This window comes from Ascidiella aspersa, chromosome 7, assembly GCF_963924565.1.
Source record: "Ascidiella aspersa chromosome 7, kaAscAspe10.2, whole genome shotgun sequence".
NCBI classification, from domain to species: domain Eukaryota; kingdom Metazoa; phylum Chordata; class Ascidiacea; order Phlebobranchia; family Ascidiidae; genus Ascidiella; species Ascidiella aspersa.
The window spans coordinates 5910873-6053923 of record NC_139453.1 but is presented as its reverse complement, the minus strand read 5'-3'; the positions used below and the strand labels follow the sequence as shown (position 1 = coordinate 6053923).

The 143051-nt window shown below is 35.6% G+C and overlaps 11 protein-coding genes across 11 annotated transcripts; 5 read left to right on the top strand and 6 right to left on the bottom strand.

The window, feature by feature from the left end:
• The first annotated feature begins 8853 nt into the window (after nt 1-8853).
• On the top strand, nt 8854-15507 carry LOC146137426 (cysteine-rich secretory protein LCCL domain-containing 1-like). Its single transcript, XM_083394329.1, has 7 exons — nt 8854-8969; nt 10439-10597; nt 11350-11472; nt 13590-13739; nt 14595-14717; nt 15140-15256; nt 15491-15507. Exons 1-7 carry the CDS (start codon nt 8900-8902, stop codon nt 15505-15507), a joined length of 759 nt encoding a protein of 252 aa, XP_083250455.1. The 5' UTR covers nt 8854-8899.
• A 449-nt stretch (nt 15508-15956) lies between these two features.
• Nucleotides 15957-20736, top strand: LOC146137425 (uncharacterized). The gene is made up of 12 exons (XM_083394328.1): nt 15957-15993; nt 16488-16604; nt 16880-16996; nt 17241-17357; nt 17436-17552; nt 18071-18187; nt 18630-18746; nt 19017-19133; nt 19390-19506; nt 19585-19701; nt 19923-20030; nt 20447-20736. The coding sequence occupies exons 1-12, from the start codon at nt 15957-15959 to the stop codon at nt 20734-20736; spliced, it is 1488 nt and encodes a 495-aa protein (XP_083250454.1).
• A 2799-nt stretch (nt 20737-23535) lies between these two features.
• LOC146137424 (uncharacterized) lies at nt 23536-38208 on the bottom strand. Its single transcript, XM_083393960.1, has 16 exons — nt 37997-38208; nt 37138-37310; nt 36358-36462; nt 34766-35341; nt 33614-33803; nt 32521-32601; nt 31915-32061; nt 31257-31394; nt 30708-30771; nt 29640-29820; nt 28586-28742; nt 28111-28184; nt 26544-26737; nt 25136-25279; nt 24212-24426; nt 23536-24005 (listed from the first exon to the last, which is right to left on the bottom strand). The coding sequence occupies exons 1-15, from the start codon at nt 38202-38204 to the stop codon at nt 24228-24230; spliced, it is 2631 nt and encodes an 876-aa protein (XP_083250086.1). The 5' UTR covers nt 38205-38208; the 3' UTR covers nt 23536-24005; nt 24212-24227.
• Nucleotides 38209-41272: 3064 nt separating this feature from the next.
• LOC146137423 (SH3 domain-containing kinase-binding protein 1-like) lies at nt 41273-67855 on the bottom strand. The gene is made up of 18 exons (XM_083394327.1): nt 67793-67855; nt 66439-66542; nt 64723-64895; nt 62904-62952; nt 61598-61695; nt 58749-58922; nt 57462-57581; nt 56972-57210; nt 54063-54132; nt 52453-52537; nt 52058-52131; nt 50814-50880; nt 50302-50414; nt 49309-49809; nt 47580-47663; nt 46363-46541; nt 45299-45362; nt 41273-44984 (listed from the first exon to the last, which is right to left on the bottom strand). Exons 2-18 carry the CDS (start codon nt 66452-66454, stop codon nt 44955-44957), a joined length of 2136 nt encoding a protein of 711 aa, XP_083250453.1. The 5' UTR covers nt 66455-66542; nt 67793-67855; the 3' UTR covers nt 41273-44954.
• A 1780-nt stretch (nt 67856-69635) lies between these two features.
• On the bottom strand, nt 69636-74150 carry LOC146137422 (TIP41-like protein). Its single transcript, XM_083393922.1, has 6 exons — nt 73973-74150; nt 72221-72400; nt 71426-71525; nt 71067-71198; nt 70482-70640; nt 69636-69925 (listed from the first exon to the last, which is right to left on the bottom strand). The coding sequence occupies exons 1-6, from the start codon at nt 74080-74082 to the stop codon at nt 69734-69736; spliced, it is 873 nt and encodes a 290-aa protein (XP_083250048.1). The 5' UTR covers nt 74083-74150; the 3' UTR covers nt 69636-69733.
• Nucleotides 74151-74448: 298 nt separating this feature from the next.
• On the top strand, nt 74449-85772 carry LOC146137421 (poly(ADP-ribose) glycohydrolase-like). Its single transcript, XM_083393458.1, has 15 exons — nt 74449-74723; nt 74926-75235; nt 75913-75970; nt 76168-76225; nt 76485-76595; nt 77348-77557; nt 78798-78965; nt 79517-79677; nt 80568-80656; nt 81359-81492; nt 82194-82341; nt 82646-82784; nt 83308-83456; nt 85025-85159; nt 85565-85772. Exons 1-15 carry the CDS (start codon nt 74469-74471, stop codon nt 85705-85707), a joined length of 2268 nt encoding a protein of 755 aa, XP_083249584.1. The 5' UTR covers nt 74449-74468; the 3' UTR covers nt 85708-85772.
• Nucleotides 85110-91231, bottom strand: LOC146137420 (dnaJ homolog subfamily C member 9-like). Its single transcript, XM_083393459.1, has 5 exons — nt 91009-91231; nt 89181-89321; nt 88451-88611; nt 87454-87593; nt 85110-86248 (listed from the first exon to the last, which is right to left on the bottom strand). Exons 1-5 carry the CDS (start codon nt 91177-91179, stop codon nt 86088-86090), a joined length of 774 nt encoding a protein of 257 aa, XP_083249585.1. The 5' UTR covers nt 91180-91231; the 3' UTR covers nt 85110-86087.
• A 6630-nt stretch (nt 91232-97861) lies between these two features.
• Nucleotides 97862-101554, bottom strand: LOC146137419 (uncharacterized). The gene is made up of 3 exons (XM_083393757.1): nt 101397-101554; nt 100142-100465; nt 97862-98998 (listed from the first exon to the last, which is right to left on the bottom strand). The coding sequence occupies exons 1-3, from the start codon at nt 101479-101481 to the stop codon at nt 98907-98909; spliced, it is 501 nt and encodes a 166-aa protein (XP_083249883.1). The 5' UTR covers nt 101482-101554; the 3' UTR covers nt 97862-98906.
• Nucleotides 101555-104299: 2745 nt separating this feature from the next.
• Nucleotides 104300-123485, top strand: LOC146137418 (BOS complex subunit NOMO1-like). The gene is made up of 25 exons (XM_083394897.1): nt 104300-104480; nt 104784-104873; nt 105749-105794; nt 106243-106343; nt 106907-107089; nt 107454-107609; nt 108329-108498; nt 108914-109047; nt 109814-109947; nt 110675-110882; nt 111608-111684; nt 112314-112498; nt 112703-112877; nt 114162-114432; nt 115382-115425; nt 115704-115824; nt 116351-116507; nt 117672-117798; nt 118783-118899; nt 119450-119512; nt 119916-119980; nt 120140-120482; nt 121040-121270; nt 122271-122363; nt 122874-123485. The coding sequence occupies exons 1-25, from the start codon at nt 104352-104354 to the stop codon at nt 122961-122963; spliced, it is 3510 nt and encodes a 1169-aa protein (XP_083251023.1). The 5' UTR covers nt 104300-104351; the 3' UTR covers nt 122964-123485.
• A 321-nt stretch (nt 123486-123806) lies between these two features.
• On the top strand, nt 123807-125246 carry LOC146137417 (oxaloacetate tautomerase FAHD1, mitochondrial-like). The gene has a single exon (XM_083394898.1). It carries the CDS (start codon nt 123888-123890, stop codon nt 124545-124547), a length of 660 nt encoding a protein of 219 aa, XP_083251024.1. The 5' UTR covers nt 123807-123887; the 3' UTR covers nt 124548-125246.
• A 224-nt stretch (nt 125247-125470) lies between these two features.
• On the bottom strand, nt 125471-138449 carry LOC146137416 (uncharacterized). The gene is made up of 7 exons (XM_083393679.1): nt 138211-138449; nt 136429-136563; nt 133675-134403; nt 131220-131302; nt 130224-130334; nt 127511-128242; nt 125471-126512 (listed from the first exon to the last, which is right to left on the bottom strand). The coding sequence occupies exons 1-7, from the start codon at nt 138438-138440 to the stop codon at nt 126373-126375; spliced, it is 2160 nt and encodes a 719-aa protein (XP_083249805.1). The 5' UTR covers nt 138441-138449; the 3' UTR covers nt 125471-126372.
• Between the last annotated feature and the right edge of the window lie 4602 nt (nt 138450-143051).

Sequence of the window (143051 nt, the reverse complement as noted above, 5' to 3'; positions counted from 1 at the left end):
TTTTTAAACTTTGAATAACGTTTGAGTTGCTGATTTTTCCTTTGCAATTGTTTTACAGCCAAATTGAAATTAATCCATTTTTTAATAACAAACTCGGATTTTAGGATTGTTGCCAAACGTTATATAAATCATGGGGATTTGTGAAACAGGGCCAACTTAATCGAAAAGTAGTTAAAGAAGGAATTATAGTTTCTATACCTTATGGAGTATATTTGAACCCCCTTTTATTCCAGTGCATATTTTCAACATCCCCTATTTATTTTTGCAGCATACGCGCCGCGTGTCTTTCAGTGAAGTTGAAGGGGTAACTGCCAGGCTCAGTCACTGCATTGACATTACAGCAACCGAGCTTTCGGCCGCCGAGGGATACGAGGAGGTCTGTACAAGCGTAAACGCCCTCGTCTCCAAACTACAGGACAAGAAACGAGTCCGGTCCGGCTCTTTTTGATCCCGTTTTGTTTTAGTTTTGTTGCTGTTTATGTTTGACCTGCTTTTCACTGTTATATGGATTGTTTTTTGATTTTTTATTAGTATTTTTTTTCGAGAATTTTCATGTTTTTACTTTCAAAGTTCCCAAAGTGGGTAAAAAATTCGCTTTAATTTGCTGTTGAACATATTATGGTGAAGTTAAAGTTAAAAAAACAAAAGGCAAGTGGATAATCTGTATATTAGTTCTTGGTAAATCTGGAAATAAATTTTGATCAGAATTAACTTAATTTTTACGTTTGAACTATTTTGAATATCATCTCAATTCATGCTCTTTCAGTGTCCAACAGTTTTTTACAGTTGTTAAATCATTCATATCCATTTAAACGTCGTACTATCTCGCCCCAGCCCCATTTGTCATGACGTCATCTTGTTTTCTTCCATCTTTATGTCCTTGTTGTTCTTTCTTCCCGGCTTTTGCCTTCTTCTCATCATTCTCTCGCCACGGTTTGCTCTTGTTTCTTTCGTATTGTTGATGACGTAACAAGCGATCAATACCCAGCTGGAATTAACTTGTGCTGTTTGGACTTAACAGCACTAATTAGACCCATCTGCGTAAAATAATGACCGTATGACGTCAAAAATACGTTTTGGGGTTATTTATAACTATCACCTGTCATCCTGTATTCTGTCCAATTATACGGGATTGATTTGGTTGAGAAACAACAAAAAACTGCGCTTTAACCGCTAGTAAAAAAGCGCGCAGTGTTACAGTTGGTAATCAATATTTTTACCAGCAGTCTTCTATCCAAGAATCAGTTTTGACCTGTTCTAGTTATCCCATTGCCTTCATGTTTGGCTCAAACACGTTGGTCGTTGGTAGTTCACTGTTAACTGCTATTTCTACGATTTTCTTCATATTTCATTTTGTCATTTTTTGTGTTTTTTTGTTTGACACTGTGACCAACCCCGCATTGCACTTTTGTCGTTTCATCCCTGCTGCATTTGTCGTCATAAAATACAAAACGAAAATCAAACTAAAGTTTGTAATAAGTGACCAGGTAAAATATGTACACCGAGTTTTATTAAAAGTTTTACCAGGATTCCAGGTTTTGTTCAATTTAAGAATTTAGACAACAAAAATCAATTTTAAAGTATTTTATTCGCTTAATCTAGACGTAAGTAGTTCAACGTTTAACGCAAAAACGACCAAAAGCTTGCCGAGCAAAGATTTACTATATTTAACATGACAATGCACTGCCTTACACGACACGAGCGTTTTTATCAAAAATAATTTTTTTATGAAAAAAACGCCAAAATACCCCGGACAATTTTCCGTAATTCCTGAACTTTTGAAAAAGAATGTAAACATTGTCAGCAAAGAAAAATAAATTTTGCTATCCTTCAAATTAAAAAAAAATAAGCGTTTATTGAATGACAGTAACATCGTTCGTTTGAAAATTGAAAAACCGCCAAAACTTTTCCGCAATTCTTGATAGCCTCAACCTTTTTTTCATTGTCAATAAAGAAAAGAAAATTTGCAAACTGACTTTCAAATCAAATAAAAAAAACGCTTGTTGACTGACAGCAACTTCGGTCGTATTATCAAAAATCGTAAACAGCCAAAACTTTTCGCAATTCCTAACAAAGGGATTCGTGGAAACGAACAGAAAAGCACTTCCTGGTTCTTCAGTCTCCATCAACTCAACTTTAACAGCGATGTTTCGGGAGTGACTAGGTCTGAAACATTTTTTACAATAAATATTTGATAACAACTTATAAAGGGAATATAATGAGTACAAAGGTAACATGTTGGGTTAAGTATTCCTCTGTCATACCATTAATAAATTTATTCAGTCAACTTTCAAAATACATTTGCATTTTACCTCGATGTGCGTTAGCCAGTGAGCGATATAAAGCACTGAAACACATCTCAAATATCACGTGTCGCGTTTCCCGAAAGCCTCATACGTCACAGATATAGTAAGTGAAAATCGCTGGAATCGTTGAAAACAATTCGAGCGCCGGAGATGCCAAGCCACTTATGGATTACGTAAGTCAAACAAACTGCAAGTTAAGATAAGCGTCGACGCCGATGTGGGTATGACGACAATCACGGGTATTTTTTGCTTTAAATATTTACTAATTATCACAAAAAAATGGTAAAAACTCCCTATGGTTCTGAAATCGCCCACCATGGCTCTTTAAAGGAAAAGTTTAGTATCCAAAAAAGTTGTAAAGAATTGTGTGAATTATCTTGATAGAAAGCTCAAAAAAGTTTAAAAAAATTTAAAAAAAGGTACTTTAACCCATTTAGTTTGTAGCATTTGATATTTTGCTTGAATTTTAAATACAAATTAATAAATCAAGTATAAGAAATTCATTATTATCGGACCACAAAGTTAGATTTCACGTACGAGTTACCAAATGAGTGACTAAAACAACAAGTGTTGTGAAAACCTGAGTTTATCAAAGTTCACGAAATATGCCAGATCACTATGTAAACTGTGATGATGACATCCCAATAGTTTAAGCGCAGTTGGTATCACGCACCCAGCTCAGGTGTTTGTATTTGTCTCGGGTCAAACTTATGCATTTTTTTCTTAGCTCGAGTGTTGTCTTAGCTCTTAAACAACCCTCGTGACCGAAAATATTCGCTGTTATCTGCATCAGCGCTGTAGGCACACAAGGCTGATGTAACACTGCTATAAATGGCGCATTTGCTCAAGCAAAAATAACCTTTTTCATTTCAATTGCAAAGAAGATCTAATTATTAGATTTGTTTCCAGCAACATTTTTGTTGGTAAATCGAAATCAACAACAAAAGCGGGTAAACACGTTATTTTTTGTATAGTTGTTACAAAGACAAAACAAATAGAAAACGGACAAAATAAAATTAAGCACCGGCTGGTCGGACAGAATGTCAACGCATTTAGTTTATCAATTTTTTTTTTATTTAAACACATTCTGAGAGTTTTTCCTGAGGACCTCCTTACTGGTTTTAACCATCATTTTGAGCAATTAGAAACTAAAAAGTTTTTTGGCAAAATACGGTAATTTGTCAAGGCTATAACGATGGCTTTAGCAACCCTGGCTAAAAACCGGTTAGAACCGCCTTAAACTGGTTTAATCCAGATTTTTTTGGCAATTTGAAGCAAAATAGTTTTTTTGGTAAAAATGAAAATTTGGCAAGGCTTGTAGCCTTGACGTTTTTTCGATTTTTGACGATTTCTATAAAATCCAATTTTCATGGAGAAATTACCGGATTTTCATCGAAAACCGGTTAGAACCGCCTTAAACTGGTTTGATCCAGATTTTTGACGATTTGAAGCAAAATAGTTTTTTTGTTGTAAAAATGAAAATGTGGCAAGGCTTTTATAGCCTTGACGTATTTTTCGATTTTTGACGATTTCTATAAAATTCAATTTTCATGGGGAAATTATCGGATTTTCATCGAAAACCGGTTAGAACCGCCTTAAACTGGTTTAATCCAGCTTTTTTGCAATGTTAAGCAAAATAGTTTTTTTTGGTAAAAATTTGGCAAGGCTATAGTCTTGACGTTTTTCGACTTTTGACGATTTCTAAAAAATTCAATTTTCATGGGGAAATTACCGGATTTTTATCGAAAACCGGTTAGAACCGCCTTAAACTGGTTTAATCCAGATTTTTTTTGCAATGTTAAGCAAAATAGTTTTTTTTGGTAAAAATTTGGCAAGGCTATAGTCTTGACGTTTTTTCGACTTTTGACGATTTCTATAAAATTCAATTTTCATGGGGAAATTGTCGGATTTTCATCGAAAACCGGTTAGAACCGCCTTAAACTGGTTTAATCCCGATTTTTTTGGCAGTTTGAAGCAAAATAGTTTTTTTTTAGTAAAATAAAAATGTGGCAAGGCTATAAGCCTTGAGTTTTTTCAATTTTTGACGATTTCTATAAAATTCAATTTTCATGGGAAAATTACCGGATTTTCGTCGAAAACCGGTTAGAACCGCCTTAAACTGGTTTGATCCAGATTTTTGGCAATTTGAAGCAAAATAGTTTTTTTGGTAAAAATGAAAATTTGGCAAGGCTATAAGCCTTGACGTTTTTTCAATTTTTGACGATTTCTATAAAATTTAATTTTCATGGGGAAATTACCGGATTTTTATCGAAAACCGGTTAGAACCGCCTTAAACTGGTTTAATCCCGATTTTTTTTGGCAATTAGAAGAAAAAAAGTTTTTTTTTGCAAAAATGAAAATTTGGCAATTTGAAGCAAAATAGTTTTTTTGGTAAAAATGAAAATTTGGCAAGGCTATAAAATAGCCTTGACGTTTTTTCGATTTTTGACGATTTCTATAAAATTCAATTTTCATGGGGAAATTACCGGATTTTCATCGAAAACCGGTTAGAACCGCCTTAAACTAGTTTGATCCAGATTTTTGACAGTTTGAAGCAAAAAAGTTTTTTTTGCTAAAATAAAAATGTGGCAAGGCAAGCCTTGACGTTTTTTCGATTTTTGACGATTTTATCGATAAACGTTTTTTTTTAGAACCGCCTTAAACTGGTTTAATCCAAAATTTGGGGCAATTTGAAGCGAAAATTTTATTCATGTAAAAATGGAAATTTTCCTCATTTGACGGGATTTTTATTTTATGTGAAATTTTATCGGATTTTTTCAAAGCAACTTATTGCGACTTTTTAAACTGGTTCTTGGTGGTATTTAGGCGAATTTGGAGAACATTTGTTTTTGATCTTGCAGTATTTTCAAAATATTTACTGTTACTGGGATTTTACCAGATATTTCGATAGCAGGAAAATATAAATTTTAATAGTAAGTTACCGGATCTTTTTGTTAGCAATTAGTTACTTGGAGCTCAAAAAATGTGAAAAAAACTAATGAACTTTACAATTCTTTTTTGGATTTCTATAATTGTTTTCCAAAATATCTCCATGTTATTGGAAGTTGCAGGATATCAATATTTTAGAAATGCCTTAAATTTGGGCCAGTTTGGAGCATTTATCGCCTTATTTTTCACGTTTAAACCTGGCCTGCAGAAAGAAACTAGTTTGTTCTTGAAAATAACTTCCATATTAAACGCAAAAGGTTACGCGGAATCACTTACACGCAAAATAGCGACAAGAGAAAGGACACAGTAAAACATACAGCGACAAATGAAAACAAGCACAAAATATTTAAACGTCTAATAACGTGACGTTCTGAATACGAGTGACGTTATTATAGGGCATCAGTCGTTTCATCGAGAACATAATCCCGACAAAATCGAGGTGGAATCTGATGACGTCATTCCGCTAGGTGGTTGTTTTTCTAGTGCTAATGACGTATCACTTATGTCATATCGAGTGATGACGTATAGGTGGATCGAACAGGACGATGATTTATTTAGAGGTTAATCGATGTGGACTCCCGGAGATGCTTGGTCATGTATGACGTCATGACGCAGCAGGTGGGCTCTCGACGTGGCAGACCGGATGGTTTGTTCGTCATAATAGAGACAGGTGACGCGATCCTCATCGTACTCGTCTTGTAAACCAGGGGTCGTGAGTTCAAATATCACTAGAGGCAATATTTTTAATGAAAACTGGCACTTAGATGTAAAAAGTTTTTTTCTGTAAAATATAAAAGTTTAAAAATCTATTAATATTTTTCTGATTTTAATAGAGAATTTAACGGATTATTTCTGTCAGCCTGGCCTGTGTTGTTTTTCGACATATTTTAACAAACATGTTTTCAAATTTACAGCCCACTTAACCCAATTTTTTTATCTCCAAATATTTAAATGTATGTAATCGGTAAGTAATTAGTTTTCATCAATAATCCAGTTATAAATAAAATGAAAAATGCCCTGTGTTTATATCTTTACGATTTTCAACTCATCGCACAATTACCTTTTAGTTTTCTGTTTAAAAAGAATTGTCCGTCATAACAGTTTAGTATTCTTTATATGTTAATTAAAAAATGCATTTATTTAGTTTCGAAAGCTGTTATCAGTGATCAGAGTTGGAGAAATGAGAATTCATATCACACCGAAAAATCGTCACGCCACGAATTTTCAAGTCGCTTCATTTTGGATCACCAAGCGAGGCTATGTTGTCAGACCACGACATTTGCCGCAACTGGGAAGTGATTTAAATTCGTCAATGTTTAAGGGTTTAAAGTCCAAACAAATAAATGCAAAATGCGTTTCCTTAAACAAAAAATGATTTGTTGTGGTTTGCAATAATTTCCGATTTTTTTTGGCAAAAAAAGAAGCTTCGTGATCCGTTCCGAATACCAAATGACGACATTATTATGCTTAAACAAGCAAACATAAAATTGAAACGTTCAAGAGTAATTTTTTCCAAGTTTTTTCGACAAAACTTGCTTTAGTGGTAAAAAGTTCATTTTCCTCCGGTTGTCAACTTACTATGATTTGATATATTTAACTTTCAAGATCGCTGCGTTGAAACGCAAATCGAAGCCTAAATTGCTGTAATAATTCGGTATCGGATGAACGCCGATACCGCCCTCGTATCGGTCGAGTGGCGATACTACTGTTACACCAAAGTTTCAGGACTCTCTACTTCACGGACTGTCGGATGCCTGAGCACTACACGAGACTTCTAATATAATTATATTGAATGCAGTCCAAATACATGCGAAAGGCGTAAAACGATGTGCGGCCAGCGACACAAAGAGGACTCGAACGTGGCAATAGCCAAAGCTTCTTCCAGCCTGCCCTAACCTGACTGTCTTCATCCAGCCAATCTTTACTAAAAGTCTAAGCAATAAGAAAAGGGTGTCAGTGCAGAAGGTGGCCAACGATAAGAAGGTGTCGAAGTAAAACGTGAAGCGATAAGAATAAAACAGGTGAAAAGCAAGGTGCCGCAAGAGTGAAGATGAGTAGGAAAGCAAGTGAAAATGCCAGTTTTTTTAATCTAGATAGAGATTTTCTACCTCACGAAAAAAATTAAAAAAAAAATGCAATGGTGCAAACAACACATATAAACGAACACTTAACAATGGGTATCGGCTCCGATTTGATTTTTTTGACATCCCTTTAGTTGGAAATTCAATTTTTCGGGTTGAAAAGCTTGAAAAGGGCAAACAGAAAAAGCAACAATAATAAAAACAACACACCTGTTTGTTGACAACAAAAGTAAAACACGCTTATAATTAATTATTTCAAGGCACGTCACTTTTAGTAAAATTGGGATGTTTGCTTGTTTTACGGGTAAAATAGTTAATACGTGTTTCATTCAACCACGTTTTTGCGATGTGCTACCATTCTCGGGCAAGAATAATTCAGGCTTATTGATTTTAAAAGCGTTTTTTTTAATTACTGGAAAATTAAATTATTCAAAAATGACTTGTTTACAACACTGCCATGCCATTTCAACAAATGACTAATCAAGCTTCTAAATCTACAAGAACACAAACATCACGCCAAGTAATACGGATCTTGATGTTTCCGTATTACATATTTCACGAATAGAACGATGTCACTGACGGTTTCGAAAGCTACATGCAAAGCTTTTAGAAGCATTCACACAAAGTTTGCGTGCTGTACATGGGGTTCTTACAGATTTTGTCAATGTTTGTCTATTGAAAACCTGTAGCAAAGTTGAAGTAAAGTCTTTACTTATCCGAGTATATCAATTGTAATTGAAACCTTATTCAGTCAGACTCTGCATATTACGGTACAACAAGGTGTCCTAAACAGCGAAAATTTAACCATTTAAATGGGAATAGCCTAGCATTTCTGTGGTCAGAGAATATGTCGTTTTTTTACTTGTAGCCTATAGCTTTCTTCAAATGTGATATTATTAATTTCAACAAATGCAGTAATTATTTTTTCAGTAGAACATTCAAAACTCAAGCTGAACGCAGATTTCAATGTGATCTATTAGCTGGAGCTTAGCACACTGTTTTGATATTCTTCACTTATCAACTTAGGCCTAGTATGCTGCTTTAGAGTTGGTTTTAACATTTCTGAACGATATCAGGAGCATAACCTCCAGGTCATGTTTAAAACAGCTTTAAAATAAAGGCTCCTGGTATACACGAGTGACAAATCGCAGTTATGCACGCATGTGTTTACAGTTGCAGTGACTTAGTGTGATACTGTAGTATAGACCCCCCTTCGAAATTAAGTTATGCGAATGTAGAGGATGCAACAGGTTGTTGGCTATATTTATTTCTCGACCCCCTGTGAGCCTATGTAGCTTGGCGGTCCCGGAATGACTGAGGTCGTGAGTTCGAACCTCCGTACAACCCAGTTTCGCTAACCTACCTAAAAATCCATGCACGATCGACTGAATTCAGTTTTTTTTTCTGAAGGCACCCGGTTAGAAATTGCTCCAAACTTAAATTAAAAAATTAATTTTTATGGCCGCCTGACCTAGTCTACATTGTATACTATGGTTTATCTTTACCGCTTTTACAGATCTTTAACTACTTTTTGATTCCGGAAGTACTGAAAAACGCAAAACAATGACGATAAAGCTGTTAATGCTAATCTGCCTGCTAAGTGGCTTCCAGTTATCAATTGCAACTTTCAAAGGTTGGAACACATATTATAACTCTGTCACAGCCCTTTTAACTTAAAAATTAGTGGCTAGCGTTTTTTATTTATTGTTGACTTACCCCGTAATCAGGGGCGTCCGCAGAAATTTTCCAGGGGGGGGCAATCAGGGGAAAATCAAAAAAGGGGGTCCTGAATTTTCAACTTGAGGAATTCCCCTACTTTTCGTCTGACTTAATGAATAATGACGTCATAAAACAGTGACAGTATGACGTCATAGAATGGTGATTGCAGGACGTGATAAACAAACTAATCAGAAACAGCCAAATACGTCCAGCAAAAGCGACCACGTGCGTCGTCAACAATCCTGTCAGGCGCCAGCTGCGAAACACGGTAACTTCAGGCAAAAAAAAACAAACTGTAGAATACACACTTGCTAATCAATCAACCTAAACAAATAACGAAAAAGAACAACTTCCAGCGTTTACGGTCGACCAAACAAAAGACGAAAAACGGCGTTTTGCGCTCGATTTTGGTTTCGCATTAGATTAAGATGCGTGACCCAATTACTTTAAAAGCACGCCGCTTCGAACAGTTTTTTAAAACATGACAAAAACGAAAAAAACGATAATATCACTTACAAAAAGAGGGTAAGAACTCCCGCCCCCTGGATAAGCCCCTGGGGGCAATGGAAAATGTATAATATTTTTAACCTTCATATACATATTACACTTATAAATAGTACTAATAATCGCATTTTGAAATTCCACGGGGGGCAAGTGCCCCCCCCTTGCCCCCCCGTGCGGGCGCCCATGCCCGTAAAGTGCCCGTAAATTGATCTGAAGTATTTATGATAGGTATGCATACCTATCATAAATACAGTGTTTTTTAAGGTGTTTTTTCCCAAATTTCTCCAGCGATTTCCCAAATTTTGGACTTGCAACATTTTGGTATTTAAATGAAACACTTGCGGTCTCTTAAAACTACTTAGCGGTCACCCAAACCAAACCTTAAAAAAAACCCTGGGTATGCTAATGCATAGGGATGTCCAATAGATTTTATTACAGTTAAAATCTAGGTGCAGCAAATATTCCAACTAATGAGCAAACCTTTTTTCTTCGACAGTCAAGGATAACCGTCCACGGCCAATTTTTTTCCAATTAAAGCGTTTTTATAATACTTTAAATAAGTTGGATCAATTACATTAATTCAGTCCAATAACAATTACAATTACTCCCTTAAATGCCTCAATTACATTACAATTTTTACAATTACATAAAAACTGTAATTAATTGCATCAATAACAATTTTCGGCATTGAAACTACAATTTTCTCAATATCAATTGAGCCAAAATTTTAGCAAACTACAATTACAATTAGAATTAGAATTACACAGAATGAAAATGCCTCAATTACATTACAATTACAGTTACATTAAACCCTGTAAAAAACTACAATTACAAATTACAATTGATCCTACTTTGGTTAAAACAAGTCGTTTTTTGCAGCAAACTGTGGCACCGAGTTCTCGAAATTGCGTCACTCCATCACAACGTTTCTGTGTCCGCCCGGGTGCGCCGGGGAGGCCCCTAACCTGTGCGGAAGTCGGGAATACGCCAGTGGAGCCATTTGCGTCGCTGCAGTTCACGACCAAGTGATCGATACCGGTAAGAAGACTTTAACACCTACGCCAGATCAGTGCTACTAAATGTGGGAATATTAAGCGTGCTATATAATAGTTATTATCAGTGTTGTAAACAAGTCATTTTGAAAAGAAATAAGTCCCAGTTAGTCAATTTGTTAAACAACTCAAGTCCAAATGACGTCATTGTTAGCGCAAGTCAATTCCAAGTCAGGCCCCCCCCCAAAAAAAAAAAAAATAAAACGCTAAAGTATAAATACAATTGGTAAACTCGTCCAATAATGAAAACAACAAAAAAGTTAGCAAATATTATACGTGCACAAATTGAGACAAATAACCCAATTTAATAAAAAAAATGCTTAATGACAACACTTTATTAAAAAGTAATTTGTCTGAAAGACTTAAGTCAAGTAGAGTAATTTGAAAACAGTGACTTTTGTGCAATAAAGTCAAGTATTCATTACAACACTGGTTGTTATTATACAGTTTTTCTTGTGAATATTCAGGTGAATAGCCGAACTCTACAAATAGATTTTTTATTAAAAACAACGTAGCACTGAATATGTGATCGTGGAAACCACCTTGACCCTAGCAAGATAAATGTCGACCTTAATTTTTGATCTGTAACAGCAGAATAATCTAACAAAGCTAAAAATTCTGAATTGCTAGCTTTGCTAGAGTATTCTGCTGTTATTGAAAATAGTTTGGTCTTTACAGACCTACGTCACCTCAAATTTGTGTTATTGAAATACCATAAAAAACAAACTTGTTTTTTAGCTTCAGGGGGCGTCGTGACCGTTTTCAAACTCACAGGACACAAAACAAAATTCGAGGGCTCTTTTAGAAACGGAATTCAAAGCAAAAGCTGTGCAAGCAGTGAAGTCAGCTATTCCTTCCACAGTAAGTACAAGCATTATGGTTGTAGGAGGCTTTTACTCTTGGTTCAGTCAACACACAATTTTACATAAAAATGTGGCATCTGTTGCCATCTTGAAACGCCTTATAAAAAGACTCGGACAACTAGATAATTTTAGTTTTTCTATTCCAGTGGTTCCCAAGCTTTTTTATTCCGTGGCCCAATTTTTTTTGTAAAACAGTTTGTGGCACACTGCCGTGCTAATTGTGTCGAGAATAAAACACACAGGTCGTGATATTTTGCCTTTACGATTTCACAAATAGTCAATAATATGGAAATGGCCTCATTCCTATATGTTTTTTAAAAGGCTAACAATTATTTTAGAAAAACCAAACATATTTAGCTGCAATATTTTTAAATAGCTTCATGGCCCACTATGGCCCTCTCCTGGGCCATGGCCCACTGTGAACCACTGTCCTATTCAATGAATTAGAGCAAAATATGGCTATTTTCAATCCTAATCGAATTTGTGAATTGCTTGTGCGTTCTAATTCTAGTTAAAATCTAATTCGGATTTTACGAAAAATGCTACTTTGTCCAACGGCATTTTTAGTCTCTCAGTCAAACAAAGAATTTGAATTCAAACTCTTTGGTTAGAACGACTTATATGTAAGTTATACAGTGTGAAAAGCACTATTATGGTAAAAGGCATAAAAATTAACACACACCTATTGATCATTCACATTCTTCTTAAAATAATTTGCGATTTAAATTAAATTGGTTGTGAATAATCAAATGTAATTCTAGTTGAAATTCGTTTTTGTTTTAATTTCGGTAATCTTATTGGTAATCTTATTTGGAAACTCAAAAATGATTTAATTTTAATTCTAATCTAATTTTATAAAGCTAAAACAAATCTAGTTGTCCAAGTCTGCTTATAAAACACCATTTTAAGTGCTATAAGAGGTTGTATTTTAGCCTTTTAACCTCAATAGCAGCGGACTGTTTGTCTTAGTTCACATATCTAGTAGAAATTTTATTATTAAGAACCACCGCAATTCTATCGAATCATTAGATGCTAACGCCGTTGGCGATTGTGCTTTAGCAAGCTCAGTCCATCGTGCAATGCATCAAAAAGTCGCTTGTGGTTTTAGCAACGTTGTGCCTGAAAGTCTGTTTGGCTTTCCGCCTGAACTTGTTCTAATCGTGAAATTAGTTTCGCCCACAAGTGAACTAGACTTATTGTGCAGAGTAGGAACTACTGCCATTTATGGGTGTAGATGAAATTGTCTTTCCGCTCATAGAAATCTTGCGTCACACATTCATAAATTAGGACCAGATTAAATAATGATACGGTGGACAAAAAAAAATAAAAAAATAAAAAAAAGAAATAAAAAATTGCGAAAATAAAATTTATTATTACCTTTACAGACGTCACTCAAATTGGAAGCTACGACTAACCCGCAACATAAAGAATTGTGTCGTGTATTAAGGTCTATATGAACCCTTGATAAATGGTTCTTAATCGCCAAATAAAAATAATAACCCACAAATAGTTAATATCACATTCTTGAAAGGGGTTGCCATAGTAAACACTATTAACAGTATTAATAAATGCTATCTTTGAACGCCAGATACAAAGTATCAGTCTCCAACTGTTTAAATCTTATTGATTGCAGGTCATAAGTAATTGAGTATAGGCTACACGTTTTTTTAAAAAAGACGGAAATTCAATGTAATCAGATCTACTTAGGGGATAATCACTGACCTTGACAAAGTCACCTTAGACTTGTTACGTTAACCTTCACTTTTACACACAAAAAATACAGGATTTATTAATAATGGTTTTACAATCGAGTTGTTTTAACAAGCACTTTCCACTTCGGACCATAATGTTGGAGGTTGTAGTAAGACGTAGTAGGAATAAGCCCATTCAGAAGTAGGTAGCCTAGCATTTTGAACGTTTCGAATAGTTGAAAATGAATAAATAGATATTCAAACGTTTAAAATGATACCTACAAAAAGAAAATAAAAGCACTGAAAAAATAAAGAGTTATTCGAAACGTTACCGCCAATCATGATTTGATATGAAACGTTCAAAATGTCACACTCCTGTCTGGGCTTTGATATTTGACTTTCAACTCCGTTTTGTGTTTTCAAGTGCGTTGTCACGTCAACGGAAACGCCAACTATGACGTCAACACCGTCTGGTGCCCGGAAGGATGTCGTCACGATGACGTCACAGGAAGCGGTATCTATGACGTCACGTCTTCGGTTTGCGCGGCCGCGATACACGCCGGGGTGATAAGTGGTGAGTCGAGTTATATTTTGTTTTTCACTTTGAGGTCGTGCTATGAACATTCTAGAAAACCTGGTCAACGCTCTCTTCTTAATTTAATAAATAGCCAGACAAATGACGATTTTTTTACCTATAGAAGCCTGGTACGAAAGCCTGTAGTTCACATAAAATAAGGACTGTTTAAAAACTCTTACTTCCTTTCATTTTTGAGTCAATAATACAGGACTGCAGCTCTCCTTCCAATTCGTTTATATTTTATTTGTGTTTTAGGGATGTAGAGTATACGTTTAACTACGCCAAAGACTTAGACTAGAAATTTCCGATACGTAGACTAATATTTTATTCCGATAACTGTATATTTGAAACTAATAGTGTCGCGATCCAACGTAATTATTATGCACAAGCAAAAATTATTTGAGTTTTTTTTGGGTTAGTTGCCCAAAATTTGCTTTAGCTGAAGAAAATAAAGATAAGTAAAGTTATTTCAAGGAAGAATCGCTGCATTGGCAAATCCCCGAGTGTATTTCACCGACCCCATTATCGGAAAACCATAACTTTAGAGCTTGATTTATCTAATATTGAAAAATACCTATGTTCTAGTTCGGTGGTGTTCAAATGGCGGATCTCGATCCGGTTCCGGATCTTTTCAACTTGTTGTGTGGATCGTCCAATGTAAAAAAAAACAAAAACACTTTTCTATGTAGCTTGACTTTTCTTGCTAATTGTTTGACCTGTCTAAATACTGTCTTACATGTTCACAATTCGTATTTAGTGGATCATTATGTTGTCAGGTTTGGGTGTGGTGGATCATGGCAGAAATCATTTGAACACCCCTGTTCTAGTTAATAATTTTTCTTTTGTTGGCAGACCAAGGGGGTTCGGTATACTTCTACAAGACTTACGTGCCAGTCCGACACAGGAGCAGCATTGCCAACGGAGTGAAGACTCTCCCGAAATCGTCAATCTCTAAAGTTTCGTTTGCCTTTAAACGTAAATTTTTAATATTTTACAGTATTAGAAACAAGTCGTTTTAAAATGACTTAAGTCACAGTCAAGTCGTGTAAAATAACTTAAGTCCAAAGCAAGTCTTTTTGAATAAATAACAAGTCAAGTCCCAGTCAAGTCATAATTAGAACAAGGCAATTCTAAGTCAAGTCTTTGTAATCCAAAATTAAATTTTTAACTATTAAAATAGGTAAACTCGTCAGATTATGAGCAATAACTCAACTAAAAAATAAGAAAAATGCAACATTTAGCAAGTAAATTGTTATGTGCAAAAATAAAACAATAAAACCAATTTAGTTAAAAAAAACACTTAAAAAAACATTTTATTTCAACCCAAGTCGTTTGTTCAAAAGACTTGAATCAAGTCAAGTCATTTTTCTCAGTTTTCATCTCGCATCTATGTTTAGCGTTGGACGAGTGCAAGATTTCAAATCTTTGCCAAAACAGCGGAACTTGTGTTGATCTTCAGGCTGGGTTTACTTGCGAATGTTCGAGAGAGTTTACGGGAAGCAGATGCGAAAAAGGTTGGAAAGTAGTTGGGAATGTTGCTACTTCATTTTGCAATAACTTAGTTGCCAACAACGCTGAGAAATCGGCGTGTCGATGTTAGGTTAGCAACAGTGGTGAAAGTATAAGCCGGAAAGTTGTTCTGGTAGAAGAAAAAGCCGAAACATTTTTTTTCCGGTAAATTAGTTTTTGCAGTAACGCCGTACCTGTAAATATACTTCTTTTCACTAATCAACGCCCTCTTTTACCAGGCTATGACGCCATCTGATGTTCAATGTATTTAAAATAATATTTAAGTTGCATATTTGTGCCCTACATCAAACGATAACCTCAAGTTTTCTAAGATTACTTTTCTAGACGTCGCGTTATGACGTCAATTTGTAACGTCATTATCTAAAAAATTTAAATGTGTTTCGGCAAGAATTCTTTTTTTTTAAGAAAGTTATTTTACTAATCCTGGTTAACAATAATTATTCTTGGACCAAATACTATTTTAAGGTCTTAGCCTAAGTGCATGGACTTTGAGCCTCTAAAGTCTAAAAGACATGACGGTCGTGGATAACTTAAATAAGTCAAAATCACAATCCGTAGGCCAATAGTTTATTTTTGTGTGTTAAGACTTCTGTCATGCACAGTATTGCTTTACTCCTATAGAACAAAGTTAATGGTGTAATGCAGATATAAATGAATGTTCGACTGTTCCTAACGTTTGCCAAAATGGTGGATCCTGTTCCAACCAACAGGGAAGTTACAAGTGCTTGTGTCTTTCTGGATTCTCGGGAAAGAAATGTGAAATAGGTTTGTACCTTGACACTCGAAAGGTTCTAATATTATGAAATATTAAAATACTTCTTTTCATGGCTTGAAAATGTTGACTTTAGAAAAATTAGACATTTAAATTCGAATTAGAAATTCAAATAAAGAATCGTTTTGTAGTACCTAAACTACGTAAAAATATTAGTTTTAAAAAATATATACTTACAATCGCGTCACACACTGTTTGTTATGTGTAAAATATCTTGTCTTGGGTACACCATGCACGGACCTGTAATGTAGCTTGATAATAAATTTCAAAGCCAAAACGGTCGAGTAGATTGACATCATCTTGGTAATTAAGACGTTTCAATACGAGCTTGTATCATATTCAGTTAATGTGACCGAGAAGCAATTCAAGCATCACTCATAAGAGATGGGACGCATATCTTGTTCTTTATAAATAATATTGTAACATCCTTTATTTCGTTGCAGATATTAATGAATGTTCCGTTTCAAATATTTGCCAAAATGGCGGAAAGTGCTCGAATTATTTTGGAAGCTACAAATGCACATGTTCAAGTGGATTTACTGGGAAAAATTGTCAAACTGGTTAGCATGTGACATCAGGCGATTTAACTTATGTCAGCATGTTAAATAGTTTTACTAATAAGTCATTGTTCATGATTTCACATATGCAGAAATTTTTAAATTAAAAACTCCAAAGACTGGACAATAATGCTAGGTGTTTAATAGGCCTGTCATTTTTACCGGAATAATTAAAAAAACGACTTACCTATTTATTTATGTATAGTTAAAAAAGAACAAAATATTTTCTACTTTTTTTCTAGCACAAAAATAAAATATTACGTCACTTTGTATTTTAGATATAGACGAATGTCTTCAAACAGGCATTTGTCGAAATGGTGGAGTATGTTCGAATGTTGCTGGAAGTTATACATGTTTTTGTCTTAGGGAATTTACAGGAAAAAATTGCGAAAATGGTAAGAAACATCACGAAAAGAAAAAAAAATATCTATATTAGGATGTCCGATAATATCGCATCGGAGCCGATACTCGATGCCAAGTGGTAGTATCGGTACTCGTCCGATAATATCGGATCGGAGCCGATACTCGATGCCAAGTGGTAGTATCGGTACTCGCCGGGTATCGGGATTCGAATAAAATATATCAAGTATCGCACATCCTCAATCTATAGTCAGCAACATATTCAAAATTTCGCTGTAGATGTCAATGAATGTTCTTCACCGAATTTTTGTCGAAATGGTGGAAAATGTTCCAATCAAGTCGGAGGTTTCAAATGCTCTTGTGCCCCTGGATTTAATGGAAGAAATTGTGAACAAGGTTAGAATCTCGATTTTAGATTTTCTTCGTTGAAATTAATGTTGCTGACAGTGTCTTGACATTTATTTTCGTCTTTAGACGTTAACGAATGCCTTTCCCCAAGTTTATGCCAAAATGGTGGTTCGTGTTCCAATTTATTTGGAGGCTTTAGTTGTGCTTGTACAGCTGCTTTCACTGGGAAAAATTGTGAAACAGGTAAAATGTAATTCCAAAGCTAAAAAAAAACTAAAATAGCCTATGCGTTGTCGTGTTTACTAAGGGTAAATTGGTGTTGATTTTATGTCAAAGAGTTTGTACATTTTTAACTTTTTTAACGATTTCAATTTTAGTTTGGCTCATACTTTTCCATTTTGTGTTAATATACCCAGTAATTATTATCCTTTCACTTCTTTGAAGCGACGAATAAATGCCTACACGCTAATATTTATCGGAATAAAAAAAACAGTATCGGAATAAAAATCAAGTATGGCACATCAATAATGTGCATAACAAGCAACATGTTCAAATTTTCGCTGTAGATGTTAATGAATGTTCTTCACCGAATTTTTGTCGAAATGGTGGAAAATGTTCCAATCAAGTCGGAGGTTTCAAATGCTCTTGTTCCCCTGGATTTAATGGAAGAAATTGTGAACAAGGTTAGAATCTCGATTTTAGATTTTCTTCGTTGAAATTAATGTTGCTGACAGTGTCTTGACATTTATGTTCGTCTTTAGACGTTAACGAATGCCTTTCCCCAAGTTTGTGCCAAAATAGTGGTTCGTGTTCCAATTTAATAGGAAGCTTCAGCTGTGCTTGTACCGCCGGGTTTACTGGGAAAAATTGTGAAACAGGTAAAATATATTTCCAAGGTTAAAAAAACCTAAAATAACCTATGCGTTGTCGTGTTTACTAAGGGTAAATTGCTGTTGATTTTATGTCAAAGAGATTGGACCTTTTTCTAAGAATGGTTTTGGTTAACTTTTTTAACGTTTGCAATTTTAGTTTGGCTCATACTTTTTCATTTTGTGTTAATATACCCAGTAATTTTTACCTTTCACTTCTTTAAAGCAACGAATAATTGCCTACCCGATAATATTTGCCAAAACGGCGGAAAAAATTAATTATAGTGTAAATTGTTGTATGTACAAAATGGCTTTTTGTAGTTTAAAAACAACAAAATTAATTTTAAATATAGCCTATTTCTAAAAAAAACTAAAATAACCTTCTATTTTAGAGTGCTAAATGTAAGCACTATTACGAATATTACAACATCATATCTTGCCTTTTTTGCAGATATTAATGAATGTTCCGTTTCAAATGTTTGCCAAAATGGCGGAAAGTGCTCGAATTATTTTGGAAGCTACAAATGCACATGTTCAAGTGGATTTACTGGGAAAAATTGTGAAACTGGTTAGCAAGTGACATTAAGCGAGTCTTATGTGACTTAGGCAGCATGTTAAATAGTTTTACTAAGCTGTCATTGTTTATTATTGCGCATATGCAGAAATTGTTAAATAAAAAATCCAAGGCTGGACAATATTGCTTGGTGCCTGAGTATTATTTTTACCAGTATAAATAAAAAACGATTTACCTATTTTTTGTGTATATTTTAAAAAGAACGAACGATTTCTTGTTCTTTTTCTAGCATAAAATAAAATATTACGTCACTTTGTATTTTAGATATAGACGAATGTCTTCAAACAGGCATTTGTCGAAATGGTGGAGTATGTTCGAATGTTGCTGGAAGTTATACATGTTTTTGTCTTAGGGAATTTACAGGAAAAAATTGCGAAAATGGTAAGAAACATCACGAAAAGAAAAAAATAAAATATCTATATTAGGATGTCCGATAATATCGGATCGGAGCCGATACCTGATGCCAAGTGGTAGTATCGGTACTCGTCCGATAATATCGGATCGGAGCCGATACTCGATGCCAAGTGGTAGTGTATTTTTGTCAAAAATGCCGGGTATCGGCATTCGAATAAAATATATCAAGTATCGCACATCCTCAATCTGTATAGTCAGCAACATGTTCAAATTTTCGCTGTAGATGTCAATGAATGTTCTTCACCGAATTTTTGTCGAAACGGTGGAAAGTGTTCCAATCAAGTCGGAGGTTTCAAATGCTCTTGTGCCTCTGGATTTAATGGAAGAAATTGTGAACAAGGTTAGAATCTCGATTTTAGATTTTCTTCGTTGAAATTAATGTTGCTGACAGTGTCTTGACATTTATTTTCGTCTTTAGACGTTAACGAATGCCTTTCCCCAAGTTTATGCCAAAATGGTGGTTCGTGTTCCAATTTATTTGGAGGCTTTAGTTGTGCTTGTACAGCTGCTTTCACTGGGAAATATTGTGAAACAGGTAAAATATATTTACAAGGTTAAAAAAACCTAAAATAACCTATGCGTTGTCGTGTTTACTAAGGGTAAATTGCGGTTGATTTTATGTCAAAAAGTTTGTACATTTTTCTAAGAATGGTTTCGTTTAACTTATTTAACGTTTGCAATTTTAGTTTGGCTCATACTTTTTCATTTTGTGTTAATATACCCAGTAAATTTTATCCTTTCACTTCTTCATTGCAGCAAAGATATGCCTGTCCGCTAACATTTGCAAAAACGGCGGAACATGTTTAAATGCAATGGGTACCTGTGTATGTGCTCCTGGATACACGGGGAAGAATTGTGAAGATGGTAGCTTTGATTAAAAACTATTTTTTGTGATAAAACTCAACCTGAAAGTATTATTTTTAAAGCTTCAAACTTCGTCGTTTTTCAACAAGATAAAATAATTGTAACTATGAATTGGTGAAATCCAAAACCGAGGACTTGAACTAAAATCGAGTAAATTATCGTTTATTACTTTATCGAATTGTTTTGCTAGCCTACACTCTACGATCTTCGTATAATTAAGATAAATAAAAACAACCCAATTTTATAACAGATTGCCAAATCATTTGTCTAAAAGACTTCGGTTATTTAAAAACAGCACTTAAGTCAGGTCATTGCTTTGGTCAAGTCATTGATTTAATCAAGTGATTGATTCAAGTTATTACAACACTGCAACTTACCCACCTCAAAAGGCAAATCCATTTTCTCTACATTAACAGTCACTGAGCCGATTTGCGCGTCTGGATCGAAGTGGACCAAGTACTACGACCGTGACAACCCGTCCGGCTACTGCGACTGCGAGGACCTGACGTCTTTGCGAACGTTTTCCGGGGGCAAGATCTGCGCCAGCCCAAGTGCGATAGACGCCAGGGTGGTGGGCACCAAGCAGGACTACAGACTGACCGGTCAAGCGGTCAGGAGCTCGCCTTCAAAGGGAATTTCCTGTGTGAACGTGGACAATAATACGCCGTGCAAAGACTACGAAGTTCGCTTTTGTTGCGGTGAGTGATTTTGTCAGGTGTTCATGTCTGGGATTTGGGACTCGGGACCCGGTAGAGTCGGTTAATTTTGCTGCAGTCGGTCTCCTTGCTTTCAGTTAAGATCCGTTTTTTTAGTTTTTAATATATTGGGCCTCTGAGTAACACGTCCGTCGCCAACTTAAGAAAAAGTGTTATTAGGAAATGCAACCTTTTAAAATTACTTTTGAACTAAACAAAAACTTTGTATCCACAAACAAACACCAAAACTACCAGGCTATTTGCTAGTTTTTATCTCAATTTTATAATAAAATGGTAAATGCAACACTTAATTTCAACTCAAGTCATTCGACTCAATGAAATAAGGCAAAGTCAGGTCATTTGAAACCAGTGACTTACGTGCACTGCTGAAAATGTTTAATCAATGTGTTTTTACGTAAAATGTTCAAGGTGTTGAGTTTGCATATCAAATAAAACAATCTACTAAAATTAAAAACAAGATGTTATTTCAGGCAATACCGCGCGCTAGTATGTACACGAATGACCAAGTTTTACGCATCACACTAAAGCGACTCGAAGATTGGTCCTCGATATATTGCAGCACATGCAACCAAAAAAGGTTACGGACAAATTTCATTCCGATTTTGCGTTTTACAAGAAACCATGTAATTCTATATTCTTTTTCACTTATTTTATCGCTGTTTTTGTTCTTATGGATTCATTCGTTCATTTTGCATTCAAAATGTGGCTAGATTTAACTTTTAGCTAGAATTTGTTGCAAATGATCTGTTCTGGCTTGGTTTTGTAAAACAACCAAACTAATTCAAATGTATATTTCTCTCCGTACGTTATCAGCACAACGAATAAAAGACGATATACTGAAGGTTTAAATGACACCAAAATTATGGGTAGTACAGTTAAAAGGAAACGGTTGGATACAAAACAGTACGTAAAAAAAACGTGTTGGTATAAGGGACTTTATAAAGGAAGGACAACTTGTTGACTATTCCAAAGACCCATTTTAATAACGTAAAAAACGCATGGGTTTATGACTGTAGGAATGTCTGATAATATCGGATCGGAGCCGACACCCGATGCCAAGAGGTAGTATCGATACTCGTCCGATAATATCGGATCGGAGCCGATACCCGATGCCAAGAGGTAGTATCGATACTCGTCCGATAATATCGGATCGTAGCCGATACCCGATGCCAAGAGGTAGTATCGATACTCGTCCGATAATATCGGATCGGAGCCGATACCCGATGCCAAGAGGTAGTATCGATACTCGTCCGATAATATCGGATCGTAGCCGATACCCGATGCCAAGAGGTAGTATCGATACTCGTCCGATAATATCGGATCGGAGCCGATACCCGATGCCAAGAGGTAGTATCGATACTCGTCCGATAATATCGGATCGTAGCCGATACCCGATGCCAAGAGGTAGTATCGATACTCGTCCGATAATATCGGATCGTAGCCGATACCCGATGCCAAGAGGTAGTATCGATACTCGTCCGATACTAGACTGGTATCGATGCCCATCCGATACTAAATTAACAGAGCAGTTTAAACCATGATCTGCAACCCAATACGGCGTTTGTTCGAGTACAGTAATGACGTCATTGAGTATCGGATCGGTTCGCGATACTTTTTGTGTAAAATATCGGACATCTTTATCGGAATAAAATGTCAATTATCACATCCCTAGTTATTAGTCTGTTTGATGTTATATTACAGGGATGGCGAACCAATGTCCCGCCACAACATATTTCTAATGACCCACTTGTCTCAAAGAAATACCGGAATGTGTTATCAATCATTTTCATGAAAAAACAAATCTACAAAAACAGTTCTTCGTTAGATAGCACTATACTGTTTAAATCAGGGCTGGCAAATCTGTGGGTCGTGCAAAAGTGTTTTAGGGGTGACGAGTATGCCTACTTTAACTGCACTTTAACAAATCGGTGCAGAAAAGCAGACAAATGAAAGCATTTTGTTTGTCGCTGTAAAACGTATCGGGTGGTGATCCTTGCTATGAGTTCGCGGACTAAAGTTTTAAAACCATGGTTAAACCAATAAACCATGCTGAAAAGCTTCCTGATGAACTCCTGTAATCCCATAAAAAATGCTGCAGCATTTGTTAACTATTTAGCTTCTTAATTTTTGTGGGAATCCAAATTTCGAAATCATCCAAAAACCTTGAATTACCAACCCAGACAAAAATACTTAAAACGACGCAGCAGAGTTTCGCATAAAATAAGCAAATAATTAAATGCATTTGTGCACTTCGCAAGGATTAAAGTCATGTTTGTGACCCGCGCGATGAAAAGGTTCGCCATTCCTGTTATATTATATGGTCCTTGTGAAGTCGCTGGGGTTAGCTTTTCTTCCACCTCTACAGTTCGAACTTTTAAAGTAAAGTATATTTCAATCACAGGCGAAATATCCTTCGAAAACAAGGCGCACATTCTAACGGCTAAAGACAAAGGCGGAAAACAGTGCCATGATCTCAAAATATAACTAAAAGAAGTGAAAGGTAGTGAAGTTGAAAGCGTAACATATGTGCTAAAACTAAGGAAGTGAAAGTTTAAGGAACAAGTATATTGGCAACAGTGGGGTGTGTAACAAATATGGTAACACCGTTCTGGGCAATGTTAGAATATCTAAAAACGTGGTTTTAGGTAGAATCTATAAAAAAAAAAAATTGAACACGGGTCGATCTGCAATAAAAAAATCACATAAAGGTCCGTTTACACTACAGCTGCACTGAGCTGCGCTGGGCGTAAAAATCGCTCCAAACGTAATGTGTTTCCATAGCTGCCCTGGTCTTGAGTTTAGCAAAGCGTGAAAATCGCTCCAAAGCGTATTTTAAAGCTAGCTGCAGCTGCTGCACGGGGCTTGAGTTTAGCAAAGCTTGAAACGCTCGCCACAATATAATTTAAATGTAAATTACGCTTTGCTCAGCTCAGTGCAGCTGTAGTGTAAACGGGCCTTAACGCCATCGTTTTGAACAACACAATTTAACACATAAAATGAGAAAAAAATATTCTTGATTTACAGAAAAAAAAGTGAAAACAGTAAAATATTTTCTGGGCCGATTTAAAAATAACATAAGACAAGATATGTCCCGAAAATAAATTTTCGTACCATACAATAAGAGCTTTTGTAATGTGTAATAGGCAGTCGTTGTACAAAAACAAAAACACTGCCTTGGGAGTGATTTGGCATTTTAGGAAATGTTGGTAGTGTTGGAAAAAGCACTCGATTCCATTCTTCTTTTGATCCATACAGTCATCTTAAGAACATAATAGATAAAATCGAATTTTAAAATATTGCATTTCTTACGTTAAAGCCCGTTTACTGAGCTGAGCTGGGCGTCAAATTGCGTTTGTACTATGGCTGCGTAACAGACGAGGCAAAATCACTTTCACACTTTGATGGCAGTCGTGCATGGTATACCTAATTACAATTTTAATTCCGAAAAAATATTTCATTTCTTACCTTAATCGCCACGAAGCTACGAAGCCTGGCTGATGCTTGGTCCCAGCTCCCGAGACATGCTAGGGGAGACGCTGTGCTTTCCCGCCAGGTGTCGCCCCGCGATCGAGTTGCTGGTATTTCTGGAGTTCCTGGTGAGCCGCGAAGAGTGGGTGGAACGCTCGTGGAACTGCGACATGTCGTCGTGCATCGCCGCCAGCAACTGCGACGCCCTGGAACTGAACAGACCGCGACGCTCCGGATTAGGGATTACTCTTGTCGTGTTAAAACGCAACAAAGCGGGAAATATGGCTGTTGTTTTTTTTAATATTGACAAGGGCTGCCGAGTTGTAGCCGGACTTGGAATTCGACTAAGGTGTTGTATGCAGATTTGGACAACTATAGATAATTCTACTTTTCTAATGAATTAAAGCAAACCGCAGCTTATTTTAATCTTATTTGTGAATTGCTTGTGTGTTCTAATTCTAGTTCTAATCTATTTCGGAATTTACAACAAAAGCTAATTTGTCCAACACGGCATTTTTAGTCTCTTAGCCAAAACAAAGAATTTGAAATAAAACTCTTTGGCGAAACGACTTTTTGGTGATTTTTACATTTTAAAAAGCATGGGCTATGCTAAAATGTATAAAAAAAACTTATGGTAATTCAAGTTGAAACTCCAGTTAAGATTTGTTGTTTTAAGAATTCGGTAGGCTAATTCTAATTCTAATCTAATTTGGAAAAACTGAAATGCTCTAATAATAATTCTAGACACTTTTACTTACAACTATAAAGGTTAAGATATAATTAGGGTAGTTGCCGTGAACCGGTTAATGCGTTAAAATCCCTTTAGTTAAGTTAATTATTTCACCAATAGATTGTCAACCTTGGCTCCAAAGCAACCTTTTGTGGATTACTTTTAGCCGAGCAACGCCACCTAGTGCTGACCTGTGCGGGTGACTCTGTGACCTTGAACCTCCCGCCTCCTCAGTGAGAGCTAGAAGTGAGGATGAAAGGTCTTTGGGAGGTTTCATGAACGACTTAGACATGCTCTGTCTCAGTGATTGAAGAAACTCGGACTTCTCCTGAGATCTAAAACAAGAAACAGCTTGTAGAAAAAACGTTAATACATGGATGTTCGATAATATCGGTTAGAAGCCGATATCCGATGCCTAGCTGTAGTTACGAAACTCGTACGATATTAGGGTGGTATCGCTGCCGAAAACAGATGAATACAGTAATTTCAGCCATGATTTATAATTCAATTCAACGATTCTAATTTAAAAGATAAATTTTTCGTTTTGATTTGCAGTCATATCTTTTGGTGGTCGGGTCTGTTGAGGTGTACTGTTTTTATTAGGTTAAGTCCGCTAATGGTCGTGTCTGCTCGAGTTTTGTCGTTCATGTTCATTAATTTGTTCGCCTATGTCGGTTTGTGGTCTTGTCTATTTTCAGTTTGCGGATTTTTCCATTCACAGTCGTGTCCCTGTACGTTCAGGGTACTTCGGTTAAGTCGTATATTTTTTCCTGTTATGTCTGTACTGCTAGGGTAAGTTCGTGATCGAGTCTTTTTTAAGTTATGCATCCCATGGTCGTGTCGGTTAGCGGTAGTGTCTGTTCAAGTTGTTATTACTCTGTCGTACAGTTTTTTTCAAGATATGTCTGTTAATGATCGTGTCTGTACGAAGTTATGTCCTTAATAGGTGTGTCAGTTTGCGGGTGTGTCAGCTTACTGCCGTTTTGTGTTATTTCAAGGTTGCGTTCATCTGCAAAGGTGTCTGTTCAAACTTAGGTCGGTTCATGACGGCCTTTCGCGGTCATGTCCAGACCGCTTAAACGAGCACAAAGATTCTGTTCGAAGTTACGTCCATAAATAGTAGTGTCAGTTTGCGGACGTGTTATGTTATTTCAAGGTTGTGTCCACTGTGACTGTTGTCTGTTTGAACTTCTGTGACTGTGTCTGTTTGAACTTATGTCTGTTCATGGCGATAAAGTCCTTTCGCGGTCATGTCAAGACGACTTACATCTGCACGCTGAGTCTATTTGAAGTTATGTCCATTAAAAGGTATGTCAGTTTGTGGGTGTGTCAGCTCACTGACGTGTTGTGTTATTTAAAGGTTGTGTCCATCTGTAACTGTGTCTGTTCGAACTTTTGTCTGTTCATGACCGCAAAGTCCTTTCGCGGTCATGTCAAGACCACTTACATTTGCACGCCGAGTCTGTTCGAAGTTATGTCCATAAACAGGTGTGTCAGTTTGCGGGCGTGTTATGTTATTTCAAGGTTGTGTCTATCTGTAACCGTGTCTGTTTCGAACTTATCACAAAGTCCTTTCGCGGTCATGTCAAGACGACTTACATCTGAACGCCGAGCCCAACGCGTACGCAGTGCTTCCATTCCTCGAGGAAGGATGGTGATAGCTTGTAGGTGCGCGTGTAGTACTTGATGATGTGGATCAGACAGGGCTCGTCCCGGCAAATCCTGAGCATCTGACGCTCGGCTGTGTGATCAAAACTCAGGTAGCCGAGGGCGATGGCCGCTGAACCGCGAACCTAGGGCGAAGTTTGGGAGTTTTGAAAAGAAAGAAGTCTAATATTGAACTCGTATACACCAAACAATGACCCTGGTTTGTGCAACCCCGGCCAAATACAATAATTTGCTTTCAATTATTTTTATTAAAAGCAATAGCTATTACTAAGTTATTTTATTGTGATTGTTTACAATGAAAACAAATACCAATGCGATGGGGTGCTATCGGTGCGAATACCATACCAATTTAATATAGGAGTTCAGCCACAATTTGCGATCCAATGCAGCGTTTCAAAAAATCGTAACAGCTTGAGATAAGCAACTGTTGCCTTAATACCCTGGTACCTTAAAACGTTTTCCTTTAATATATTTTGCTTATTTTGGCATAGTTATAACCAGGGCTGCGGAGTCGGAGTCGGGCTCGGGACTCGAGGAGTCGGTTTGTTTTTGCTGGAGTCGGACTCGGGACTCGAGTAAGAGCTTGTAAAACTTCCCGAGTCCCGAAGTCCGACATGCGCATTCGCAGTACCGTATTTTAAAACTGATATAACCGCCAATTGGAAATTGTAAAGGTGGAACATTATATGGCGGAATATTTTCCAACCATGTATTGTAAGTGAATGAATTATACGACACCCCCAAAAGTGGATTGCTGAATATCCACGTTATTTTAGTTACGTAAATTGGCGGTATACAGGCTGTAGAGTCCGGGCCGGACTCGGGACTCGACAAAATCGCACATTTGACCGGAGTCGGACTCTGGACTCGGGAGTCGGACTGGGGTTTATTTTTTTGGCCGGAGTCGGACTCGGGTTTATTTTTTTGGCCGGAGTCGGACTCGGGTTTATTTTTTTGGCCGGAGTCGGACTCGGGTTTATTTTTTTGGCCGGAGTCGGACTCGGGTTTAGTTTTTTGGCCGGATTCGGACTCGGGTTTATTTTTTTGGCCGGAGTCGGACTCGGGTTTATTTTTTTGGCCGGAGTCGGACTCGGGTTTATTTTTTTGGCCGGAGTCGGACTCGGGTTTAGTTTTTTGGCCGGAGTCGGACTCGGGTTTATGTTTTTGGCCGGAGTCGGACTCGGGTTTAGATATTTGGCCGGAGTCGGACTCGGGTTTAGTTTTTTGGCCGGAGTCGGACTCGGGTTTATGTTTTTGGCCGGAGTCGGTCTCGGGTTTATTTTTAACCGACTCCGCAGCCCTGGTTATAACGTAATTAGGAATCGGATCGGATCGGATCACGATACTTTAAGTCAAAAATATCGGGATCGCTACTCCTGAGTTCGTCTAAAAGTTATACAGGGAGAGAATAGAAGTAGTAATGTCAACTTATGTGTCTTTACTAAAGAGTAATTTAGGAGTAGTAGATGTGTTCCGTAGACGATATGTAAGAAAATACCTGGTCGTTTGGCAGTTGGAGAAGGTTGCACAGTTGGGGAATCACCTTGATGGCAACCATCGCCGAAGGAACGCCTAAAAAATTCACACATCGCTTGCGAAATTTGCTCAAAAATACGATAGATTTAGGATGCGGAGTTGACGATTTGTTATATATAGGTCGGGGAAAACGTTCTAGTTTTGCTGTATAAAAAATTGGTAGAATTTGGTATTATGTTAGGAAACAACATCCCAAAAAGCAACAGGTTTATAATGTAATTTGATTATGAATGTCAAAGTCAAAAAAGTCTACACGTCAGCTTGATAAAGACGATTCGAAACGTAATTTTTACTAAAACTTTCCCGGTACACTTGATACACTTATAGGAACTATCACTAGTGTGCCGCGGTTTGAAAATCACAGGCTTAAAACATAAGCTATGAGACCAGTTTCATTATTTTTTTGCAAAATTTACACTATTTTGTCGTACTCTTACCTGCCCTCGTGTGGGCGAGCCGCGCAATGTAGTCGGCCGCTAGGGCGCGGACGACGTCGCTCTGGGTGGCGGCCAACCTGTCAATTAAAGTCTTGATGCCCTCAGCTGATGACGTGGCTGGTTCCTCGTCGGGAATAATCCGGGAAAGTACCACCACCTAAACCAGAATGGGTCAACGAGCGTGAGAATACAATTCTCCAAAAATATGGAATACTTTATATGAGGGGTTCCAAACCTTTTTATACAGTGGCCCCCTTTGAAAATTTTGAGAAATCAATGTCCCCCTTTTTTCAACCTTTTGAAAAAATTAGGAACCGTCATTTTAATTAAAAAAACTGGTTTATACAATAACCGGAAGTTAGAATGAAAGTTATATAAATACAATATCATTACTATTTATTATTTTTCAATTTTTTTATGGCCTCCTTAAAAAAGGCTCTAGAGGGCCATGGCCCCCAGTTTGGGAACCCCTGCTTTATATAATTAGGGATGTTTGATAATATCGGATCGGAGCCGATACCTGATGTCAAGTTGTGGTGGTATTCGTTCGATACTACGTCGTATCGGCGCTAAATTTTTGTAATAGTACTCCTAATTTTAAGCCATACTTTGCGAATCGACGAAGTTATATCTTACTAAACGATAATTTCATTAACTGGGTGGAATTGCAAAAAGCAGAAATTTTTTTAACGGAGCGCATGAAAAAAATTTCAAGATGAAGTCACAACGTACGTCATAAGGGGACGTCACAAACAAGTAACCTTGGCAACCTTAGGTTATCGCTGCACAAATATATAACTAAAAACTTAACTTAAATACCACAAGGAGATGGCGGGTCTGCCTGGTGAAAGGATGACGTGACCTAATACACCAAAACATTGGTTTACCCAAACAACCTAAATTCCTGACCGTTCCGGCTTATGTCTACCAATGCTTCTATGTCGACATTGTATGCTGTCTATAATTGCAGGCGAAACTTTGACCATATACTATTGATAACGCAGGGCTGAAGAGTGTAAAATGTGGACGGGGGAAGCGCTACAGGCAAAGTTACCTGAAAAGCGGCTTGTATTGCTGCGATTTCGTCGTTGGAACGCAGGAAAGGTGCGAAGTTGTGCCACCTTACCCCTCCGCACTCTGCTATTTCCTTCTGCTGTGGAACACTGTTGAACGAAAATGTGGCGAGGGCGTCTCCAGCCAACACCTTCACCGATTCGTTGCTCGAATAGAGAAGCCTGGGCAAGAATAATATTGTAAGAATGTAAAGAAAGGTCAAGTTTTACTCTTTACACCAGAAGACTTCGCAATTAATTAATGAAGCCATAGCAAAAAAGTGCACAAAAGTTTGTTAGGATGCCAAGGTGCAACAAAACACCTTTCCTGATTCGTTCCTCGAATAGAGAAGCCTGAGCGAGAATAATATTGTAGGAAGGTGAAGAAAGGTTAAATTACATGCTTTGCAACAAAATACTTTAATTTAATTTACGAAGACAAAGAGAAGTATTACAAAACCAAGCGCAACAGCAGCCTGGTTGACTTGCTGCTCATAAACAGGTTTATCAATTTAAGTAGTTTAGTGTTTTATTTCCATATCAGTGATTTGACTTACAGTTAATAATGACTTGACTTGGACAATTGGACATGACTTTAGTAACTGATGACTTAAAACTGACTTGTTTACATTACTGATTACATATAAAAAAGCAGTATTTAAATAGGCGATTCTTTATGGGCAACTCACGACTTGCACCTTGACTTGACTAGTTATTTTTTTTAAAGACTTGACTTAAGTTTTTTTACAAATGACTTGTCTGGTAATTCATTTCAAAATGACTTGTTTAGAAAGCTGGTAAATAGGGATGTTTGATATTATTGGGTCGGAGCCGATACTCGATGCCAAGTGGTAGTATCGGTACTCGTCCGATAATATCGGATCGGAGCCGATACTCGATGCCAAGTGTGGTATCGGTACTCGTCCGATACTAAAGAATCGGTTCCGATACGATACCGTAATGATTTCTGCATATAACCACGATTTGAAATTTAAATCTAAGTTATGTTACGAATGACTTAAATGGGACTTTAGTCATTTTAAAATTTACAACAGCGGTGTTTGGTCGACCTTATAATGTGCAGAAAGCTGAAGTCAGGATTCTCGCGAAGGCTCGCAACGTTTTCCGAATTTCCTGGAAAATAAAATGCGAATAGGTATTCAGAATATTTCAATTTTTAAATAAACAGTTGCAAATTTACAGCGAAAATGAATAACACCAATAAAAAAATTCTAAAAAAAAAAGATTTGTAATTTAAAAAAATTATGAAAAATGCTCCTTAACAAGATTATTAACAGAAAGCTTAATATAGTAACAAAACATAATAAAAAAGTGTCGTTGTTAAAAAAAAAGCTTTATTATAACTAAAAAAATAATAAAAAAAAAATAAATAAATAAATAAAAATAATGGGCATATAAACAACATGTAGTACACAAAGAAAAAACGATTTTAAAAAAAACAAACAACCAAAATGCAACGCGACAGATTTTCAGCAAATATTAGGAAAATATAGCAACAAAATAATAATTATGTAGATATGTAGCAAAACCGAAAAAAAAAACATTTTTAACTAGAATATCAAAAACAATCAACAAAAATGTAACGTGCGTGTTCTTACCGAGAGCGATTGCACCTAGGGTGATGGCGGCCTCCACCTGAATGTTCTCGGCCCTAGAGTGGGCCATTAGGGCCACCAGGAACTTCAGACCGCGCGACTGGGCGATCGTGGCCTGGTTCTGCGGGTTCGTGACGTAACCTGCACGTCACAAGTGACGTCATAGTGTTTGATGACGTAAATTTTAGTTTTGCAACCCATATAATAATTAGAGGTGCCCGTATGAAGTTTAGCTTTTGATACAGAAGATTAAAACAAAGATATTTTAAATTAATTCGTGACCTTATGTAAAATTTGTAAAATTTGTAAAAAATGTAAATAATAATTTTTTTTTTATCAAATAAGTATTGGAATACAATTTACGGCATATGTAATTTTTTATATCTTAGATTTTATATTTTTACTGAAATTCAACTGGTCTATCGTATTCGGGAAATAACAGCATAAATCTACAATAAAATTTATATAAACTTCAAATAGTTCGGTAAGTTTCGACAGCAAAGTAATATTTGTTTTTCAAGGAAATTGGTAACGCTACGCAAAAATTAAACCAAGAAAAAGCTGCAAATAAACTCGAACACCAACTCGCAAAACACATCACTTGCGCAATATTGTCAAAATTTCGTCAAAATTAAAAAAATAAAAAAAAATAAAAACGAACCGATTCCGACGCAGAGATGACGTAGGGCTCTAATGACTGACGTCACCACGTTAGTGTTGGAAGATCGAAGTTGCCTCACGAGAGGTTGGATTCCATTTGCTTCTGCGATCGCCATCTGTTTGTTGTGAGCTCCTTGAGCTAATACAGCTGAAATGTAAGATGTGCAATTTGTTTGTATGTTGAAATATTTTATATGTTTGGAGTATGTTATATACTAGGGAAATTTTTTTAACCTGAACAGCGACATTTTATGCACAAATGATATTTTTAACCACCATATTTTAGTTGGACAAAATGTTTTATCGTTGCGATAAAAAGGATTATTTGGGATAAAATAGGACTTTAAATTTAAAGTGAGTAAACTAAGCCATAGGTTCTTGAACTGCGTTCCGTTGACCCATTTGGGTTACATAAAGCAGTTTTAGGGGTGTCCCTGTAGATCTACCTTCAATCTTAGTGCATAATTTCAAAAATGAAATAAAATTTTCAAAATACTTTTTTTCAAGCGGCCCTATCCTATTAAGTAAGGCTATTGGACACAGATGTCTTTGTGGTGTGACCCTGCAGCACATGAGTAGTCCAACACCAAAAGCTATTTCAGCTTACCCAGTCCCTCAGCTCCGATGTAGTTGAGGTTGTCGGCGTGTGGTCCAGCAGCTCCTAGGAACTCTATCAGCAGGTTCACACCTGGACATAAGAGAGGCAAATAAATGGCTTTCCTAAAACTATTAATTCAGGGACTGTTATAGCCAGGGGCGGATTTCAAGATTTTGTTTGGGGGGGTTATAAAAACGTTCATAAATGACGTCATTAATCAATAAATCTTATACCACTTTTTTATGGTGGTTTTGCCAACTTAAATGTGGCTTTTTAACTTTTTACATCAGCTGTTCATTTCCGTAAGATTGTGGCATTTAGATTCTTGAAAGTGCGTTCAACATCAGGCTAAATCGTTTTAAATGTTACAATTTATTTTTTATGTTTTTCGTCATTAATCAATAAATCTTAAAAAGGCCTGTTGTTCTCCAGCGAACTCTTGCGCAACTTTTGCTGAAATTCTGTCAAATCGCGTGAAGCGCAAAAAAATCGTTTATTTCGTTTAAATTTGCAAAACTTTCGATTTAAAATGATACGTGACGCCCTAGCCTTATGCCTTAGGGCCCTATAAAAGAGATTCGCATTTTGTTCGAATCAACAGCATTTATATTCTAATCTAACAGAAACTGAGTGAAATACGCAATAATATTCATAACCCCTTCGGGTTGAATAAACTTTCTGAAAACGAACAAAAACAGTAAAACAGATCAAGTTCGCGCGCAGCGCAAAAAACAACTGTATTAAACTAAACAAAAGTTAGAACAAAGTAGCGGTAAACCAGCGATTTAAAATAGGGCAAGAGATTAAAAAAATCTTCAGAGCATTAGCAATTCCATTTATTTTTCACTTTCGAAAATAGTGGTTCTCAGCTGTAAATGAAGATGGAATTGATCATTTTTTTTACTGGTTGTGGCAGATAGAAATTAGTAATTCTTTTCAGCTGCTCTGACCATTGGTGTCCACTCCATACTGACCCACCATGGGCTTTCAGCGTTCCTACACTAACAAGTTATCGGATCGACCCCAATAGTATCGGACGAGTACCTATACCACCACGGGTATCGATTCCGGTCCGATATTATAAGGCATCCCAAATACTGACCCATCATGGCTGCCATTGACCGCCGTTCGTTGATGTCCAGTCCAGCCAGTGACCACAGGGTGAGGGCGATGGCCTCCTGTAGAGCAAGGGCCCTGCTTTTCTTAAGCGAGTTCATCAGCGGCATAACCGCCCCCTCCTCCAGGATGTTTTGGGCAGCGTACGGGTTGTTCAGCGACATCAGGTAAAGGCTCTGGGGAAAAAAGGGAAATTTGGAGGTTTAACAGCAGTGGGACGCAACATTTTATGAACCATAAGGCCTTCTACAGATATATTTAACACTGGGGTAGATATATTTAACACTAGGGATGTCGAATACTTGACATTTTATTCCGATGCCGATATACGATAACTTGAACAAAAACAAAATGCCTTCGTGACTGTATGCTCATTCAAGGAAAACAGGTGTAATTAAAAAAAATCAAAGGTAATTTTTCTTTTAGGCAAAAATATTACAATTTATCATTCAAATGTGTTACTGTTTTTTCAACATGTTGCGCGGAACCCGGTTTGACAACCACTGCTTTGGGGGAATAATCTTCTCGAACAGCATTTAACTGTGCACAGAAATCCCCAAAAATAACTTCGTTCTAGCACAACGATTGGCAACCTTGCGGGCCAAAGCCAAATTTAGAAAGGTCTCTGCGGGCCGTTAAATTTTAGCTGTAGAGACTTTACTTATCGTAATATAACAACGGCAATGATTGTTAATCAGGGATAAACTGAGGCATTTTTCAATTGAAAAGGATCAAACTACATGTTACACTCGATGCAGGATGAATATTTGCACCAAGCGTCCAAAAATTGCTTTTACTTAGATCCAAAAAAAGATGAAGAACAGCCTCGTGCTCAGTGTGCGAAACAGGTGGTGGGCCGCATGATTTGCGTTGGCGGGTCGGATCTGGCCCGCGGGCCTCAGGTTGCCCAATCCTGTTCCAGCACATCAGGGGAAAAATCAGGCAAAAAACCTCACGACTCATGTTAATGGCGCGGGTCTACACGATAGAAGAAAGCACTTTTTTTAACCTAATTTTTACCTATTTCATTTCTTTAAAAGACTCAAGTCAAGTCATAACAACAAAGAAAATCCCACAAAAAAACAAAGCGTGTTGTTCTAGCGCCCAGGTAAATGAGGTAAAAAGTCTCACGACTCACGTTAATGGCACTGGTCTGCAGGTCGCGGTGCTTATTGAGGCGTGAAACCTGGATGAGCGGCGCAGCGCCTCCAGTGTCGATGCAGACGCGCTGGTTGTCGGCGTTGTCGGCCACGATCTTTCCAATGGTCCTGGTCAACGCTCGCAGCATCTCAACGCATGTCTGGTACTCAGGATGCTCAAAAAGCGCATGCAGAACATCGAAAATCGACTTTGCGGATCCCACAGACTTCTGTAAGGCTTCGGAAACCTCGGCGATATGCCCGACTGCCGACACCGCGTTTGAAAGAGCATCAACCGACAACTTATCGGGGTTGGAGAGCAGTTTGACCGCGATTTGAACCAGTCCGTTGTCGTGCACCTGCGTGGCTAGCTCCGGGGATGTCGATGACGTCACATTGAGGATGCTCAGACTCGGAGCGAAGGCGTCGCGGTTTCCTCTTCCGAGGAAAGAGATGAGGACCTTGATTCCTCCTGCTTTTGCGAAGAGCTGTGGCACCGAGGGATTGCGGACGATGTGGTTGAGGGCTGTGATCACTACCACCCTCGTGCGGTCGCTTGATGATGTTTTGCAGACCTGGAGAGTTGGTGGGAAAAACGTCAAAAGGTTGTGAAATGATTCAGGTCCAAGTCAAGGCATTAGTAAAACAACTTAATTCCAAGTCAAGTCTTTAAAAAAATAACTCAAGTAAGTTTTTTGCCTTTCGCTATTGCCACATTTTTCGTTTTTTGCATGCGCATAATGGCGCGACGCATCTCATAAGCACACTCACTTAATTAGGCGTGGTAGTGCGCGACTCTCACGCAAAGAATGCAATTAGCTCCTAGCCCCTTAGTTGCTATCTAAAGCTTTTGTTTTGCGATACTTGGTGCAGTCATCAGCAGCATCATTACTGAAGACACTATACACGCCGGACATCAAACTTTGAAAATCTGCACCGATTTCTCTACTGTTTTGATTTGTACCGTGCGAAAATTGTACGTTCGTTATTGCCCTTGTACACGCAAGCAATAATAGAAAGAAGTGCTGAGTATTGCAAAGCTTGATTTCTACACCAAGTCAAGTCATTTGTAAAATAACTTAAGTACATGAATAGCAAGTTAAAACCATTTCATGCCATTATCAGAGCAAGTCAATTCCAAGTCAAGTCCTCATCATAAAAATTAAATGTTAAAGTATTAAATTGGTAAACCCACTCGATTTTATGAGCGATTTATGTTCGACTATGATAATAACTCAACTAAAAAACAACAAAAGCGCAACAAATAGCAGGCAGATTGGATTAGTTAAACTTTCTTCTCATCTCAACTGATATTTTAAAACATGTGAATCAAACCAGGTTTTTAGTCATATTCAAGTTCATATACCAGTCCAGGACCAATGTGTAATACTGCTCTGAAACTACTTATTATTATTATTTATAGTGCCTCTTCTGGTGTAAACAAACTATAAATAAACAAATAATAAAAAAAAAACAGTCAGGGAGAAAAATTGCAATAGTGCTGTTTGCCAATTTTATAAATATAATACACGAAGCTGTAATTGTATAGCAATTGCGAAATGCTTGTAGAAAATACTAAAGGCATAAATACCTTTACAATGGCGGGAATTCCACCGGCTTGTACAAAAGACTCCCAGTGCGAACAATTGTTCTCGCTGTGATTTTCCTTCATCAATCTTTCGATTAATATGGCTGCCTGTAAGTGCAAAATAAAAGCTGTAATTGAATGCAGTTGTTAACACGGTCACTACCTAAAGAAGTAGTTCTGTACATTTTACAGTGGGGGAGTTGGGTGCCAAACCTGATGTTGTCATTTTTTGGAAAATATATTTAAAATTTGTATTTAATTCTGGTTTCTTTGAGACCCTTCACGGATAACTTTAGGCAAAGTTAAAATTTAGGGCTTTTGGGTGTCATAAGGGTGCGGGGGAGTACAACAAAGTCAGGTTGGGTCCAGCGAACAAATCGAAATAAATAACCAAAATAATCATGTGTGACAAAAATCTAATGTCTACCAAATGCGTGTTTGCCAATACACATAACTCCCCAATTACCAAAAGCCAAGAGTGTAATCTTAGTTAAATCATATATAAGTTAAATAGACTGTTCGGTTATGTTTTTCTTGTACAATTATTGACAAATTTAAGTAAAATTACACCGCAAGTCATTTCAAAATTATATTATAAGAAAAACATACTAAGTGTACTTAAGCATTAGCGCACAAAACATCTTGGAAAATTCATGTTTTAGGGTTAAGGAAATTGATTACCTATTTCATTAGGTTTTAGCAATATTTAATTTTTATTCTTTTCTCTAATAACCTTTTTATCCAGAAAAACAAAATTTTACTTAGATACACAGTATGTTTAACCTTTGCTGATTCTTCTTCTGAGTTGGCCGAAAGAAATTTGATGAGTCGTGTCCAGACGTTAACCTCTTTCAGGTCAAGGTCGATAAAGTGATGCAGCATTTCCAAGTTTTCTGTCATCGCACAAATCTCGATTGCCCCATGATTGTGTGCGTCGATAGCAGTTACCCTGGCACCTATCAATATTTGAAAAAAAAACGATTGAATAATTTTTATAGCAGTGACCTAAGATGGAGAAAATATGTTCATTCAAACTATTTTGTACTAAAGTTATATAAAATGTCCTACTGGGCAAAGTTACAGTGATGCTGACAGTGTTGTAATAACTTCAATGGCATGACTTGAGTGCACGTAAGTCACTGTTTTCAACTGACTTGACTTTAGTCTTTTGGACAAAATGACTTGGGTTGAAATAAAGTGTTCATTTTATAAAATTGAGCTATCTATCTTTTGTTTTGCACATAAAACTATTTGCTTAGCTTATATGTTGCGTTTTGTGTTATTTTTTTAGTTGAGTAAGTGCTCATATTCGGACTAGTTTACCAATTTAATAGTTTAGCGTTTAATTTTTTTACTTCACTTGAAATTGACTTTCTCTAATTATGACATGACTGGGACTTGACTTGTTATTTATTCGAAATGACTTAACGTGGACTTAAGTTTTTTTCAAAAATGACTGGACTTTGACTGAAGTGTTTGGCTTGACTGGGAAGTGAGTCATTTCAAAATGACTTGTTTAGAACACTGGAAGCTGATAACAATAAAAATAGTTAAAATTGTTTTTAAAATTCTATCCTAATAAAAAAAAAATGTTAAACATATTTTCAGGAAACAATTTTTGAATAAATTATTTCACACGCACCCAGCTCGATAAGTTTTTCAACACTTTTTGTTTTGTTCCGTGCCACAGCAAGAAGAAACGGCGATCGTTGGAATTCGTCTTTCGTCTCAACCTCTAAGTATTCCTCATTTGTGTTTACAAACTTTTCTATAGACATCAAAAGCTCCTTCTCTGCTGCCACACAGTGGTGAATTGCAGTCCATCCGTCGTCATCAAATTCAATATCCATTTTATGATTTTACAGTGGTATAATATAATACATAAACAGTGAAGAGAAACCTATTCTATAGAATGTATTTAAACTAATGTTATTTGGAAAATATATTCAATTTTTATCATGTAGACATCACATATGTTCTGCTATAATTAAAAGTGATATTATAAAAATATTCAGCAAAAAAATAAAAGCAATATCTTGTCAAGTTAAATAGGACGAGCATATTAAAGCTAAAATAAAAAAAAAGATAAAACAATCTGGTGGTATATCAACAGTTATTGGCTCCTCTTAATTTAATGTACTTTGTGTTAAATTTGCTCTCATTACAGAAAAATTAATACAAGTCAATAAGAGGGTTTAATGCGTGTTTTGGTTTTATAATTATGTTTTTTATAATTTAAACCTAAACTATTTCATTATAAACTAATCTTTAAAGCATAATTGTCCTTGCAAAAGCGTAATTAGTCAGTAAAAAAATTATATTTCAATAGTTTTACTTCGATTGTAATTTAAAAAAAATATGCCTAAGACTAGCAAATTTAGTTCCTTTTTTTAACAAATATAAAATATAACACAAATTTCTCTCAATCGATGTTTAACAGAAAGTGCCAGGCATTCTAAAATTCTATCCCAATATAAATGTGACACAGGTCTAGCAATGCTTCATAACATGGAACACAAGCCAAAATATACAAGCCAGAAACACAATAGAAACAATTCAGGTCAAGGAAACATGATCACAAAGGGCTTATATTAGGTTGCCTCTAATAATAGGCTCAACATTTTTAAATGTCCTTTTCTGTTTACAAAACATAAGTAACAATTTTAAACTGTTTTTTGTTTGCAAGTGAGTGATATATATATATATTATTGTCATTATACCTAAACAGCATTTTTCTCTTTAACCAACGATTATTCAATAAAATGATTAAAAATGTTTTTATATGATAAAATGAATTTTAAATGATAAAAGGTCAGTGGTTCCCAAACTTTAAGAGTGAAATTTGAGTTATGTGAACATCTTGCGGTCCAAAATACAGAAAACTATTATGAGATATCTTAGTTTTTAATGAATTAAGTCTATTTTTAGCAAACTGTTGAAAACGCTTTGGTTACGTATTATATCACTGACCTATTTACTAAAACTTTTTTAACCAATCAAATTGTAACAATACACTAATACAATAAAATGCTAACACTGCAATTATCCAACTAAATTGCTTTACTTGGCTAAACTATTAAGTTCCAATATTGCTCCGTAATCAATTAAACTTGATTTAAACTTGTACATGATTTATTGAAGGAAGTGACTTGAATAAGGCCTCAATTGCCTATGGTGCTATAAGTTAGTTTAACAAACTTTGGGAACCACTGGTAAGATGTTTGCTAAGCAATATATATATGTATATAAAAATGATGTCAATCTATTAGACCTTGGGTTAGAAATTCATTATAAAGCTACATTACAGATCAGTGTATAGTGTACTGGGTACCCAATAATATAAAAAAAGTTTTTTTTTTTTCAAACAAAGCAGTTCTTCTTAATTGTACAAAATGTTTTTTTAAAGGGTAAACTGCATTACCAAGTTAGGTAATCAGTAAATACTTATATTTTAATTTTGCTGGTTATTCTACCCAGGACTTAAGTTGTCTGTGTCATAAACTGTTTTTTTTTAAACAATTGAATTCTTATTAACCTTACCTATTATACATATCATGTTAAATGTATGGCTACAAACATCTTTTTCAATCAATACTACCATATATTTTATATATTATACAGAACCCTCCTATTAAAGCCATTTTTTTACTTCTTCAAAAAAGAAAAAATATTTATAAACACACTTGTATAGAAATGATAATATAAAAAAACAATATTTATTGAAGAATAATAAATCAAATATCAATGTTTAAAAAGTGATGTTAAGATAAAACAGTTTGCCAATTTTTTCAGCCAGAGTAAGCACTCAAATTTATAAAAAAAAGTACTTCAAATTTTAGAAATTTAAGAACAATTTAAATAAATAATTTTTTTATTGCGGCAGCTGCAATACTGTAAATAATTGGTATTGGTGTTTATAAACTATATGAAACAAGAAAGGGGTTTTGTACTCCCTTAGATTTAACAACTTTATTTAAATTCCATTTTGCAAAAGACGCTTGCGAATAATTTTATGCTGATAATGATTGACAGATTGCGTTGTTAGCAACGACAAAATTCCCCTCACGTGATACTACATTCATTGTTTCTCAAAATGATTTATTATCATTATTGCGTATAACAAACAACGAAACGCACTTGTATTCTTCAAAATTTCCCCCGCAAAAAAAAGATTTCGAAATGACCTAAGTTCATTACTTTCACAAAACAAGTAAACCTCAATCCAGGGCAACAGCCAAGTTAATTTTTTTAAGAATAGAGTCTACCTATGTCTCAAACCGTAATGCATTACTGACCCTTTCTACCAAAGTTCTTTGGCGAGAAAAGCTTTCAATTAACGTGGCGTCGCGATATTATAAGGGTTTCTTGGTTTAAAAGACACAACCAGGTTCGTTACAATTACGGATGGCCGATACCCGGTGCTAAGTTGTTGGATCGGGACCTGATCGATGCTAGGCTGATATCGGTACGTCAAGTATTCAGCTACGCTTGAAATGTACTGTGTGATTTTTTTATTAAGTGCATCTACTGATGTTGAAAATGGTAGAGATAATCCAAAACGTTGATGTTATAAAATGCTACCTACTTCTATTTGGGCTTTGATGTTCCTACCACGTTTAACTAAAACCTTCAACAAATGTTATGCCTCTCAACTCGTAGGTGTTTTATAAATTTATATGCGATCTTATAAATAGGCCTAAAAATATATATTACATTTTAAGTACTATTTTTGCAATTTCATACATGTTTGCTTTTTGTACAGAAACTGATAATGCCTATTCATAAGGCGAAATATATATTTTTGTAAAATTTTAAGAAGTTATTCTATGTTTTATACCTGTTTTTATAAACAGTCTTATCATTCAACCATTATGCTCGTAACTCTAATATTATTTTGCTGCAAAACAAAGTGCAGTAGTTCAAAGCACTGTTACAATGTAATAATAAGAATAATAATAATACGCAAACATTGCGGTAAAAATGTCGCCGACTTACAGGCGAAAATGATCATCATTAAAATATACAAGCCTTTGTTCAAACAACAGCAACAACAGAAAAAACGGTAACGACTGTATGCGACATTAGGACGAAAAAAAAACTTTTACACATTGCTTAAAGCGGATGTTTGTGCCTGTTATATGTTGCGGTGTGCCGTTTTAAAGGACGCGTGAAACTTGCAGCGAAAACAGTGGCGTTAAAGTGTGTTGTTTTTTATCTTGCCGTCCTTCAAAATCAGTTGGCGGTTTTGCTTAAGGTTATTTTGCGTATGGTTCATAAGTATAACGATAAAAACTCACAAAGACAACACAACACTCGCAACACGGGTTAGTTGGTTAAATCTAGACACAAAATCTACGAAAATATTGTTTTTTCTGCCCACTTTATTCAGTTTATGCGTCAACTCTTGTCATTGTTAGTAGGGCTACGTCTGTAAATTTATTGTAAAAAGAGATGCCACGTACTTTGGGTTGCTTTCTAACTTTAAAAAGTGTTGAGAGAAAAGAAAACGATATCAAATGTTTCCAAGGAGAAGATTGTGGTTTTAAATTTCGAGAGCAATTAGGTTAAAGGTGTCACGATGAAAAGTATTAGCATGAGAAACAAGTAGGGGAGGGTTAATCAATTCTGCAATCCCTAAAGTATATTTATCAGGACACTGCAAGAATGAAGCTAACAGATCAAGTGACAGTTAATATAGTTGCGATCCATAATATGAGATGCAGTTAAAGCGATGTTTGCGTGTAGTTGCGTTAAATTTATTTATAACCCCCACAGACAATCACTCACTGTTAAGGGCTTGCGTCATTTCAGCAAAATTTTGACCAAAAAAAATAATCACTTTTTAGTGAATAACCAACAAAACTATCGATATAGAATGTCACGCTTCTATCACCATTATTTACGTCACAAACACGACAGAAATGTGCGCGTGACGTCACAATGCCGGCGGGCTATCGATCACTTGAGGGCAAACTTTCAAGCATGACGTCACACGCGCTCGAATGCGCTCACTTGATTGACACTCGTTATGTTGCTACGCGACAAAACTTTTAAAACAGGAATAAATGCGAAGCGTGATCAACAAGCTTGTGTTCGACAATTTATCAATTTGCTAATATTGTACGATTTCTTTAGAATAAAAATGTTTAGAGTGATAATTTCTTAATAATTCCGCGATCATCTTTGAGAGAGAACAAAAAACAAAATGGTGACGATTATTTTTCTGCCACGAGACACATTGCCTTGCTAAAACACCCGGAAAAAAATAGGTTCCCTGATAAGTACGGTTTCCAAGTGACTTCCAAAAGCGTACACAATGAAAAGCAAAAGTAAAAAGGGAGCTCTAGATTGTCGGAGAACGCGAGTTAGAAACCTGACAAAACACGATAAAGCTCAGCAGAGCGACGACTTTGGACCAAACACCTCAAACAAGTTGAAAAAAAAAACGCCACCTTTTCATCAACGGTGTTAAAATCGCGACAAAATTGAGACGTTTTAGACCAGGGGTGGAAATTAAAATCGCTCAAAAATGAAACGTTATCACAATTTAAAAAAACATGTTTACAAATGTAGTAAGAATATCAAAGCCCATACAGCAGTAGGTGTCACTTTGAACATTTCGAATATATTGTATGGGTTTTGATATTCTTACTACGTCATACTATAACCTCCAGGCATTATGCTACAATGCAAACAAATCATAAATCTTATGGATTTTTAATAAACTATGTTCTTTAAAGATATTGCGACAGACGAACATCGTTGTAAGTTGGGTTCTTTTAAGCAGCAAAGTATTGTTACATTACAGAAGAACTAGCTAACACGGCTCTAAGAAAATAAAATGATGGGTTTGTCACAATGACCTATATTGATAACGAACATAGTTTAAATAAGAGCCTCTCTGTTATTTTTATAGATACAACTATTTAAATGGAAGTTACAAAATACATATAGCCGCAGTTCGCCCACTTCTGCTATAAAATCCAGACATTTGCTAAAAATCACGGTTCGGTTCAAAAACAAAAACCGGGCGCCTTTTTATAAAACCGCAACAAACTTTTCCCGCGTTTGTGATTTAGGGGTGGAAACTGTATCAAAACACGCAGTAACCGACACATACGGTGTGAATGAATAAAAGCGATCGACGTAACAAGCGGAAATTTATCTCAAACACTCGCTTGCAGGTTGCATAGGCCCAATCACTTGCTATAAACCGACGGGTGAAACAAATGGGGGTACCACAAACTGGGTGAAGGGGTGAAGAATTAACAGGGGAAGTCCCCGCGAAAGTGTGGCGATCAGTTGGATATGATCGCTTGACAGCAGCGTTTTTTGACAAATTAACTTCAGTTTTCGTAAAGCAGTTTGCTTCGCCGTTTAGATTTTTCCGCATTGATGTGGTTCTTAACCTTAGTGTTGTTACCACTGAAAAGAACTTAAGGGGTTTCAATTGACCGTAGTACAAAAATTCATAAAATATAAAAGCTAACACCTGTAATTAAATGATGTGCAACAGCAGTATTACTTTAAACGACATTTAAAACATTCGAAAAGGTGTAGACATTTCTTTTTTACAGCCAAAAATAATATATTATAAGCAACATTGTAAAAATTACGATTTTAAAATTGGCTATTTCATCTATACGGGTTATAAACCACGGGTTAAGAACCACTGGGATAACTGAAACAAGGCTGAGGTTCAAAAAGTGGCCGGCAGAGCAAATGAGATGAAAAGGAGCCTGGTGTTAGTAGAATCAGTAGAAAATGTGGGTGAGTAAAAGCCGCCCGGCTGGGATGTTAGTGCGTCGTATGCAAGCAAAAATTAAAAAATCACAATATATTATAGGAAATAACGACAGAATTGAAACAAAATCGAGCGGTTGCGCTTGGTTGTGCAGTTTTCTTATGCGACCAAAAATCTGAACCCGTGACAAAAAAAATTAATTGTTTTGCCAATTTTAGCAGAGACGAAAAAAAACTTCACGATTAACGAAACGAAGACGAATTTCAGTTTTTTTTCACCTGGTGCGACCAGATTTCGGAAGTATGGCAAAACAATGCTCATCTCTTCTCAACAAAATCAAACCAAAAAGTCATCTTATATTTTCTGTCGAAAAAGGCGTAAAATTCGAAGAGCTGTGTCTGGGTGGGTGTATATTTGGGTCTACAGAGGGGGTGGATATTTGTCTCCACATAGGGGGTATTTAGGCCGAAAAAGATGTTGGATTTTTGGGTTCATAGAGGGGGCATTTGTCTCCACATGGGGGTATATTTTGGTCGAAAGAGGGGTGGGTATTTGTCTTTACATAAGGGTATATTTGGGTCTACAGAGGGAGTGGGTATTTGGGTCCACAGAGGGGGTATTTAGATCCACATAAGATGGTATTCAGGTCGAAAGAGGGGGTGTATATTTCGGGTCATAGAGGGGGCATTTGTCTCCAAATAGGGGGCTATTAAGGTCGAAAGAGGACGTGTGTATTTTGGATCCACAGAGAGGGGGGCTGTGCGTAGCAGCATTGTGAAAATCTTTTTTGACGAGGTCAACAACTTCGGTAGAATGTCGATTCCCATTTCTTTAACTGGAGCCGCTTCCCGTGGCTTCAGTCCCTCTTCAGCTGTGCCACCTCCCTCTAAAAATAACAAAAAACAGGCGAATTTTATGCCGGAAGGCTAATCTGCGTAATCGAGTGACAGCTAAAGGAGTCATACAACACTGCCACTTGATTGTCATTTTTGTGCAAAGATTGGGCTACCGCTATTGGAGTGTTAAACGAATAAATTTGGAATAAATCTCTCTAAAAACACAGATCAGTTGCCACAAAAAGTATATTTATAGGTTTAATTTCAACAGCGGTATGCTGTAAATTTGCACAAGGGGTAAGTATATTTAAAGGTTCAATTTGAACTGTACAGTGTTATACGGTGGTAAAATGTTGAGTTTTACCTGCAGAATCATGCGCTGTCTCTTCTCTTCTTCCAACTCGGAGTGCAAGCGTTGCATCTCTTTTCTGCGAAAACAAATCAAAAGGGATTCAACTCACAAAACAACTTTTAGATATGCGTAAAATAAGAAGATGTCTCCTTGCCCTTATTGACGACAATGGCTTAAAATGGAGGCAAATATTCTTTTTTAGACTTTACTGTCTCGGTCAAAGTCAGTTATTTCTATGTTTTAGTCATTTAAAAGAGAAATATATTGCGCTATACGATTTTGTTTCAAAAAGAGACAGATGATGCCTTATTTTGTGGCCAAATGTATTTTCTCCTTTAAATGACTAGAACTTATAAATAACCGACTTTGATCAAAGCAGAAAAGTCAAGTATTTGCTCACATTCGACATCTAGCCGACCCAGTGTCGGTTTAAGACAGTTATGGCACCCGTAGCTTAGATTATATGCTGCTTTGAGCAGCAGTTCTTATAACTAGAAAGGTATTATACTATTATAATACACTTTTTAAGCCACATTCAGAGCATTTTGCTGGCGGCATTCAAAAGCTAGTTATAAACCAACCAAACAGCTCTGTGCCAAATAAACACTACAGATTCACTCGAGTGACACAAGTACTATGCGTTTATCATGCACACCAAGTTTGGGATACTTAGGTAGCTCCTAAAGCCCCTAGAAAGAACTTTGGGCCATAAGACCTCTAAATTAGGGATTTTTAACCAGGAGTGCCCGCATGCTGAATCAGAAACAGAATTTTAATGTAAAACTAACTAACATTTTGGTTTTGTGTTATTGTTTTATCAGTTACTTGCATATAAAAAACATATAATGGTTTTGTTTTTACGAACCAATGCTCTAAATAATAATAAATTAAGCAATGTGAGAATTTAATACCAAAAGTTAAATATAACTCTAAATAAAAATCAATCTTTTTAGCATTTAGTAGCGGCATTTTGCGCAGAACAAATTGAGCACCCCTGTTTATAATAAAAGTCGCCGTCTATGGACTTTTAACAGATAAAAAAAACAAAAAAATCACATGTATACGATTCCACCCACCTGTGTTCCATCTGCATTGTGTTGAACGCTTCCTTGAGCGCTCGTATCTCCTCTTTGACGTCATCACCGGCCCCAGGGATGGGTTTGGCCCCGGGTAGCATGGGTTTTGCTTTAGGGGGCGGGGGCTTTGGCTTGCTGGCACTCGAAGGAACAGGCTTTTTGTCTAGTTGCTTGGGGGGCTAAAAAAGTATGATATTTTAAAGTGGTTAACCAACAAAACTGTTTAAATGACTTAAGTCAATGACTCAACTCGAGTGAACTTAAGTCACTGTTTTGAAATAAGTTAACATGACTTAAGTCAATGACTCAATCAAAGTAGTTAATTAACAAAAGTGTTTAAATGACTTGACTGGATTCAAGTGAACTTAAGTCTCTTTTTTGAAATAAGTTGGCATGACTTAAGTCAATGACTCGACTCAAGTCACTGTTTTGTAATAAGTTAAAATACTTGATTTAATAGACTAGAGTGGTTAATTAACAACAATGTTTGAATGACTTTAGTTGATGGCTCGACTCAAGTGAACTTAAGTCTCTTTTTTCAATCAACTTCACATGACTTAATTCATTTTTAGTTGAATGACTTGTCTTGACTTAAGTCCTTTGTACAAATAACTTGGCTTGGACTTATATAATTGAGTCAAATGATTGGTTTGAAAAAGCATTTTTATTTAACATTTTATTACAAATTTAATGAGCGACTGATCTCAAGTTTTGCACATAAAACAATTAGATTGCAATATTTTGTTCTTGGTATTTTTTGTTTAATTATTGTTCATAATCGGACGAATTTGCCAATTTAAATAGTTTATCATTTCATTATTATACAAGTGACTTGAATTGAAGTTGACTTAGGAAACTTATGACTTGGGACTTTAAATTTCTTAAACTTAAATTATTTCACAAATTACTTGAATTGGACGTAAATCATTTCAAAATGTCCGCTTTACAACACTGGTTAACAATTTAAACAAGGTTTTAAACAAAATTAATTAGCCTAAAATGCGAAAATTACAAGATATTTAAAACATAATAAAATACATGACAAAATAAATATTTAAAAAATGCCAGGAGAAAAGTTAACATTATAGAAATATAATAACAGAGTGATTTTTGTAAAACCTTTATAATTTAGTGGTAAATTTAAAGATGAAAATGGTCTGAAAAACTGATATAGGGCAACCTGCAGAAGTTACATGTTACAGTGTCATACAACCCACCTGCAGTGCAACATGCTTATTTGGCACCTTTTTCGTTTCTTTCACTGGTTTTACTTCAGCAATTGGTTCAGGAGCTGCATTTGCCTAAAATATATATTTTTTTTTATTTTAACACAACAACAACAAATTTACAAAAAAAGTTTGGAAGGCTTTTGTGATCGAACTCTAAGTTTACATTGTTAACACAACTAACCTAACTTTTAGATATTTCAATTCGAATGCTAATCTAACCATGGCCACATTTTACACTTAATATCAAATGTCAATAACATTAAAAACCCTAGCATTAACTTTCGATATTAATCGAGTTTAACACAGACAAGATTTTACTGGTTTCATCCTACTAGATATATGTCACCTGATAAAACGTTTCAACAATAGTTGCTTTCTATTTTGACTACTTCATGGCAAACCAAAAATTCAGATAAATGGATATGAAAATGTGTTAAGATACCCACATTGGCGCTTATTGAAAGGGCATGTCCTAAAAGAAGTGAAAGTAAATCATATGGGATTTAAAATACAAAAGGGAACAGTTATTGTTGCATGATCAAGTTGTGGTAAATGGATAACAAAATGCAAAGATGGATGCTGTAGATATATACAAAGGCATGGTTCATCAGACTTCACTGTACAATCTACTCAATGGTCTGTGAATACAATGAGATGCATGACAGAGTATACAACTTTAGTGAATGGCTTTCGTGGTAAAATGTGGAAAAATATAAGCACCCATACAGAGACTGAAAACAATGTCCGAATAGTTTAAAATGTTCACTTTTAACATTTACATTTTTATCAATCAATATATAAAATGCGAAAACAGTGTTAACAACATTTGTATGGGACTTGTATTTTTTTCAGGATTTTTGCATTCCTTGACAAACCAGTGTGTTTAAACTGTAGGACTTTGACCAGGCACTAGCAGTGCAGTTTATCTTACAAACAACTGGCTTTCATATCTTGAAACTGAAAAATCAATCAAAAATTTAAACAGTGGTATTAATTTTTAACAAAACAAGATAAAACAGTCTAAAAAACAATAATATTAATACCCCTGATATAAGAAAACATTTTGTACATCTAGCATGACTTCTTTAAATGCATACGGTAAGAGCAGTTATGTTTGAATCATAAAAAATCCCTGACAATTTCATAAGTATGAAATATATTATTATCAAAATATCAATACTATATCCACTGCCAGAAAACAAACTGAAATTAAAATAAGTTGGTCATGCTCTTTTCTCACTCAATCCAACTTAACAAAAGCTTACAAACGGATGAAAGTAAAAACAAAAAAGGAAAATGAAAAAACTGTTAACAGTGTATTAATATAGACAAGACATATTAAGGCAGATCAGGAATAAAAAAATACACTTGTTTTAAGTGCATAAAAACTATAGAGTTTTTAGTAATAATTCTACTTTATTTTTGGTTTGAAGTTTTACAAATTAGGTACATAGAGGGTAGTAAGATTGAATTTAATGATAACATTTTGCAGTTGTTAAAAATTTTTATGAAAATTAAGAAAAATCAGTATTTTCTTTTCCGAATAACTCTAAAATTCAAAAGTAACAATCAGTTAAATATACTATAATTTAGTTAAGGACTAGTCAGTTAAATTTACAAATCAGTTAAATATGCTATAGCAAAATCAATTTAACTTTTGGCAATTTTTATAAATTTTATACAAAAATTGTATTTTTTTAAGTAGCCATAGCTTTACCTTGTGTTCAGACTCGGGTTTGTCCTGCACCTTATTTTGAGCTTTATCGCTAGCGGCAACAGGAGAGGGCGGCCTGACAGGCATGTGATTGGTCGCTGGGGTGTGGGCATGTTTCACCGTTCCCGGCTTGGGCGAGGTGGTGGGCAGCGCTGGACGCGCCGGGACAATGGCGGAACCAGACTTTGACTTTTTCAAGTTTGAAAGCCAAGATGGTGTCGATTCTTGGGGGGGTTCTTCGTCGCGAACCGGGGACGCGGCAGAAAGTGGGGGAATCTGTGGCTTTTTCTGCGAGTTTCGACTTCGCAAGTTCTGCAGCCACGAGGGCGCATCGGATCCCGACTCGCCGACGGTGCCGGGAATCACTTGCACCCCTCGTTTTGTTTCCCGTTTTGGGGGTACATTCGACTCGGGGGTGCTTTCTATTGTTTTGGACGCCGGTGCCAGCGGTTCTTCTTCCGGTTCCGCCGTGGCCGTGTCCATTTCCTCTGTGGCCTGTTGCGCCTGTCGTATGGTCGATTATAGCAGACAAAATAAATAAACAAGCAAAGAAGGATACACTCTATCACCACACACCCACACACACACACTTGAAAAGTTTAAGAAAAATTAAATAAAAAAAAGACTTAAAAAGTCAAAGCAAAGCGTTTTATAATGTAAATTGAACCAAATTATCAATGTAGACCAAATTTTAAAATCAAAACCTTAAATGCTGGAAATGATTTTTCCGTGTGACACTTTATTTTGGGAAAAAATTACATAAAAAACGAGCAAATGTTGGTCTGCTTTTTAATTGAAATTAGTCCAACGAGTTTATTTCAAAATATCAGGACAAATTTTACATTGAATGTCCTGAAATCATGGCAGAAACGGTGGCAGTGTAACTGTCCATGCACAATCGTAACTCTGAAACGTAACATTAAGCAACAAACGGGGGATGTACAATCACACACTCATGCTTTTAAGCTGCTCCATGCGGCAAAGTTATGAACCTACCCTCTCTCTACGGCCGGCTGTGTCCGGCTTCCTCCGATTTTTCGGTCCGCTGGCACGCTTGTAGTGCGTAAGGTTCGGCTCAGTCTTAGTGGATTCAACGACTGTGGCCAAATCTTTTAAAATAAAGTTAAGGATACAGTTTTTTTAGATGACTGTAGGCATATCTTAGGTAAAGCATAATTTAATACAATGAAGTATTATCAATACAGGGAGAAAACAGAACCTTGGAAATCACCTGTTTTATTTTAAGATTGCATAAAGGAAATGGCTTAGTAAGCTATTTTACACATTGTAATAATTTACACTTAAAAAACAATGTTTATATTAGTGTTTAGTAAGACTCATACTACATGTTGCGATTTTTGAGTTCGCTATAAAATATATAGGCACCTAAACTAATTATTCAGTAAAAACAAGATAAAATAATCATTTTTGATTTAACCGTATAATAGAACTAACTTTCACAATAGGAAATAGATCATGCTAACAACACACAAAACAGGTTTGCTAACCTAAATCTTCAAAAGTTGGTGAGTCCTGTTTATCCGCCTTGGTAATACCAACAGGAACTAAAGGAGCCTGTAAGAAAATAGGGGACTTAAAAAAACTTTTTATGTTATTTAAGTCAGACATGAATGTATTGCTTTTAAATGTTAAAAAAGACAAGTTTCAGAAAGGCTTAATATATTTTTGCAATGCATTCTATTTGTGAGCACCATACCATGGTCTCAAAATCAATCCACATCTGACAAATAGGTTAATAATTTTAAAAAATCATTTTAGGAAATAGTTTTTAACTTAGGTACACTGGCTCTGTTATGTAGCTTGACATGATGTCAAGGTCAAAAAAAGTCAGGCGTATCAACATCAACATAATAAAGACATTTTTCTAATGTGTATCATCATCAATTAATGTGTTCAATTTCAACTTTAATTTCAACTTTAATTTCAACTAGCAAAGTAAAAACAATAAGGGTAATGTTGTGTGAGTGAACTTAAGTTTGAAACACATCCAATATCAACAGAGACATGTATTGGTGTTTGTCTGTTGGCAAGGTGTCATTTTCACCACCCACATCTCTGTAATATTTACTTAGCGATCAAGTTTGAAACACATCCAAAATCAACAGAGACATGAGTATTGGCGTTTGTCAGTTGGCAAGGTGTCATTTTCACCACCCACACCTCTGTAATATTTACTTAGCGATCAACAGGAACCACCTTGTTTTTCATAGGTCGCCCAAACCTTTATCGTCTATGGCCAAACCTTAGTTTTCTATGCTGTCTTTGAGGATAGAGTTTGATATAATAGAGAGTCATGATGAAAATGGTGGATAAACACTTTATGATTTTATCTACAAACATTTTGACATGTATTTAAGCAATGTTTAATTGGTTATATATTACGGCAAAAATAAGCAAAAGGATATAAAATAGTCTTTCTGCCCCATTCTGTGATTCACCTCTGTTTATATTGCAGTTTGTACATCTTTCCGCACAGTAATTAACCCAATTGTATCAAAAAGTACTGAACAACTGTTATGTAGTAGGAATATAGAAGTAGGTAACATTTTGAATGTTTCAAACACCTATTTATTCAGTTTCAACAACATTTCTTTATTAATTTTTTAATATTGTTGAAAATAAAAAAGAGATATCTAAAACGTCTAAAACTTTACCTAATTCTATATGAACTTTAATATTCCTACAACGCATAACCTCTAACATTAATGCTCCAAGCTGCTTATAGACTTACTTGAGGTGCCGGCCTTTTTAGAGAATTTGTCAGATGTTTGACTTTCGACTTGGAGTTTGGAGTGCTTTTCTCTTCTATCAAACCAACAAGATAAAATTAAAAATAATTTATTGACAGTAAAAAGTGTTTCTAACTGATGAAAAAAAACTTTTAAATAAGTTTTCAAATACAAGTTAACGAAAACAAGTTAATCGTCGAAAATTATGTTGTGTGCAAATTAAGCAGTCAAGGTCACAACACACAGTCGTTTTCAAGGTCAAATATGGATCAGGAATATAGTTTCCACTTTGATTGATAAAATAACACATATAAACAAAATCTTATTTAAACTTAAATAAACACAATGTAAGGTGTGTGTAGTTCAGGGCTTTATAAAAATAGAGCAGCATATTCACCTTGGGAGTTCGAACTTTGCTTTTTAATCTCTGCTGGTTTTGATTTCCCAGATTTGTTGTCCCTTGCTTCTTTGGGTGAAGATTTCTTGAACAAAAAACAGCCAAGGTCAAGTTAAGAACAACATGTCATCAATGTATTTCAATTTCCAACTGAACCAATTATCATACACATAACAGATGTTTATTTATTAACCGTCCTTCTAAAGTTCTACTGACAAAGCACACTGCTCAACATGTCAAGAATTCCCCAAGGTGGCTTTAAATAGGTTACAAAAAACAGTTGGTCCACCTAAATTTAAGCAAGAAAGACTACGCTAGAAAATGCTACTACTTCAACTACAGCCCTAGATTCAAGTTAACTGTTAACTGTTGTTTGTTCAGCCATGTTAAAATGTGAGGTAATTTTATTTAGTTTGAGCTAAAACATTAAAGCACAACCTTTAAAATAAAGATGCATACTTTCTCAGCATTATACAATAAGTTTGCTGTACAGTAACTGTACCACAGCTAAGCACTTTGTCATTGCCCTGAAAAAACTTAAGAAAACTAATGACACCAGCCAAATAGTGTTGTCTAATAAAAATTGTAATGTGACAAATACAGGTTTTGCAAACTAAATTGGCCTACAAACTTTAGAATATAATAACTAGGCTAGAAAACACTACTAACCAACAGTGAAGTTCCAATATAGCCTCAGTTATAAATTAACTATCCTTGACTGATCGGCTGATTTTGCTTAAGCCATATTGACATGAGGTGTAATTTTTTTTTAGTATAAGCTAAAATTTTAGCACAACCTTCTAAACAAATATGCCAACTTTTTCAGTATTATTAAAACACAAGTTTGCCGTACAGTAGCTGTCTGACAGCTAAGCGCTCTGTCATTGCCCTGAAAAAACTTAGTGGCACCAACGGGCCGGCAGAACAAGGGATTCAACGAGCCGAAATACTCGCAACATTTGGGCCAAGTGCACTCAAAGTTGGCCAGGAACCTCTTCTCATCAGTCTACTACCTGCAAACACCAACTAGCTAACTATTGGGAGAGAGCTATGGGGTGTTTGTTTGAACAACTTGTGTAATAATTGACTAATTTCGATCGATCGCAATTAAAAAGGCACTTGTACTGACAGAAAGTTTGGTGATAAACTGCCAGCAATTTGTTTGCAAAACATATAACTTATTTAACAATCGAAATCTTTTGAAGGCCTTTTATTTTATTAGAATCTAACTCTGACTAAGTATGATTTATTTTTAAAATAGCCAAACATGTAACTCCCTAATGAAAATTCATATCTGGTAAATAAATGCAAAACTGAAGTATTAAAAATCCCACAAGAGGATAACCTAAAAATAAAAGTTAGCACTGGTCGGAACCTTTGAATTTGACATAACAGCGTGGCAGAATTTTATACAAAATTTGTCTTATTCTTTGCGTAAAACTTTTAACCATCGCTGCATTAGACTGAAAGTTAAATGATTAATAGGCTTATTTTTACATACAACATGTAACTGTGTTTAATATTCAGTATGAAGAAGAGTATTCTGTCAGTTTAACAGAACACTGGCCAAATAAAGTAATTTAGTTTTCTATTATAAAGGTTGACAATACCTCCGGTGCAGTTTCTTCTTCGGCGGGCAGCGGAGCCACAAAATTGTCGGGAAACACTCCTCTCCGCTTGCTGCAAAACACACAAAAAAATCTGTAAAAAAGTGACTGTTGAAGGGGTAAAGATATGTAAAAGTACTTTATGCCAATCAATGAATAGCAATTTTTTTTTTCGGTAAAGGTGTATAAATTATTTTCATATAAGTGATTCAGTCATAAATGGCCTACAAAACCATATCAGATTAAAAAAGTGCGTTTCTTTGCAGTTTTGCCAGAACTTTGTGTTTTTTTATTCTGTATGCTTTTTATGGTATGTAGAGAAATGTTTCACAGAGGATAAACAAATATTATGTGGCAGAATTCTTGCAAGTAGGTCAGTTGTTATTGTAACATAAATGTCATAGAACTTCGAAAATTCTTTTAAAAGGTGCCTAAAATATATTCAAAGAAAATCACTAGTACACTGTTTAGAATAAAAGTAAGGCAAAGACTAGAAGAGAAAACATGGAATATATGCAGCTTTATTTAATAAAAACGAAAATTAATCAAAACATAATATAAGCAATTGCTTCCATTGGCAACGAGAAATATTTTGTAAATATTTGATTAGAATATTTTGAATATTACCGTTATTGATTTAAAGTAATCGATAAACTAATATCTCCTGAATAGATGATATCTTAGAAAATAGAATTCATTTTTTTAACCATTCATGCTAGAATTAGTAGCATAGATTTAAAAAATTATTAAATTCAATAATAATAAATTAAATAATACACTGATGATTGCATGACTTACTGTATAAAGGGTAAAAAATGTGAAATGTGAAATAAGACAATTCAATTTATAGTTATGGCGATTTTCATGGAAATAAGTACTGAAAACATTATTGTAAAAAATATCAGGATTTAAGATCAGCTGCTAACAGAAAGCTATTCCCTTTACCATATACCAATCAATAGAGCCTAACTAAATAGGAGGAAATGGAAAAGATGAAATGCCAAAGGAAGTTTGAGAGTATTGCGTGTTAGTCAAGGCATTAATACACTTCCACATATCAAGTTAGGTTGTGAGGAAAACTTAACACATCTCCTGATTAGCTTAGTTGGCGCTAAACTTGATGTTTTATTAATTTTTTTTTTGTCAATTGGCAAATGTGAGGCGCTGTAAATCATGGTATATAGAAAAATCCACAAAAGAATACACAGTGACAGAAACTCTAGTTATATGCCGCTAAGCCATTTTGAAGGGTCTATTGGTGTTCTATGGTTGTGAAACTGTTATAAATTTGACACAAAACACAAGTATTACTAGGAAGTGACTCAACTTGCTTGCGAGCAAGTTTGTGGTGCACTTCCTCTTTAAAGCTTTAAACGCAATTTCAGTGAAATGGGCCAACACAGTTTGACTGTTGAATGGCCATAATAGTATGTGGTTGTTTATATTACAGTGATTTATTTGGCCACACATGTGCCTTCTAGTACTAAAGCATGACTGTTTGATACGTATGCTTTGAGGTCACAGCATAAAGGCACGATTGCACCAAATCGTGATTAACGACAGTGTTGAATGGTGTATGACAAAAAAACATGCATACTACAACGATTTTCTACCATGTTTTACTGTTCTCTGAGTAACTTGGGGATTTTGCTATATTTCATTCGAAAATAACTGATATTGTTGGTCATAAAAAAAATGCGTAAAATTTGAACAACCTTCAACTGTATAAAATGTACAAAAACTAAAACCTCCATTATGCAGGTTATTTATGCAGAGCTAAGCACAACTGTTGCAGAATTTTTGGATTATCTAACCTATGTTGGAGTACTTTAAATGCTATCAGGGAGACACAGTCATCAATCAATGCATAAATTTGCCTTGTTTATAAAAGTCAAAAATAGGACCAATTTAATCACTTTCACAAACAACTAATTAATAGTTTTTTTCTAATTCTTCACCATTCTTATTTATTATGTATAATAAACTATAGATATTTTTTAAATTATTCTAAAAATCTTAGAGAAATTAAAATATTTATCAGCACTATGGTGGCTTCCAACCTTTTTTGCTTGTGGCACCCTACAGACATTATTAATAGTTCAAGCAAGGTAATGTAATGTCACAATTAGCAAGATTAAAACAGCACTCATTTACTGTTCACAAGGTTGAAAAAACATTCTGATTTGTTGCACTCTAATCGTACACAAATAATATCAAAAAGCTTACAAAGAGAACAAGAAGAGTTTTAAAGATCTCTCAGTGGCAGCTTATATTTATTAACCTTAGTATATTTTAAATAGCACAACATGTAGAGTCTGAGTCAGACTTTGGACTCGGTTAATACCAACAGAGTCTGTTACAAACGCCTGTTTCGGGAATCCTGGCATATCCACCAACGGCTGGATACCATGAACATAAAAACTGACATTTTGTTTCCAGTGCCGTACCGACAGGTGCTGACAGATAACAACAAACTTGTGCATTGTCACTCTTATTGCTTTTTATTTTTGAAAGTTGTTTAACACAATTTATGTCCTTTTTCTTTTTGTGTCATTTTACTTTGCGTCTTGTTGATCATGAGTGTCATTCCCTGATGAAGGCTTTCTGAATAGTTAGCCAAAACGTTAGAAATTTTGCTGGAGTTAGACCCAGGACCCGCGTAAGACTTCATAAAGCTACCAAGAGTCAGATAAAATTAGAAAGAAGAATAGAATATGGTAGACTCCTCTCCAACCATGTATTGTAAGTGGATAACTTATGTAACACCTCTATATATCCACATTTTTCAGTTTAATGGGTGAAACACAGGCTGTAGAGTAGGAGCTAGACATGGGACTCAACAAAATCTCACATTTGTCTGGAGTCAGACTCGGATTATTTTTAACAGACTACGCAGACTTGGCACAACTTACGTTCCATCATCATCTACTATCTCTCCCTCCCACCATCCAACATCGGTGCTCTTTTTGTCCAAGATAACCACAATTTCGCCCTTGAGCAAGGTCAGTTCATCCGAGTTCTCCGCTGGATAGTCGAACATGACTTTGCACTTTTCCTGAGCGGGCTGACTTGACACTTTTGGGGGCTTTTTGTTTGAAGGAGGAAGTGCCTTTTCGATGGGCGGCTGTTTTTCAGTCTTCTCGTGAATTTCCTAATAAATTAAATAATTAAAACTATATTTAAAAATGATATCAACATCAATAAAATAGCCAAAAATGTAATTGAATTTTTGAGTCTATTAAATGTCCACTTCTATGGATATGAGTCTATTAAATATCCACTTCTATCTAAAAATGTAAAAATTAAAATACTGAAACATATTATTTTTGTTTCTAGTTAACAGTAAAACATAAATGAAATTATAGGGTTAAAACAAAAAATAGCTCTTTTAGCAAATATCACCTGATGCGGTTTTACTTTGTCAGTGTCCATTTTTTTCGGTGTTTCCTGATGTCCAATTGACGATTGGCGCAATTTGATTGGTCCGTCACCAAAAATGTTACCAAATCCAACTCCTTTCACCTAAACACAGAAAAGCATCATTGTGTAGTAGCTATTGTCAGTGTTAAGTCACGTTTACGTCGTGACGCACATAATACTGGTCACATACGGGTCGGCTACTGTATTAAACTAAGTGTTTAATTGAGCGCTTGCATCCTTACAAACTCCGGCATCTAGAAGTTTCGTCACATCTTGTCAGTCTTGCAGTTGCTCCTTGTACCGGCTGTTGTCGAACAACCGAGCCTATTCGTAGCGATAAACTGCTTTTGCGAATTATAAGCATATGGCGGTTTATTTTAGTGTGTCAGGCTCATCAAGCCGTTAGCTAACATTAAGTGCTTAGTATATTAAAACATTTCGTGCTCTAATGTGTATTCGCCAGTCGGGAGTCAACGTTGGTCAGTTGCTTGTTGTTGAAGTACCATCAGTTAAGTATACTAACTCAAACTGTATTAGCATGTCGTGTTGTGTGTAGGTTTAATTTACAAAATATCCATGTAAAAAAATGTTTATGCATGTAATATATATTTACAAGTAGAATTGAGTGGCTTGTGTTTTATTAAGAGCATTGAGCAGATTAGCTACGAAGAACAACACAAACTCACGGCGGTTCATGTCCAAATATAAATAGGCAGAATTAGCTAGTTAAGCTTTCTATTAGAATTAACTAATATAGGACATAAGGCCGCTACAGTCAGCACAACCCAACTGCTACAACACAATTTATATTTCTATATATTTGGAAACAACATTTAATCACCAACAACTCTTGTTTTTTATACCCTTTTAGTAAAAGTTGGTGAAAGAAAAGTGTTTAATTGTAATCAAATACCTTTTGTAAATATTTTTTTGGAAATGTAATTTTAATTAGTCCAGAAACAATTATTTCTTAATACCAACTTTGGTTTTTACTTTAAGAAAAAAAATACACTAAAAGTGTCCCATCTTTCACTTTGAACTATTTTGAAAAACATTTTAATTCATCCACTCAAAAAAAATGTGTGGCTAGCAATGGAAGCGGAGTTTTAAACCAATTTTTAAAATATTTTATAATCTAAGTTGTATCCACGGTAGTAAAATCCATGCAGGTAGTATGGTGACAACAAGCCTGAGAACCACTGGTATAGACAACTCACAGTTACAAGAACAATCATTTAATTTTGTGAAAAACAGAAAGGTAGCGACTACCTTCTTTGGCTGCTGCATAGGTGAATGATCTTCGGGCGGCAGTTTCGGTTCTTCGGGGCTCGAAAGCGGAAGGGGGGCGACCGCTAGGGGGGGTTCTTCCATGTTTACAGCGAAATTGGTAGGAAAGACTCCCTCGCGTCCTTTCAAAGAACCCTTGGCCCAACCCTCTTCCTCCTAAACAATGTTGGTTTTAATAGATAAAAATCGCTCTTTTTTATTTATTAATGCACACCAACATTAGCCAAGTATTGGATGGCTACCGATGCTAACACTTGGCATCGGGTAACCGCTTAGATCTGATACTATTAGCTAATGCATCAGCTCCACCAGGCAACATATAATTCGCTCTTCTTATTATTAATTAGTATAAAATGCACACCATTATTAAACTAGTATTGGACGACTACCAATACTAACACTTAGCATCGGGTATAGGCTTCGATGTGATATTATTATCTCATGGTATCTTAAAAATAAGAGTTAGCCCCACCCGGCAATATATCGACAGATAAAAATCTTCTGGTGTAAACGAAGTATAAACCGGCGTTTCGGCAGCAGACACCAGTTAACCTTATCAGAGTTAATTTAATAGAGAAATGCGTTAGCCAGCTTATATACTTAAAATTATAAAACAAAATGACTATAGATTTAAAATAATAGTCCTGCGAAGGCTTTCAGTGTACTAGTCCTGAATAATGATTATCTTCATTGACGCCAACTTTTGTTTTTCACCAAGGTGCTCCGCTAAATATGCTGTCACAAATTGCCCTTCCAAAATATGAGTTTATATAATTATGGAGTTGTCAAAAAAAATTGTGAGTGGCATAGTCTATAGCAGGGTTTCCCAAACTGTGCTCCGCGGACCATTGGTGGTCCATGACGATATGTCAAGAAATTAAAAAGCCACACAGATACGCTGTACAGTTTGTACCCTTTTAAAAAAATTGCCGCAGTTATTCACAACTTAATGATTTTGAAAGCTTTTGCTATCCAGCATCGTAAATCTATTTAAAAAGTTGTTTATAAAAAATTCTCGTATTTCTCGTTTATGACGTAATAATATATTCTTTTGTGAAAGAAAGCATTTTCAGCTCTTACCAACATGATCATAAAATACAGGTCCAGACTTTCCGTGGATTCTGACTTGAGTTTGCCTTTCACAAATAACTCCTAGAATTTATGATTTAAGAAGAAAGAAGCAAACGCATCTGTCTCATTGATGTTGTCAGTTTTGTAAATAAATAAAATTTGTTTTTTGTTAATTTTTTGCTTTGTAATGCGATCCGCGAAAAAACTGTTTCACAAATAGTGGTCCACGGCCGAAAAAAGTTTGGGAAACCCTACTCTATAGTCCACATGGCTTTCATTTTAAGGAATAATGGTCTTTATGATGTTACTGTAAACGTTGGTAAGAACCTAAACTTAATAACTGCCAGAGTTTTAAATTATAAGAGTCAAACAAAACAAAAACTTATTTAACAGTATCTTGACTGTCTGCAGGCAAGCAACAACACTTATTTTTTCGCTTAGATAAACAATAATCATTCATTGCCAACAAGACTTTCGCCGTTTTGGAGCAAACATATACTTTCAACTCATCATTACCACAATACAACTTTGTTCATCCATGCAGTAAAAGAATGTTGACTTTGGTGTTCAAATCAACCTATGGTACTTCTTAGACAATGGTAACTAAACTTTCTTTCACAAAACAAAATCTAAAAACGGTAACAATCTGAAAACATTAAAAATAAGTCACAAAATAAAAGGAATGAGACTGATTACCATGTGAGCATAGTTCTAGTTCAATTTCAACAGAGCGGGACTAGTTTGACAGAAAACTTTAACTGACTATAACACATTCAAGAGTCTGAATTAAATTATTAACAGAAAGGATGTATGCAGAGCAGAATTGGCAAACACTAGTGACAATGGAAAACTTTGTCAATTATTATCATCACCAAATTTGAGAAATCCACTTAAAATGAAAAAACAAAAGCCAATAAACAGAAACTATCTATTTTGATAATTATTCCTACTTGGTTAAATTATGTAGTTTTAAACTATAATCTGTAAAATTGAGATGTAAGACTTTGTTTAAAAAAACGTTTAGATTACCATTGTTTTATTTCAATGAAATAATCACAAATTTGTTTTCATGAAATAGTGACCAAAAGCCTTTCATTTCATAAGGAATCGAAAAGGCAACAATTTAATTTTATTTATCCAAACTTAAAATTGAAAGACCCAAAGAGATCCTTTCTTTTTTAAATATGTTATGAGTAGGGCGAATATTTTTTGACTTGTCAAAAAAAGTCAAAATTTTGTCAAAATTTAATTTACACGTTAAGTCAAAATTTGTAAAAAATTCAAAATCAAATAAAAATGCACATAAATCGTTTACAAAATTTAAAAAAAATATATAGTCAGCTTTTTGAAATTCGTCGTTTAGTTGTTTTGAAATTTATCGTTCAATTTTATCCAAAAAATTTAGTTTTGATTTGTGTTCAAAGTCATTATTATATTTTTATTAGAGCAATATACGGTTTAAAAAAACATGTGATTAATGTAGCCTAGCTCACTTAAATCAATGTATTTCTAACAGGTCAAAATATGTCAAAATAAATTATATTTATATTAAAATTTGTCAAAATTTTAATTTTTCAGGTCAAAATTTCCTATTTTGTAGGTCAAAAAATATTCACCCTAGTTATGAGATATTTTCACTGTCAGTGAGCACTGAGCATATGCTATAATAGATAAATTATTTTTTATTAGGTGTTTGTACTTTTAATATGTGTTTGTACTTTTAATATGTTGCTTTGTAAGAATAAAAAAAAACAACGTACATCAAATAAAACGTCGACGATATCCCCAATATCCAAACGCAGTTCATCTTCATTTGCTGGATCGTAGGCAAACGTCACTTTCATTCGACGGATGACATCTGCAAAATTACAAAAAAAATTAAAATCTTCAACTTGTCAGAGGAAAGCATAAGGCAAAAACTTCAACAAAAAACTTCTGTCAATTTGCATAATATTGACAAAGTTATGGATTCAGTTTGCGAAACAAAAGTTTTCATGCGATAAATTGTAGTAACTTTGCTTTTTTAATCGATTTGTTAATGTAATGTTAATTAAAAGATTTCTACTGTTTTTAGTTATTTATCAAGTTAATAAAACAAACTAAAAAAAATAATTACATTTGTTTGTATTGCATACTGTAGCCTGTTGTGTGGAAACAAAAGAAACAAGTTAGATATCCGAACGAAAAATATAAAAATAAATAATTGACCAGTTTTCTTTTTTACAAATATGACATGAAGAAAATCGGAAAAATGGCCGGAAATGGTTTAAATAGAGAAAATAATTTTCTGAATCTTGTAAAATATAATTGTTTATGTACCATAAAAAAAACAAAATAGGAAACTGGTAAAATCAAGCATTCTTTATGAAACAGTTACAGAGCATAAAAGTTTATTATGAATATAAAAAAGGCCCGAAGGAGTTGAACCTAATAAAAAAAATCAACTAATCAACATAATCTATATCTATGGTCCACTAAATGAGAAAAACAACAAAAAAAACAATCTTTATGAAAAGGTTCAAAAACAGGCATGTTCATAAATTACAAATAAGAGCTAGCTAACAACAGGCAGCCATTTAGACAATCATCAAGCATAAAGGCCGCTCTTTGTTTGCCATTAGTGGCTGGTAGCTAGGTAGCAATTATTTAATTTGGTCAGCATAGAAATGAAGGGCTACATTGTAATGTTTGAGAAAGTCAAATCAACTTGGATTAGCACAACGTTAGTTCCAGTGCCGCTGTTTTGATTTGCAAGAGACACACAAGTAGGGGTGAAACATATTGTTTACCCAAACATGTTGCAACACAGGATTCGGGTAAACATGACATGACAAGACTAAACAAATTTGCCATAAATGTGTGTACATGTAGAATACCACTATCAAATAAGAGCACAGTTGGTAAATAAAGGCATAAATGTTTCATACACCATGAAAAAAAAATGAAATAAAATTTATATTCCTAAGGAAGCTCTACCTTTTAAAACAGTGAATGTGAGATAAACAGAATTACAATTTAGACTACATTTTAGGTGATATGTTGAAATCTTTTTATAATTAAACTTGCCTTTTTTCTTTGCTTTGTTTGGTGGAGGAGCTGGTTTGTCTTCAACCATCTGTAACGTCAAATCAAATATTTTGTTATGGGAGAAAAAACAAGCATTGAATGAAAACAATAAAACAAATTTAAACAGTGACTTAACTAACTTTTAAGCTTGTGTAAGATACCGGCATAATTCTCTTCAGTACAAACATTGATTTGTGCCTAAAAGTTGTTTGTCAGACTAGAAAGTCATCCTAAACTATAAAGAGAAAATGTTTGTTGCAAAGACTTTACACTTTCTAACTCCTTGGTTTCCAAACATTTTAAAGATTTTTCTCCAGTGAAGCCTTTATCCTTTTTATATTATATTCAGACACAACAAAAATACCTTGAAAAAGCTCACTAGATATGTTGGAATGAAAAAAAGCACAATAAACATAACTTTTAGAACTACAAAATCCACAAGACTAAATTGGCCTGAAGACCTCTGGTTGGAAATCATACTATATATACAGCAATAGGACAACATGTTAATCACCAATCAGACACAAACATACCATTTGCAAATCTACATTTCTAGTTCTATCTGTGTAAGTTAGAGCCGGCTGCTTTCAGTCGATGTTAACAGCGCAGACTATACTGTGCAAAAGACCAACAGTTTCAATACAACCGTTTTGCAAAATCACTTTGCAGTGAGCCATACAAAAAGCAATTAATAGGCAAGCTTCAGTGAATGTGTTAACAAGCATGTAAACAAGATTTGCAATTTGGTGGGAGGTCACACTAATCAAGTGGCCATTGTGTCAAATGTAAATGAAACAGCAACTTCACTAAATTTACTTGTTAAACTGAGGTAGCAACTCAAAAGCTGAAAATAGCTGAACAAGATATGAAACACAAATTTTAAAGCGTTTTTGATTAGTCATTAGTGACTGGTCTGCGGTTACAAAAGGTGAGCAACTTAATTTGTTTTCAAACTTTATTGTACAAGGAGTATTTTTATTATAATGCTTTGCTTAATGCCAGGATGATGGCTGAATACATAAACAGCATGAACTGCAAAAAAGACAGAATAATCCTGCTCAGATATTAGTGAAGAAAAAGCTTATTGGTTGGCCTAGTCCTGGTCTGTATAAGGTTACGTTGTTAGAACTAGCAGATTTAAAGGTGTGGCCCACCCACCAAACCCTGTAATCCTACTTGGCTGACAATTTAAAGGCCTCAATTTGCACTTGCTGGCTTGCCTTAAACATGTTCATTTGAAAACGGAAACACAGTACCAGGGCTGCCACACAATTTTTTTAAAAAAATAAAAAGACATTAAAAGAAAATTCTTGAATTTAAAAATTTTTTTAGGACCTAAAAATTTGTTTTTAAGTCAATTTATGACTTTTAAAGATTTAAACAATTTGTGGCAATCCTCAGTACCCTTTTCTAGGAATGTTGGAATAATTAACAATGCATATCTGCAGTAATTATAATTCCAAACAATTTGCGACTTTTAATATTAGCAACCCACTCATAATAAACCAGCTCAATGCGGTGTGAACATCAAATCGGTGTTATTTATTTCAGGTTTTTTTTTGAAAAAAAATTAATTAATTTTCTGATTTTGAAAAAAAACAATTTTTTATAAATCAAAATTTGTTTCTACCTCATAAGAAATTGAGATATACATAAACCACATTTAAGTTGGATGTCAACAATATGAACAAATCGCAAAGTAGACACCCTTTTTATAGGGTCTTGCTTTAAAAATATTTAACGGAAACAACATTTTTGTTTATACTAAACGTTCAGCGGCAATTAAGTGCCGACAGAACATGGAAATTTGTTATGTTACCTTGCTGTTGTCAACTGTTACCTTGACAAAATTGTCAGGGAAAGCCCCTGTTCTCCCATTGAGAAATCCGTTGCACCAACCATCCTCGACGGGTTTGATGTTGGTAATGACATCCCCAACACGTAGGGTTAGTTCATCTGGAGCTTCCGCGACGTAATCAAACTGCACAATGCCTGCAAAAATAACAGAGCTGGTCACTAGGGATGTTCAAAGTAGAATCCTAAGGTATTCTACAATAATAGGTTTCGAATCTAGAATAACGAATCCAGAATAGCGAATCCTAGTATATTTTTATTAAATTATTTAACCTCGATTTTGTTTGGGGAAGGGATTAATCTTAATCTACCCTACAGGGCCCACAATCAAAGCAATAAATTGCCAAAACAATTTTCTACCATGTGTACATTATAATTAAAAAACTCTCTCATATGTTTAACATTCTTAACAACTGTCATCTGAAGCCGTTCTGTAAACTGGAATATGTCAACTGTCCAGGTTGTGTCCAAAACTTATATTTTTGCCAATAGTGAGAAAATGCAACACTCCACACAGAAGTCTTAAGCAATTCGGTCCTGATTTTGAAAGCATTGCTAAGTCTTATTGCTTCTTTTTTGACTAACATGATCTGTTATGCAGTCAAATGATGTACTGCAAAGAATACAAAGTTATTATTGACATAACGAATTCTTGACAATTACGTTGTGCATAACTGCATAACTTCCCTGAATATTGGCCTAAAGTTGACCTGAAGTAACCCCATAGCGCATTTTGTGGACGGCCAGCACGTTTTGCAACGCTATGTTACTTTTGCAACTTAACGCATTTAGGGAAATTGTGAACTCCACACCTGACATTACACGTTAGCCGCTCGCCCAATAACGCTTGATTGACACTTAATTATTAGACGAACGTTATCGCGAGACGCGGTAATTGGTCTCCCGAAAAAACGCTGACACTGTACTACGAGGTTACATTTAAAGCAAGCACTAAATTGGTCGCCGCGGCGACAGGCCAACTTACCACACGCGTTTGTGCAATTAGGCGCAACAATCCGCGGTAAAACATTAAATTATATCGGTTCCAATTACCCAAAATAAATGGCAGAATTGAATCCCATCTGGATTCGAATCCAAGGATTCGATATTCTACTTTGAGCATCCCTACTGGTCACAATACAGGTTTGCCACACATTTTTGTGAAACAAATTCATGTCATTTATTTTTTTTAGAAAATTTATCGGTTGACCACTTAGACCTAAAATTGGATTACTTGCTGTTTTTTGAATAAAATTCTAAAACAATCTAGTTTAAACGCCATGAATAACAAAAATGAAAAAATAGTTTGGAACTTTGATTTACTATGACATTTTCAAAACAAGCACTTATGATGCACATTGAAGTAAATTTAAAAACTTTACAGGGACTTTTGGAAAAATATTTTTTTTTAAGATTTTATAATATGTGTAGACTTTGTGGCAACCTTGTTATATGAATACATTTTTTTCCAACTGTTATGGTTAAATAACCGTTAAATGCTTTAGGCAACAATATTGCTTTCATATATTTCTTGTACATCAAACAATAAGATTGATTTACTGAACCATCATCTTCAGTGAACCACCTACTGGGGTGTTTAACAAGTAAAAGTTCAAGTTAAAAATAAATAGCAAAACACAAGTTTTTTTGTTTTCCGTGACAATGCAAAGCGTGTTTATACCTTTAACTGCTGTCATATTGCCAGCAATATGCGGTAACGGCAGAAGTTGTGCGTCAGGTGTTCTTTACATATAAATCTTCTTGCTCTCACATTCTAGTATAAACCTAAAAAAAGAAGGGACTTAATAACCTTAAAAACTTGGTGTTATGGACAAGATATGAAATAAATATATATGGATCAAAAGACTGGCTGCATACCACAATTAAATTAAGGCTGGTTATGTACAACAGAAGTTTCTTATCTTACTTAGAGTACAAACTGCATTTGAAGTTTATATTCTACCTAAACTATTTTATAACTATTACACATTTTGGCGCTCTTTCACTATTGTACGTAAAAATTAATAAAAAAAAAACTTTCTTCAAATGCCGCATTCCACAACGCATATTGTTTGGGTTAGGGTGCGGGTTAGCGTTTGGTTGAGGGTGGGTCAAGTTATTATTAATAATAAAGATAATATTACTTGACCCACCCTCACCCAAACGCTAACCCGCGCCCTAACCCAAACAATATGTGTTGTGGTATGCGGTATTATTTTTTTTTTTTTTGCATAACTTTTCACGTACAATAGTGAAAGAGCGCCGAAGTTTCTTATCTTACTTAGAGTACAAACTGCATTTGAAGTTTATATTCTACCTAAACTATTATAATAGAGTGCATTGTGTAACCAAATGAAGCACACAGCTCAAAATTTCCCTGGGCAGGCGTAATATATCCAGAAGTAAAAAGACACAGATCAAAAAATGTTACACATTACCTAAAGCAGTTTGAAGGTAAAGTGATAATTTATTGTTTTTCTGTAACGTCTTTAATCATTTGCAGCAAAACATTATTGGTTGAAATTAATTTGATACAATTGATAGATTGAATGAAATCAAGTTCTTTATTTTTTCATATAGCATTTTTTGTCACTAAATCGCTAGAGTACTTAAAAGTGCAGCAATACACCATAAACACATAAATTCTATAACTATTACACATTTTGGCGCTCTTTCACTATTACGTAAAAATTAATAAAAAAAAAACTTTCTTCAAATGCCGCATACCACAACGCATATTGTTTGGGTTAGGGTGCGGGTTAGTGTTTGGTTGAGGGTGGATCAAGTTATTATTAATAATAAACATAATATTACTTGACCCACCCTCACCCAAACGCTAACCCGCACCCTAACCCAAACAATATGCGTTGTGGTATGCGGTATTATTTTGTTTTGTTTTTTGCTTAACTTTTCACGTACAGTGAAAGAGCGCCGACATTTTTATAATAAAGTGTTTGAAATCACAAAAATGAAACTTTATCTGTTTTCTTTGCAAACTATTTAGACATAAAGTAAAATTTACATAATGTTCTTACATTGATCACAGATATTTCAGTTTAAAAGCCTGATAATCTTATTTTAGAAGAGTAAATAATAACCTAGAAAAAATATAACAATATTTTGCCTGATCATATTTTTATAATATTTAATTTAGGTTATAAAAACGAAACCTACAGAATATTCGTCTAAAAAGACAATGGCTTAGAAAACTAAAAAAGTGAATAGTTTCTTAAAACCTTCTATAAAACGAAATATATATTTAAATTCAAACCGGTAAAATTATGTTTATACTCAAAATAAATCTATTAACGCTGAAATAATCTGATAAATTCACTTTCTAAGTTGTCTAGGCACAGCACAATTTTAAAGCCATTAAGATAATTTACGAAGGTGTGTCAATTTTTTTAGAAAAACTGGAACATCTTCAATTTCGATAGGCTCATCGGATTTTCGTATAAATACTATTACGTCACTGTCTTTTTTATTTTGAACTTCCGCTGGAAGTTTCTGTACTGCATCAAATAACTACTGCTTACCGACTATTATATTGAAATGTTATGCAAAAGTTATTTGTATTTAAGATTAGGCATCAGCTACAGCGAATGAAAAATTGTTTGAAATATTACCGGAAACGGAAATGAAATAACGTTCAATATTAAGGTGCTCTATCTTCACCTGTGGCAACTATTTAATCACCGTATTATTGACATTCAAACTAGAAATTGTAGTGCTTTAAATAAAACTAACCACCCAAAGCGAAAGTACTTTCTCTGCAGCTGGCGTGGCTTTGCGAGGAGACCCGAATGCCGGAGATGCTAGATTGTTTTTTGAAATGAGCTTTCTATAACAACACAAGGATTAGGTAGTGGCGCTGATGTAGTCATTGGTATGTTTTAGATTTTAGAACCTTAAAGTTGACTGATTTATATTTTAAAATGGTGAAATAACGAGAAATGCTCATTAGCGCAAAAACTCAGCAAACTCGAACTAAACCTGGGATGTTCAACCTGCGGCCCGCCTGATATCTACGTGCGGCCCCCCACTAATTCTCACTTTCAGTAGCCTTTATTAAAAACAATTGTTCCGACTATCATCAAACGTATCGAACGCGTAGTATTTGATGTACGCCTAATCTTGCATTTTTTCTGAGACTGTAATCGAGTCTAATGTTGTATTTTGACATCCATCGAACACTTTGTGCACCCATCATTGCTAAGCAAGATGGTGTTTTTCTAAATGTGTGTTTTTGCGGACCGTTTTAAGGAATTATATGAGCCCAAACATGTGAACTCAATGTTTCGCGCTTCGCCATAATAAAAATAATAAGATCGAGATTACTTGCATATTTGCGCACGAGTTTACTCTAGAGAAGCGGGTGTTTATAAGTTAAATTATTTTATGACGTCACGATATGACGTAAGTTATGACGTCGCCCCTTTAATTTGAGAGGTTTTGCGGCCTACCGAAAGTGGCAATGTGGCCCATTCTGCTAAAAGGTTGGACATCCCTCAACTAAACAATTAAACTTTAACCCCACTTTACGTATTCCGTAAATTTTGGTTTTATTTCCATTTTATTTTTATTGTTCGTGATTCAATAAATCCTAAATAGAATGTGAGTAAGATAACACCCAGTTCATTCGAAAACGGTGGAATTTCTTACTGGTTTGGCGGAATTTGAGGCTGCCAAGAAAACCAAAAAAATTCTCAAACTCCCGCAAAACCGTTACTCGTCCACCCACGCAAAACATTTCGGTGCATATTGACTTTAAACGGCGCCTCGCAAAAAACATCCAAACCCATAATAAGCGCCCTAGCAACCGGCTATAAGGGACCGCGAACAATTTTCACGAAACAATCGCAGAAAACAAACAATCAGTAAGAAGTTGAATTTTATTACAAAAACACACAAAAAGTGCACCGGACAAAATAAATTGCGCTCATAACTCGACCGCGAAAAAAAATATTTGGCGTGGTTTACGTATCTTGGACAGCAGTTTTTGCACAAGCTGGATTGTCGGAGTTTGTCAGTCCGCAAGGTGTCGCAGCAGAGCTGGCGTCGGGCCCTGATTGTTCAGAGGGAAATTGGATTTTCTCAACGACTTGTTTTGTTAGGGTTAAGACTCGGTCCATGTAGGCGACATCTGTTAGCATCGCTGGCGGCGTATTCTGGCAATTTTCAACCACGTTTTTGTTACAGGTTGAATTGATTTGAGGTAATAAATAAGGTAATCAGATAGTCAAGTTACAGACCAGGCATCACAGAATGTGATGCGTTATTGCTAAAGTTGTTTTACTGTGGAAATGTGTAAATCAGGTGCTTTTTTCGGAATTAATTAAAATTGTTCTTTACAGAGAAGATTAGTTCAAAAAATAAATAAAAACGTTTTTGTGTAAAAATAATTCAGTTGCTTAATGTGGCTTCCAACATTTACAACTTAAAGGTTATATGTATAATACGACAAAAAGTACTAGCACAGTAAACAGCACTGAAAAATTTTGACAGTGTTTTGATGTTTTAATTATTTTATTCGCCTTATTAAAAATGGATTGATTTATCAAAATTTTTTCTATTTTTTATTTTCGTATGTGTAATGTACATTCACGGAAAATAAACCAATCTACAGCTGCATTATAACATCTTTTAAACTTTTTGTGAAACATTTGTTTGGTAATATGTAAAATTTTGTTTTTATTTTAAAGATATTCGAAGTCTCAAACCAACCCTGAGTTCCTTAAAGCTCTTTTCCTTTTCGGTATATTCCCGGATAATGTAGTTGGTTGAAAAGTCGTGGTACCACCTAGTGTCAAGAATTCGTGTGAGCACGCCGTCAACGCGCAGAAAAAACCTCATAAGCAAAAAGAAACAGGAAGGCATCACCCTCTAAAAATAAAAAAATTACTGTCAAATTTACTCAAGTTAAGTCAATGCTATTCCATTGTTTTAAAAGTATGAGCATAGTATGTGTTTCCACACAAGAATCTTGTCCTTAAACAGAGCAAATAATGCGGATGATAGAAGTTCTATAAGTTTTTAATAGCGTGAGAAGCACACTGCTTCGAACAACAATCAGTAGGCAAAACGTACAAAACTTTTAACATAAATATTCCTCATCTAAATTAATGGCGTCATCAGTTCATTTTTCATTTATAATGGCGACATATCTATTTATATTAAAAGTCTTAGACCTTGCTGACTGATTGTTATTTGATGCGGAGCGCTTCTTAAGCTTTGAAAGTATGTTACAAACATGTTACACAAAATATATTATAGGTTAGGTTAAATCAAGATAGTCGCTTGGTGGCGTACAATTTTCACTGATAATTGAGCGGAGCCGTTATCGCCAAGTTCATCTTCAAAGAGCATCATTTCTTCGAAGAAAAGGATTTTCTCTCTTGTCTTTAATCTTTCCAAGTCAATCCTGTCTTCTGTTTCGGTTACCTGTTTACAAATTACAGATATCTTATCACTGATAAAAAGTATAAATCAATTTAACATCACCTTTTAGTTTTGATAAACATACTAAACAAAAGTATCTTTTGTAAAGCTGGGAATTGTAGTATTCAGGTTTAGCAGGGGTGATAAATTACATACAAAAATACAAGGTAACGATTAGTTTAATATATAAGTTTTTATTAATTAGCCTGATAAAAGAAGTATTGATTCACCATCAAACTGCTCTTTTCATCCAACATTGTGCCTTTATATCTTGTCGTAAATGTCCAGTCAAATGGTTTGACCGTTTCCGCCACAATATCATTGCTTTTTCTAAAAAATTAAAAAACAAATACAAAAAAAAGCATAATAGTTCATGAATATTTTGATAAAAAGCTGAAGGTTTGCAAAATGAAGTTCAAAAGTAAAATACCAACAAGGAGGTTTAACTCTTTAAAAAGCATTTATAGTAATACAAAACCAAAAAAAAAAACAGAAAATAGGAATTCTGAGGTACAGAGTTTGTCTAATTTTTTTGTTATTGTGATACTTTTGTGTTATTAATTATATCCTTTAAAATCTAACGATTAAGTCTAATATGTTTACTTAAATGTTCTAAAACAAATTTTATTAAATAATCCATCGAATGTAGTTAGTCATTGCCTTTTGCTTCAAAAGGAACCAAAACTTTTAAAAATCCAATAAGAATTTACGGAGATATTATACAAAAAAATATATATATATAATAAAAAAATATAGTAACTTAGTGGAAAATTCATGCTATTTTGTAATATCTCCAAAATTGCTTGGTTGTAAAACTTGCAATTTTGGGGTATTTTGTCATCCTTAAGTAGCTGTTGTAAATTTCATTAAATTTTCAGGTCAAAATGTGATTCAAATTGAGGGATTTGAAAATAAACCACTCTACAATGACTTGTGACTGATTTCTAATAATATCACTAAACATTAAAAAATATTTAAAGCAATTCTGCAATTATAAAAAATATCCCTTCAAAAACAAAGTTTACCTGCTTTCCACCCATTCTTTGGCCCCAGCCACTTTCATCAGGTCGTGTTTGTTGTCAACAAGCCTGAGTGCGTCCCTCGTGTTAAAGCTGAACTGGAATCCTGACGAGTGCTTGATCAAAAAGTTGTTGTTGCCGAACGTCATTTCAGGCAGTTGAGGAAGATCAAGCTCAAGCAATAAACTAAAAAAATTAATACAACAAAAATTTTAAATAAATGTTTTTAAAATGCATGTTTATGTAAAAATGACTTGAAAACTAACAGCTTAAATAATTCAGAAATCCCAAACTTGTGAGTTCAAATTATTGTTTAAAAAAACAGTAGTGTTTATTTTTTCTTTGAAAACTTTTTTAGAGTAGAGAGTTAGGCTGGATCTCCACCGGACCTCAGACACGACGCGACGAAACATGTCTGTTGACTTGTCGCGTCGTGCCTGAAAGCGACTGTGTCCAATCCCCACCGACAAAGCGCGCGAAACTTGAACTGGTCAAAGCTAGGCTATATAATTCAGTTGTGATCATTGCGGAGGCAAATAACGTGTAAATTTTGGAAGAAATGTGTATTTGGAAACGTAACCAGCAGTTTATGCGACAACACAAGTAGTGGGTATACTTTGTTTGTTAAAAAAAGGTATAGAGAGTTTTCTTTCCATGTACTTTTTCACACTTTATTAAAACATAAAGATAAGTTTCAAAAGTATGCAAGGGTGTCTTCAAAATTGTTTTTTGAACTAGTCAAGCTGGTAAAATCATACATGGAAAAGAAAGATACGAATTAAAAGGCTTTTCGACCTTTCCCGGAATATAGTTTTATTGGAATTAAAAAAAATAACCGGCTTAACCTTTTAAAATAACATTCCTAATATAAAACCTACAAAAACCCGTAAAAAACTAATGGTTTCTATCGAAAAGCATCTTCAGACACAATAAAACAGTAGTGCACGCGCTATCTCGCTAAAAACGCGTTTAGTCGTGTCTGTCTGCTGTGCGTAAGATTTGCGTCAAGTCTGGTCGGTGGAGACGCGACAACAAAAGAAATAGCATTCCATCTCATTAGTCGCAATCAGTCTGCTTTAAAACGTTTTTGTCTAACCGGTGGGGATTCAGCCTTAGGGTATTTTTTTTGTAAAATAATGCCAAACCTGTTAATTAATTATGATATGCATATTTTGTGCATGGAATTGGTAAGTTTTTCCTGTAAGAATGTTTGTTTAAACTGCAACAGCCTAAACAAGAATTCTGAATACTTCATTTGTTATTTCGTCCCCGATCTACAATCCAACCACTTTTTTTTACTGTAACGCAACGAATTGTCAAAATTGAAATTACAAGGAAGAAATAAATATGGGAGAATACAACTAACTGAGCCACACAAACCCAAACGCAATAATGTTAGCAATATAAAACACCGGACGAAAATGTGGTGGGGTTCTAGACCAGCCCGTTTTCCAAGTGGGAAAGTAAGGATAAATTCCCCGCGCAGTTTCCCGCTCAGCCGCGGTAATAGCCGCGAATTTTGTGTAAAATCAACCTTAAATGCGGTAAGCCGCACAAAATCGCTCAAACGGTAAATTTTCGTCGGGCCAACGGTATTTAGTATAGTACTCCATTTTTAGCTGTGCAAAATTTACCAATAACGTTATTACAGCCGCGCAAATTTGGGCAGAAACGTTATCACAGCCGCGCAATTTCAAGCTGCAAAATCGTCTCGCCCGCGCAAAATCCAAATTTCCAATCTGGCCCGTTTTTTCTCACCTGTCGATTTCACCAGAATTCAAAATGTGGCTTTTCTTGGCCAGAAATGTCCATGGCCCGTACACGAACGGCTCCCGTTTTTCTCCAAACGGAGTTGAAGATCTATTCATTCTGCCTGATCCGGCAATGTGAGTATTTTTGCTTATTTTCGTAATAAAAACCGCATTGTTGTCAGCAAGAACACACTACTTGAGCATTTCAGAAATCAAGTCCAACTTGTTGACTGTGGGTTATTTTTGCTGCCATTTTAAATCATGTAAAACGAAATTAACCATTAGGATCTTAACTAAAACTAAATTGGAAATTAAATGAATTTATAGCTAACTGTATTCTTGAAAAAATTAACTAGTTAAAGTTTACGCAAAAAACAATTTGAAATATAACTATTTTCTGTTTAAAATCAATTGTTTACTTTTTTCTCGATATTGGGGCTTCACCTCTAATTTATTTGGAAGATTTCAATTGTGAAATGCAATATTAAACTTATTATTAGCAAATGCGATTATGCAAGGGTATATTTATAAAACATGGCTTGGTTGATTGCGCAATAGTACTGAAAGTATTGCAATCGGTCTGGAGGATGTCCCATACTTCTCCCGACAAAAAACGCTTAAAGCAGACGACCATTGGCCAGTTATTTTCCAATATAAAAAGCAAAAAGCATTCAGAAAGTAAAGTTACAAATTTGTCGAAGCTGCAAGAAGAGAGAAGATTGGCCGCGAAGAAGAAAAGTTTTAGACCACTTGAAAAGGTACTTTTGTAATTCCTTGTATATAATATCTGTGTTTATTTTGAAAACTAAAAAGTTTCAAAGACAAATTATTCGAATTGAAGTAATAGTATTTGGACAAATGACTTGGGTTAAAATGAAGTGTTTTCATTAAGCATTTTTTTCATAAAATTGGATTATTTTTCCTAATTTTTGTAAACATTTTATAATTGAATTTCCCCAGGTCAACCCTGCACCACAATCACCGATTCCATCAATTTGTGTTGACAACCAACCATCAGCAACGGAGCTTTGTCCCATGGATGTTGATAATCAACCAACCACGTCTGGAAGCCGACTTCTCGATCAATTACAAACTATCGACGACCAAAATATCGGGAGTGAAATTGCGAAGGAGGCTAACCAAGACACGGGACAACTAGATTACAATCTTAATCAATCTGAATCGGTGGAAATGACGTTCCAGGAATCCTGCGAAAATTCTCCCATTGGACTTAACTCGCTTGACTGGTTCGAATGCACAGAAAGTTATGGTTGGTGAACTTTATTTAATAATTTTATTAGAAGTACATTTTTAGATAACATTTGTCTTATTGCCTTCTAACAATATTTTCAAAAAATGCCACCAGTGTTGGAAACAAGTAATTTTTTTTTAAGTCCCAGTCAAGTCATTTATAAAATAACTTAAGTCGGAGTTAAGTCTTTTGCAAAAAATATCAGGTAAATTTGTTTTACATGCAAAACTTGAGTTAAATTCTAATCAAAAACACTTAATATATTCCCAAGATATTTGACAAAATGACTTAAGTCGGGTCAAGTTGTTTGAAAACAGTGACTTAGGTGCACTTGAGTCAAGTCATTGACTTTAGTCATTACAACAATGAATGCCATTGAATCTTGCAATTTTCAAACAATGCTACTTACGTACAAAACACTCATGTTTGTGGTTTTTAAAGTAAGATCTTGGTTTTATTTGGAGTGCAGTTTATATATTTGAAGATCTCAACAAATTTTTTTATTTTTTATTTTTTAAACATTTTTAAGTAGTTTTATATCAACGTTTTTAAAATAGGCGTGTAAAACCATGTATAGTATGTTTTAGGTTTGTAAATCAAGAATCTGTTTTTTTTTTGTAAAGCACTCAATGTTTTACCAGTAAGTCTAATGGCTGTCTTTAATTAATTTAATTTGTATTTTATGTTATTTGCAGAAGCATCTAATTCGGCGATGTCAATGGTAAAAAACGAAAGATTGCAAGATCAGCACAGGTTCTTTGCAGAAATATTTTACCATTGTTATGTGACATAGTTATACGCTCTAAAACTGCAAGTTATAAAAATGTAAAAGCAATGCCATAAATCATGATGTTTTGTTTATTTGCCAACTATTTTAATATTATGGAATTTATGGTATATTTAGTATAACTATATAACAAAAAAGGTTTTGTGGGAATTCTATTTTGCAGTGAAGAAGTTGAAAAGTCAAATACTGGAGAATCTTCTACTAAACAAGATTTAGAAGAGGTATATATACCTTAAAAAAAATATCTACATTTTTTTCCTTTTGAATATACTTAGAATTAACCTTAAGCCAATTATAACATACTATACTAAACTAACTACTATACTAAACAAACAAGGTAATGCACAACAAATGGTGTGGTATAATATTTAAAATGCTTTGCTTGTATGTAAAGATTTATTTAAAGCTTAAATTTGCTCACAAGGTAATGTTTGACTCTGTACTGAACATTACACCATGTAAAAATAATTATATTTACAGGTGCAAGAAAGCCAGCCAACTTGGTTGGGAAAACCCTACGAAGAGCTGAAATTAATGACACACAAAACAAACAAGTTCGACAGTGCATCGAATCATTCGATATTATATCAGGTTAGGAAGATTAAAAAACTATTAAAAATTATTAGTTAAGAATCAGTGATACTGACTAGGGTGATTGTTTTAACTTCCTAAAAAATAATTTGGTTGAAGTTCACACGTTAGGTCAATTTGTCAAATATTTTCATGTGTCATAATATCGTTAAGCAAAGAAAACATGAACAATTATTTACAAAAACTGTAGATTTATAAAATTTTCTCCGTTTATTTTTGTCATTTTAACCTATATATTAACTAAACTCTATACTCAATAGAGGACAATAGATGTGCAAAATAATTTCTGTAGCACAGTCTTAGTTAACCAAAAGTGTTTAAAACTTTTCTGAATTACCATATAGACACAAGACCATAAAATTCCCAAACAATGTTTTTTATATTTATGCAATTTTTTTTCAAAAATTTTTTCAGAAAATTGTTACGTTTTGCTCAATTCAATACAAACTTTTTTAGCCCAAAGGTGCGAAAATAAAATTTTAAAAAGCGAAAGGGCTGGCTCAGTGATAACAAGCAACAGCTTTTATCAAAAGCTCACATTTTTTACCTAATCAATAAGCATGTTTGCACTGTCTAGAAAATATCGTCCTGAAATTTTGAAAGTTCGGCGCTTATGCATACAGCCTCAATAGAAAGCTACCATATAATGCGTGTCGTTATCGAAAGGACATCAGAATGGCCAGATTACAGTTGTTGTATCCACATATATAGGTATCTTTCAGTTTCAGTGCCTCATACTTGCTTCTACCCAGGGAAATTTCGATGGTCGTACTCCGCCATCACCATTCAGTCATCCTTATGTCGACCAATGGGATTCACACCACGTGCGACTGCCTTGCTCCCCCCAGAACAAGTACGCTGGCAGAAGTACAAACGGTGGATCTCAATCCACATTATGCCAACGATGGGAAATGATAGAGACGTCGCTTTTAATGGGATTGTCAAGCTCTGTTGATATCGAAGTAGGTAACAAGGGTTTTTTGTCGTTGATTTTGGTTTATAGATGAACGCCTTTTGTTTCGTTCATGTATAAGGGGGGTGCTCACCCCCCAGAACAGTAGCAAATCTATCAAAATACAGTATATATATGGTAATGCAAATAATATGAAATTCCTCAAAAATTATTACTCAATTGGTCCAGCGTCCATTAAGCATTATTTCCCATGACTAGCGGGACAATTGTTTTTATAATTTTTATACGTTATCAGCTTCTAGAAACGGCTCATAACTGACACCACAATTTTTTTTGCTCTCTCATATTAAGATCGCCACCAACGTTGTTCACAGCTCGCCCTAATATTATACGATTCGCCACTTTTGTTTTTATTTCGCCGAAAACCTTTGTAGTTCGCCAACTCTTTATTAAATCCTAAATTCCTAGCAAATATTTTTAAAGGCCGACGAATATTACACTGAAAGCCAAAGCAGACTCACCGAATCAGTCGATCAATGATGCAAGCCAGGCGGGCTAGAAAATAAACTAGCCAACTCACGACAATTTGTTTCTCGACTTGCTCCCTTTTGAGCCTGTGCAGCTTAGTTGGTAGAGCGACGGGCGCGTTATGGCCGAGGTCCTGAGTTCGAACCTCACTCAAGCTAGTTTTACGTACAGGATAGAGCAAGTAACTTTTCACGACTCGCTCCCTTCTGAGCCTGTGTAGCTCAGTTGGTAGAGCAAAATCGTGGGTTCGAACCTAATTACCTGCCTTTTGAATTGGCGCCACTAACTAATAAAACAAATGTTTGTGGCTACCAAATTGTCTCTTTGAGAAAAGATACACCATATGTATTCAGAAGCAAATTGCAGTGTTAATTTGCCCAACGGTATTTCTTTTTTTCGCTTGTTCGGCCCTTGAATAGGTAGCAGTAATAATAAGCTTTATACGGCCAAAGTAGAATGGCCGATTGCAATGCACTCAATGTAAGATACCTATTATACGTCAACAAAAAAATTACAAGGACCACATGTTTTCGAAAACAATGGCAAAATAGTATTTTGAACGTTTCGAATAAATCTTGACATATATTGTAAGCGTTAAAACTGCACCTTACTTCTCTATGGGATTTGTTATTCTTTCTACACCGTACTACAACCTTCAACCATTATGCTACGAGGGCAAAATAGATTACGTTAAATGCATTACAGCGAAAACAGGTTTTAAATTTTTCTTAAGTTTTTCTGATTGTATTTCTTATTTTCAGGAAGCAATCTTAAACTACAACTCGCGTTACGCCGACCAATGGACGTTTAGAAGTCTCAACACTTTCTTCACTGAGTTCGCCGACCCTTCGTATTCGAAAAAGTTTTTTGACGTAACGCTGCCGAAAATGGTCAGGCTCGCCCTGCAACTACAATCACTGTTCAAAAAGGTAAAGATTAAGATTTTAAAATCTACTGTAAAAAGAGATTTAGAAAAACCATTATTTTTTTGTTGTTCAGTTCTCTGTTTTTAACGATTATAAAAATGTTTTGTGAATTTGGTTACTACAATCACTGTTCAAACAGGTGCACATTAAGACAATTTTTGAATCGACCAAAAAAAAGATTTAAAAAAATCTTTACTTTTTTGTTGTCCAGTGCTCTGTGTTTTTAACGATTATAAAAATGTTTTGTAAATTTGGTTATTATAAGGATGTCAAATGACAAAGTTTTTGGTCGAATTGACGACCACCTAACGTGGAATTTACGATAATATCGGAGCCGATATTTCGATGGCAGGTAAGCACCGGTCCGGCACTGCGTTAAATACTACGTCATCGGTATCGTATCGGATCACGATCATTTTTGCTTAAAATATCGGGTATCGTATAAAACTGTCACATTTCGGACACATCTCATTTTTATTTTCGAAGTTGTTAAAAAATTGGCTCTACTTGTATATGTCGTTGCACTTGATGCTGTAAAAATGTTTTTTCTTTAGCCCATTCCCCTGCTGAGTCAGCACCGGAACGGTAAGATCAGCATGACTCAGCAGCAAGTGGCCTGTCTTCTGTGCAACGCTTTCTTCTGCACTTTTCCGCGACGAAATTCGCGCCATCGGGAATCGGAATACACCAACTACCCCCTTATTAACTTCAACCAGTAAGTTTAAGGTTATTTATAAGGCACGAATAGCGTGACAGTAGTATATATGTCCCAATGTCCCAATGTGATGTGTTACGAGTCCGACTCCGGCCAAATGTAAGATTTTTTCGAGTCCCGAGTCCAGCTCTGACCCTAAAGCCTGTATTTTACCCATTTACGCAACTAAATTAAGGTTGATTTTCTGCAATCCACTCATATTGGTGTCATAATTGATCCACCCGCATTACATGGTTTAAAAATATTTCACCATTTGCTATTACACTTTTACAACTTACATTTGCCGCCTTAAAAGTTTTAAAATTTGTTAATGCGCACGTCGGACTCGGGACTCTGGTAGTTTTACGCGGTCTGACTCCGACTCCGCAGCCAGAACGTTAAAAGACTAAGTACGAAACTGTGTAAACTGAAAATCAGTTCGTTTGAATGCTAAATACTTGTTATAAGCTAAATATATGTTATATGAGAAATATTATAAAAAACACACAAAAAAAAAAATACCGATGAAGTTACACACCAATGTGAAAATATTAGTTTGGTGTTATTTTTTTATTTGCTAATGGTGATTTTGGTTGCATACCAAGTAAAAAAGTAACATCAAATGATGCGTGACCGAATAGAATCATCGTATGTTAAGTTTTGATGAGCATAAAATCTGTTAGTTCTTCAAGTAAACAATTTAACACAACTTAGAAAGTAAAAAACACACAAAGAAATCACGTTGACCGTATATACAGCAATTGCAAACATTTAAAAGCATGGGCTATGCTAAAATTTATAAAAAATAAAATGTGATTTAAATGTAATATCAAGCATCGGATATTCATTAGAAAATGTCAAAATATCGAACCATCCTACTTACTAGAATATATCGATCTTTTGTTTTGCAGCATTTTCCAGGGAGCCAATAAAAGGCAAAAGGCGAACTTACAGAAGATCAAAACCCTCCTCCACTATTTTGATCGGGTCACGAGCGAAAGTAAGCCGAAATTTCGAGTTCAATTTTTTACCAAGCAAATTAAATAAAGTGTGACATGCGATCCTATTTAGTTCACAGAAAATAATAGAAACAATTTTTTTTTTTTTTCAAAACAAAAACACAATAAGGTATAAACTCTGCTGTAGGGTTTTAAATTCCACAAGAATGGTCAAGTTAAACAAGGTCAATCATTTTGTAACGCTTTATTCATCAAAGCGTCATCAAATTAATAAACTTATAAACAGACATCGCGGTGTTTTTTACAAAACGTTTTTTGTTTTGAAAAATTAAAATTAACACCAAATTTTGTTGTTAAAACAACATGCCCATTAAAGCAAAGAAAACATCAGTCGTGTACTAAAGCGGTTTTCTGTTAACACAAAAAGTCACTTACGTTACATTTGATTCTGAGATAGCATTTAATGACAATGTCATTGGTTTAAAAATGTTATTCGAAGATTTCCAACCCCTTCCCCAAAAAAACGGTTTTACCCGAAAAAATGGCGGGATTCTACCTGCAATAAGCGAAACTACAAGTAGAAATATCCTGCAAATTTCGTAGCCTGCCTTGCTTGCCCCATTGGTCCACAGAGTCTGCGATTTTTATTTTTTTTTAGGCAAGAAACTCGGATTTGGGTGTACTAGAAATATCCTGGTAATAGTTTCGGGCCAATATATCAACTATTAACCTGTTATGTGCAGTGCCGAGCGGTACGATAACTTACGAGCGTCGTTCCATGGATGAATTCCCCACTTGGAGTCGCAGTCCTCTCACTTTGGGGGATTTCCACGTCAGAAGCCAGGGAATGATCGAGGACGCTCACGGAATGTTACAGGTCATTGTCGTGTTCTAATTCCAAATAATAGTTGTAAGCTAACCGTTGAAGAGAACTATTATTCGAGGAAGATTTTTATTTTGATTGGTTTCAAGTATGACGTCAAAAAACTTTGCAAGTTGCGGTACTGTTCGTCTATGTTCGTGTAAGGATCAGTTTTAATTTGAAGCCTCCTAAACTTGATATTAATTAATTATTATCAACGCTTTTAATAAACTTCATGTTTGAAAATTTCGGTATTGTAATTTACTTTTTGCATTTGCCCCCCAAAAAAGGAAAAAAATATAAAAATCTTGTTGCGAATACTGATTTTATATTAACGCCATGCTACATATTATACAAGACAATATATTTTTTTTAATAGTGGTATAGTCAGTCAGCCTGATCAGTATTGTAGTGCAATCAAGGTCAGGCTAGAAACACAACTAGCCTGCGGTGAGGTTCGAACGCACGACCTCCATTAAAGTGGGTGTTGTTATTGTTGGCCAGTACGACTTCAGAAGGTCTTGATCACAGATTACACATTTTGTATATGTACGTTTCAGATGCTTATCAGGAGTATGCTATTCCGCCTTTACAATCTATAGTTGGTGGCCATATGAGTTTCAAAATGTAGTAGTCGGGACTCGGGTAGTTTTACGTAGTCTTACTCGAGTCCGAGTCCGCAGCCCTGACAGTAACCATAATCACGGCATTGGCAGATGGATTTCGCGAACAAGTCCATCGGTGGTGGAGTCCTTCGCACTGGTTTGGTTCAGGAGGAAATCCGATTCTGCGTTTGCCCCGAACTCATCGCGTCAATGCTCTTCATGGAGCGAATGGACCACAACGAATGCATTCTCATCACAGGTTAGATCAGCGGTTCCCAAATTGGGGTCAGTACAGCAGTTTCAGAGGGTCCGCAAGGAGAACCAGTCTTTAATTTGTTCAACATTAGGCTTTAGCGAATGTTTTTAAACATTATCTGTCATAATTTTTATTTGATAATATAGCGTTTTATGATGTCTCTTGTGACGTCATAAACCATTGATTATGCTGTACTACTTGCTATCAGCGAATCCTTCGCATTAGTTAGAAAGTTGTTACATTTGACTGGGGTCGGAGTTCTTTTTTTATTTTAAACCGACTTTACAGCTCTTCTTTTGATACACAGGCGCCGAGCAGTTCAGCTCGTTCACAGGCTACGCAGAAACTTACGAGTGGGCTGGCGACTACGTGGACACAACACCCAGGGATAACTACGGAAGGAGGATTTCTCAGATCGTGGCACTTGACGCGACGCGATACAAGAGGTTGGACGGCAGTTGGATTCTGTCAGTGTTGTAATGACTTAAGTCAACGAATTGACTTGAGTGCACTTAGGTCACTGTTTTAAAATGACTTGACTTTTGGACAAATGACCTGGGGTGAAATAAAGGGTTTCTAATGCATAGTTTTTATAAAATTGGGGTATTTATCCTAATTTTTGCAAATAAAACAGTTCGCTTGTTATATGTTGCGGCTTTGTTATTTGTAGTTTAGTTATCACCCATAATCGGAAAAGTTTGAAAAGAAAAATATGTTCAAACAAACTTGTGAGCAGCAGACGATAAAATGACTGAAATAGGCCTAAAAATTAACCTTAGCGCCATTGTGTTTCCAAATCTTCAAACTGGATTTTAAAATACCACGATGTCTACACTTTTTCTATAAACCTTTGGACGAAAATCGGTCTGGAACGAACTAAAGTAAACCAAAAAAGAATAGCGGCAAAAACAAGATGACGACCCAAATTGGCTAAAAAATTAACCTTAACGCCATTTTGTATTTCATTAGGTCCAGCGACCAATACCCACCCGTCAGTGTTTTGAGGGAGCTGAATAAGGCCTACTGTGGGTTCAGCTATGAGGACCCGGACGACGCCCCAGCCGTCGCCACTGGCAACTGGGGCTGTGGGGCTTTCGGGGGAAACCCCCTGATGAAAGGTAAGGCTGATAGCTGGCTAATTATTATCGCTCTGTGTAAGATTACCGGGAGGTAGGGTACTGGGGCAGAAGGCACTTTAACTATTATCGAGTCTCGATTCCGCTCCAAAATTCAATGCAAATCGTGCTGTAATGAATGTCGGGCTTCGCGTAAGGCGGCCGGTAAAAAGGCGGCTACATTAATTTAGGCCCTGACTTCATAGTTGGTTTCGCATTTAAAACGACTAGAAAAAAGGACAACTATTTTTCGAAAAAATGGCTAACATTTCGGCTTTCTTTTTACCACAATATCCCTAAACGGATCTGTAATGTAGCTTTGTAATAAATCCTCGCACATAGCTGGCTTGCTAATTAATAATCGCTGTGTAAGGTTGCTGGATCTGTTGCTAAGTTTATTGCTGTGACGGCAATGTTATAAACCAGGATTCGCCAAACTACGGCCTGGGGTTAATCCTGTCGGCAATATTGTCTTAATAACGACTAAATACAACTGTCTATTAAAAATTGTCGGATGCCATTTAAAACTAACTTTTATGGAAATAAACTGAACAGCAGTTTTATAAAACTTTTTTCAAAAAAGCTATAGTTTTGGGTCAAATAGGTATTCATATTTTCTATAATTAGTTAATAATGTTGGACACAAATATTTGTAGGCCATTTTTTCAGTTATCCGACGCTTTGTGAAAATGTTTGGCGACCCCGGTTATTTACAAGGTCGTCTAAATCGTTTCAAAATATTGTTGGGCCGCCAATATATTAAACCGTTTGCTAAGCAACTTTCGATTTTTCGTCGTTGTCTGTTTTGCATGCGTTTGGCAAAGTTTTGTTTTGCAAACTTTGAATATTTGCGTATAAAACAACATTATACGATTGTATAGACACCCAACATTGTCTCCGTTTAGAAAAGCGTCATGGCATGATTAAATTTTCGTTTGGTAGGTTATAACTATAAAAATTGGCCAAGCCAATGATAATGTTGATAATTAGATTATGTAAATTAGCCGACACATATGCTGTATACGTTACTTTCACATATTTATTTTGTGTTATATATTGCCCAAAGGATATTTTTTACTGTAGCAATGAAATTGCGATTTAACTTTATTTTCCAAACAATATTGTCACACAGCAATTGGGTAGTAAAACCAAAGGAGGATATCTTATTCGTTCTGCCAATAAGGATTTTTTTAGTTCGCAGATCTTACTAAGCCCAACATTAGCAGTGGTCTTTGCGTTACACCAAAAAAATCTCAATCTTGTTCGTGTGCAATGGATGGAAGTCTCATTAGCGAGATAAATATAATCAGCTCAAAATATAAATTAATTTTTATAAACAAAAAACCTCCTGATATATGTCTGCATTGTTTTGTTAAATACTTTAGAATAATGATATCATCTCTTCAATTGGCCGAATTGGATTCGAACGGAAAAGTTGCTAAAATTTTCATGATAATTAGTAACAAGAAAAACGTTTTCCATGATTTTTAAAAATCCTTTGAGGCATCCATCTTGAAAACGGCGCTGACCCCAAACTTGAGGCTGTGGTTTAATTTACTATTTTTTGTCAGGACTGATCCAGTTAATGGCAGCTTCAGCGGCCGGTCGGCAACTTTGCTATTTCACCTTCAACGACGCGAATCTCGCGAGTGAACTTCACCAAATGTGGAACTTTATTCGTGAAAAGAAGCTGAGAATACGTAGGTGTTTAACATTGAACGTAGCAAGCAGACTGTAAGATAGCAAGAAAATAAGAACTAAAAACAGTAAGAAACGTAAGAAATAAAAACTTATAAACTTGTGCGCAACATAAAGTGAATTTTCGAAAATATGAGTTATAATAATATGATATGAAATATGACAAAAATACCAAGCAGACTAAAAAGCAGAAAACCCAAAATAAAAAAAGATCAATGTTGTTTTTAGGGAATTCAAAAAAATTGTCAAAATCCGTGTTTAACGTAAAACGTACAAAGCAGACTACATAGCAAGAAAACAAAAACAAAGAACAGTAAAACACGAAAGAAATACAAAAAATTGAACTTGTGGGCAACATAGCATCCAAACTGATCAAATTAGTTCCACCAAAATTATAAAATTTTTATTTTTAGGCGACCTGTGGGCGATGATTTGCAACTTCCACAAAGACCGGTTGGTTCAAAAGGGCAAGAAAACTATTGTGCAGGGAACCATTTCGGACTACATCCAGAAATCGTACGAAGAGTACCAGCAATCAACGGACGAAGAACTATGAGACGGTGTTTTTTAATTTGTTTTTGCACTTCGAACTATCTTGTCGTTAATAAAAGCATTTTAATTTCCCGAAGTTTTGTGTGCCTGTCAGTTGGAGTGTTTGTGTAAAAAATTACCTATTCTATTTACTCAAGAAATACGATACAAGGAACTCTTCGAATGCAAACTTGGAATGCTCAATATCTATTAGATGATTTTGGAGAAAAATATCACAATACAACATATTTAACTAATAGCAACTATATCTTGGTATTGAACATTCCTAGATCACACAGAGACAACCTTGCTTCACATTTCCCGCCCAAAGTCAAATTTAAACAAAAGAAAGAAATGCTACGAGAGAAACACGATGAAAAAGGCAAAAGCTAGTATTCTGAAAAGTTACTTCTTCCTTTTCCCTCTCTTGCTTTTTGTTTTTTTCTCTGGCTTGGCGTACTTGGCCTCCAGCTGGTCAAAAAAGCTATCAGTTGCCTGTTTGCGGGCTCTCTGCCGCTGGAGAATTGTCTGTTCGAGACTGTTGCCGCTGCTTTCGCCTAAATTTGCTGGCATAAAAGATTTATTGAAAAAAAAATCTTTTTAATTTCTGCCTATGGGAAATTAACTGTGAATTTCTTGCAGGTTTTTAAGAGTTTTATTATTTATGCAAGTTATTCACTAATTGGGGTCCTTTTAGAAGTACTTTTATCATTGGGGACCACTAATCTAAAAAAATAGTAAAGGTTTTGTCATTTAGAATTCTTTAAAAAGGGTTTGATAACCACACCACATGTTTATAACGGTAAGCTAATAAAAGTACAAACTTCATTTACCTAAAATCAGTAGCAGTTTTGTAAACAAGTCCTTTTGAAATACCTTAAGTCCAAGTCAAGTTAACGTTAAACTATTAAAATAAACTTATTCGATTGTTGTGAGCCAGGTTTACCTTTTATGCAGTCGAATAATGTGCTGCAAAGCGAACAACTTACTATTGTCTAATACTTGACGATTAGGTTGTGCATAACCGCGCTGAATATTGGCCTAAATTTGACCTCAAGTAACCCTGCTATACGTGGGAATGTTACTTTTGCAACTTAAGCATTTAAGGAAATTGCGAACTCCACACCTGGCATTACACGTTATTCGCTCGCCCAATAACGATTGTTCGACACTTAATTATCAGGCGAAAGTTATCGCGAGACGCGAAATAATTAGTGACCCCCGCAAAAAAGCTGACACTGAACCAGACTACATTTAAAGCAAGCACTATAAATGTGTCGCCGCATCGTTCTAGAACAAGTATTTGCAACAGTTTCAAACATCTTGGTACTCAGACTAGACCAGTGGTTCTTAACCTTTGGTAACCTGTCGAATCCCTATTTAATTCTGCAAGCTTTTGTCGAACCCCAAAATATCGCTCAGCATTCGATTCTTCCCCGTAGCAGCTGAAACTGGGCATAATCAAATTATAAACTTGCATTTATATAGGTTAAATTGGCCAAACTTTCAATTTTAAACGTTACTTGACACCTTGGCACATAAAAGAGATTCGAATTTAGATTGAAATAAAAGCATTTATGTTTCAGATGCCACTCTCGTCGAACCCTTGAAACAGCTGCGTCGAACCCCAAGGGTTCGATCGAACCCTGGTTAAGAACCACTGGACTAGACGAATTACCAGTTTTAAAAATATAACATTTTATTTTGATGCTAATGACTTGAACTTAACCTGCTAGGGTATTTAATGACTGGGACTTGTAAAAAAAATTACCAGCAGCTTGACTTTTTGCGAATTCCCGAGACTCCCTGTGCCTTTTTCTCTTGCGTCGATCTCTTTTAGCTTTCGGTTCGTTTGTAAAAGCATCGAACGCAGGAATCTCACCTTTGTCAATGGCTGATTGAAGTAGACCTCTAAAAAATTAGCAAAAACACAAATGGGATAAATTATTATTTTTAAATAAATGTTTAAGGCATGTTAGTGAATTATGTTTGGAAATCTGTAAACAATGTGACCATATTGCCTCTCAACCTTTATTTTATAGAAGAGCGCAGGAATTTCACCTTTGTCAATATCAGATTAAAGAACGTCCTCTAAACGAGTAGCAAAAACATAAATGTGGTTAAGAAATTTTAAATATTGAATGTCTTTATTGTTTTACCTGCAAAAGCAACTATATTTATTAGGCATGTTAGTGAAGTTTGTTTGAAAAATCTGTAAACAGTGTGACCAGGCTAATTTTAATAGTTGACACTTATTGCCACTCAATCTTTATTTTACGACAAAAGAGTGCAGGAATTTCACCTGTCAAAAGCTAATTGGAGTAGGCCTCTTAAAAAGTAGTAAAAACTGAAATGTGGAAAAGAGTTTGAAATATTAAATGCCTTTTAGTTTGCCCTTATTGTTTTATATTAACTGCAAAAAAAAACTGTATTTAACGTGTTAGTTAATTCTAACAGTAATCTGGCTAACATGGAAATTTTACCTTTAGTGATGGAGGTTTGAAATAGGCCTCTAGAATAAAGGTTAAAATGTGATAAAGGTATTGTTTAATATTCTATAGAACTTGTTTGCTTTTTCCACCAGAAAACCTTTTTTTAGGACCTACCAGAAAAAAACGGAAATTTATTTTACTTGATAATTATAAACTATAAAAACACCTTCCTAACCGAAACAATAAGAGCCAAACAAATGCCCTTTAATCTTGATTCCATAAAAAAACAAGTGTGACAGCCACATGAATACTTTTATAAATCAAACAACCACTTACCGGAGTCGTGTCTCGTCTTCAAATGTATTAAATAAAATTTGTGACTCGCTTATTTGGTCCATATCGCCTTCTGCACTGAGATAATTTTCCTTCAAATCTTTCAATTCCTCTTCTGAGTTTTTATATGACTCTTCGAATGCTTTCATGTCGTTAACATCAAACTAAAATAAAAGTACACCTAGGTTATTTTTCAGTCAGTTTATATTGAAGTTAACTGATCAACTTTTATTGTAAAAAAAACTTTGTCTACTTAAAACACGTTTTGTCTTTCATTAAAAGATGAAAAAGGCTACAACTTTGAAAGATATGACTTTTGTGTATTTAGAAATGACAAAGCACAAAAGCAATTTTAAAGAACTTTTAGTATTACAAAATGCCATAGTAAATTTAACCACTTATCTTGAGGTTATAACTAATAAATTGGGACTCTTGGTTTTTACACCTGGAAAACCACTCTTACTGTCTTGATATAATAGAGAACCTATTATTTTTTTAACAGGATTAAAAATCATGGTACACTATTTTTTTCTACATTTAAATCAAAAGTCATGCAGCTACTTATTGTAGACATGGTTTTAAATCGAGGGTACTTTGTTTAAGGTAGTTAAAAAAATATATTCATGTTTCCAAAACTTGATAATAAATAAACTAATATATTTGCTTTAAAACCTCCCTTGCGAAGCCTTCACGCCCTTCAAGATATTTTAGTGTAAATTAAACACCAACATACTTTAAACAAGGTTCGAAAGTAATCATCCCAAGTTTTAAGATTCTCTTCGTTGAGTTCATCACTTTCATCAACGATACCTTCTTCATCGTAACATTCACGCGAATCTTTTCCAAGGAGAATTTTTGCTACCTTAGAAATCACCTGAAATTAACGTGATAAGGTGCAAATAAAAAGTTTGGCATTTTTTTGAAATTATAGAAAACAATTTCAAAAAGTTAGGCTATTGCAAGCTAGTTAAAACACTGTTTTTCATTGCTTTTTGGGGGTCAGTAACTTAGGGAAACAGAAAATGTAAATTATTACACTGGTCAATAGACTCTGAAATATTATATACCTGTTCTATTGACAGTCCAGATAACCGTTTATTAACATCTGTGGATGTTGTAATTAAATTACAAAAATTGGTTCAGGTAATCATCCTATCAACTGTTTATTTATGTTAAGTAAAACAATTAATTAAAAACAAATTCGCACTGAATGTATTAGTATGTATTGTTTCGCGAAAATTAACCAAAGTTAATTGCAAGGGTACAAAATTTCACTGTCTACACAGCTCCGCACAAAATAGAACTTTGAAATAATTTCGTGGGACACCTAGTCTACATTTTCATAGACCTTGATCACCAAAAGCGCAAACAAAACAAAAGTCAGTTGTTTTGGATCAAGGTATAAAGATCAATCAAGGTTTATATACTAACATGGCAAGTGGAGATGCATGTGAAATTTACTACTTCAGATGTGCAAACAAATTACTTAAACAATACATTCAAACAACTATATTGAAGCAACGCACAATATTTGGGTTAGGGTGTCAGTTAGCATGGGGTTTGGAAGTATTATTATATTTATTTTTTAATAATATTAATTAACCTACCTAAACCCAAATAATGTTTGTTTTGGTATGATTCTAGACAGAGCCGAATGTGTTTATTTTTAGCGCAGTCTATGCTGAATTTAATCACCAATCAGACCAAAAAAGGGTGGTCGTTCAAGCAGTCAATTAGGTCACTAGATTCTAGTACAGCTGCTCCCAAACTCGGATTCGCGTCCAACTAGGGTTAGTACAGCAGTAGAGGGTCCGCAATCAGTTTCAGAGGGTCCCAAAGTACAGCAATTAATGTGATAAAAATAATTAAAAAAAGCTTACGGGTTCTTGATGAGTTAATTGCAGCAAACCAAGTACACCCATCCCAAGTAACCCTTACCGTTTTTGATAGGTTTTTGTTTTTTTTATCGGAATGGTTTTTACATTTTTCCTATAGCATTATTTGATTTTTATAGGGCCACATCTATCCAAAAAATTGCAAAGGGTTCACTAGGGTTCTTTTATGAGAATGTTTCAACGAGAAATTATCGCGAAATAACGAACCCGAATCTCAATGTTTTAATAATACCAGTTATTCGGCAACAAAGCAAAACTTGAAAAAACTTCATTTTCAACTAATATGAAAAAAAACCTAAAGTAATTGCCTGAGTTTTATTTACGCTTACCAGCAGAAAAACTTCAATAAACTTAGTTTACAAATAAATTTGCACAAGAGGCTGAAGTGAAAAGCGATAGAACTGGTGTTTGAACTTTCGATGCAATGGTATCGGAAACATAAATTAGCTTAAATAATAGCTTGGAGCTAATATAAAGTAATTTTAAACATCATAATGACGTAATTAGGAACGAAAGTCAAATAATTTTGTGCGATTACCACAAATTTTCATTTTTTAATCCCGTTTCTCAGAGGGAAAAAATCCGGGAAAAAATGGAACCCTAGGGTCAAAAAGAATTTCACCGAGCAAAATTTTTAGAAAAGTTTTGGAACCGCTGTTCTAGTACCTGAAACTTTTTGGTCGCATCTTCATCACACGACCTGTCAGGGTGAACTTTGAGCGATTTTTTTCTGAACGCTTTTCGGATAGCTTTTTCGTCGGCCGTCTTTGGAATGGACAGCAGCTCGTACAAGTCTTTGGTGCCAAACAGCTCTTCGCATTCTTGCAGTAAACCCATAATTCACGAGGTTTCGAAAGAAATTGCTATAATTTTAAACACGCGAGGTGTCTTTTCGATTTTTTGCAATGTGCTTAAAACTTTGTTGTTAGTCAAGTGGCGCGAAACCTTCGTTAATCATGCGTAACGTATTATCGGCTATTGAAAAAAAATAGGGCAAATCTTTTTAACCAAGATGTATCTAAATAAAATTACAATCCTTTGCACCAGCTAACAGATAAAAGTAGTTTGTTTTAGTTGTGCAAAAATCCTGTCAACTTAAAAGATTTTATTTTTTTTTATTTTTTTTTATTTTTTCTATTAAAAAGTCATATTAGCAAATTTCGACTTCGAAAGCCATGCATAAACACATATCGCCTTTAGTAGTAGTGATTTTAGATTTCTGCAGTCGAAAGGCCCAACCTTATAGTAAAATTACTTGGTGTTTATCTTTTTTAGTAAAGCCTATATTTATATTGCCTATACTTGAGTGTAAAATATTAGACTTAGTGGTTTCTTTTGTCAAAGTTTATTTCCTGTTAAACATTTTCCATACAATACACTGCAACGTAAAACATGCATATAGCCACGCTAAACAGTATTTGATGTTGACTTATTCGCCATCAATTTCAAAATAGTCAAACACTTCATCGTCAATCATCTCATTTTTCCAAGCGAGTTTCTTATCCCAGTATGAGCTAGACAAAATAAATAAACATAAGTTTAAAAAATAAACATAAGAAGTTTAAAAAATGCGATTCGGTGGGTATTTTTGTGCGTGTTTATCATTCTACGCAATACAATATAGAAACAAATATTTTAAAACTAACTGTTATAACTAAGAAAAGACACTTGTATTTTTCGAAAAAAAAATACACTGATTCCAAATTGAAAAGAATTTATCTTAATTTTTAACAGAAACCTAGCCCTAACCATACAAAAAAATTTAAAAGCAGATTGCTGGCTTAACTGAATTTTTCAGGTTTCCGCAACAACAGTCTAAATAAAACAAATTCTGAATAGTAATGATTGCCATTTGTTGTTTTTGCAGTTTTTGAAACTGTTATGGGTTATGTGGCTTTTCAATTTTCTGCTTCGTTAAAGCGGATCATATTATCGTCACTAAAAAGGCAGTCTTGTAAACAGGTCATTTCAAAATAACTTAAGTCCCGGTCAAGTTATTTGTAAAAAAACTTTCAAGTCAAGTCATTTTTAATAAATAACAAAGTCAATTAATAAATAGAGCAATCGTCAATTTCAAGTCAAGTCCTTGTCAAAAAAATTGAACGTCAAACTATCAAAATTGGTATGCCTACACCAGGGGTTCAAATTGGTATGCCTACACCAGGGGGAAATTGGGGTCCATGGACCCCCTGGGGGTCCGTTAACTAGTTATAGGAGGTCCATGAAGGCCTAATTAAAGAACTAGTGTATACTTAAGAATATATTAATTTTTCAAAGAAAACACTTTATTTAAAAATTTAACGGTTTTGCACTGAATGTATATAGTTAGACTCCATTTAACTTTCACATTTTCCGGACCGAAATAAACAGAGATATGAAGTCTATTTGTATTGCGACGTGATTTTGGAGCATTTCTTGCCTACCGGGGTCCATGCAAAGCCAAAAAAATAGGGGGGGGGGCGCGGTAAAATAGTTTAAGAACCCCTGGCCTACACTATTACGCTTATGAGCCGAAACTGAATTAACACATAACACAAAAATAAGGGATATATAGCAAGCAAAAGTCATTACAACACTATTAAGCAAAAGCTGCAGGAGCTACGTAGAATCAAGGCTGTGGAGACGAAGTCCTACTCGGGACTCTTGTAAGACTATTAGTGTCCGAAGTACGCATACGCAGTACTAAGCCAAGTCCGTAGTACGCATGCGCAGTACCAAGCCAAGTCCGAAGTACGCATGCGCAGTACCAAGCCAAGTCCGAAGTACGCATGCGCAGTACCAAGCCAAGTCCGAAGTACGCATGCGCAGTACCAAGCCAGCAAGTCCGAAGTACGCATGCGCAGTACGAAGTTTGAAATCAATAAAGCAGTAAAGGCGTAAACAGTAGGAAGGTGGAAACATCGTTGAGTATATCGTTGAATACTTTACAATTACCTATTTGACACCCTTTAAAAAAGTGAATTGTTGTATATACACCAAAGTTACGTATATAGGTGTCGCTGCCTGTGAAATATATGCTGTAGAGTCGGAACCAGGTTCGGGACTCAAATTTCGGCCAATCGGCCGTAACCAGACTCGGGTTGTTTTTAACCGACTCCGCAGCTGCTGGTTAAGCCTAATATAAAACCTCTTTCTTACTAATAATGCCGGAATCCCGAATAGTATCTTTGTCTGGAATATGCAAAAGGCACAACAAGCAAGGCTGTGTGCCAGTTTTGAATTAAGGCATCGCTTTCCATAACGAATGATGATTGAAGGAGAACAAGTACTGCAACAGCGAAGGCAAAACGTTTCATGGTTTTCTTTTTAACGAAGTCACCAGTTGTTATAAACAAGTCTGGAGGTAAAATCCTAAAAACTTTGACCTCAAAAAGAATTACAATATTACTTAATTGGTACAACTAATTTTAATAAAAATGTTAGAGAAAAATAACAGAGTCCATTAAACTACGGCCCGCGGGCCAGATCCAGCCCGTGGAGTAATTCTACCAGCTCGCGGCATATTTCTTAAATAATTAATAGGCTATGGTTACAGTTGAAATGTTATCAGATGCAATTTCGAACTAAATTTTGATAAAAGTTTAATTGAACGACAAAAGCTCAATACAGATTTTGTTGCAGACATATTTAAATTTCCTTTGTTGAGCGACAGTCAACCAAATAGCGTTCGACATCAAATTATAAATCCGGCACGCGTTTGCTACGCCTTACAGTTATAAGGCCCCTTTCTAAAGTTCAGTGAATCCTCTGTACTAAGGCATCGGGTGTCCACTTCTGTGTAAATCACTAAAATAAGCAAAGGAAAATAGCGGACCGCAGAAAAATGTATCAAGTTTCCTTATCAAATTCGGCACGCTGTTTTGCGGTAGTTATTTTAGTATTTAGCAGACAGTTAGCCTTGTCTGAAAATGGCGTGTAATTGGCATTAGCACTAAATCTTGCATGTGAAAGCACTTTCGCTGTCCGTTGTCCACACCAGTGCTTCTTAAACTTTTTTAGTTTTGTTCACCCCTACCATCGATCTCCAGATTTCATTCACCCTTGTCTAATGATATGATAAAACTATCTCGTCTATATATAACAGCACAAAATGATTTAGGTTGTTTCGATTTTTGTTAAGATCAACTCAAGCTAAGTTTTACCATTTAAAAACTACAATTTCTCGAGTCCATAAATATAAAGCTACAAAAGCACAAAACACGGTCACCAAATTTTTGTACTTGAACACTCAGTGCAAACCAACTTCACTATTACAATAAGCAAAAAAACACCAATTCAGTAGTCGATTTACTGCAGAGCTATAAAACATTTCTGACGGTTCACCCTTATTCACCCCTTTTGATTGGTTCACCCCTGCAAAAATTTCGTTCAACCTGGGGTAACCTATTCACCAGTTTAAGAAACACTGGTCCACACCATTAAATATTATAAAAAACATCCATGACATTGGACGCATAAAGATAGGATATATTCTTGTTTCCATGTTGAGTGTTATATACAGCGCTGTGGTTAGATCGTTGTTTTACGGTTTGAGGTTTGTCGCTTTGCTACGCAAATAAGTTGAAAATTATACTTACACTAGTTTCTAAATACCATTTAGGATGCAAATTAAAAAAAGGCCATTTTTAGTGTTATGTGATGGAAGTTTTACGAACACAAAGGCGCCCTGGCTTTTTTAAACTATTTAAACTTTTTTTAGTAATTTAGGTTTGCGTAGACCAGGGGAGGACAGGCAAGAAAAAGATGGCGTCATAAATTGACGTCACAATACGAGTAAACTTCAGAAATCTGCTGTTTTCGGTCCAAAAATGTGAAAGTGAAATCGAGTCGAAATACATTCAGTGCAGAAACGTTTTATTTATTAAATTAAATGTCTTTGAAAAATTGACTAGGCTTTTTTTTAACTATATACTAATATTTCATTTAGGCCTTGAAGGACCGCCCAAACTATAGCATTATGACGTCATTCTAAAAAACATTCCCCAAAACACAAATTCTGACCCCTGTTGTCCTAGCGATGCCACGCAGTGGGTTTCGATAGCTCTTGAAAGAGTATTTGGGCCGCGGCAAACATTTTTTCCGACCACTGCCTACACCCAGCCTCTTTATCGTTGGTTTTTAACAAATACTTCATTTCAACATGTCAGCAACTTGGAGTTGCCACACGCAAAAAAACACAAGATTTAGTTAAATGCCGAAGGGTATATTTGCTAAGGGCGCCAAACTTGCCTATCGGATTAAAAAATCTTTAACTTTCGCGGCTTAGCGCTTCTACTTATCCGTATGGAAAGTTTTTTGCGGTTGTATTTGTGCTCCAGCAATTAACACATTTGATTTGATGTTTTTTTCGTTAAATTCCTTTGCCTTATAGATCCGGGTGTTATTAGCGGTCCTGGCGAACAGTTATAGGGTTACCTTTACGTGCTTATTTCTAAAAAAACGTGCTTATTTTTGAGTTGTGTGTTTGGTTTGTCTTCGTTTGTTTTTAAGAACGTTTTGATTCAAAGTATAAATAAACCAATTCGACTTACGTTTTTTAAAACAAGACTTGAAAACCAAAATCATTAAAAAAAAGTGTAACAACATTGGCACTACACAGTACCCAAATTGTAGCTGGTTTTCAGGTGCTATTGAATTCCCGCGTGTACCTAAACTTCGACCGTGAAATGCTAATCAAAGTCATCCAGGCTCAATTAGCACTGGGTGTGAATTTCAAACGGCCTCAATATAGGACGGTTTAGCATTCATGTGAATGCCGGAACGAGTTTTTTCACGCAATATTAACGACTTGAAGGAACTGAAAAACATGTACTGGATGAACGCAACTTTAACACGGGATATGTACTTTTCAATATAAAAGGGAGGCCTAAATAAATATTAAAAGCTTTGTACGTATTTTGGAATATGATTTCGGCAAATATTTATTCGTCTTTAGTGCGCTAGAACAAATATGGATATTTTATCTTCGCACATGTCTAAGAAAAGGTTATGTACACAGACTTAGTTGACTTTAACACCATAAAAAACGATTTTTGTCCGGGATATGTTCAGCTGAAACAGCACACTCCAACTTTGGACTGTTCTTTTGTTGCACAATAGACATGTTGGCTGATAACAGCTGATGAGCGACATATTTTTCGGCCCACTTTAACGTTTAACTTGTAACACGAAATGTTCTTAATAAAAGCTAATGAAAAGTTCACAACAATGTTTTGCCTGGTGGGGTTCAGCATAGTTCAAATGCGCACATCATTATAGTTTAAATGCGAACAGCGTTTATTATTATAGCAGCAGAATAAAAATCAAGGTTAAAATACATGTCCAGTTTGAAATATAAGGGCTTGTTATCCTGTTTTCTGTAATTAATTGGTTAATAAATTTTAAGCAGAACAACGATTTCCGCGTTTTAGCAGACATCTTTCAAGATTAGCGCTTGTCAAACGGTCCTAACGCACCGTATATCAATTTGCGCAGGCGGAACACTGCGATATTTGCACAGTGGGCGTTTTGAAATACCGGTTTGCCTTGAGCCGTGTAAATGTTGATACAAGGCAACTTTTCAGTCACTTGAAAAATGCCGAAGCTTTAATTTTTAACAACTGTTTTGTCCAGCTTTGTTGGCCTTTTGCAAGCTTAAATTGGAACAAAGTATACCTGAATTGTACACTGGTATAAAAAGCATAACAACGTTTTGATTTACCAAAATAAAATGTTTTCGTTTTGTTAAATACTACATATCAACAATTAAATAAGTCTGTCCATAAAATGGAATCGCTGATTAAAGTCGACTTTTCAGCACCATTATCAAAACCAACGACTGTAATCAGCAAGAATGCTAAACAATATCCTGATAATTGGATTAGGGCCGACATTCTGACAGATAATATTCAAATTATTTGTACAGTGTAGCAATAGTTTAAAAACCAACACAAGATTCAACAGAGAAAGATAAATTTGGCATAAATATGTAAATTAACATTTGAAGATCACTGATTAATCGTTCTGCTGACGCTATAAGCAAATTTCAGCATAACATCCTGAATAACAACACCTTTTGACCTTCCAATTTTATCAATGTTTCTATTTGACCGTTGAAATAACATGATTATTTCAGAAGTTCGGATACATGTTTTTGGGCCAAAGAATTAGATATCGCTTTTAGAATAACACATAAAGTAACATTCTTACTAACTGCTTTACTGCTGTATTTTTGCGGTATATAAGTTTTTTACACGAATCTTTGAAAAAGAAGTCTCTGGCAAGCAAACTGTTGACTAATTAAACGTTTAAAGATTGGGAGATTCCTATTAAAAGCGAGTTCCTGTCGGATTGTTGATTAAATTAAGGGAAGAATAAAGCAAATTTCGACTGTCGGCAAATTTCTGTGAAAACTTGTGTGTGGTAGTTTTTTTATAACAGTTGTTTTTTCAAACCTGTGCAATAGCATCAAAGTAAGACCACAGTGCATTGTGCAAGCGTCTGTGACTAAAAATCAGAGTTCAGGGCTGCGAAATAAACGTTCACACTATTCGGATGTTTTATTTACTACGATACAAAGCAAGACACGATAGCGCGGTTTAATAGGAGAGTGCAAACGCGGTATATGTATTTCTGAGCTTATGTCAACTTCTTGATCGAAAAAGCTCAATAAATTTGATAAGAGGTAAGGCAGTGCGATTTTTCAGTACCGTTATTTTATATGGTACAGAACGCAAAAAAAAGTGTTTTTAGCGATATGAAAATCAAAAAGCCTAGTGATGTTGTCAATTATTCAACCCTAAACATTTCATCCCTTTTAAGAAAAAAACAAGAAAAATATACAGAAGTGCTAAAAACAAAAAAACAAACAAACACAATTGTAGTTCAAACTGCAATATGCTATATGAGTGTTCAGCTTAATAACTGCAATATGTATTTATGTATTCATTGTATATAGTAGTGTTTGTTCAGCACATTAGCAGTGGGAAGTGGCAATGTATGCATAATTAACGTAGGCAAGTCACCCACCATTTTAAGAGGAATAGCCACAAGACAAAGGAAACTCCAAAATACCAAATGGAAAACTCCAAAGGAAGTGTCTGTCAGAAGCTACTGCCTTTAGCCTAACACAAAATATTCTTTAACTGATTTGAAGAAACACCACACTACTGTGTGCTTACTCTACAAAAGTAAATATTAACTTACACCAAATAAATCTATCATTTACAGAAGCGGATATTTACATCACATAATTCACAGCTAGCCGATTAATTAGATCTTGCACACTGCTGGTTAGTAGAAAATGCTCATATGTATATGAAGTTAGTCAACCTGGGTTTTTTTCGGCAGGATTAATGCGGTCAATAAATAGTTTTAAAAAAAATCTCGGCGGTAAATATATTGCAAACATAAAAAAACTTACAGAAGTGTTGACATTACAATATGAAATGTTACATGAGTGCTAGGATTGTTAGTTAACTTTGTTGTTTTTCAGTGGAACGATTAGTGCAAAAGAAACTATTGCTCGCGAAAACGCTGCATATACTAATTATTTATACACATTTTGACTGCTTATCTTCACTTTTCTACAAGGTGTTGTAGTCAGGTGCTTTTCCACCACAGCAGAATTTCCACATCAAACCTCCAAGCAGAATTAAAGCAGCGCATAGAGCAAAACCTGAAAACAGGGGAAAATCGACGCTAATTGGGTATGGAGAAATATTAGGTTGGGCATTATGGTGACAACATTAAACCACTTTGACCTGGGAACTAACATAAGAAAACAACAATTAGGAGACAAAAGTGATCAACAATATCAAGCAATGAAAGGTTGTGTAATAGCTTTACTATTCAGTGTGCTTAATAGCGTAAAATCAACATTTTATTTTATTGCTATTTATGTGAGTTAATCAGGACTGTAATTTTATTGATCAACAACAGAACTTGACTGTTTAAATTCAGGAGAACTATAAAAAACTATGTTTATAAGTGCACGATAAATTTTAATTAAAACAGTGCGGGAGAGGGTAGCGACTTAAAAAGGTTGATGTTACGCCACGCTTACGTTGTGATGCGCAAAATACTGGTCACATACGGGTCGGCTACTGTATTACACTAACGGTTTAAACAAGCGCGTGTGTCCTTACAAACTCTAGCATCTAGAAGTTTTGTCACATCTTAATCTGTCTTGTAGTTGCTTGCCGGCTGTTAGCAAACAGCCGAGCCTATTCGTAGCGATCAACTGCTGTCGCGAATTATAAGCATATGGCGGTCTAATTTAGTATGTCAGGCTCATCAAGCCAATCGCTTGTCGCATGCTTATGGATTTGATTTGATTGAGTGCTTGGTACATTTGCCTGTCGTCTATAAAACATTTTGTGCTATAATATGTATTCGCCAGTCGTAAGTCAACGTTTGTCAGTTGCTTGTTGTCGAAGTGCCGTCGGGTAAGTATACTAATTGTATTAGCATGTCGTGTTGTGTGTAGGTTAAATTTATAACAAAAATAACTATGTAAAATAATGTTTATGCATGTAATATATATTTACAAGTAGAATTGAGTGGCTTGTGTTTTATTAAGAGCATTGAGCAGATTAGCTACGAAGAACAACACAAACTCACGGCGGTTCATGTCCAAATATAAATAGGCAGAATTAGCTAGTTAAGCTTTCTATTAGAAATAACTAATATAGGACATAAGGCCGCTACAGTTGAGAGGCCTAGACCATACAATATCATTTATTAAAATAGGAATGCAATAATCTTAAACAGGTAACCTATATTTAAGACCACATGCAGTGAAGCTTTACAAATATATTACCACCAAAGAAGCTTCCAACGTCAAAAGTGCTGTCCGGCTTGAGAGTGCTCGATGAAATTGTGGTTGGAGTGGTCGCGGTAGACTCATTAGAGGGTGTAGTCGATGTAGGCGGAACTGGGGCAGAAATGGATGAGGATTCTGTGACTGGATCATCAGGCGAGGATGTTGATGGTGTTAAGGGGTCTTTGGTTGAACCTGTAGTGGTTACTGTAGGGCCTGTGGTAGTAGTTGTGGGGGCTATAGTGGTAGTGGGACTTGTGGAAGCGCTTTCTGAGGTTGAAGCAGCTGCTGGTGCCGTTGTTGATGGAACTGATGCAGTTGCAGCTGAAATAAAATTGACAAGAGATGTTTTTTGTTTGTTGTGGGTTTGTGGTGGATTGCATCAAGGGCTGGAAGAAATGGTTTGACTTTTATACTACAATGTTTAAAATAGATTCTTCTGGCATATATTTCTACAACCAACGTTTCGGCTTACTATATGGCAAGCCTTCATCAGGGACTGACACAAATAGCCAACAGGACGCAAAATAAAATGTTATTTTATTTTAAACTACAAGTTTTTTTTTAGGTATTATAAAATGTATTTTGTCACAATAAAAAAGTAACAACAAACGCCTCATGTTGAATAAATAAAATTTATGATATCATGCCAATACTGCAAAAAGTTAGTAACATACACTACATACTACATCATCATCAACAGAGTTGACATAAGCACATAAGTAGATATATATAATCTCATAAAAAAATGGTGCTGGTCTAGAATCCTACCACTTTTTTTTAAGTCCTATAAACAGCAGCATCAAAACAAAACAACAAAACGAATTGTCAAAATTGAAATCGCAAGGGAGAATAATTAAGCCACCCTAAACCAAGTGCTTACTCAACCCCAAACAATGTTGAGACATTAGTTGTGTGATACGATTCTAGACCAGTGCCTAAAAAAATTGCTCTGTGATTCTAAAATGGTGTTTTCAGTTACTTCTATTTTGGTTACAGAATACTGTGGTTATGATTAAGTTCACTCAAAAATATATTAATTAACGAACAAGAAATTAGAAAGTTTGAATTTATAAGGTTTTAGACAGGTGCTCAAGATCAACATACTGGAAAATAGGGATGTACAATATTAATGCATGCACCTTTTAAACATAACCTTAACACAAAGATGGTTTAAAACAAATATGAATGCATCAATTAGTATTAACTTTCCAAAGTTAGTTAAACAGATGAAGTTACTGAAAATTGAACAAACCTTCAGTAACTGTTGTATTGTCTTGACCGTGACAACTTAAAAATATAGAAAAGATGACAAACAGACAAAATACAAACTTCTTCATTCTGCTAGTGATGTGGATTAGTGTTTTTTTACGACTGAGAAAAAGTAAAAACACTTTAGCAATTTAGGCAATAATATTAAGAAGGAAAATAAAATAAACTATCTTTCGTAAGTAGAAGTACGAGTAATTCAGAAAGGACTTAAGTTCCAGTCAAGTTATTTGTTGAATAACTATATAAACTAAAGGTTAATGCTTTAAGTCTTCCGTTTGACAAAATAACAAGTCTAGTACCAATTAAGTCATTATTAGAGAAATTTATCTCCAATTCAAATCACAGCTATAAAACAAAACGTTAAAAAACTTTTACCAAGCCTACTGACTGTCAAGTCATTATACAACACTGACAAATTGCGAAGCTTTACAATGCTATTGAAAACCAACCTAAAATACACTTGTCTTAAACGGCGGAAATTATTAACGACTAAACTACAACTGACTGCGCCAAGATCAATTAGCAGTAACAAAACAGGTTTCGCAACTTCCCGGCAAAAGCTTGTCATACAGAGATTGACACGTCAAGCTGTTGTAAAAACAAACATTAGCCAACGACCAGGGCTGCGTTACATTTGGGCGCCATCTTTTGTCTATCTTTCAGGCCCGTTAACGATTTTTTGAAAATTCATTGTTTACAGTTGTGCAATTTTTAAAAGAAGAGTTGCAGTTCTTGTAAAAATGTACAGTTAGTTTGTTTAGATAACGACCGCTTTTGCAAACTATGCAATACTAAACTCTTTGTTGTTGGTCGAATTATCACTTACATTTCGGATTTACCATTCTTTTTCATCATTTTACTTTACAAACGTAGATGCATTTTATTTTTTTTTACATACAAAATAAATTTGATTAAAGTGTAATTCATTGGTCAAATGATTACAAAATTTGCTCCAAGTCTAAAGCAGTAATTTTTAATGTTTTATGGGTTACGGCACCCCTCATAAATTATAAATAGATTTTCGGCACCCTGACTGGAATTCTCGTTAAATTTTTTACTGAAATGTCACTATAAATGGAACTGGAACAACACAATCAACCTGGCACATGTAAGAAAATAACATTTGATATAATGGTCTCTTATCGTAAACAATTGGTTGTATCAAGAGGCTTACCAGTTGAGCAAAAATCAGATTCTTAAAAGTTCTCAAATACCTATCTGCACCCTTGCCTTAAGCAATAGAAATGCCACACCAGGGCGCCGGAACCCCGGTTGAGAACCACTGGTCTAAACGAAACGTACTTGCTTTTTCATAATTATTATTACGCTGTAAGAAATTCTACAGTGGAAAGAACAGACGCGCGAGAGATAAAGCGATATAAAAAGTTTTGACGAAACCCATAAGCTGTGATATCTTCTTAAAACTTTGCAACATGTTCACAGAAGAAAAACACATTCTGTTTTAACATTTGAATTTTTGCAAAAACCACCGGTCGGTTTCAGTTGTACGAAATGAAAATAACGCATTATTTGTCACAATTGTACGAAGAAACATATGTACACAATTGTACGAAGTTAAGTTTATTAAAGGATCGCAGTGTATCGTACGCTTGCTTAAATCAGGGATCCAATACCAAAAGACGGTATTACAATAATTGAAACGTTTAAAGGCTTAAATGATTGAAATTGGTATAAAGACATTAACTACAACTCGGGACGAATCCAGGATTTTGTTTGGAGGGTACGACGAAAATATTTAGGCATTGTTTGACGTCATAAAACAATTTTTGTTAAAAGCAAGTGTTTGTTCACTAGCTAGCTAGCCCGAGCGCAAATATGCGGCTGAAATCCAGCTGGATTGTGCAGAGCGCGAAAATGTTGCGTGTAGTTGGTTGAAATTGGCAAAGTTTCAATGAAAAGAATACGTGACGCCATAGTATTACAGCATACAAGCTAAATATTTATTCTTGATGCTATAAAAAAAAACAAAAAAAAACACACACACACCGCGTAGGTTAACCAGAGCGGCAGCGAAATAGAGTCACGGACAGCAAACAGGTTCACAGAAAAGGTGTTCCTCTTAGCACGACAAGTGAAAAGCCTGGTTGGATTCACAATGCCAGCAAAAAAATGTGCAAAATATTTAAGTTATATGGCGGAAACAAGGTTTTGTGTTTGGTGCGTTAGGCCACAGAGGACTAGAACGCTGTACGTTAACATATTACAGCTACGCCAGGATGTTTAAATAACGTAATTTCGCAGCAACCCCATATTATTTTTACCGTATGCATAACGCCTTTGGGCTGAATAAATCATCTTGAAACGGACAAATACATCGTTAAGAAGTCACTTAACAGAGCGATTTTTTTTTCATTTATAATAATTCAAGATTGGGGATGTGAAATATAAATCAGCATCATTACCCATTGTATCCCGTTACTTAAGATTTTTTTTAGTCCTATTTGTAGCTTGACTTAACGATTGTTTTACTATTAATAAGCATAACAAAACAACAAATATGTTCCAGCTAAAAAATGTCGAAAAATAGGAACATAAATCGATCATGTGGAAAGTTTTTATCCTATACAAAACGTAAAGATTGCAAGGATTAAATTGCCTGCTATTAGAACAAGCTCAAAATTGACAACTTGCATTATAAAATGCTTTAATTATAGTGTTAAACAGACTTGAAATGTTGATTGCATACTTATTTTTTTTTAATTGAAATGGTTTTAATCAACAGATAGCTCTATTCTGTTTTTAAAGCAAAACTTAAGATACGCCGGTTTTGTGCATTCATCCATAACAGACTCCTTTAGCGTGTTGCTTTCTATTAAATCTAGGGATGCGTGACTTTTAACTTTGTCTCTTGCTTAATTTTTGTAATTTTTGCCGAGTCCTTGTAAAATAAGTCCTAGAGGTACTTTTTGGTTGCTTTATGATGACACTTGCAAGTAATTTCATTCTGGTTCTATTGAGTGTTTTTCATATTTCGAACTCGCAAGAAATCCTAGGATGTGGAGGTTTCGTGAAATCTGAAGTCGGCATTGATTTTTCGCAAATTGAGGTAGGCTACATCTCCTGTATCTTCGCTTAAATATCAATAAGCTTACTGTACAATAAATTGTTATACATATAATCATTATACTACTAAAAATTAACCGGAAAATAATAATATCTTGTTTTATTTTTCCTATTTAGTGTGCTCGTTTCACATTTATGTCGGAAATTTCTTTCCAGAACGTAATAAAATCTATTGCACGCTAATAAAGCTGTAAAATATTGTGCTATAAATTGTTCTGACTGTTTCATTGTTAAAAAATACCATATTGTCATCTTTTATTTAACTTCTGTTTGCTTGTTTTTGCAGATAAAGCTCTTAACTTCAGATGGAATTGTGAAGTATCAAACTGAATGTGCTCCAAATAACGGTTATTTTATGGTTCCCTTTGTGGACAAGGTGAAGATTTTGTACTTTTGTTGTTTTCTTTATGAAACCACAAAATTGATATTATATATTAGCAATTGAGAGATGTGTAGTTACGATTAAGTAGGCGAGGACCAAAAGCTGGTTAAGTCTCTTACCTGTTCCTTGTGTACACCTGGCTCCAAGGAGCAGGTCGCCAAAATTCCTGTCCTTTACTTCTTAGACTTCAGAAAAAGTCACTTCACTAAGTTTATATTTCTCGTTGAGTATAATTCACAAATCTCAGGACACACAATAATTTGACAAAGTGATTCAAGCCGCTCGTAGCAAAGCCAATATAATGGAATAAAATGCGAAAATCCAAAAACACTTGGTTTGGGCCTTGGTCACACCTCAGTGAACACTGATTACGTTTATATCGATGTCAAATTAAGCAATGCAGCGTAATAATGCTTGATAAAGCTTCATTATATAATCATATGCTATCAATTTGAACCTTAAAAATACTCGGTTAAAAACACCTGTTTGCTTCCATGTTACCTTATTCCGAAATTGGCCTATTTTTAAAAAAAAATATGTATTTTATATTTAAAAAATATTTCTCACTTTTGTTTATACTTATATTCGGGAAGTTTTAAAGTATAATACCAAGAATAGCCAATTTGAAATCATAAATTTAGTATGTTATGGAATTCAAAATTTTGGCTTCAAAACCCTGGGATGGAATTTTGAAGATCCAATATTCTACTTTAGGTTTTGTTATTAAGTCTCAGTAGGCTTCTAAAATATATGTTAGTACTTTTAATATTTATTGAATTGCATATAGTAAATATCCATAGCAGATTGTTTTTAAACAGTTTTTTTCTGGTCATATTTACAAGTCATTATTCTTTGTAATTTTCTCTCAGGGTGATTTCATTCTGAAGATTGAACCTCCCCAGGGGTGGAAATTTGGTAAGAACAGCTGTTTTATTATTCCCCTATTTGAAGATAAGTCTGTTTTGTTAAACTAATTTTGTTTTAAAGCCCTCTATGCAACTCAATTGAAATATCAAATCGTTAAATACACAATTTCAGGGTAAAATTTGACATCAGTGCTTGACAAATTACAAATACATTTGTAAAGTAACATGTGCCATGAATATTTAGTCGTTTTGCCAAACTGTTACTGCATTTACTAAAGGTTACTCCTACCTTGCTTTTGTGTCAATAAAACGCTGCCTGATTTCGGTTTGTCTTTATCAAAGTTGTAACTCTTTGCTTTCCATTCTCCAGCATATATAACTATGGTGGTATCCGTTGTTTTAAAGACAGTTGATTAAGGTATTAGTAAGGAAACATTTGAATAAAAATACTCCCGCCCCCCTCTTTTTTAGCATATATTTTGAATCTGTATTTGCAGAGCCAACCTCAGTTGACCTACACATTGATGGAGTGAATGATCCCTGCACAAAAGGAAAGGACATCAACTTCTCATTTAAAGGCTTCATGCTCAGTGGGCAGGTTTGTAAAGTTATGCAAAAAAATACTATCTTGCAAATCAATGAGAAACCAAAAATTTATGAGAAATTGAAAGTTGCGAATCTTGAGTAACTTTGTTCTAAAAAAAATTGAACATTGATATAGAAATTTACGAACTTAAATTTAATAATTTAGATTAAAAAATACATCAAACAAAACTTTTTGAAAACCCTAATTATATTTTAACTGACTCATCTATACATAGAAGTGGAAATTTATGCTAGGATTTTTCATAAAAATCAAAGGATAGAAAAATCAGATAAAATCGTCTTTTTGGTTCACAAGCGACGACTTTGATTTCTTTTCTAAATTTAGAAAATTAGTTGTTTGATGGTTTAGTGTTGATGCATAAAATTTTTAGATTTTTAGTTTTTTCTAGACTTATGTTTATTTAGTGATATAGAAAACTAATCCAGGATTTGCCTAATTAAGATCAATTAGCTTGTAAGTTTCCCATTTTGGGGATATTCCATATATAAAACCAAGATTCTATTATCAATTTATTACTAATATTTTATTTTTTTTGAAATATTCGTATTTTTTAGATACTGACAGTTGGTTCAACAAGCTATGGTCCCGATGGAGTGAAGGTAGCTCTAACCCAGGGCTCCGATAAAGCTACTATTGCCGCAACCACAACAACCAAAGATGGAAATTACGTGTTTGAGGCAATTCTTCCTGGAAAATACCAGGTTGTGGCCACACATGAGTCCTACACTTTTCAAAAGGTTTGCAAAAATTGCACTCTATTTATATTTTTTTTATAACCTGCAGGACAGTATAAAAAACAAAAGATTGTCAATATTTAATGTGGTCTAATATCTGCGTTAGGAGTTAAATAAACTTTCAATCGCGGTATGAGTTAAAAAACATTTATTTGTAACTAGTTGACATAGTTAAATGTTAGTTATTTGTGACATTAATTTTTCATTAAGTCATGGTATTAATATGTTTTTAATCCTTATTTTAAAATAATTAACATTGAAATTTTTTTTTTTTTGAATTTAAATATGTCAAAGGTTATTGTTTAAAATTTTTTTTTTCGAGTTTTATTTTATTTTTTTATATTGATGAGTTTTTTTATTTAAACAGCATCAAACAGAAGTGATAGTGTCAACAGCAAACACCAAATGTCCAAGCAACATCGTTGTGTCAGGTTTTAATGTGCACGGACACGTCACAGCTCAAAAACTGCCAGTAGCTGGCGTACACCTCTTGCTCTTTGGTGAAACCAAACTCAGTCAAAAGGTAAGCTTCTCTTTTGTTTTGATATTGCACCTCACTTTGCCAACTTTGCTGGTTTCAGTCCTTATGTCCTTATCCTTCTCTACAGCCTATATTTCACCTATATCTGCACAATGTATACACTTCTATGTATTGTCCTGTAACTGCATTTTTGTCAGATTCTCCTGTTCAGACCAATTGTATCTTAAACTCATATAAGTTCCCCCGAAATTGAGTGTATTTATGTTGATTAACCCTTTATTTATCCTGCAAATAGATTTTTTTCTGTTTAGTTTAAAGCAGATTTGGACAAATAGATACAAACTTCAGAGCCTGTGTTCCAGAGAGTGTTGAAAAGACTTAAGTCATTGACTTGACTAAAGCGCACTTAATTTACTGTTTTCCAATAATGTGACTTAAGTTATATCTTGGAATTACATTAAGAGTTTTTCAATAAAATGTATTTCAAGTTTTGCACGGTAAACAAGTTGATTGCTGTGTATTGTGTTTGTGATATTTTAAAGTTAAATTGTCACTTATAATTGAATGAGTTTACCCATTTTTAATAGTTAAACAGTTTACTTTTATGTCAATGACATACTTGAAGTTGACTTGCTCTCATAATGACTTGACTGCGACTTTACTTGGGGGCAATCAATGACTTGGATTGAGACATGACTTATAACATTTGCGAAAGACTTGAGGACTTAAAAGTCTCATCTAAATACAACTTTTTTTCTCAGTTGGCAGGTTGTTCCCCTACAAGACCCACAGGGGCCAACGATGTGCGGTGCGACGGTCGACCTCACTTCCTTTGTGTTGTTACATCTGACGCAGATGGTCATTACACCTTTCCTAGCCTTCCACCGGCTGATTATGCGATTATTCCATTTCACCGCGGAGAGTTTATCCAGTAAATGTTCAATTTTGACTGACTTTAAAAGAAGTCTGTGAATGTCTTTAAATTGCTAACATTCTCTAACAAACCCTATGTTTTCTCAAAAGTCTTTGAACAGTCTTTAAATTTGTTTTGTGTCCAGCTTAAGTTATGAGTTTAGAAAGTGCCATAGAAAAATAATTCAAAAAATATTTTGACCTGTGTTGACCATGACATTCCAATTTTGGGTTTTTAGAGACCTACAAATTTTCTCTTAAAAATCTTTAAATGTCCTTCAATTTTTTTCATGAAATTATCTGGCAACCCTTTATTTTTTTTAATAAAAGTGTAATTTGTAATAAAAAAGCATTAATAATAATTATCTGTTAAAACGAAAGATGTACTTGGCTGACATATTGGCTGCTTGCAAAATCAGTTTATAACTTCGCAGGTTTGACGTTGAACCCCGAGAATTAAAATTCACCATTAAAAACTCAAAGGTCAACCACAAGGATGGGTTCAAGGTCACCGGTTTCTCTGTTCAAGGTCGAGTCCTTGATTCTGCCAACGGAAAACCAGTTGAAGGTTTGTTTTTTAGGTCTTCGAAAAAACAATTAATGATTGCAATTTATCAATTTAAGAATATTCTTTGTAAACTATGCTGGTTCATACTAAACTTTTGGTAGTTGTAATAATGCTTCCAACCATAGAAAAACATAAAATTTAATACTGGGTTGCCAAGTTATTGAATTGATCTTCCTTTTGGACGGCCTTTAAAAATCTTATGTTTATGTAGAAGTCTTTAAATAGTCTTTAAATTTGTTGTATTCACAACTGAACTGGTGTGTTTCGAAAGTGCTGTTAAAAAAACATTGAAAACATCTTTTAAGTTGTGTTGATCGTGACAAAAATTATGTCTTTTTTTTAATTATATTCAAAAGAACGGCGATTCATTGTTAGGTCTATAGAAACTTCCAAATTTTCTCTGAAAAGTGTTTAAATGTCTTAAAACTTTTTTTAATTGTGTGACAACTCTGTAATACATAATTAGGGAATGAGTCTCTACACGGCACGTGTATATATATTTTTATAGATAAATAAATCGTCCAAACTATTAGAATAGTAGCGCTGGACATGAAAAAAATCTTTCGTTAAGGTTATCCACAAACTTGTATGTTTTTCAACGACAGAATATTGCCCTCCAAAACTGATGATGTCATTTACTTGGCAAAATGCAAATATATTATATATTATAGGTTTTACCTTGCTGGCTGATTTTTGGTTGAATTGGTTGCACTTTTTAAACTGGTTATGCAAAGAGTTTCTTTTTATATTCAATTTTGGCTACCAGGTGCAAAGGTTATGATCGGCAAGACGGAGCAAGGTATGACAAACAAGGAAGGTTACTACACCCTTAAACACATGCACAGTGGTGTTCTGGACGTTGCAGTTGTAAAAGACAACATTGAGTTTCCCATCACCAAGGTATTTAGCTTTTTTGCAATTTTTTGCCATTTTGAGGTGAAAAAAAGAACCAAAGTAACCTGCATTGAAAAATATTCTAAATTAAAAAAAAGTTGCTCAATATTGCTTATTAATCAATGTCCCCAAATCTTAAACCAGTAACTCCCAAACTTTTTCCGCTCACCATCTAGTTAGACATTTTTTTTAATTTTACTTATGTTGAATAATAAAAAAAAACTGCCAGCCTAAGAATGACAAATTTTTTTGTTAAATTCATGAGTCAAAGTAAAATATAACTTAACGCAGTCACCATGAAATAAAGCTTTTTTCCTAACTTTTTCAAATTCTGCATTAACTCCTAAAACCGTTGCATACTATTTAAATTTTTGTTGTAAATCCTTCTAGTGTTTTTTGGTGTTTTGAAGGAACGGACAAATGTATGTTCGGTGTATGTTATTCTTTCAATTCTTATGATAATGTTTTAAACCCATGCATAGGATTATTTGTGCTATTTGGACTTCAACTATTTATATTTTGTATATGTTTGTAACATATTTTCGAACAACAATCAGTCAGCAAGGTCTAAAAACTTTTAATTGAAATATGCATTTCGCCATATAAATGAATGGCATCGTCATTTTATCTGTACAAATAAATATTGCAAAAAAATAAAATACATTCAAGACTTTATATGTTATTCTTTTAATTCTTACGGTTATGTTTCTATGACAAAACAACTGCCTTACAGATGCGTGTGGGACCAGACACCCCTCTTCTTCCGAGCATCGTCGCTTCATCTTTCACCGTTTGCGGAATAATCATAGTGACAGAGACACCCAGTGGTCAGTTTTCGATGGACAAGATCAAAGTACAAGTGACGAAACCAGAAGGGGGCGCTGTCGTGATGTCAGCTTCAGTGGACGAAGATGGACAGTTTTGTGCCATGCTTAAACCAGGTCTGTCGTTGTAAACAACCAAATCTAGCACATCGGCTTAATGCTCGGCGGACTGCGGCCCGAATGCGGAACTTTTCAGTGTTGAATCCGGACCTTATCTGTTTCAGTATTTACTTAGCAATGCGATTTGATGAGTTTTTTTCTTGGCAAACCACTGCTGCTGTTCATTGAAAACCCCTTTCTAGTAACGGACATTACAGAATTCTCAGTTAAAGCGAAGGACATATGCAAATTATAACGTGTTACATTTTGTATGACTGTAAATATTTTATTAGGGTTTTAATGTACCTAAGCAAAAATTTAACTTTTGAAACTAGACCTTTGCGAAAAAAAAAGTTGAATAGGGCCTGCTTTAGGTCCACGTCGTATTTTCTTAATGGTCCAAAAATACGGTTATTGGCAGTTTATTAACGAAAAGCTTTGTCAAATGCAAATTTAGGCCAAATTTGTATGCAAATTTTAACTAAACGACAATTTTATAAAAAAAATAATGTATTCTGCTTTTATTATTAATTAATCAAGTCAATTAAGTTTGAAACAAACTGTCTGGTTTTTTTCATCATTACAGTATTCTTATAATGTACTCAGTATTTTATTTAAAAGTCTTTGGCTTAAAGCTTTTTACAATAATTTTTTTGAATTTTTATAACCCTTTTGTATGCACCTTTTATTTAACGTCCGAAGAGGGTGTGAATTGGATGACATTAAATATTTGTGTTTTTCAGGCAAATACGTCTTGAAGCCAGCGCTGACGAAATCTATGCAGGACAACGGACTTGTGCTAATTCCACCTTCGTTACCGGTCAGTGCATTTCTATTGTAACACCAAATTATTACTAGTTATAATTGCGGCGATTATTTTTTGACTTTTTTTTTTTGAAAATTATAAATTTTGTCAAAATTTACGTTAGGTCAAAATATGTCTTTTATTTTTTTAAATCACATGAAGTAAAAAAACATCGTTTACACAATTAATAAAAAAAAAATAAGAACTGTTTTGAATTACATCAAACAACATTTTAGCCGTACTATATATTTATTAGGGCAATACACGGTCTACATGAGCCGGTAGAACTAATTACACAGGCCTAAATTGTTCCATTAAGTTCGGTTCGAACCTTGGTTTTTGCTTCTGATAGCCGTCCATCTCTGATTTGCACAAGTGTATTGATTGAACAATAATTTATATTGTTCTAAACAAGTTATTTTGAAATGATTTGGCCTAAAACGACCATAGTCAAGTTCAGTGATTTGAAAACGGTGACTTAAGTGCAAGTTATTAACGTAAGACATTACAACATTCGGAATTTCTACTTTGACCTGATGAAGCATAGTTGTACGAAAACTTGTCGACAACTCAATGCATTTTGTCTCTATATAATGCCATCTGATTACGTTATTTTATAATACGACCGTTGTGTTTAACATTAGGTAACTGTGGTCAGTCAACCAATCAAGACAGTCGAGTTCGCGCAATACCACGGTTCCGTCACGGTCCAAGTGACGTGCATTGAGGCGTGCAAGGACGTCAAGGTCGAGCTGACCTCTGCAAGGTCAGGCAAGAAGACGAAGCAGATCGTCACGGCCAATCAGAAGAAGGCAAAGGTCGACTTCAGGTTGGTAACATTGTTACGATTAAAACTTTTAAGGGAAGCGTTTTAGGGGGAATTCAGCCATGATGCCTAAATAAGAACAACATCAACGTCGGAGTAAAACACAGTTAGGAATAAGACCAAAATAGGACTAGGACCTAATATGTCGTAATAGCCCCTGGTGCCGGGCATTTTCAGGACTATAAACATGTCCTAATTCCCTTACAGTGGCGTTCTTCCCGGCAAGTACTCGCTGACTGCCAGCCACGACAACTGGTGCTGGCAAGCTGACAGTGCCATCGTCGTTGTGCCAAGTGGCGATCGTCACACGCCACCGACAGCTGCCAGCTTCGAACAAAACGGCTTCAAGCTGGTGTGCTCGATTTCACACGATGTGGAGATGGTGAGTGTACAGGGTAGGGGTGTCCGATACTTGACATTTTTATCCGATACCTGGTATTTTGGACAAAAAGTATCGTTTTAGGTAATAAATGGCGTCATTACTATGCCCAAACAAGCGAAACAGATGAAATTGAACTCTTTAAATGTAGTTTTTACATGTTATTAGGCCAAGAATTGCTTTAAAGTTGAGAAGTTTAGTTACCTTATATTGTTAACCTACTTTAATTTTGATTTTTTTACTTTCGAGGCAGAAATCGCGTTGGATCGAAAATCACGCCTGAATTCCTTAATTAATTTGGTATAGGATCAGGACCGGTACCACGCTAATATAGGACTATTACCGATACTACAACTTGGTATCGGCTCCGATCCGATATTTTTGGACATCCCTAGTTCACAGTATCGGATAAGTCGGCTAGTTAGACACACATCCCAAATTAACATGGGAACGTGAGCCATGATTTTGAATAAGTCATTTACTCGCAATACTTTGCATTAACGATATCCGATAAGAATATAATATCGGGTTAGAGCCTTATATAAAAAAAAAAACAGAAAACTTCAAGTTGATCTCAAAGCAATGTCTCGGAAACTTTCACAAAATCTAATTCCAAATTTGTGACGCTAAATCTTAAAATAAATTCTTACAAAGCCTTTCCTTAGGTATCGGCAGCAAGCCCACTACACACGCCAATTTCAAGTTCCACAAAGCCGCCACCGACCTTATTATAACATTTTGTGTTTCAAGTTACCCAAAAAAATTCCTTAACTCGCAACAGAAAATACACTACACCGATTGTGTTTCAACTTAGGTAAAAATGTATATCGTTTTTGCAAAAAAAATCTCAACTTGAACAAAAAATCCACTACATACGCTAATTCCAGGTTACACAAGGCCGCCACCTTAATCTATTGTTTTAAGACTTAAGGTAATCTGAAAAAACTATTCGTACAAAAAAAACTCTCCCTGATTTCAACAGAAAATCAACTACACCGATTCGAAACTGCACAGCTTATTATACATTTGTTTGTATTTCAAGTTAACCCCCCCAAAAATTCTACAAAACAACTTTCCTGAACTCCAAACAGAAATCCACAACACAGATTGTGTTGCAAGTTAACCAAAAAAAACTATTTCTACAAAATAAAACTATCCTTAACTTCAACAGAAAATGAACTACATCGATGGTGTTTCAAGTTAATCCCCCCAAAAAATATTCTACAGAAAAACTCTCCTTAACCCCCAAAAAATATTCTACAGAAAAACTCTCCTTAACCCCAACAGAAAATCCACTACACGGATTCCAAGTTCGAATCGTTCCCATTAAAGAAGGGTCACAACCAGCTGTGCCTCTCACGTGCGGGGGAGTACCTACTGGAACCCGTCTCCTGCCACCGCTTCGACGTCCAGACGCCCCTCCGGTACAACACGGGGAATCCCCGCGCTGTCACCCTCCACGCGGTGGCGCACCACGCCCTGGTTGCCATGGAAACGACGCGGAAGCTGGCCGACCCGACGTCGACCCACGTCATGATAAGATCGTCCCAAGGAAAAGGTGGGAGCTGAGCTTGTATAAGAGTTGTTAAGAATGTCCGATAATATCGGATCGATGTCCGATTCCAAGTGGTAGTATCGGTACTCGTCCGATATTATTGTGGTATCGGTGCCGATCCGATCCTAAGTTAACATAAGAATGTTAGTCATGAATATGAATAATTCAGCTAATTAGACACAAAACTCCGCACTAGTGATGTCCGATATTATCGAATCTTAACCGATACTCGATTCCAAGTGGTAGTATCGGCACTCGTCCGATACTAGGCTGGGAAACGATACCAAATTATAAAGAGCCATGGATATTGAGGGAAATGAATTTCAGCGATGATTTGCAATCCAACACAGCGATTTTACCTTAAAAGATAAATTTATTAAACAATTGTTGGTTAATTGAGAATTAGAATTACCAGAGAAGCTGTTGTTGATTAATATTACTCTGCCTGATAGCAACAACTTATATAAATAGTAGGTTATTGTATGGAACTACAAATTTAAACGTTAATGCAAGTTGTGGCCTATTAACCTGGATAAAAGCCTTTGAACTTTCCATTTCTATTATTTCGCTTTTTGGAGCATAGCAATGACGTCATTTGCGGTCGAATCGAATCGCGATACTTTTTGCAAAATATCGGGCATCGGTATCGAAATAAAATGTCAAGTATCGGACATTCTTATAGTTATAATAACAGGAAACCGTTTTGCACTCTCACGCCGGTTTAAGGCCAACGCTCGTCATCACCTATAGGGAACTCAAAGGCTGTAGTTAGATCTATACTTAAGTCAGTTTTATTGAGGTGTTAGGCAGAAAGTCTTGACTTAAGGATTTTTTAACTCGGTATATTTGGGTAATTTTGGGGTATTTACCTCTATTTATAGTAGTAAAACAGCCTGGTCTCTATTTGTTTAGTTTTTTTGGGGGGTTTAAAAAGCGAATTCTTGTTTTTCAGTTACGAAAGAGCACCTGACTTTATCAGAAGACAACACGAATACAGTAAGTGGATTAAAAGTATTTTTTCGAATTTAATATCTTTGTATCACAGCTTGTTAGAAGAACACGATTTAAAGCGGCCATCTTAACTTTACGTGTTCCGACTAATAGTTTTGTTTGTTTTCACAAAAATAACAACGTATGTTTACATTAAAAAATATCCCTAAAAATACAAATTTAAACTTCATGCACCTGTAAAGTGACCGACGATGAATTTTGTATGTTTGCACACAATTAACAACGTATTTTTAACAACAATTAACAACGTATCTTCTCCGCAGACAGGAACTGCCGTGTACAAGTTTTCTTATTGGGCTGGTGACGGCGAGCGGCTCGAATTCACCCCTTCGTCAGATCTTCTCTTGTTTGAACCAGCAACCGCCAAAGTTACAATGCAATCAAGTGAGTGCCTTTCTTCTTGCCCAATACTCAGTTTTAATATAGATCAATTTTCCTCGATTTAAAGGTTGTAACCAGATAGAAACCGATAGTATCGGCCGATATTGCGCTCCTACCGATATCCAGTGCCGTGACAAAACGTTGAAAATATGCAAATTCCCTAATTTTTAAACTTGCAAATTTGTCCTTTCTTTCATTTTGGTGTCTCGCCAAATTGTAGAGTTCGGTTTACTGTGTTCAGCATTATGCAAAGTTTAGTGAAAACATAGGGGTTAAAAAAATGATAACTTGATGTAATTTGCAAAAGTATTTTAAAAAGTGACATATCCCAAAATCGAGTATCGAGTATAAAAAGTAATATCGGTCGATCTTTAGTCTTATTCTAAAATATTGATTCCTGCCAATGCCAATGGCTGTGGCCTACAGCTTACCGTACATTGAATCGATTTTAATATATATTACTCAAGTTTCGCATGCTTTATCTTACTTGAAACGCTATCTCATACTCAAACTTTTCGCTTGCATCCAGGTCAGTGTGCCAAGGAACTCATTCGGTTTCGTGGAATCGTCGGTATTTTTCTCGCTGGCAAGGTCACCCCCGCCCTTAGCAACGTCGACATCACCATAGCAACAGTGGGAAGCAAGGCAACGCTTGGACTGAAGACTAACAGCAAAGGAAAATACAAGTAGGACTCGTCAGTTGCGTAAACAGCAACAAATGAGTATTAGCGCACAAAAAACGAGATATGCGCAATGCGCATATAAAAATAATTATTTTTTATAATCGATTTCACGCATAATATAATTATTTTATAATCAATTTCACGCAAAGTAAATTATGAGTTTGAAGAGTCAATAGCACATGATGTATAATCTAATATTATTCTAATATTTTTATTAAATCATTCTTTTATTTAACTGATACTATTAAACTAAAAAATCTAATAATATTTCTAACCTAGTTAACAGCGAATATTTTATTTGCAAAATCTCAACTTAATGCAAAATAAACTTTACCATGTTTTATACGCTTGTTTAATTTTTTTTTGTAGTTGAGTGCACAAGAGTGAATCGTTAACAATTTAGTTTTACGGGGTCCATGAAGGGGTAATTGTATTCTTTGTGTAATATTAAAAAAATGGATCCTATTTTTCAAAAAAACAGAGTTTAATTGAAAACGCTTTGGCATCTTCAATTTAAATGTTTTTAGACTCTATATTTTCAGTTTCACATATTTCGGACCGAAACAGCAGGTTTCATATTTTTACTTGTTTTATGACGTCAACTTACGGCGTCATCTCTCCATGCCTAACTGGTCCACGCGAACCCCCAAACATTTTTAAGTGTCGTCTAAAAAAAAAACATTTTAAGAACCCCGGGTTTAATGAAAGCTCAACACGACATTCGAAACAACTCATTAGCCCTATTATTTAGTCATTGTTGCCAAGAAATTTCCAAAAAGCGGACTTACATTACAACCAATAGGAGTAGGTCAGCGGTGCTTTAAATTTTAAAATACTTTTCGTCGAATAAATGTTCAGTACCCTTATTTAAACGTTTAAATGAAATATGGCCCTTGAGATTGTGGCCCATACATTTGGCAACGACACTAGTTTGAAACTCTATAAACTCATGACAGACATGCTTCGCAAACTGCCAGGCCGCAATAGGGCATTTTTGTGTTGGAATTTTTGCAAAGATATAAATCGTATATATTTATGCTTTATTTATTTTGCTCCAAATCTGAACGCAACATATTTTTGTGAAAAAACTATATTTTACTTCTATGCAAGAACTTAAAAAAACCGACTCTCGGTTTTCCACAGCAAAATTTTCTATCTTTCGTTTAGGGTTGGGCCTCTTCACCCCGATAAAAAGTATGACGTCATTGCCACGATGGATGATTACGTCATGACGAGGGTGGACGGCGAGCCTGGAAGCTTTGTGGCCAAGAAGCTAAGCAAGTTGATTTTCAAGGTATGTTTTCCCCTTTAAACGTTTTCTAGATTTCAAGTCCAGTGCAATAACAGATGATGTACTAAGTGTTTTAAAGCCTTAGCGCGTTAAATTTCCAGTACAGTTTTAAAGGAAAATGGGCTGTTTTGGTTTTACGAATTTGTGCGTAGATTCTTGGAAAAAAATTAGGCATTTTAAACTAAAAAGTTACATCTTTTATATTCTAGTAATTCGTCGTGATAAGTAATCGTAATGTTGTAAAAAGTCTATGTCAGATCACGTTATGTGTTAAGCTTTAAAAAAGGCTAGGACACCTATTTAAGATTTTTAGTGTTTAATTTCTATCTTAAAATTTAGCTTTTATCATAGCCTATAGAAAGCACCTATTCAATTTTAACGTTCACAGAAAAAAGTTATGAAACTCCTTTTTCTATTAAGCACAGTAATTCAAAATCGTGTGTAAACAAAATTACAATTTGTCAACTGTGGTATAACGTTTTAGTTTATTACTTTCCACGTTATTAAGATTTATTTAGATTAACATGGGTTCTAACGTTATTGCTCTGCTCAGCTAAAATTCTGTCTATTTCTTCAAAAAATTAAATTGTATATTAACGACGGTTATAACTGCATATCAATTTTAAGTAAAGTCCAGTAGCGAATTTTAAGTAAAGTCCAGTAGTTTTGTCTGGGCGGCGCCAGGTATTTATCCATAGGCCGCTTAAGACATGGTCACTTTTCAGATTGGGCTGTGTTTTTCATGTAGGCCAACATACCTGCGTAAACCGTTTTGTGACGTGTAGAAACCGGCTTTACACGAAATGTTAAAATTATAACCAATCTAAATTAATTCAGTTGATTTATGTTATGTAGCGTAAAAATGTGTGATAGAATACGCTACACGTGTCAGCCTAAATTAAGCTATCAATAAAACAAGAACCATTATCGCCCTATATTAAACTACAGAACAGTTCTTGTGAATCTGTGTTTTCATAATTCCTCCAGATCCAGATGGATTCTAGCGACGAGGTGATCCCAGGAGTCCTCCTATCCATTAGCGGAGGAGATTACAGGAGCAATAACCTCACAGGAGCAGACGGATCACTCGTTCTCTCGAAACTGGTGCGCTATTTCTATTTTTCCTCAACTTTTATCCAAAACCAAGCTTTTACAAACCGCCACTTGGTAATTTGTATGTTTGGTTAAACTTTCTTGGCTCACATATTCATTAAATAAATGTTTTTTTTTTGTTGTTTTTTTTGTTTTTTTTTTTAGTGTTACGGGGTCGTACCAGGATAGAACTTGTAAAGCTTATAGTGGTGTGCACCGAAAGCCTTCAAAACCTGTTACATTTATGCACCGCGAGCGCACAATTGGGGATGTCCGATAATATCCGATCGGAGCCGATACCCGATGCCAAGCGGTAGTATCGGTTATCGTCCGATAGAATTAGATTTGATTTATTTGGTGCATCTTTGCAAATATTGAAAAAAGAGCATATAAAATAACACAAGGACAGCGAAAGGACCTTACGATCGTCGAGTCGAGTTGCCCATCAAAAATAATTAAATTTAGTGGCAATGTTGAAAGTAACAGTAATTGGAGTTACCATTTTACCACAAAATATTCTAGAAACCGTAATGTCTGAACGCGTTTTTTGTTTTATTTCCAGGAACCTGGACAGTATTACTTCAAAGCGATGATGAAGGAATATCAATTCGACCCTTCTTCCCAGGTTTGCTGATCTAAAGGAGTGGTTCTTAACCTTTTTCCTTGTTGCACCCCTTCGAACTCACCAACCAGTTCTCGCCCCTTCTAGAAATGCTCTAATAACAAAACCATAGTAATTTTATTGTTATACAAGTAACTGATAGCACAGTAACACAGCACCAAAATGTGAGTTTGTACTATATTTACCTGAGCAAAGAAATAAATTATAGTAATACATTTTCTGTGCCTGATTCAGCATCCCCGCACCCCCTTGGAACAGTTTTCGCACCCCTGGTTAAGAAACCCTGCTCTAAAAGAATAACAAAACTAGACAAAGAACTGTACCGTTTCACTACTGACTAACATCCGAATTTCAATTAAAAGGTCAATAAGCGTTGTTTCTAATGAATGTTTGTTTGTGTTCCCAGATGTTGGACGTAAAGGAAGGAGCCAACACCGTGATTTCAATCAGCGGCAAAAGAACAGCTTACAGGTGACTTTTTTGCTGATTGATTTTTGTGTGATAAATATATGTTTTACCACAAACAAGTTTAAACCGAGAATCGCCATTTAAAACGCTTGAAGCGTTTCCTAGATTTATAACTTCTAATTCGCAAAATCTGGTTATGACGTCATCGTATCCCACATGCAGCGTCCTCGGTACCGTGACGTCACTAAACGGCGAGCCGGAGCCTGACGTCACAGTGCGTGCTACATCACAATCAAACGACAAGACGTGCGCGGGTCTGGTCGAGGAAGCGGTCAGCGGTAAGGACGGCTCCTATCGCGTCCGTGGCCTTCGACCGGGATGCCATTATGACGTCACAGTGCGCGACGCGGCGCAGCGCTTCAGTCACGTGACCCCTGCTAGTGTAGAGCTGGTTGCGAAGGCTGAAGACGTGAACGGGATGAGGTTCATTGGATTTAGACAGTTGACTGGATTCGAGCTTTCTGGCAACGTGGTGACCTCGCTCGAATATTTGCCCTTCGTCAAGGTCAGATATTGCTTTTTTATATTTGATTGTGGTGAACTTTATGCAAAAAGAAAGTGTATTTTGGGTGAACATAAATATAAAAAGTCCCAATTCAGGTGGCCCTAATTAATAACTGCTGTCCAGGTTGATTGCAATTTTAAATACTTGTACTATCGTATTAATGTTTGAGAAAAAAAGTTTTCTTTATTTTAAAGATATGAATAAGATTGAACAAGTACATTTTTAAACGTTTTACTGAATAATTCAACTTATTTGGCTTCCACAAACATTAAAGCACCTAAAAATATTATCGAAAACATATTCTTTCCGTCAGGAAATATCTTCAAAAAAGATTAAATGTTGGACTCCTTATATTAATGAACATTTTTTGCACATTTCAAAAAAATATTACGCATTGCAACCGTTTCACCAACAATTGTAACAAAAAAAATATTTTTTTTAGAAAATATGGAAAAACAATAAACCCTAAGCTGCTTATACTGGAAAATTTTTTTAGCCATTTCCAGCAAAATTTATCGTTTTTAACCAATATAGTTAATTTATTTTCATTCCGTCAGATGGCGCTATACCGCGCCAACGATACGTCATTAAGCGCGCCCGTCCACTCGGTGTCGCTGTCGCGTGCAACGCCCTTCTTTCACCTCCCTACGTTGGCTCGAGACGGTAGCGAATACGTACTGAGACTGGAGTGTAGCCTGGCCAAGTCGATGTACGAGTTCACAGCACCGGCTGCTGGCTTCTTCGCAGTTGGACCGCATAAGCACATCACCTTCAGATTTGACCCAGAGGTCGGTGTTTTTACCCTAAAAGTTTTGTTGTAATCTGGGACGTATTCGGAAATCTTAAAGGGCGGTCCTGGAATTTTTACTTAAGGAAATTTCCTCATTTTTACGTAACTGAAGAGTGACGTTAATGACGTCACAAATAACGAAAATTTTGTAATGCGAAAATCGCTACAATTGGGGATGTGTACTAATGCCGAACAAACCGACAAGTTGGGTTCCAAAATTATTTGAAATTTGGTGGAATTGCACAGTTTTTACTTCGCTGTTGTTGTTCCACGAGCCTTGAACAAGCAAATTATTATGTTCAACTTGTTCTAAAGCTGTTTGTCTTTACGTTAAATCGTTAAAAGCACATCACCTTTAGATTCGACCCACAAGTGAGTGTATGTTTAACCTAGAACCATGGATACAATCAGGGACGTATCCAGAAATGCAAAGAGTGCAGTCACTGTTTTCAAATGACTTGACTTAAGTCTTTTGGTCAAATTACTTGACTTGACTTAATAGAAACAGTTAACAGTTTCAATTAAAGTCGTTTAATGTTTACTTTTGATAAAGGAATTGACTAGGACTTCACTTGTGATTTGTTAAAAACGGCTTGACTTGGACTTGAGTTATTATACAAATGACTTGACTTCGACTTTAGTCTATTCAAAATGACTTGTTTACAACACTGTTATTTTGCCCGAGATACTTTCAGGCAGGGTTCGGGAACCATTTTAGCCAAGGAAGCAATAAAAAAACGACTACTTTTGGTTGTGTTTCCATGACAGCCGAGTAATATTTTTCAAATCTAGTTAAGTTGACAAAAATAGAATAGTGATTTGAATAGGGGTGTTTTTTATCATATTTAATTTAAAAGATCACATAGTTTAGCGACCACTGCTTTAGAAAATGCTTCCGCCTCAAAATGGTTCATTTCTGTCCTGAAGTATGTCTACAGTAGTGCTATAGGTTTATTGACGTCACTTGTTTTGTTACCACGTCATCAATTGTGACGCAGGCGAAGAAACTTGAGAGCGAGGTCCCCCAAGTGTCCCTGCTCACCCTTCCACTGACAGCACTCGTCATATTGCTCGCCTACAACTACTCAAAGGTAAGAGGGATTTAGGTTAGAAGTCCAATGTGGAATAATTGTGCCAGAAATTCTACGTCAAATATATTTTGGTAAGATTGGTGATGTCATTTTTTATTGTATATAAAAAGAGGCCTACATTTAAACTTTTCCCAAAATATTTTGCTGCTGTTTACCTTACAAACAAAACTAAGAAAAACAAAACCAAGCACTGTATTATTTAAATGTTTCCAACATACTTTTCGCCTAAAAGCAGTTTGAAAATATGTCTCATTGTTTTTGTAGATGTGCGAAAAGGCTCCAAGTAGAAATATTTAAACTTGGACATACTTAATAACCAATATGACATAACAAACAGTCGCATCCTTTAAAAATATTATCCCGTCGCTTTCAAGCGCGGTATGCAATTTATTATTTACCTTCATTCAGCCACATGCAGACATATTCTAATGGAAAACCCTCAATCTAAGAAAATGTATTTTTCCAGTATGACGTAACAGTGCTTCGCATCTTTCAAACTTTTACTTTCAGGTTCTGCAATATCTTCAAAGCCTCATGTCGGCCATCGGAGGCAAGCGGGAGGCAAACGAACCACGCGTCGGACGCAAGCAGAGAAAGTGACGTCACAATTGGCAAGCTACGTAATGCGTGACGTCACAGCGCTATGCAAGGTCAAGGTTTAAGATGAACGATTCAAATCGAAAAAGCAGCTATATCGCAAACGAAAACAGACTTTACAACAATACTGTGCTGCGAAAGTGAATGAAAATTGAACTGATACGTTACAAAATAATTTGTGCTAATTTATTTTTGTTCGATTTGTATGAATGTTTTTGTGTTATGTCTATCTGTGCTTATACGTCCGCTTTTGTTTGTGCTAGGGAAATTCTGAGTTGTGGTGTGCTTGTTGATGTCTTTATGTCAGATTCAATTTTTGTCGAATTTTGTGTAGCGGAAAACTTGTTACAGTATAAACGAACTTCACAAACTTATATCAGCTGCCCGTTGTTTAACTCTGTCTCAAAACATTTTTTTGTCAAACTATTTCGTTGTTTGTATCTTCTAGAAATTTTATCCTAAAGGCTATTAATGTATAGTGTATACGCTACAGTTGTAACACTTACCCAGATATTTTATTTTAATGTTTTTTTTTTTGATGTGTTAATTCACTTTACGGTTTTGATTGCATTGCGCTTCGAATTTGACTGACGAGATTTATTCCCCATTTTGTGTCTCCCTAACCAAGTAACAATTCAAAATCTAGTTCCGCACTGCTGAAAACTCATAAATACTACCAAAATATTGTGTTCAGCCATTCATAAAACAGATTCTTTTAAAGCTGGTTGAACTTTCGTATTTTATTCAATGTATTTCCAACGCCACCCTTATTTAACTTGTTATCTTTATTAGATCAACTTTCCTTTATGTAACTGCCTTGTGGACGTTACGATTTTTGCGCAGATGACAAACGAATTAATACAAATTGTTGTTTCAGGTACACGTAGCAAATTTTTTACCTGTTTATCCTTTTAAAATCTCGGCGAGATGTCGGTTCAAAACAGCCTTACGCGCTACTGGGAATGGGGCCGCAAGGTTGTGTGCGTCGGACGAAACTACATCGACCATTGCGCAGAACTGAAAAACCCCGTTCCCAAGGAGCCTTTAATCTTCCTCAAACCAACATCGTCTTACGTGAGAGAGGGAGCAAGCATCCGGATCCCAAAAGGATGCCAGGAAGTTCACCACGAAGTCGAACTTGGAGTAGTGATCGGGAAAACGGGTTCGAACGTACAAGAATCCGACGCTATGGAAATGGTCGGAGGATACTGTCTCGCCTTGGACATGACCGCTAGAGACTGGCAGTCAAAGGCAAAGTCCCAAGGCAAGCCTTGGTGTTTCGCGAAGGGTTTCGACACCTCTTGTCCAATCAGCGACTTCATCCCGAAAGAGAAGCTATCCAACCCGGATGACGTCAATTTGTGGCTGACCATTAATGGCGTCCAAAAGCAGAGCGGTTCGACCCGCCAGATGATCTTTAAGCTGCCTTTTCTCATCAGCTACATCAGCAAGGTTATGACCCTGGAGTGTGGTGACGTCATCCTCACCGGCACCCCCGACGGCGTCGGCCCGGTTGTACCCGGTGACGTCATACAGTGCGGAATCGACAAGATCGTGGATATGAAGTTTGACGTTACTTCGGCTTGATTTGCTTTAAACCAGGGGTTCTTAATCTTTTTTACCGCGGACATCTAAAAAAAATGTTTGCTTTAACATGGACCAGAGTGAGCAAGAAATTTTTAGAGATGGCGTCATAATTTTTCGTCATAATACAAACAGACTTTAAATGTGCTGTTTCCTGTCCAAAAAATGTTAAATGAAATGAAGTCTAAATATATTTAGTGCAAAAACGTTTTATTTTTAACTATAGCCTACTTTTTTGTTAAAAAAATTGATTGCTTCACTAATAGTTTATTTAGGCCTTCATGGACCCCCTTAAAACGAGTTCACGTACCAACAATGGGTTCATGGACCCCAGTTTAAGAACCCCTGCTCTAAATGTTTACGCTAAATGCATTTTGTCGTGCAATAAGCAAATGAGGTGTATTTTTCAGTGGTAGATTGCAAAGTTTTTTTCCACTGATCCACAGTAATTTATTTCCTGTTTTAGGACAAATATTATTCTTGTACAATTGTCGTATTCTTTCATGGCGTTATTTTAATTCATTAAAAGATGTGCCAACACTTATACATGGTAATTGTCCAAGGTGCACCTTTCAAGAGTAAATATAGTCTTTGGTGGTCGCAAACGGTGTAGAAATAAGTAATTCCGATTCATTTTTCCAGACTTATGAATTTGTTATTGTCACAACAGACTCACGTTTCGTTAGCAAACACCCGTGTTTTCCATAGAGCTACTGTACATTATTTACAGTTTAACATATCACTGACTTCTTCAGCTTTTTAGTTTTTGTTTAGTAATGCTTTAAAGTTTACGGCGGCCTGCATACTCAAAGTAGCTTCCTATAAAACAGGAGTAAAAGAAAAATATACTGAGATTTTGCAACTGCTTTCCTAAAAAAATCCAAACTATGTTTCGCAAAAATAGACTTCCATACAACGCCAAGAAGCAACAACATATAATGTTTATTACAGTTCGAAATGTTTACAATTCAACAACGTGTGATATGCTGAAAACAAAAAAACGATAGACGAAATAAATAAGGACACAAAACAGCATTTCACCTTCTCAACACGCTTTGAAATAATGGCTTGTGTCGTCTTTATACTAAAATTGCGGTTGAGGGAGTGTTTTTACTCTATGAACATTTTAATTTACAAAAAGGTCGGTCATATGTACTTACTGTAAAAGTAAAAAGTGGCTAATATAGCAAGGTTGATCATAACCTTATCGTTACAAAAAAAACAGATGGTTTTTGCCTTTGCTACAGTAAACTCGTTAGACTTTAAAAAATAGAATCTTATAGAATTCAATATTGCTGGCAACAACAAAGTTCAGGCTTAATACGAACCATACAGGAGTAGGTAGCATTTTGAACGTTTGAAAAACTTTTTATCCATTTTTACCATACGTTATACTTAAATGACAAAATGCTACCTACTTCTGTGTGGGCTTTAGTATTCTTACTAGAATCTCCAAACATTATACTCCAAAGTAAAGACTGATCAAAAGTTGTCAGACTAAATTCCGATTGTACAACAGTACCCATTTGAAAATAGTGCATGCATTGTTAATCACAAATAAATATCTTGTATTTTTTGTAGGCCAAGGTACATACTTCTTGCAATTCGGCATAAAAAGGGAACGATAAAATAAATTGAGGGGAGTAAGCGTTCTGCCTAAAATCAAAACAGAATAGTGATAAACTGTATTATAATGCAAAAAGAGGCCGCGTCTTGGTGCCAATGCGAGGTTTTCAACAAAAAACTGCACCGTGACACAAAGCATTGTGTTGTCCGCAAAAAATACATTTTTCGGTCCAAGAAATTCGGCCAAATTTGTCACGATGTGCTAGCAGGCTCTGCAGTAGTCCCAAGTGCTGCCAACGTAACACCACAGGCCTGTTGTGCCGTCCACGCAAGAATCTGTGTAGTCGACTCCCTGGTAACTGAAGGGAAAATTGCATTTTCCGCTGTCGGTGCAAATCTCACCTGTAAAAACGTAAAAAAGTTAGGCACAAACAATGCACTTTTAGAGCATAATGGCTGGAGGTTGTAGTAAGACTTCGTGAGAAGTGTTTATCAAAGCCCATACAGAGTGAGGTATCATTTTAAACGTTTCAAATAACTCTTTATTAATTTTCAACATCATGTCAAAGCCCTTACAGAATCGGGTATCGGCTCCTATACGATACTATCGGACGGACCAAGTCTAACCGCAAACTTATAAAACTAAAATTGCAACGTTAAAAATGTTTATAGGTAACATTTTAACGTTGCAATTTAAGTTATATAAGTTTGCGGTTAGACTTGGTCCGTCCGATAGTATCGTATAGGAGTCGATACCCGATGTAAAGTATTAGTATCGGTTCTAGTCCGATACTACAATGGAAGCGCGAAAAAATGGGTTTATTGGTTAAAATTTGTTAATCTTTCAATGTAAAGGGAACGTGACGGTCGTGACGTTTCGCATATAGATCGAAATAATGGGATTGATAATATAATTTAATTGAAATTGCACTGTCTAGAGCCAAAGTATGCATGTCGCCTTTAGGCTGACAAGATTTCTTAAAAACGAAAACAAACAAATTTTTGGATTTGCACAAATATTGACAAAAGATCAATAAAAAAGCTAAGTAGTTTTAAGAGACCGCAAGTGTTTCATTTAAATACCAAAAAGTTGCAAGTCCAAAATTTGGGAAACCGCTGGAGAAACCCAAAATACCTTACCTTAAAAAAACACTGGGTCTGACAGTCTCCCTGGATCCAACACAACCTAAAAGCTATTCGCAACTACAATTTAATTTATTTTTATTTGACAATTTTTTAATGTTTCCCGCATACCACAAGTAACGCCAGTTTTTAAGATGCACTGGTTCGCAAAAAAGGAAACCTATTTTTGTCAGTAACGTCACACCTTATAAATACACTTTCCATATTTACATAGTATATTCAGTAAACTTGTGACCTATTTTTTTTAGATGCATTACCTTTTGCGGTTGTAGCTTGCGGTGTTGTTGTACTTTCTTTCGTTGTAGGTGTTTCAGTTGTAGATGCGGTTGTGGTCGTTTGACGAGTCGTCGCACTTGTTTTTTCGGTTGTAGTTGTTCGTGTTGTTGTAATTGTTGTTGTAGGGTTTGCTGTCCAAGTCGATTCTGTTGTTGTGATTATCCTAGTGGGTGGTTTTATTATAGCAAATGTTTCCTCAGTGGTAATTGGTCTTTTTGTTGTTGTGGTTGTTCTTTCTGTAGTTGTAGTTGGTCTGCGCGTTGTTGTAGTTGGTCTGCGTGTTGTTGTAGCTGGTCTGCGTGTAGTTGTAGTTGGTCTGCGTGTAGTTGTAGTTGGTCTGCGTGTAGTTGTAGTTGGTCTGCGTGTTGTTGTAGTTGGTCTGCGTGTTGTTGTAGTTGGTCTGCGTGTTGTTGTAGTTGGTCTGCGTGTTGTTGTAGTTGGTCTGCGTGTTGTTGTAGTTGGTCTGCGTGTTGTTGTAGTTGGTCTGCGTGTAGTTGTAGTTGGTCTGCGTGTAGTTGTAGTTGGTCTGCGTGTAGTTGTAGTTGGTCTGCGTGTTGTTGTAGTTGTTCTTTGTGTTGTTGTAGTTGGCCGTCGTGTTGCTATAGTAGGTCTGTGTGTAGTTAGCCTTTGTGTTGTTGTAGTTGGTCTGTGTGTTGTAATATGTCTTTGCGTTGTTGTAGTTGTCTGCTTTTTTGTTGTTGGTAGAAAATTTCCTAAACAAAAAAAGCTTAATTTAATAAAGATTTTACCCGCCATGGCAGCTACGTCACTCAAAAACTTTCATCTGCAAAAGCAAGCAAATAATCGCCCGCATAATATTATAGTGTGCAAGAAGATAACAAACTTGCTCAATTAGAAAAGAAGGCCCAAATAAATAACAAAAAAAACACCACACTGTTATTATTGCGCGTTAAATGTTGGTGCATTTCTAGTGCAGTAAATGCCGCTTTGTAATGATGTGAAAAACTTAAGTAATAAAATAAATTTAATAGTTTCATAGTTTATCAAATATTTTGATCCCAATAACTTGTAATTTTACTTGACTTTGGTAACTAAAACTTCGACTGGGCCTTAACTTGTTGTTTACTGAAAATGTCTTGACTTGAACTTATGGGACTTAAATAATTTCAAAATTATTTTTTTACAACGCTAGTCATATGTGATAAGAGAAACAAAATATAAGGAAAAAAGCATAAAACCAAAATACAGGGGTTAAAGAAACAGAGAACAGGGGTTAATTAAATGTACGACCAACTATTTTTAAACTCTACAGAGTACATAATCATTTAGACCAGTGGTTCCCAACCTTTTTTGCTACATTCCTCCCTTTGCTCATTTTTGAACTATTCATTCCTCCCCAACGAAAAACAAATATAACGCAAAAAATTGTGGCAATTTAAAATATCAATTTATTTCACATTACAACTCAATGGGAAATTTGCTCTTGTTTGCGCCCGAAAAGTAGTTGTATACGCGGCAACGCAAGACATCTACAACACCAAGTTTATATTTGGTTTGCTCTTAATCTGTTTCAAATGTGAACCGGATCTAAATTATAATGGACGGTGTTCATCTTGGTTATATTGTAGTTTAGTTTTATAAAGTATAACTAACTATTTACCATATAATGTGCTTATTCGGTAAGAATTAGAATTTGTACCAACAGTCTAAATCAGTGGTTCTCAACCTTTTTTAGCTTACGGACCTGGCAAAATTTCAAAAAAAGTTTTTAAAATAAGGAAAACGTCAAAAAAGCAATTTGCTTCGGTCTTTTTGATATCATAGGCGTTTTACGTACAACACTTGCACCATTGTGACGAACAATAAAGTCCCAAGTAGACTATTAACGTTATGTTGCGTTACAAAGCAGCAAATTACGCTGTCGAAGTTCTACATTTAATGGACAAGCTTTTAACATCTTATATAAAATCGTAATATATTTGGCGGACCGGCGGGGAAGTTGATGCGGACCGGCACCGGTCCGCGGACCGGCGGTTGAGAACCACTGGTCTAAATGCGTCTACAATTGTATGACAATAGGCTTAAATCTACCAGGTTATTTTAAGGGCAACATGTTAATTTTGTAATTTAAAGGTGCTCCATAGATAGCCAACCTACAATGAGGAATTTATAAACTCAAACTGTTGATTGATTTCGATTGCTCATGTGTGTCATCGTGAATAATGTGAGAACCACTGATTAGACCAAAAATGTAATTTAAATAGGTCAGTTGACATGCCTATATTTTACATGATAGAAAGTTATCTGTGGCCAACATAATGGACATCCCTAACGTATATACAAAAATATTCTACACATTTCCAATGTAATTTTTTTTTACTGTATTTATGAAATTCCTCCCCTGAACTCATAAAATTCCTCCCTAGAGAGGAATTCCTCCCCGGTTGGGAACCACTGCTTTAGACCTTGATTTATCTCAATACCAATTTACCATATTAAGTATTGAGGAAAAGCGATACTTCGGCCGAATTTAGAAATCGTCTACTCATTAAAGCTTAATGCTGAGAAAATAAAACTTGAGCTATCTCATTCCGTCGGCGTCATTCATTTCTATTTCAATGTGTTTGCAGTTTATTTCAATGTGTTTGCTGTTTGGTACTGGTGAAAGATTTACCGATCACCGTGCCTTAAAAGAATGTGTTAAAATGTAGATTCGTGCAGTTTATAACTTACCGTCCACGTCAATTTGCGACGGAGCCTTCAGAAATCTCCACCTTCCAGTTATTTGTGGACACGAAGAAAAGTCGTAATTCGCCATCTTCTGGCCTTTTCCGTTGCGCATCGCTAAACAAAAGTTCTTTGTTTATATCACACCAGTTGAGCATAACTGTTGGAGGTTGCAGTAAAGATCAAAGAGTAAGATCAAAGCCCATACAGAAGTAGGTAGCATTTTGAACATTTCGAATAACTCTTTATCCATTTTTTAACACCCGATGAAAACGTTCATAATGCTTCCTACATCTGGATGGGCTTTGATATTCTGACTATGTCACGACTGTAAAGCCTATTTGCTACGTAGCTATTTGACGTGCAACACCATAGGGTTATCAGTGATGAGCAAATCAACTTGCTATAATTTCATGAAAAAAGTTGTAAACATGAGTCCCCAACTTCTGTATTCATAAAGTTTATAATTACACCGAAAGTCATTGCAGACCAACCGAATCTGTCGACCGATGATCGAATCTGTCGACCGATGATGCAAGCAAGGCAGGCTAGAAAAACAACTTAGTCTGGGATGGCTTTTGGTGTACTAAAGATCCAGCGGTCGTGAGTTCGAAGCTCCCCATAGACTATTGTTGTTTTCCTAGCCTGTCTTGCTTGCATCATTTATTGACAGATTAGGTGGGAATGCGATGGCTTTCGGTGTACTAATGATACGAAAGCCGTAATCGTTGGTCAAAAAGCAGCTTCCGAAGGGATCTTATCACAGTTGTTAAAAACACTGCCTATGTGTGTGAATCTTTGGTTGAGTTCGTAACTATACGCCGAGTTTATGTTACTTAGGTTTAAGTCAAGCTTCGTAGAGTACTAAAAATGATCCTTTCTATCAAAAGGCAGGCATTTAATATCGGTTTCCTAAAAAAAAAAACGGTTTTCCTGAGTTTGACACCACTCTCATGTTATTTTCGAACCAATCATTAATCGATTATTTGTCATTTCGCTTACCTCCGACGTTGTTTCGTTGAAGGTCAAACGACAAGGACGAACACTTTACAAGGTCGAAGTCGGTGACTAAAGGTCGATCGGAGCTGGAACGAAATAAAAAGTTATTTTAATCATTTTAAAAATAATCAACAGTCCCACAAAGGAAAAGTACTGCATTACAACTCACATTACGTATCGCGCTTTGAACAGCGATTCCAACTTTTTCTAGTCGCGTTTCACCTAGAGTTTGTTACTCATATAAATGTCCAATGATATTAGATCGGAGCCGATACCCGATACCAAGTGATTGTGTCGGTAATCGTCCGATACCAATACCAAAACTAATTTTTAAATTTGTTAACTTTGTTTTGTGATCCAGTGTAGAGTTTTCTATCAAAGACATATTCTTGAAAAGCATCATACATAGACGTAAAAAGCGACATGCTTTATTGTTCAAACGTTTCGGCAAATGCTCAGGCCATCATCAGTGATATCCGTTATTTTCACCATTAAACTTATGAACAGATCCGTACTCCCCTTGGGGGTCCATGAGCTAGTTTTAGGGGTCCACGAAGGTCTAATTGAAATATTAGTGTTTATTTAAGAAGTAATAAATTTATTAAAGAAATCAATTTAGTTAAAAATAAAACGGTTTTGCACTGATTGTATTTAAACTCCATTTCACTTTCACAATTTTGGACCAAAATCAGCAAATTTATGAAGTCTATTTGTACTGTGACGTCAATTTATGACTGTGACGTCAATTTATTTTTTGCCTGCAGTGGTCCCACGCGAGATGAAAGTAAATTTTAGGGGTCCGCGATAAAAAAGTTTAAGAACCCCTGATATAAAGTGTTCCAATCATACATCAATCATCGAACATAAAATAGGCTTCTCAGCGTAAAGCGATTTTGAAGCAAGTTCGCCCTAACAACCTGAAAACTTTTCAATTCAACTTTTAAGTCAATCAATCTTGCTTATTTGGCCATAGTAATGACGTCATTTGGCATCAGATCTGACGGCCGTACTATTCGTCCAAGACATTGGATATTAGTATCAAAATACAAAAACACGGTATTGGCCCAGTCAAATACTTCCACTATAAATAGGTATTACAATTTTTTAGATTAATTTATAGTTTGCAAAAAATAACATGGTCAGAAAAGTGCTGCCTCATAAACTTTTTTGTTTTAAATGTTTTTTTAATTTTCATTTCTAGTGTGTCGAAACGGTTTGTTGGCAACAGCAGAATTAATGCACAGTGAAGAAACGCGGTTTATTTCCAGCATAAGATTATAGGTTGTTGTCGAACGCCAGCGCTACATTTCTAATAATCTACAGTACTTGGATTTCCTTTTAACAGAGATAAGCGATTTTATATCAAATTAACTGGAAACTGGTTTGTACTGAATCCTTTGGCCCACATATTCCGCCTTGTGCTTGGCTTACCAAGCTAAGCACTTCACGAGAAATCGCCATTGCTGTAACCACTTGTTAGCTTTAAGTGCACTTATGTATCTGTTTTCTCAGCGCCCGGGTGATTCTCAAGTGTGCCGCGGAATTTGGTATTTTTTTTAGGGAAATATACCCTATTCGTATAACCAGTGGGCATGCGAGACTTGAACATACAGTGTATATTATAGGGTAATCAGGTGGCACTATATAAAGACAAATTGTATTGAAAGAAACTTTCTACTTTAACCTGATAAAGCGCGGTTGTCCGAAAGCTTGTCGAGATTTCAATACAATCTATCTTGAAGTGCCACCTGATTACCCTATTTAGAATTAGACAAATACGGCCATTTACAAAGAGTGTACGTTAGGTATCTAATAATCCCATGGCATTTACCAAGTTACAGTAAATTTGATTGCAAGTATATTAGATTGTTATGTAAAACAAAAGTTCGCGCGTTTTTTTCGTTTTTGATTTAAGCCACAAACGAAAAAGTTTCAAATACATTGACTCAAACAGAAAGATCGCCTTCAAAAATCTGTTTACCGTGATTTTCCAACTCAGGTCCTTGGGGTAGTTTTAAGGTCCACGTAACATCACTAACAAATTCATTTGACAGTTTGTATGATACTGATTTGTTCAGTAGGATAGGTAATGTATCGTATACGTTTAGGTTCTTTATTTTAAACATTAATGTCCTGCCACCATTGTTTCCAAAAAGCAAAACGGGTAGATCAGATAAAAAAAATTGATAACGTTTGGTTTAATGCTTTATTCGACTAACGTGCAAAATTTAAGCGACTTGGTCAGATTTTATAAAAACCCTTTGTAAAATGGCTCGTTTGAAACCAGGTTGGGGAGCCGGGCCGTTTGTATTTTGTTTCGAGTCGGAGCCGCAGTAAATGGTAAAGTGTTAAATGGCTTCGGGGCAGGATGCAGTGCTATTTTGGTCCCCAGCCCTGTTTGAAACAGCAGGTTTCTCAATGAGGCAGCTTCACAGAAAAAACACGAAAATTCACTTACCGGGTTTTCTTCTCTCTTCGCTGGATTTCGCGCGAGAACTCGTTGAGGGTTCGCGCCATTTCGCACGTGCACAGCCACGTGTTGTTTGCCATGGCAACGCGCCGCAGTCGCCCGCTGTAGCGAAACCAGCCGGGCTCGAAGCGGCTAATACGATTCTCGGACATATCGACCGCACGGAGGCGCCCGAGATTGGCCAGCGCGTCGCTGTCAATCAAAGTGATGCCGGAACGACGCAGGTCGAGATCTCGCAGGCGATTGGTCGAGCTGTAAAAGGTCTCGCGCGTGATTCGTCCAAGTCGCGGGTTGCCGGCCAATCGCAGCGTGCGAAGGTTTTGAAGGCGGTCCACATTGAGCGAACTCTGTGACGTCAGGAGATTCTGGCAGGCGCTCAACTCGCGAAGGGACGCGGGTAAGAGTTCGCTTGGGATGCGGGTGAGGCGGTTCGAGTTGACTCGCAAAGTTGTGAGCCTACTCAGATGGCGCATGTCTTCCAAATTGTAGAGAAGGTTGTGGCCGATTGTCAGTTTAACCAAAGCGGTAGGGAGCTGGCGTGGGAAATGGTCGAGGCGGTTTCTTCTCAGAACCAGCTGCTGTAGCTTGGGATTGTGGCGGAAGGCGTCGGTGGGAATGTAGGCGATCTTGTTTCCTCCCAAGTTGAGTTTGACCAGGTGCCGAAGTGAGGCGATAACGCGCGGAAATGAATCGAAGGAGTTGTGGTGAAGGTCGAGTCTGCATGGAAAAACGACAAGCGGGCCTTTGTACGTGCGTTTGTTAACTTGATAAGACCCGTGGCAGTTTGACTGCTGTATACATGGCGCCACAGGAAATTGTTTAAAAAACAAACTTTTTTTGCAACTTTGTGGATTATTTTAGTGGTTGTCAACCGCCAGTCCGCGGCAACTTTTCTGCCGGCCCGCCAAATATATAACAATTTTAAATCTCAATAGCAAAATGCAAGATGTTGAAGGCTTGTCCATTAAATTTAGACATTCGCCAGTTTCGTAATTTGCAGTATTGCGACGTAACATAGAGTTAATGGTCTCAAAACGCCACCGGCAAATTTTTCATTATAGTCATTATATTGAAGTTTCCAGTCTTTACTGTTAAGTTGCATATTTTTGTCGTATTTACTTTTTGGGTTGATTTTGATTTTTGAAGGTCCATTGGTCCGCAAAATTTGTTTTGAAATTTTACCGGTTCGTAAGCTAAAAAAGTTGAGAACCCCTGCTTAAAAGTACACACGGCGCGAAAGGAAATTGTTAAAAAATCAATATCAGCAACCTTAGTAATGCGTTTTGGTCGGTAAACTACTCCTAGGCTGATTGGTTCAAGGCACCACACAATCAAAATAACTAGATTGGCGTTTTTCCCCTTCCACAATTGACTTTTAGAATTACGTCTGGGTAAAAACGTCCGGTGTCGCCGTGCCATTTTGAGAAATACTGGCAGTAAGATTTTTTTCTGAAAAAATCGCTTGCTTGATTGACAGTCCACCGTCTTGGTCCACGATTTGTTAATTTCATTGTCATTTTACGCGCCGGCGACATAATAACGACTTTATTAAAAGGGAAGGCGCGAAATGTAATTTGTCATTTCGCGACCCGCGTTTCAAATAAAATTACACGCGCTCTGCACTCAGCGCAGACGGAACGTGTAATTCGGGCATTTTTTATCAAATATTTATAAGGCGAGAAATAACATTTGACACAAAGCATACGCTACAGAGTTGTTGCTGTGTTCCCTGGATAATTAATTATCCATACAAATGAGTGGCACATATCGAATTTACCGGAAATATTGTTGTTCGAATTCCAAGAAAAACTGTAAAATTGAAAAGCTTTTTGATGACAATTAAGATAGTTCTGGGAAACACTATGACAATGTTAACGAAAAACGATTTTATTTTTTAAGCATAAATGTTGGATGTTTTAGTTAAGCGTAGTAGGAGTATCAATTTCATACCGAAATAGGCATTATTTTGAACGTTTCGAATAACTCTTCTTCATTTTTAACATGGTGAAAATCTGATTTTTTTCAGTACCGGATCGTTTTACCCCTGTTTGGGGTTAGGGGCGGGTAAATATTAGGGAAGTTGGTGATGATGTTAGAGGTTGGGTTTAGGATTAGGTAAATTGTTGCATAGGTCTTATTCCAGCCATTTAGGGGTTATTTCGACAGGTTTAGGTCTCGATCCAGCTTAGACTTTATTACGACTATAGGTATTAGCCACATTTCGTTCTCATTACGTGTTTATTCCAATGTTGATGTTGTCCATATTACCAAAAAAATCATTTACAAATTTAGAAGAACGTGGACCATGAACCCTGTGATTTGAATTTGCTGCGTTTATAATTCCTTGGTGTTTGCGTTTGTAGAGACATCTTCAACAAACGGGATTACGCCGAACCGGAGTGTTACCAAAAACATCTAACGAAAATATGCAAACTTGGATCTCTATCTTTCGTAAAACTTGACAAAACAAACTTCTGCCGTTACAATATTAACAATATCGTTACGACTTCATAACCTGAACTTTATATAGTGGAAAAAGTAAACAATTTTGCCTATGATGTTGGTCAGCCTTAATTCTGCTTACAGACTTTCTCAGCTTTTTTATTACGAATAATTCAAAGATAGAAACTTCAGCTTGTGGTCCCAACTGCGGATATTTTTCATTTACACTATTGGCTTGTTTTATAGATGTGGCTATATTAAACTACTTTTGGAAAAATAATGCAAAAGCTTTACGCTTACTCTGTGATATAGGGCGTGTGGTTGAAAGCATGTTGTTCAATATAATGAAGGTTTGGGTTGTTGACGAGGACAGCTTGTCTAAGGTTCGGCAGCTTGGCAAAGTCCCGGTTTCTGATCACACGTAGGTCCTTTTGACTGCAAATTGAAACGATAAAGGTTTAACTAAAATCAGCGGTGAAGTTTGACTGTATAGTAGATTTTTTTTTTTGGAGTTAAGACAGGTTTATAAAACACAGTATTAACACCTAAAATTGCCTTTAACAAGCGTTTCACAAAATTAACTTAGGTTGTTAACCTTTTTTTTTTTTTATAAATTTATCTTTCAAGACAAAGATTTCAGCGTTTGATTGCAAACCAATTGCCTGTCGGCTGGAATTCCTGTCATAATTTGGTATCGGATCGGCACCGATAACACCATGGTATTGGATTCAAACTACTATTCATCGGTATATATTCAAAAATAGGTTTCCTTTTTTGCGAACCAGTGCATCGTAAAAACTAGCGGTACTTGTGGTATGCGGGGAAACATTAAAAAATTGTCAAATAAAAACAAATTAAATTGTAGTTGCGAATAGCTTTTAGGTTGTGTTGGATCCAGGAAGAATGTCAGACCATGCCCCAAAAAACTATATTTTGGCAATATTTATGTAAATCCCCCAATTTTTTTTTCGTTTTTAAGAAATCTTGTTAGCCCAAAGACACTATGCATACTTTGGCATCTTGCGTCGTGTGACTCATAAACTCTACAAAGTGCAATTTCAACTAAACTAAACTATCAATCCCTTATCCGATATTATCGAATATTCCTAATCGCAAACCATGGCTGAAATGCAGAATTTATATCGTCAGATCGCTATAGCCTTGGTATCGGACGAGTAGCGATCCTACTAATGCTAATGCCTTATAGCCAACCAGGGAGGCATGACCTACGACCCGCGGGCCAGATCCGGGCCGCCAACGCAAATCATCCGGCCCGCGACCTACTTTACAACCTGGGCGCGAGGATATGTCTTATATTTTCAGCTATTTTAACCAGGTAAAACCATTTTTTGCGCTTAGCTCAAATCTGTTCCTCCATCGAGTGAAAATTGCAAAATACCGTAGTTTTATCCTTGATTCGTTGCGATTGTTATACAGACTTGGACAACTAGATCTATTTTAGCTTTTAAAAATTAAATTAGAATTAAAATTAGAGCATTTTAGTTTTCCAAATTAGATTACAATTAGAATTAGATCGTTTTGAGTTTTTTCAAATTAGATTAGAATTAGAATTACCGAATTCCTAAAATATGAAGTTTCAACTAGAATTTGAACTAGAATCACATTTAATTATTTACAAACAATTTAATTCAATCGCAATTTATTCTTATAAGAACTTGAATAATAAATATGTGTGTGATAATTTTTATGCCTTTTTATGCTTTTTAGCCTGTAAATATTACATACAAGTCGTTCCAACCAAAAAATTATAATTTAAATTCTATGTTTAAGCTAAGAGACTAAAAATGCCGTTGGACAAAGTAGCATTTTTGATAAAATACGAATTAGATTAGAATTATAATTATAGTGCATTCATGCAATTCACAAATTAGATTAGAATTAGAATTAGCCGCATTTTGCTGTAATTTAATAAATTAGAAAACTAGAATATCTAGTTGTCCAAGTCTGTATTGATATGCGTAAGTCTGCACAGTTAGACTTTCTGAGTTTGATTTTGGCGCGCGACTAGAAAAAAGTTGACCTTCCCCTGCCTTAAACAAACTAACAAACACATTATTTTACCTCGTAACATATAAACTCCTGACGCCGGCGCCTTCTCGTGAGGTTAGGTTGACAGTTGGCAGCTCACTGAGGCAGTTCTGCTTGCTGCATGTGATCCTGCCACGGCGCCCGCACCGGCAGAGGGACACAGAGGCCGGACAGGAACGACGCCCCGACGCCACCCTTGCCCCCGACTCTACCGCACAGGATAAAATGACAGCCATCAAACAGAAGGCCAGAAAAAGCCTCATTTTTTTCCTAGTCGCCTGGCAAACAGAAATCGATGTTTTAAACCGGTATTTTGAGATTCCTAAGACGGTCACTTTATGCGCAACTTTAAAAGAATTTGAAAAAAAATGTATTTTATGTTTTAAGCAGGCGTTGACGTTTACCTGCCTTAAACGTGGTATATTTAACGTGAAAGAAGAAGTAGTGTATGCATAGGATCAATTGTAAAATTGTTCTTCTTGCAAAGTTTCTTGAAGATTTGCCCGAATAGGTTGTCGAAGCGTTAGTTAGTATTTTAATAAAATTTGGCGACAGAACAATTGGACAATTGAAGCAATGCCTGGCATCAACAGTATATTCGTTTCATTAGGATGTTCGCTGTTTTGCAAACTTTTTCGTCCGCGCAACACTGAAAGGGTATTTGGGATCACAGGAGACCAAAAACACGCTAAAAATGTCATAAAAACATATGCCAGTGTTTTTTATAGTCTTGTCTTCCTTTTTTCTGCGAAATGACTTAGCGGAAATAGTTTGGAGTTCAGGCGAGGGGCTTAAGTAGAATAATTTCCTTACCGAAACGAAGAACAAAATTTCTTATCGAAATGAATGAATTTGTCAGGGATGACGTCACAAAGCTACGTCATCAAAAAAAAAATCATAAAGCATGCATCCTCAAAATTCCTAGGCTTAGCGTTGGACGCCGTGCACAACTACGAAACTAAAATAGGCAATCGAAGATTTGAACATGAACTCGTGAAAAAAGGACATATTTTTACCAAACGGCATACCAGCAATAATTTTTTTACCACAACACCGTTCCGACTTATTTTCACCACTGCTTCATACTAAACACTAGATAGCAGCTCATGTTAACATTTCGATTTTTATTAAATCATACAGTTCAAGGAAATCAAGTTTGAGAATCGTTGCACTCAATCATCACTCATCAGATAAGAAAAATATAAGGTACCAAACTAAATAGCACCAAGGCCTCTGTTTGTCTAATATCTCCCGACGTTATTTGCCCATTATAGTAATCGCTAAATCTGGTTTAGGAACAGACCGCCATGGGCGTTATGAGTCACAAAACACACACGTGGTCCCACTTATAATAGTAAGCCGCCCCCTCCTTGTTCAAATACTTTGGTTTTGTGTAGTACAAACGGGGCGTAGCGTAAAACCGATTGTGACGCGTAGAATGGCGCGATTATGAGCTCACTATTGGCCCCCATAGAAACTAGTTTTCATGGCGAGTATTTTTTTTCCCAAGTGGAACGCGCCAACATGGCGTGATCACGTGACACTGTCAAAGGGACGGAACACAAAGGCGGTTATTAGCTAAGCCCTGTGCGTCAAGCCCCGGTAAAGACTGGCAATAATTCTCCCCACTGTTTACGGCTAAAACGGTCGCATTTCCACAGAATTGTCGAAGTTTTTACAAAGCGCTTAAAATTTAGCCACGTTTACGTTTTGTTTTTTTGTTATATCTATATTCACAATAGTTATACGTCTGACCATAATTTGGTCTACTAATTTTTGTCAGCCATTCCGAAGGCACCGGGTGTATTATTGTTCGTAATAAGTGTGTCGTTTTCGTTGGTAAGCAGGAGTACGGAATGTCCTGAATGTCACAGAATATACACATTGTGTATATCAGCGGTTCCCAACTGTTTTGTTCTCGCAAACCGTTTTTCGTTTTCGATAACATGCCCGAATCTCCAAATATAGTGTATGATACATAAACCAGGGTCAATAAAAAACTCATCGCAAAATTGGCAAAACTTAAATTGGAAAAAATCTAGACGGATTGTGTCAAAATTTGGCTAAAATGTCCGGATTTTAGTGCACAACAAGCTATTACGGTTTGAGCGTCCAATCATTTTTATTAGACATCGTTTGACTGAAGCTACGCTTGACTCAATAATTGAAAAGTCTAATGGTTGGGAACCACTGGTGTTTCTGAATGTTTCGGTTACTTACTACTTATATATAAATGCCACCTAAAACAGTTAGATGTTTAACTTAAAGCTTTTATAACCCAAAACTATTAGATTCAGTTTCTGTAGAGGACACCTTACTGACAGGTAAATGTAATGAAACCTGATCTATCCCGCGTCCGCTACGCAACCCTTTCTTTAATGGACATCCTGTCGGCCGTAAAAAGCCACGTGCTCACTCTCCTTTATGTCTTTCTTTCGTTTTTTTCGCAAAACGAACTAATCAAAGATGCTCGTGGTTTTTTTCAAACCGTAGGACGTGCAACGAGTTTTTTAGGTCGCTGGTGAGCGTTATGTATTAAGTTAACATAAAAAAGTGTTACTTATACGTAATAAGAATATCAAAGCTCATACACATTTGATGTTGAAAATGAATAAAGATTTATTCGTTCAAAATGCTACCTGCTTGTGTATGGGTTTTGACAATCACGTCTTACTACAACCTCTAGTCATTATTCTCCAAAAAATGTTATATTAGGCGATTGGGCGTTAAAGTTGTCCACGTGCTATCGCGTAAACCGCAAAAATGTGGATAAACTTCCTGAATCCAATTCGCAAAGACCTGTGGATTAAAAGTGGGTATGAGGAAAAGTCATAAAACTGAACCAATTTCCGCCATGTATGGTTTGGTATGAATTCTTTGGAAAGTTGACAAAAGGCGTTGGGTGAAAACTGTAATAGCGTTTGACGTCGATTCCTAATGTTGTGCATACGTCATTTTTGCAGCGTTTTGTTGTTGCTGGTTTTAAAGTAACAAAAACAAAATTTCCTTTATTTCGAGTCAAACCGTTTGTTAAACCCAATGTTTTGACAAGCTGCCTATAAAGCGAAGCCACTGTACTTTCGGGAATATGCAACGCCACACACCCACACTTAATCTAATTTGGTATAAAAATACTTGAAAAGCTCAAGTGCATATCGAGGCCTATACAAAGGGCTAGATATGAAAAACACAATGACTGATTAGCTGTGGGGATGGTGCTTAGAGGGCTATATGGGTGGTTCAACAGTAGGTTGTTTTAATAAGAACATTGATTTATTTAACGTCAAAAACACAAGGAACAACATAATATACGTAATACAACTTGCCGATATTTATGCCGCTCTAAACTTAAATTTTACGAGAAGGCGAGATATGTGCCCAATGTGTAGCAAAACGTTGGCATATGGCAATAATAGGACGCAATTTTGCGAACACAAAATCTAACTCTTGATTTTTATTGCATTAGTTAGTAGTTGATTTTTTGACAATCAAAGCAAATCTTGAAACACTTGAAAGCCGTTACATAGCTGAGATTTTACATCCACATTTTCGTAAAATGAATATAACTGAATGGTGTTTGAATACGGAGCTATTTTAGGTTTGCCCACACCTGGGAAAAAAATTTGACACCCATTCACGTGGGCTAGGGTGTCCTTACCCCCAATCCACCCCTAACGCCCCTCGAAAGTGATTTTACAAATTGCTGGCGACACCCTCTTGTTAAGAGGAGTGTCAAAACAACGTTAGGAGGCCTTGGAATCCAATCCAATAAGACCCTTTGATCTTTTTACGCCCCTGTGATTCTGCACACGGTCTCAGTCGGGTTTAAACACTTTCCAAAGTCATCAAAGAGAGAGAGAGAGCGTGTGTGTGTGTGACGTCATAATAGTGGGCGGCGCGAAATTTTTACGCCAAGCCAAACTCGTGAAATACGAAAAGGGGAGTTTTTTGTGCCGCGGTTAGAATGCTTAGCGTAGACTCGAAACGATACACACACAATAAGACCTTAAAAGAAACAATAGATAAAGCAGAAAAATCTATAATACCGTATACCGTATAGTAATAAAACCAACGACATAATAAAGACAAATACACCGTAATATCCACGACAGAATCAAGACTTAATCGTCTTAATAAGACATGAACCTGTCGGAATAAGTCCTAAATGGCCAAAATAACGCATTAAACTTTAGGAAAATGGTATGGGACAATCGGGGGCCATGGGTCTGGCAAGTAACTAAACTGTGATACAATGGCTTACTGATGCTATACCTTTCTGTGTATACCAAGATTGTGGTGGTAGTCAACTAAATTTCTCATTTTAGTTTAGCTTATACAGTATATCTAATGATATTTCAGTGATTACTTCAGATATACAGGCATTTGACTAATATTTTCATAGGAAGGTTTGACTGGAGAGGTTATGTATCTTTGCGACAAAACAAACACAATTTTGACCATTAGGAACTTGTTAAATTTGAAACTACAAACTGCTATTCAAGTGGACAGGCAACATATTGCCACTACAATGCAAAAACTTAAGATAAATATAAATTTTATAGAGATTCTGAAATCCTAAATTTCTGGCTTTAAAATCAAAAACACCTTTTCATACGTTATCTGTAACCTCAAAGTACCTTCATAAAGTTTATAAAAACTTGGATACATTTCAACAACAAATTGCCACTCTAATCTTAAGATAAACATAAATTTTACACCGATTTTAAAATCCTAAATTTCCGCCTTTAAATTCAGTAACAACTTTTTATACTTTAGCCGTAACTTCACACTTTGGTGTCTCTATAAAGTTTATACAAACATGTATACATTTTAACGACAACAAATTATCACTCTAATCTTAAGATACAATATCA

Coding starts and splice junctions, on each gene's coding strand:
- LOC146137426 (XM_083394329.1), top strand. CDS start 8,900: ATGACGATAAAGCTGTTAATGCTAATCTGCCTGCTAAGTGGCTTCCAG. Junction 10,598..11,349: donor CGACCAAGTGATCGATACCG/GTAAGAAGACTT, acceptor CTTGTTTTTTAG/CTTCAGGGGGCGTCGTGACC. Junction 14,718..15,139: donor AGTTTCGTTTGCCTTTAAAC/GTAAATTTTTAA, acceptor ATCTATGTTTAG/CGTTGGACGAGTGCAAGATT.
- LOC146137425 (XM_083394328.1), top strand. CDS start 15,957: ATGGTGGATCCTGTTCCAACCAACAGGGAAGTTACAA. Junction 19,702..19,922: donor TGGGAAATATTGTGAAACAG/GTAAAATATATT, acceptor TCTTCATTGCAG/CAAAGATATGCCTGTCCGCT. Junction 20,031..20,446: donor GGGGAAGAATTGTGAAGATG/GTAGCTTTGATT, acceptor CTACATTAACAG/TCACTGAGCCGATTTGCGCG.
- LOC146137424 (XM_083393960.1), bottom strand. CDS start 38,204: ATGGATATTGAATTTGATGACGACGGATGGACTGCAATTCACCACTGT. Junction 33,804..34,765: donor TGCAGACCAGTGCCATTAAC/GTGAGTCGTGAG, acceptor TTTTTTCCCCAG/AGCCTTTACCTGATGTCGCT. Junction 28,185..28,585: donor GCTCGCCCACACGAGGGCAG/GTAAGAGTACGA, acceptor TGAATTTTTTAG/GCGTTCCTTCGGCGATGGTT.
- LOC146137423 (XM_083394327.1), bottom strand. Junction 46,542..47,579: donor ATAAGCATGTTGCACTGCAG/GTGGGTTGTATG, acceptor ATACTTTTTTAG/CCCCCCAAGCAACTAGACAA. Junction 45,363..46,362: donor ACAATGCAGATGGAACACAG/GTGGGTGGAATC, acceptor TTGTTTTCGCAG/AAAAGAGATGCAACGCTTGC.
- LOC146137422 (XM_083393922.1), bottom strand. CDS start 74,082: ATGAATAGATCTTCAACTCCGTTTGGAGAAAAACGGGAGCCGTTCGTG. Junction 72,401..73,972: donor AATTCTGGTGAAATCGACAG/GTGAGAAAAAAC, acceptor TAATTTTTTTAG/TTTATTGCTTGAGCTTGATC. Junction 71,526..72,220: donor AAAGAATGGGTGGAAAGCAG/GTAAACTTTGTT, acceptor TTAATTTTTTAG/AAAAAGCAATGATATTGTGG.
- LOC146137421 (XM_083393458.1), top strand. CDS start 74,469: ATGCGATTATGCAAGGGTATATTTATAAAACATGGCTTGGTTGATTGC. Junction 77,558..78,797: donor CAAGCTCTGTTGATATCGAA/GTAGGTAACAAG, acceptor TCTTATTTTCAG/GAAGCAATCTTAAACTACAA. Junction 85,160..85,564: donor GAAGCTGAGAATACGTAGGT/GTTTAACATTGA, acceptor TTTTATTTTTAG/GCGACCTGTGGGCGATGATT.
- LOC146137420 (XM_083393459.1), bottom strand. CDS start 91,179: ATGGGTTTACTGCAAGAATGCGAAGAGCTGTTTGGCACCAAAGACTTG. Junction 89,322..91,008: donor ATGCGACCAAAAAGTTTCAG/GTACTAGAACAG, acceptor CGTTAATTTCAG/GTGATTTCTAAGGTAGCAAA. Junction 88,612..89,180: donor ACTTTCGAACCTTGTTTAAA/GTATGTTGGTGT, acceptor CTTTTATTTTAG/TTTGATGTTAACGACATGAA.
- LOC146137419 (XM_083393757.1), bottom strand. CDS start 101,481: ATGAAGAAGTTTGTATTTTGTCTGTTTGTCATCTTTTCTATATTTTTA. Junction 100,466..101,396: donor CAATACAACAGTTACTGAAG/GTTTGTTCAATT, acceptor ATTTTATTTCAG/CTGCAACTGCATCAGTTCCA. Junction 98,999..100,141: donor CGTTGGAAGCTTCTTTGGTG/GTAATATATTTG, acceptor CCCTGTTTTCAG/GTTTTGCTCTATGCGCTGCT.
- LOC146137418 (XM_083394897.1), top strand. CDS start 104,352: ATGATGACACTTGCAAGTAATTTCATTCTGGTTCTATTGAGTGTTTTT. Junction 107,610..108,328: donor AAACCAAACTCAGTCAAAAG/GTAAGCTTCTCT, acceptor TTTTTTTCTCAG/TTGGCAGGTTGTTCCCCTAC. Junction 119,513..119,915: donor AATTCGACCCTTCTTCCCAG/GTTTGCTGATCT, acceptor TTGTGTTCCCAG/ATGTTGGACGTAAAGGAAGG.
- LOC146137417 (XM_083394898.1), top strand. CDS start 123,888: ATGTCGGTTCAAAACAGCCTTACGCGCTACTGGGAATGGGGCCGCAAG.
- LOC146137416 (XM_083393679.1), bottom strand. CDS start 138,440: ATGAGGCTTTTTCTGGCCTTCTGTTTGATGGCTGTCATTTTATCCTGT. Junction 134,404..136,428: donor CACACGCCCTATATCACAGA/GTAAGCGTAAAG, acceptor TTTTCCATGCAG/ACTCGACCTTCACCACAACT. Junction 130,335..131,219: donor TCAACGAAACAACGTCGGAG/GTAAGCGAAATG, acceptor ACTTTTGTTTAG/CGATGCGCAACGGAAAAGGC.